A 144,179-nucleotide genomic window follows, 5' to 3' on the forward strand; every position below is an offset into this window, starting at 1 on the left:
AGCGTGACAGGGGGCAGCACCCAAAACCCCTGATCGCCCTGAGGCTCCTTGTGTAACAGGGGATGGGATCTCAACCTCCCTATCTGCTGTGCTCTGTTCATGACAGGGGAAGGCGCCCCAACCCCCTGGTCAGCCCTGCTCGGTGCCTGATGGGGGGAGCTCCCCAACCCCTGATCGCCCTGCGGCTCTGTGTGTGACAGGGTGCGGCGCCTCAAAACCCTGATCAGCCCTGCTCTGTGTTTGACAGGGTGCTGGGCCCCAACCCTCTCCTCCCCCTCGGGCCCTGCTCTGTGTGTGACGAGGTAGAGCCATAACCTCCCCATCAGCCCTGTCCTGAGTGTGACTGGGGGCGGTGTCCCAACCCCCCAATCGGCCCTACCCTGAGCATGAGTGAGAGTGGCATCGCAACCTCCCAATCTGCCCTGCTTTGTGCATGACAGGAGAAGGCGCCCCAACTCCCCAATCAGCCCTGCTCTGAGCCCGACAAGGGGCTGAACCTAGGGATTGGGCCTGCCCTCTGCCACCCAGGAGTAGGCCTAAGCCAGCAGGTCATTTTCTTCTGAGGGGTCCCAGACTGCGATGGGGCACAGACCCGGCTGATGGACCCCCCTTTCCCCACCAAGTGCACAAATTTTTGTGCACCGGTCCTCTAGTATATACATGCCAATTCAAAGCTATATGCCAAAATGCTGGACAATGTGGATGAATTAGATGAAGTCAGTAAAAAATGCGAACTACCAAAATTGATTCAGAAAGAATTACTTATACATCTGAAACAAACAAACAAAAATCAAACAAAGAGACTTCCAGGGGACTTTAATGGAGAGCCTGAAAACAGGACAGTCATAGTAGCAGACTTTTATCACTCCTATCACTTCACTGGATAGATCTTCCATGTGACAAGACAATGATTCAGAGACTCTAAAGGACACACTGCATCAGATGGATTTAATTGACATTTTAGAACGTTCACCCCAACAGAGCAGAATATACTTTCTTCTCAAGTGCACAGGGGTCATTCCCAAAGATAGACCACATGGTAGGACACATAACAAGTCCCTACAAGTTCAAGAAGATTTAAATCATATCAAGCATCTTCTTGGATCACAGTGGAATGAAATGAGAAATCAACTAGTGTAAAAACACCCAAAAACATTTAAACACTTAGAGGCTAAATAGCATGCTATTAAACAATGAATTTGTTACAATGAGATCAAGAAAATATCAAAGACTTTTTGGGAAAAAAGGAAAATGAACAAATAACAACACAATATCTCTGGGAAACAGCAAAAGAAGTCCTGAGAGGGAAATTCATAGCACTAAAGACCTATCTCAGAAAATAACAAAAGTCAGCAATAAATTATTTATCCCTACAACTGAAGAATTAGAAAGAAACCAACAAGAAGAGCCCAGAGTAAGTAGCGGAAGGAAAAAATAAAGATTACAGTAGAAAAAATAACAGAGAAAAAAAATTCAATGAAACCAAAAGCTGGTTCCATGAAAGGATAAACAAAATTGATAAACCATTAGCAAGACTCATTAAGAAACAAACACACATGATTCCAATAAGCAAAATCAGAAACAAGAGTGGAGGAGTAAGCACTAGCACCACAGAAATTCAAAGGATTGTAAGAAAATACTATGAACAACTATATGCCAAAATGCTGGACAATGTGGATGAAATAGATGAAGTCAGTAAAAAATGCAAACTACCAAAACTGATTCAGAAAGAATTAAGAAACCTGAATAGGCTCATAACAACTGATGAAATAGAAGCAGTAATCAAAACACTTCCAACCAACAAAAGCTCAGGTCTGGACAGCTTCACAGGGGAGTTCTACCAAACAGTCAGAAAAATACAATCTATACTCCTCAAACTGTTTCAGAAAATCAAAGAGGAAAGAATACTTCCAAACTCTTTGTATGAGGTCAGCATTATTCTAATTCCAAAAGAAGGTAAAGACACTACAAAGAAAGAGAATTACAGGCCAATATAGCTGATGATGACAGATACTAAAATCCTCAACCAAGTATTAGCAAATCACATCCAGCATTATATTAAAGGATCAAATGACATGATCAAGTGGGATATATTCCAGGGATGCAAGGCTGGTATGATATTCACAAATCAATAAATGTGATACAACTCATAAACAAACTGAAGGTTAAAAATCACGTGATCATATTGATAGACACAGAAAAAGAATTGGAAAAAACCCAACCCCCAATTTTGATAAAAAGTCTCAGCAATGTGGTAATAGAGGGAGCATACTCAACATGATAAAGGCCATATATGAGAAACCCACAGCCAACATCATACTCAATAGGCAAAAACTTAAACCATTTCCCAAGAAAGAACAGGAACATGACAGTGATGGCAATTTTCACCATTCCTGTTCAACATAGTACAGGAAGTGCTACCATAGTGCTCAGACATGAAGAAATAAAAGTCATCCCAACCGGAAAAGCACATAATAAATGAATTTGGTCATGAATCAGGATACAAAATTAACACCCATAAATATATGTATTTTTATTTACCAAGAATGAACTCACAAAAAGATAAACTAAGAAAAGAATCCCACTTACCATTGCAATAAAGAATTAAAGAAAAAACTCAATTAAGGAAGTAAAAGAACTGCACCTGGAAAATGACAGAATATTGAAAAGGAGATAAAGTTATCAACCAGTGGACTAATATACCGTGTTGATGGGTTGGCAGAATTAACATTATTAAGATGTCCATACTACCCAAAGCAATTTATAGATTCAATGTAATCTCCATTAATATACCAACAGAATATTTCACAGTCAAAGAACAAACTCTCCAAAAATTCATACGGAGTAAAAATAGCCTCAGCAATCCAGGGAACTACAAAAAAATATGGAAGGCTCACAACACCAGATATTAAGCTATATTATAAAGCCACCATTCTAAAAACTGCCTGCTACTGGCACTAGAAAAGACATATATACCACTGAAACAGAACAGAGAACCCAGAAGTGGACCCAAGTCATTACGCTGTATTATTAATTTCCAAAGGAGGCGAGAGCATTCAATGGAGTCAAGACAGTCTCTTTGATTTCTACAAGATGGCGGTGATATAGGCAGACGCGTCCCAGGTCTTGTGCCAGAGCAGATGGAGTAAGCAGCTGAAACTAATAACACCCACCGCGAATTGGGGAAATTACTCAGCTGGTGAGACGGTTTGCAGTAGGGAAGGGCAGAGCTCCCTTGGAAAGGTAAAAGAACCAGGGATCTGGGCAGGAAAGTTTGCCAGACCTCTGAGCCCAGAGGGTCAGAGGGAGACCGCATGGCACTGAGACAGGCACAGCCCCTGACTGGGGAAAAGAGATCCACGGGATTCTTGGCACAGGGGGATTTGAGATCTGGGTTCTGTGATTACGGAGGACTGAGCCTAGAGGGGGCTGCCTCGACAGCTGAACAGACCATGCAGTGCTGGTAAGAGAGGAGCTTACAGAAATTCAGACTTCCCCGTTTCTGTGGCCAGCATTTGTTTGTTTATTTTCACTGAACCCTGTTCATAGGACATTTCAGATACAGACACTCACCTGTGCTGAAGAGAGGGAGAAGGTGCAGACTTGTGGAATCTGGGGAGAGGCTGGGGAGAAAGGGGGCGCCGGGAGAGGTGCCAGCGAATTTAGTGCTGAGACACCCCTGGGACCAGGACTAGGGCAGCCATTCTTTCCGGAGTGTGGGACTCCTCCACCTAGCCCCCAGGCAAGGAGCACATCCACACCCAGATTAGACCCTGAACGAGATGAAGGATTAACATAATCTGATCAGTCCCTGGGCGTTAACAGGGTCTGGCCTATAGAGGGACTTTCAGTCCCAGCAATAACATAGACCAGGGCCACGATTAAAGAACCAGTTCTGGGGAGTTGACCTCCCCAAACCAGTTTTAAGTGCAATAGAGAAAATAAACCCTTGCTACTGGATAGAGAAGCTGTATAGCCTCAGAGGCCAACCCAAAAATACTGCCACCCAGAGGCTGAGCCACAACCTTAATCTCAGCTAAACACAAATTAAGGCAGTCTGAGACACAAATACGGCCTGCTTTAAAATTAGGACTATGGTTTACAACACTGAGGAACAGTGTATCGCAGGGAAATTCAACACTCTCCTGAATAACTGGCAAGACCAAGGCGAGCCAGACCGAAGAGTAGAAGAACCGAATTACCTTCACTACTGCAATTTTTTTTTCTTTTTTCACCTTTTAACTAAGAAAGCAATTTTTTCTTCTTTTTCCATCAGCTGATTTTATCCTTTTAATTACCATATTTTTATGTTTAACCAGAATTATTGCTGCTACCACTTTACCATTTTTTTAAAGTGACATTTTATTGTCTCTCTATTTCATTTTGGGATTAGTGTTCTCCATTCTATTTTCATCGTTCCTATAGCATCAATTTTCCCTACCTCAATTTTACCTATATGCTAAAACCCTCTTCCCCACTTTTCCCTTTTTGTTGTCCTGTTTCTCTTACCCTATTCCTGCTTTAGATTTTCCTGATTCCTTCTTTTTCCCCCTGTCAAAATTTCACCCTAATTATATATCCTATTTCCACTCCACTGCTCTAAATCCTTATACACCTATCCCTTATCTTTCTTCACTATCCAAAATTTTTTCCCTTCTTTTATCTTTCTATGTTTTGTTGCTGTTTGCTTGATTGTTGAGTATTTTGGTGTTTTGTGTGTGTGTGTGTGTGTGTGTGTGTGTGTGTGTGTGTGGTTTAGGACTGGTTGTGAGGTTGTTTTGCTTTTTCCTTTTATTTTTTCTTTTGCTGGCTTTTCCCCTCTCTCCACCCCCGCTCCCCGCCAGTTATTTTTTTGCTTCTGTTTTCCCTTGCCTCTCTTGATATTATTGATTATTTGTAGTTTGCATTCATCTCCAGTGATCTGTTGCTGGAATCTGTTGGGATTAGTGGCGGTTCTATCAGAGTTTTCTCCTCATATAAATAGTCTCTTCCCCTCTTCTACTTCATTCTCTCTTTTCACTCTTTTTTTTTCTTTTTTCCGCGTCATTTTTCCCAATTTCATTTTTGAACTCCTTTTTTTTCTTACTTTTCTTTTCTTTTCTCTCTTTTGTATTTTTCTCTTCTTTCTTCCTTATCCCCTAATCCTCGTAATTTGGGAAGTCACCTTTATTTGGGGTTATTAATATTGTGAATATATTTGTCTTCAGTGCCTGGTACATTGTGGCTTGATTTGTTGCATTATGTACCCTTAAATCAACGCAGCAGATCCAAGCCGCAGCAGCCTCCTGATCACCATACCCTCTGAGGATCAGCAGCTGTATGTGAAGCCTCCCCCCACCAGCAAGAAGAGCCACCAAAGCTGTGAACAGCACACATAAGAGGAGCTGCCAACTGAGGAAAAGCTGCTATCGCAACCGCCCAAGGAGCAACCACAGCCCAAGGAGCCACTGCGACCCAGGGAGCAGCTCATGAATGACTCAACGTCTAGATATGTCAGTCAGATCAAACATGGGTAGACAAAGAAATCCCGAAAGGAAATAGAAGGCGGATTCGACAGAAAACCAGCTAAGTGATACAGAGGCATGCAACATGAGAGGAAAAGAATTCAGAATAAGGGTCCTAGAGTCCATACACCGGATGGAGGAAAAAATCAAAAACATATAGAAGAACCAAGAAAAAACAGATCAAAAAATCAACTACTTAAGCAAGAATCAAGAAGTAAGAGATAAAAAATCAACAACTTAAGTAAGACCCAAGAAGAAATGAAGAGTGATATAGCTGCACTAAAAAACAACATTGAAAGTATCAACAGTAGACTAGGAGAAGCGGAGGACCAAATTAGTGAATTAGAAGTCAAGGAAGCAAACACACCCAAACTGTACTGCAATTGGAGAAAAAAAAAATTAAAAGACAGGAGGAGAGCGTAAGTGAGCATTAGGACAGCATGAAACGAAACAACATATGGATAATAGGGGTGCCAGAACAACAGAAAGAGGCACAAGGATTAGAAAACCTATTGGAAGAAATAATATCAGAAAACTGCCCTGTGTTGGGGAAGAAAAAAGTCACACAAGCCCAGAGAGTCCCAAACAAGGTGAACCCGAAAAGACCGACACAAGACACATCATAATTATCATGGCAACTGTTCAGGACAAAGAGAGAATCTTACAGGCTGCAAGAGAGAGACAGAAAGTTACATACAAGGGATCTCCCATTAGATTATCCAATGATTTCTCAACAGAAACACATCAGGCCAGAAAAGAATGGACAGAAATTTACAAAGTGATGCAAGCCAAAGGACTGAATCCAAAAATACTCTATCAAAGGCTATCATGCAAAATTGAAGGGGAAATAGGAAGCTTCACAGACAAAAAAAGGCTACGAGAGTTTATCACCACCAAGCCGGCAATGCAATAAATTCTAAAGGGACTGGTGTAAAAAAAGGAACAAAAAGCTCAGAAAGAAAACAGCCACACACACAAAAAAGAAATGGCTACAAACATGTACTTTTCAATAATAACTTTAAACTTAAATGGACAAATGCTCCAACCAAAAGACATCGAGTGGCTGAATGGAAAAAAAAAACATAACCCATACATTTGTTGTCTACAAGAGACCCTCCTCAGAAGAAGGGACTCACACAGACTGAAAGTGAAGGGATGGAAAAATATCTTTCAGGCAAATGGAAAGGAAAAGAAAGCTGGGGTAGCAATACTTATATCGGACAAAATAGACCTCAAAGTGAAGGCCATAACAAGAGATAAGGAAGGCCACTTCATAATACTAAACGGATCAATACATCAAGAAGATATAACCCTGGTAAACATATATGCACCCAATGCAGGAGCACACAAATACATAAAAATAACTCCTGGAAGATATCAAAGGAGAGATCAACAACAATGCAATCATAGAGGGGGACTTTAATACACCACTGACATCACTGGATAAATCCTCTAGGCAAAAAATCAGCAAAGAAACAGCCATCCTAAATGACTCACTAAATCAGATGGACTTAATTGACATCTTCAGAACGCTTCACCCCACAGCCAAGGAATATACATTCTACTCGAGTGCTCTTAAGACACATTCAAAAATAGACCACATATTGGGTCACAAACAAAGTCTCCCCAAATTCAAGAAGATTGAAATCATACCAAGCATCTTCTCAGACCACGATGGCATAATATTAGAAATAAACTACAATAAAAACAACCCAAAATACTCAAACACTTGGAAGCTGAAGAGCATGTTATTAAATATTGATTGGGTTACCAATGAGATCAAAGAAGAAATTAAAAACATCCTGGAAACTAATGACAATGAAAACACAACAATCCAAAACCTATGGGACACATAGAAAGCAATCCTGATAGGGAAGTTTATAGCTCTACCGGCCTATCTCAAAAAACAAGAAAAAATGGTAGTAAATCATCTAACTCTACATCTCAAAGAATTAGAAAGAGAGCAACAACAAAAACAAAAAAAACCCAGAGTGAGCAGAAGGAAGGAGATAATAAAGATTAGCACAGAAATAAATGACATAGAGACCAAAAAAATAATACAGAAAATCAATGAAACCAAGAGCTGGTTCTTTGAAAGGATAAACAAGATTGACAAACCTCTAGCCAGGCTCACCAAGAAGCAGAGAGAGAGGACCCAAATAAAGAAAATCAGAAACGATAGGGGTAAAATAACCACAGACCCCACAGAAATACAAATGATTGTTAAAAAATACTGTGGACAGCTCTACTCCAAAAAAACTAGACAACCTGGAGGAAATGGATAAATTCCTAGAAAAATACAACATTCCAAAACTCAATCAGGAAGAATCTAAAAATCTCAACAGGCCAATAACTATGGAAGAAATTGAAGCAGTCATCAAAAAGCTTCCAGCAAACAAAAGCCCAGGACCAGATGGCCTCACAGGGGAATTTTACCAAACATTCAAGTAAGTACTAAAACCTATCCTCCTCAGACTACTACAAAAAATTCAGGAGGAAGGAACACTTCCAAGCTCATTCTATGAAGCCAGCATCACCCTAATACCAAAACCAGGTAAAGACAACACAATGAAAGAGAATTAAAGGCCAATACCCTCATGAACATAGACGCGAAAATCCTCCACACAATCTTACCAATCAGATCCAGCAGTACATCAGAAAGATCATACACCATGACCAAGTAGGATTTATCCCAGGGATGCAAGGCTGGTACAATATCCGCAAGTCAATAAACGTGATACATCACATAAACAAATTGAAAGAAGAAAAACACATGGTCCAATCAATTGATGCAGTAAAAGCATTTGACAAAACCCAACACCCATTTTTGATAAAAACTCTCAGCAAGGTGGGAGTAGAAGGATCATACCTCAACATAATAAAAGCCATATATGACAGGCCCACAGCCAACATCATACTCAATGGACAAAAACTAACACCATTTCCCCTAAGAACAGGAACAAGACAGGGATGCCCGCTCTCACCACTCCTGTTCAACAAAGTACTGGAAGTATTAGCCATTGCAATTAGACAAGAAGAAGAAATAAAAGGCAACCAAATTGGCAAAGAGGAAGTAAAACTGTCCTTATTTGCAGGCGACATGATATTATACATACAAAACCCTAGAGATTCCATCAAAAAACTAAAAGACTTAATACATGAATTTGGCAATGTAGCAGGATACAAAATTAACCCCAAGAGATCTGACGCATTTCTATACATCAATAGTCAACTTTCAGAAAGAGAGATTACAAAAACAATCCCATTTACCATCGCACCAAAAAAATTAAGCTACCAAGGAATAAACTTAAGTAAAGAGGTAAAAGGCCACTACTCCAAAACTACAGGACATTGAAAAAAGAGATAGAGGAAGACATAAACTGATGGAAGAACATACCTTGTTCATGGACTGGTAGAAGCAACATCATTAAAATGTCCACACATCCCAAAGCAATCTATAAATTCAATGCACTTCCCATTAAAATACCAACAGCATACTTTACAGATCTAGAACGAACTCTCCAAAAATTCTTCCATAATAAAAAAAGGACCCTGAATAACTGCAGCAATCCTGAGAAAGAACAAAGTAGGAGGGATCTCAATACCAGATATTAAGCTGTATTACAAAGCCGCTGTTCTCAAAACTGCCTGGTATGGGCACAAGAACAGACATATAGATCAATGGAATAGAATAGAGAGCCCAGAATTCAACTCGAACAAATATGCTCAATTAATATATGACAAAGGAGGCAAGAACATACAATGGAGTCAAGATAGTCTCTTCAATAAGTTGTGCTGGGAAAATTGGACTGACATATGCAGGAAAATGAAACTAGACCACCAACTTACACCATACACAAAAATAAACTCAAAATGGATAAAGGACTTAAATGTACGACGGGAAACCATAAAAATTCCAGAAGAATCCAAAGGCAGCAAAATCTCAGACATATGCCGAAGCAATTTCTTCACTCATGCAGCACCTAGGGCACTTGAAACTAAAGAGAAAATGAACAAATGGGACTACATCAAAATAAAAAGCTTCTACACAGCAAAAGAAACCATCAATGAAACAACAAGAAAACCCACTGTGTGGGAAAACATATTTTCCAATGTCATATCAGATAAGGGCCTAATCTCCAAACTTTATAGGGAACTCCTACAACTTAACAAAAGGAAGATAAACAATCCAATACAAAAATGCACAAAGGTTCTAAATAGACACCTTTCAAAAGAGGACATTCAGAAAGCCAAGAGACATATGAAAACATGCTCAAAGTCACTAATCATCTGATAAATGCAAATCAAAACAACAATGAGGTACCATCTCACACCTGTCAGATTGGCTATCACCAACAAATCAACAAATGACAAGTGCTGGAGAGGAGGTGGAGAAAAATGAACAGTCGTGCACTGCTGGTGGGTTGCAGACTGGTGCAACCACTATGGAAGGCAGTATGGAGCTTCCTCAGAAAACTACAAATGGAACTGCCATTTGACCCTGTGATCCCACTTCTATGAATATATCCCAAGAAACCAGAAACACCAATCAGAAAGGATATATGCACCCATATCTTCATAGAAGCACAATTCACCATAGCTAAGATCTGGATACAGCCTAAGTGCCCATCAGTAGATGAACAGATTAGAAAACTGTGATACATCTACACGATGGAATACTATGCTGCTGTAGAAAAGAAGGAACTCACCATTTGCAACAGAATGGATGGAAGGGGAAAGCATTATGCTAAGTGAAATAAGCCAGTCAATGAAAGAAAAATACCACATGATCTCACTGATTCATGGAAAATAAAGACCATTATAAATTATGAACAATAATATGTCAAACTGCAGCGGGAAGGCCGGGAAGGGTTGGGGGGCAGAAGGGAAAGGGGTAAGAGATCAAATAAAGGACTGGTATGCATGCATACAAACATAACCAACAGACATAAGACACAGGGGGGGGGAAGTGGAGGCCAGGGGATTGTTAAGGACGGAGAAACAAAAAGGACACATATGTAATACTCTTTGTAATACTTTACGCAATAAAATTAAAAAAAAGACAGTCTCTTCAATAAATGATGAAAATCAGACAGAAACATGCAAGAAAATGAAACTAGACCACCACCTTACACCATACACAAAAATAAACTCAAAGTGGATAAAGGACTTGAACGTTAGTTGGGAATCTATATGAAGAAATCTCAGAAGACTGCACAGGCAGCAAATTATCAGACATATGTCTTGGCATCTCTTTACTGACACAGCTCTGAGGACAATGAACACAAAGGAGAAATTAAACAAATGGTCCACATCAAAATAAAAATCTTCTGCACGGCAAACTAAATCCTGAACAAAACAACAAGAAAGCCCACTGCATAGGAGAACATACTTGCTAGTGGTATCTCTGATAAGTGTTGAATTCCAAAGTTGACAGGGAACTCACACAAATTAACAATAGGAAGATAAACAATCCAATCAAAACATGGGCAAAGGACTTAAATGGACATTTTTTGAAAGGGGGCCTACATAAGGCCAAGAGACATAGGGAAAAATGCTCAAAGGCAATAACAGTCCAAGAGATGTGAATCAAAATGAGAGAAGTACCAATCCACCAGTCAGAATAGCTGTCAGAAAAAAATAAAAAATAAAAAACCGCAAGTGCTGGAGAGGATGCAGAGAAAAAGCAGCCAGGCAGCTGCAGCGAACAGGAGGCTATCTTGCTCCAGTGAAGGAGGAAGCCATGGTTCCCTGCCTGCCACCGCTGGAAAGTGAGCTTGCACTCTAAGCAACTATGTTGCAATTATAGACACTAAACAAACCCCATGCTTTCAGCCAGCCAGCAGATCTGGAGTTGCAACAGAGTTTAGATAACAGAACCCAAACAAACACAGATACCTGCTTTCAGCAGCCGAGGCCTCAGAGCTGGGGCTGACCCTCAGAGCTAAAGCCAGCCCTCAGTTCCAGTGACAGCCATAGAAGATAAATAAATCCCAGAATAAAAAAAAATTAAAAAAGGAGAGGTTGGGAGCTTCAGTCACCCACCTGCCTGAAAAGAGCCCTCAGCCCCTCACCCAGACTGGCCAGGAACGCGAGTGAGGACCCTGACCATAAAGGCGGTGTGACCAGCTGCAAACAGCTATCATCCCCTCATCCAGGCTGGCCAGGCACCCAAGCGGAACCCCCACCCTGATCCAGGACACCCTTCAGGGCAATCCAGCCGGCCCCCACATGTGCACCAGGCCTATATCCTATATAGTAAGAGGGTAATATGCCTCCCAGCACCAGGATCAGCAGAGCAACGAGGCCTCCGGAACCCGGGATCAGCGGAGCCACGAGGCCTCCTGGCACCTGGATCAGCGGAGCCTGCCAGCACCAGGATCAGCAGAGCAGCAAATGCTCACTGCCCCTGTGTCAAGCACAGCTGAAAGGCCTCCCAGCACCAGGATCAGTGGAGCAGCAAGACATCACTACCCCTGTGTCAAGCGGAGCTTCAAGGCCTCCCAGCACTAGGATCAGTGGAACCTCCAGGCCTCCTGGCCCCTGAAGCAGCATGACAGGGGGAAACGCCCAAACCCACTGATCACCCTGCGGCTCTGTGTAGGACAGGGTGCTTCGTCCCAACCACCCCATGGGCCCTGCTCTGTTTGTGACGGGGTGGAGCCACAACCTCCTCCTTGGCCCTGCCCTGAGTGTGACAGGGGAGGCGCTCCAACTCCCCGATCCACCCTGCTCTGTGTGTGACTGGGACAGTGCCCCAACTCTCCTATCTGCCCTACTCTATGCATGACAGCAGGGAGCACCCCAACACCCTGATCAGCCGTGCTCTGTGTGTGACAGGGTACGAAGCCCCAACCCCCCTGATGGGCCCTGCTCTGTGCATGACAGCAGGTGTTGCTGCAACCTCCCCATCAACCCTGCCTTGAGTGTGACAGGGGGTGGTGCCCCAACCTTCCAATCAGCCCTACCCTGAGCCTGACTGGGGATGGCATCCCAACCTCCCAATCCGCCCTGCTCTGTGCATGACAGGGTCAGCACCCAACACCCAATCAGCCCTGCTCTAATCACAACCACGGGCTGCACATAGGAATTGGGCCTGCCCTCTGCGAGGCAGGAGCAAGCCAAAGCGAGCATGTCATTATCTCCTGAGGGATCCCAGACTGTGAGAGGGGACAAGTGGGGCTGAGGGACACCCCCCCCCAACCAGTGCACAAATTTTTGTGCACTGGGCCTCATATATATATATATATATATATATATATATATATATATATATACATATATACACACACACACACACACACACACACACACACACACATATATATATATATATATATATATATATATATATATATATATATATATTAGAGGCCCGGTGCACAAAAATTTGTGCACTCAGTGGGGAGAGGGGTTCTCTCATGCCAGCCTGTGCCCTCTCGCAGTCTGGGACATCTCAGGACATAATGACCTGCTGGCTTAGGCCTGCTCCTGGGTGGCAGAGGGCAGGCCTAATCCCTAGGTGCAGCCCTTGGTCGGGTTCAGAGCAGGGCCGATTAGGGAGTTGGGGCGCCGCCCCCTGTCATGCACAGAGCAGGGCGGGTCAGAAAGTTGCAATGCCACCCTCAGGCACACTCAAGTCATGGTCGATGGGGAGGTTGCGGCGCCACCCCTTGTCATGCACAGAGCAGGGCCAATCAGGTGATTGGGGCGCTGCCCCTTGTCAAGCACAGAGAAGGGTCCATCAGGTGGGTTGGGGCTCCCCCCTGTCACTCATAGAGTAGGGCCGATAGGGAGGTTGAGGCCCCGCCCCCTGTCCACACAGAGCCTCAGGGCGATCAGGGGGTTTGGGCGCTGCCCGCAGTCACACTGATCCCGGTGCCGGGAGACCTCGAGGCTCCGCTGATCCCAGTGCTGGGAGGCATATTACCCTTTTACTATATAGAATAGAGGCCTGGTGCACTGGTGGGGGCTGGCTGGTTTGCCCTGAAGGGTGTCCTGGATCAGGGTGGCGGTCCCCACTGGGGTGCCAGGACAGTCTCGATGAGGGGATGATGGCTGTTTGCAGCTGGTTACACACCCTTCAGGGTGGGGGTCCCCACTGGGGTGCCTGGCCAGTCTGGGTGAGGGGCTGAGGGCTGTTTTCAGGCTGGGACTGAAGCTCCCAACTGGTCCTTCTTTTTTTTTTTTTTTTTTTTTTTTTTTATTCTGAGCCACTTTTAGCTCTGAGGCTCCAGCTCTTAGGCCGCCATTCTTGAAAGCAGGTGTCTGGTTTGTTTGGGTTCTATAATCGAAACTCTGCATCAACTCCAGCTCTGAGATCCCAGCCGGCTGAAAGGTGGTTTCTGGGGTTTTGTTTAGCTTCTATACCTTACAATGTTTCTTAAACTGCAAGCTCAGAGGCCGCAAGGCAGGCGGGGAATGTTGCAGTCCTCTGGCACGGAAGCAAGCAAGACTCATGTTCAGTTTAAGCTGCCTTGGCTGCCGGCAGCCGTCTTGGCTGGAAGTTAATTTGCATATCACCCTGATTAGCTAATGGGAAGGGTAGCAGTCGTACGCCAATTACCATGTTTCTCTTTTATTAGATAGGATATGCACACACACATACATATATATATATATATATATATATATATGTACATGTGTTTTTATATATAGATAGATATAGATATAGATATAGATATAGATATAGATATAGATATAGATATATAGATATATATATACATATCTATATGTATCTCTCAGAGAGGGCTAATGAACTTTGATATTCAGCAAGGCTGAAAATCAGAATTATATTACCCTGCAGTTGGCAAAATGGCTGAAGGAAATCTCCTAACCTGATAATCCTTTTAATATTTAACATACTTGACTGCTGACATGCCTGTTTGCTTTGCTAAAGGGCATATATGAGAAACCTAAAGCCAAGTTAATAAAAGCTGATGGGTGCAGGGTTTGAGAGAGCTTCTCTACTAGAAAGAAAGGTCTCTGCCTGGCTCCCCCATGTCTTCTAAATTTCTATTTGTTGTCTAGTGTACTCATTTGTGTTCAGCTCCTTTTCTAGATCCTGAATCCTTGCAGCATTCTGGCGCCCAATGTGGGGCATCTGGAGAAGAAATTTCACCAGAGTGAAAAATGAAGACATTTCACCAGAAAGCTGAGAAGTGCACTGAAAAGGTGGGGAAAATTCTCTGTGCACAAAGCCCATGCCAGCTTTGGAAATTGTGAAACTTAAAGTGGGCGGAAAATCGTTCATTACTCCCAGGCTATAATGAGGGAAAGTTTGATTATAAAGCAAAATAAATAAATAAATAAATAAATAAATAAATAAATAATTGTAAACATTTACTTGTATGCTCAAGGATAAAGAAATTAAAATATCAAAAGGTACTCTCTGAAATCAGGCTCAAGGAAAAATGTAACATTGCCATCTTGAACTATGTGGGCTCTTGTTCGCACTGCATTATGCCTAATTCGTATTGGGGATCAAAAGTCTGTAATACCTAAGCCCTGGGTCCTCCACCTCTAGTGTGGAAAGGCACAGCAGCTAGAGAAAATGGGGTGAACAGTCATTTTACAAAAGGACCCTTTAATGCTTTGTCTGAAAATTACCATATGACACCTTGGGACAGGCAGATTTTAGGTAAAATAACTTTAGAGGACAGCCAATGCCATGAAGAGCAGAATAAGATCCATGAAAACTACTCTGATTCATTAAGCCTTGTCTCTATGTTATGGGCGCATGTCAGTTGATTATTATTAATCTGTTTTGGTTGTTTATTGTTAGTCTATTAAGCATGCCTTCAATTTAATTTAATAAGAAAAGAAACAGTAGATGGACAGGCCATTACTAAATATCTAAAACACCTCCCAACCCATTAATTACTAGTCTTTTGGTGATCCTGTAAAATGTATGCCCACTCTCGAGAGTGTTATTAAAAGTCTCATTTTATTTCCCAGACCGTCATTTGAAATTTAGATAGATGAGACATTCCTCACAATTTAAGGGATATCTCTGGGATTTCTGTACCCATGAAGAGAAAAACACTAGCTTAAGAAAAGTCGCACCCCACCCGATTTTGGGTGGCCTCTTGGACTGACCCCCATCTCTCACAGATGCTATAGTACAAACCCAAGACAGTTTTTCTTTATAAGATGGTGAAAATGACACAAGGAAAATATACAGGCTGTGTTTAAGCAATAAGATTAGTGTTTCCATAAGAAGGGGCAGTTCTTAAATAATAATGGACCATATTCCAAGGTTAACATTAATGCCAATGAAAGCCATTAATTTTTTCTGCTGCAAAATTTGCCAAAGTGAAACGCCCTCAGATGGTGATAACTGGCTTTTGGAATCTCAAAATTGTTAAAAGTTAAATAGATAGATATAACTAAAATGAAGGCTTTGTGACAAAGCTTTTCAGTAATAATCTAATCTAATAAAAGAGAAACATGGTAATTGGTGTCCGACCGCTACCATTTTCATTGTCTAATCAGGGCGATATGCAAATTAACTGCCAACTCAGATGGCAGTGAACCGACATCAAAGATGGCGGTTAATTTGCATATATAGGCACAATTCAGGGAGGCGAAAGGGAAAGCAGGAAGAAGCCCCCTGTCACTGTCAGTGATCGGAATCCCAGGGGGGTGCTAAGAGCCCTGTCCCCCAGCCATGATCGGAGAATTGGGCACGTTTGCCAACCTGGCCAGTGATTGTGGGAAGTAGGGTTGGAGCCAGCGATGGGTCCTGGGCACGGGCAAATTTGGCAGTCCCAGCAGCAAGGAGTCCCTTGCCTGGGCTTAAAGCAGAGCCTACAATCACGGGGCCGCTGCCGCTGCGGGTCCCCGCTGCCCAGGCCGGACACCTCGGCCAGAGGCGTTAGGCCTGGTTAGGGGCAGAGCCTGCAATCGTGGGGAGCTGGGGATCCCCTGCCCAGATCTAATGCCTCAGCCAGAGGCATTAGGCCTGGACAGGGGCAGAGCAGGAGATCGTGGGGAGCTCAGGGTCCCCTGCCCAGGCCTAATGCCCCGGCCAGAGGTATTAGGCCTGGGCAGGGGCAGAGCGGGAGATCGTAGGGAGCTGGGGGTCCCCTGCCCTGGCCTACTGCCTTGGCCAGAGGCATTAGGCCTGGGCAGAACTGGATCCTGAAAACCTGGGTAGCTGGGGGTCCCCTCCCCAGGCCTAACACCTTGGCCAGAGGCGTTAGGCCTGGGCAGGGGCAAAGCGGTAGACTGTGGGGAGCTCGGGGTCCCATGAGGCATTAGGCATGGGCAGGGGCAGAGCAGGAGAACGTGGGGAGCTGGGGGTCCCCTGCCCAGGCCTACTGCCTTGGGCCAGAGGCCTCAGGCCTGGGCAAGGGGCTGATCTGGTGATTGGTGATCAGAGGGTGATGAGGGTCAACTCCTCTGGCCGAGGCATCAGGCCTGGGCGGGGGGTGGAGCCAGCAATTGAAGGGGGCTGGAGGTCCTCAACCCAGGCCTGATGCCTGGGCCAGAGGCATCAGGCCTGGGTTGGGGGTGGAGCCGGTGATTGGGGTGATATGAGGGTCCCCTTGCCTAGGCCTGAAGCCTGGGTCAGAGGCATCAGGCTTGGGCAGGGTGTGGAGCAAGCGATCAGAGGGAGATGGGGGTCCCCTGCCCAGGCATGATTCCTGGCCTGAGGCCTCAGGCCTGGGCGGGGGCCAGAGCCAGTGATCAGGGGAGATGTGGGTCCCCTGTCGAAGCCTGACACCTCTGGCGGAGGTGTCAGGCCTGGGCAAGGGGCCGATCCTGCGATTGGAGGGTGATGGGGGTCAACGTCTGAGGGCTCCCAGTATGTGAGAGGGGGCAGGCTGGGCTGTGAGACAGTATCCCCCCTCGCACCAGTGCATGAATTTTGTGCACCGGGCCCATAGTTATAAATAAATATATTGATGGTGAGTGTGCAGTCCCTGAGGAGAGGGCGGACTGCACTCTCTGTTGGAGGAAAGGGCCAGTGGATCTTCTCCCTGTAAAAGCAGAGAACCTGGAAAAGCACTCTCAGATGTTATCTCTGAAGGAAAAATGTGGTGGTTTTAAAATTCCAATGGCTACAGGCCTTCTTCCTTTCTCCCCCTACTTCTTTGGCAACCTCATATGTCTAAACATACTTTTCCAAAGTCTTTGGTAACTTAAAAAATTGGAGTTGCTTACATTAAGTAAAAAAACTTATTAAAACTCTAAAGCTTTTGAAATAACAAAATTTTGCAATATTTATTTGAGTTTGACTCGAATGAAAAAACAAAGGACAGATTTGAATCTATTAATTAAATAAGTCTTTGTTAATTTTATTGGAAATATATCCATAAAAATGTGAAGGTATTACTAAACTAAGAAATGCTAAGTGTTTAACTTACCACCTAAAATTTAAGGCTTCCAAGAGTTAAAAGTTCAAATTAAAATGGGAGAAATTATGTGCTCATAATGATACAATGCATAAAGTTTAGAAATTCATTATCAAGAAAAATAATTCATGTGATTTCTCTGGAAAAACTTAGTACAAAATATATTGTAGTCCTTATGTGTACTATGTGTGGTAAAATGTCAACCTAGGATATAATATTTTATTGGACTGATTAAAAAAGAGGATTTATTCTATGGTCAGACCCAAATTTTTAATATAAAATCCAGTTTAAATTTTATTGATCTATTTTAGAATAATTACAACAAATGTATAATGTAATGTTTGGGTTACACATATTTGTGATAGTCTTTCCATGTTAAATTTCAAGACTTTAACCAAGAGATAGCTTTGAAACTTTTCAAGTGCCCTGGAATAATTCAAGGGTTTACTCTCTTCTTAAAAGAAATATTTTAGGAAAAGAAATATTTTCAAACCAAATTACCCCGATCTAATATACTTGAAATGACTTGAAGCTTCATCAAATAAAAATTAATAACTGTGTTCTCTTTACATGCACGTATTTTAAATGTTATAAAAGTTTCACCCTCTAAGGGAGGGCAGGACAAAGTTGCTGAATACTTCTTAAGCAACATCGGACTATTCAGCAGCAGAATTTTAAGATGGGAGACCTGACAGTCAGATCTTTAGCTAGGCCCAGGGGTAGTGCAACATCTGGACTTCATAGGTCAAATGTATAAGTTTACTTACTTTGCTTTCTCAATAAAGATGCGTACTTTAGTCACTAAATAAATTAGCTTTTTACAATATAATCATGGTCTCATATAAACTCAGTTATACAAGAAGCAGATATTTTATTAGCAATTGGTTCTAACACAGTCCAGAGTAAAATTTCTGTACCTATGCAAATGAGCAATAGCCAAAAGAATGCTGTTCAAAAGTAAATTTTAAGCTCAAAAAAAGGAGAAATTTTTAAATCTCTTCTTCTACTATTTACAAGGAAAACAAAAAGTTATTATTGGAGCATTAAATCTCACCATTAATAAGACACCATAGAAAAAGAGGAGTTACTTTGACTTAATCTGTATGCATTGCACAATTGGCCAGCATACCTCTTATTGGTATTTCTTAAAAGGAACCAAGTTTGTAGCTCTATTTAAAAGAAAAAAAAATGTTTTTAAAAGAAACTCCCTAAATGTGGCCTAGAAATTACTCTGGGAGAAAGAACAGGAGCAGATTCCCTTCAAAAATCTAGAAAACTGTAATTAAAAATAAATGTATTAGGCCTCATAAAGAAAAGTAAACCATTTGCATTTTGCCTCCGTAAACAACGCTTATGTCAATATACTCAAAGACTGATAGCAAAAACCCTATTAGTGTCATTTACTGTCCCCACCCAATGACAAAGTTAGGAAATAAGCCTTATTTTGACTGATTTAAATTAGCAAATGAAAATAAAAGAATATTCAGGGGAACTTAGTTGGAATAGGCAGAAACCTATTCCTGGAGCAGTCACTGTTTTTACTGATAGTTCATCTCATGGTAAAGCTGCTTATAATGCAAAGAATTCAGACCTAGTCATTCAGACCAGTCATACTTCTGTGCAAAGAATCGAATTAGAAACGATCAAGGCTGACTTGCAGGATTTCCAAAAGCCTCTTCATATTATCTCTGATCTGCCTATGCTGCTGGCTTGGTAAACAGAACTGCAACTACTCAATTTAAATGGCTGTGACCGAAGCCTATCTATACTATTTGAACAAGTCCTGGTCCTTTAACAAAAGGAAATGCATAGGCCTGTCAATTAGTTATTTTATTAAACAGGCCACAGAATCTCATCAACTTTTACATCAGCCTGCCAAAATATTGTACAGCAGGCAAAACAGATTATCAAGAAATGTCCCCCTTGCATGTTATATCTGCTACAAGGGCCTCTAAATCCCAACTTGAAAAACAAAAGTGGGGGAATAGTGAAGAAATCTCCTGTAAGTAGACTACACCAAGCCTTAATTACTTTAAAATTTTTCCTTGTAATGCTGATGGCAAGTCACCCGTAGAATTACACTGGTGTCAGAATAAGCCAAACCAAAATGGTCTTGTTAAATGGAAAGATACCGAGTCTGGTTTATAGAAGGGTCCCTTTATTAACCTCTGGTCAAGGATATACTTGTGTGTTTCCATAAAACTCCTCCAAGCCTGGATGGTTCCTGCAACATGACTCTGAGGGAGGAACTGACCAGACTACTGCAACCACAGATAGCAGAGGCCCCAAGCAAAACGCTGAGGAGTCAGAGGAGAAACATCCAGAGATAGGGGATGGTGAAGACGCCTTGCCATGCTAGCACTCATCATCGGTGCATTGGTGCAGGTTGCCCATGACAAAGCCAAAAAAATTCAGACCTACATTGTCATTTCTCACCATTTGTCCACCATCCAGAACTCGAACATCATTGATGTCATGTCACAAGCTAACAGTGACTGGGGAAGGGATCCATAAAAAACTAATGGCCCCAAAAGAAGCCTGCTATGAATGAATTCCTTAAATACCTGACAATAATATTTAGAAGGACATGAAAGAACTCAATCCTTGTCGTCGAATCTCCCTACATTTCCTTTTTAGAGTAACCGCTATTGTCTTTCTTTCTTGTTCTTCTATGTTTGCTTCCAGTGTTAAGATGCAGAATGAAAAGTCTTAAAAGGATCTGAGCCCAGCTAATGGCAGACACCTTTCTAAACTAATTAAGAAAGCAAAAAGGGGGAAATGTCGGACCAGCAAAGACCAACAGTAGTGAACATATCAAAGCGAGAATCCTACAGCAGGCGAATGGACTTTGATATTCAGCATGGCGGAAAATCAGCATTTTGCTACCCTGCTGATGGCAAAATGGCTGTAAGCAACCTCCTACCATGATAATACTTTTGTTGTTTACCAAACTTTACCATCGATATGCCTGTATGCTTTGGTAAAGGGAAAATGTGTATTAAAGTAAATAAAAACTGATGGGTCCTGGGTTTCAGAGAGCCTCTTTACTAGAGAGAAATGTCTTCACCTGGCTCCCCCACGCCTTCTAAATATGTAATTGTTGTCTAGTGTATTCATTTGAGTTCATCCACTTTTCCAGATCCTGAATCTTTGCTGCAAAAGGTTGCTGCAGGGAAGGTAGTGGAAGGTGGTGTTAGAGAGATCAACTAAAGGACTTGAGGCATGCATATGAGCCTGACTAATGGAAACTGACAGCAGTGGGGATGATGACATGAGGAGGAGGTAGGAGGGACAAATGGGGGATAAGGACACATATGTAATACCTTAATCAATACAGAAAAAATAGCCCTAGCTGGTTAGGCACTGTGGATAGACTATTGGCCTCCAGACTGAAGGGTCCCAGGTTTCGATTCTGGCCAAAGACACATGCCTGGGTTGTGGGCTTGGTCCCCAGTGTGAGGCATGCAGGTGGCAGAGAATCAATGATTCTCAGGCATCATTGATGTTGCAATCTCTCTCCCTCTCCCTTTTTCACTGAAATCAATAAAAAATATTTCAAACAATAAAAGAATAAACAGATGAATAAAATAGAGCCAGAGTAAAAAATATATGTTATAGAATATAATAAAAGGAATCCTATTATTTTCATATATTTAATAATTCCTACAACTTTTGTGATAAAATAGGTTTGCACTGTTTTGGTAATATTATATTTAATATTTTTTCCTTAACATATTAATGTTTATTGCATGTAACACTATATTATAACAGACTAATATGCAAATTGTCCCTTCAAACAGGAGTTTGACCAGGAGATCCACCATGGGGTGGGACAGTCTGGCTAGCATCCCGGCTGCACCCTGCAGGCAACCCCACACTGTACTGTCCACGGCCCCCCTCCACCCCCTCAATGATTGAGGACCCGCCAGCCAGTAATCTGCCCACAGCCCCTTCCCCTGGCCTTCATCTTCCCCCATCTGATCCCCCACTCGATCTGGGTGGAGCCAGCCGGCCAAACACCTGTATCCCCTCCCTCTGGCCAACCCGGCGATTGGGGTGTTCAGGCCGGACACCACCCATGCATGAATTGTACACTGGCTCTCCAGTATTATTATATTTAAAATTGTTTTTCTTGGAATATTATTGCTTATTGCATGTAAAATTATTACATTTAAAATAGTTTTTCCGGAAATATTAACATTTATTGAATGTAACATTATGACACTAAAACCATTTTTCTTAAAATATTAAAAAAGTAAACATAAAAAAGAGGGACACTGTATCAACATGGATTAAAAGGAATGCATTCTTCACTCTGGTGTTATCTACTTATTACCTCACTAATCAGAAGATGAAGAATTATTCCTAACAATGAAACAATAAGATAGTGTTGAGTACAGATGCCCATCCACTACTCACTTTCCACATGGCTTCCAGAAATTAAAGTGTAGCATTCCTTTTAAAACAGCTCATTACTCTAATCCATGAGAGACTGTACCATTTACCTTGACTTCCCATCCCAGTAATGCTTTGCCTTGGATCAGAATGGGCAGGTCTTGTAGGTGGAGGATCCCAACTTCTTGAAGATGGAGTTCTTTTCAGCGGAAGGGAATCCACCCTGCAGCCACTTCTGTGAAGATTAATTGTATGTCCGCCATCCTCTGTGTCATAAATAACATCATTCTACTTGAGTAGGGTCAACATTTGTTAAATGGTCAAGTCTGGTTATTGTGTATAAATATTTACTAAACAGGATCATGGTCATAAGCATGCTGGTTAGCACAAAATGATAAAATTCTATCTTCACATGTCTTCAGTACAGTGCTCAGAGTTATTGAAAGTCAGTTTGGATAACTGAGAAAGAACTGAAGCAGAATTATATATACTTGCCAATAAAACAAAACAAAACACACACACACACACACACACACACACACACACACACACCGGAATTTGAATGCAGAGAATCCAGATATACTAAGTGAAAGAAGTTATTTAAAAGATACAAGAAAACAGTCTCAACTAGTCTTCAAACTAATTTCATCTCAATAAAAGCTTTTAAAACATGCAATGTCATAGTTAAAAATTAAAATATAAAAAGTCAACACATGATGCATTACAAAAACGTGTTATTTCACGAATGTTATCATATAATTCCTACAGTTCATTTATAAATTAACTCTTTGATCACAATACTACACTCTATTTTAATAGTATTTAAAGAAAACATGTTGAATAATACATAATTAACAATCACTGTTTTCATTTACAAATAGGAAAGAGGCTTATCTTCCAATTCTGTAATTCGTCATGGGAAAGAAGAACTATGAGCATCCTCATATGTGGCCAAATATGAACTGGCAAACTCTTCTCAGTATCACCCAGATGGTAAAAACAGGAACATTCACCTTCATCTTGCACAAACCCTGCAATAACACTTTAGGAAATTTCCCGTGAAATGTCACACACCTAATTATCACAAATGGACACTAAATCTTTAAAATTAGGAAAACTGGTTAATATGAAATCAACTTTTCCTGCTACAGACATATTGAAATGAATATACTTTCCTTTCATAGTCAGTCAAATAAGTAAATAGATAAATTAATTAAAAGACAGCTCCCTGAAAATTGCTCGTCAACATTTTTATTCATGTTTCATATTCCTCATATACAAGAAAGAAAGAAGGAAAGAAAGACCAATAAACTTGGTGAATCATTGGTTTTTAGCCTTTTCCTGAGTCAGAGACCCCTTTGTGAATCTATTTAATACCATAGACATTTCTCTTATGTAGTTTCCAAATGGAAAGTTTTCTACATCAAACGTAATTACAAAATCATCTTATCAAATTAATAGAGATTATGATTTTACACAGTACAGGGTTGCACATTCCTATACTCAAAACTAGTATTTCAAATCCAATTCTAAATAATGAAGTGTGTGTCCTTGATGTTTATATAGTTAGACCAACTTTTATTTCAGTGGTAATTTTCCAAAGTGAACTGATGTCCTTTTTTGAGACGAAAGAAGGGTACTTTCAGAACAAATTCTTAGTAGTTCAATAAGTATGAATCTTCACTTTAAACCTACATGACTTCCTGTTCCCAAAGTCTAAATTCTAACATAAGATCAATAGAATTGAGTTCTTCAGAGAACAGTTGAAGTGACTAGAGGCAAACAGTAATGCTAAAATAGACTGAATTTAGCTTGAGGTTTAAATCATATCCCTGTAAGATCATTAGGAGTGTTTCACACATTACATATTGCATTCATTATTAGAAGTGCTATACCTCTTTAGCAATTACAAATCATCTTGATCATCAGTATACATTCTCAATCTAATGAATGGTATCATTTCTTTTGCTTTGAATGATATGAATGAAATTGAGGTGTATCTCTTCATTCAATGTTACTGTTTTCACATAAATAATGGTTTCATGCCCATATCTTTTTTTTAATTTTTTAAAAACATTTGAGTTACTGACAGTAACTTTATGAATTTAAAGTTATTGAATTTATGGAAGTTAATATGATCTCATAGTCTTCAGGTACACAAGTCTATGACTACTGATTTGCATATTGTATTATGTGTTTACCTAATTCAGATCTCCTACCATCCCTAGATTTTGAAACATTACGTAAGTGTTTTACACCTGAGGGTCCTTTTGCTTCTCTTACTTCCTCCTCTTCCACTTCTCAGACTTCTCACATCACCTCTATTTCTTGATGGAACTGGTGCCCTCTGCCCACCCCCACTTTGAAAAGATGGTTTCTTGGTGTAGTCTACTTTAGTTGTTTTTCCACCCACAGACTAAAATGAGTACACATAATATCAACACTACATAACATTTAACCTGAACAAATGAGCAACTGTTTGAAACCTACTTATTATTGCAACTAAAATCAAGATCTACCTCAAATTCTTCTCCCAAACCAAGTGTTTCCTTCAAAAATGACAGAGTCTTTTTCATGGTAAGTTTATGAAACACTTCATTATTAACAATATTCCATTGAAGTATTCAACACAGAACCATATATGTTGGTTAGTAAAATTCCTCCAAAGACCCCTAGTAATAAGGTCTAAAATGTATGTTGGTTAATAAAAGTCCTCCAAAGACCCATAGAAATAAGGACGAAAATGTCTCACATTCCAGGGGAAAGCACATTAATTCCATTCTTGTTTTTTAGTAGGCTTATTCTTGGTTATCTGGAGAGAGGGATAGAGAGATGGAAACATAGATGAAAGAGAAATATTTTGATCAGCGGCTTCCTTAAATGGCTCCTACTGGCAAACCAGCCAGCACCTTGGGCATGTGTCCTGACCCAGTATAGATGATAGGCCATCTTGGTTCACAATTCTATCCTCAACCATTGAGCAATACTGACTGGGCAATGTGGATTACTTTTTAGAATGTGTCTGTTACTTCATTTATGTTTTGACACATCTATTTCATGTTTTCCAGTGCACCCGGCTTACATAAACTATTTATTTTTTAAAACAAACAATCATTCATTCAAAATGATTAGGTACTTTATTCCTCCTCTACCGCTTCTCAGGTTTCTTACTTTTACTATTTCTTCAGTTAAAATGACAGAAAACAATGTCCAGTATGAATGCAACTCTGTATACATAGTTCTGATTTGTTTCTCCATTCTATTTTTAATCGGCTCTTTGCACAATCTTTAGTATTTTTATGTTACTGCACTGTTTGATGTTAAATATGGTTCTAAGAAAACAAACCATCTTGAAGGGGAGAGCTGCTATGACTAGGAACCCAGCCTCACCTCTACCCAGATGGGCCTCACACATCACCTGAGAGCCACTCTGGCCAAAGACCTTTTTACGGCAGCAGCAGACCCACGGACACCGGGACTCCAGCCCCCCACCACTGCCATTGCCTCCTGTGAGTCTTGGAGTGTACAATTGAATTGCGGATCCACTCTGTGGCCATTGGCCCATCGCACCCTGGCACCTGGGTTCTGACATGATAGCTAAAATGGGGAGACAAACAAACAACACCCAAAGGACAGAAAAGGAGGAATTGCCAGAAGAGGAACTCAATTAAATGGAGACATACAATATGTTCGAAAAGGAATTCAGAATAAGGGTCATAAAGTTCATACACCAGATGCATGGGAAATCCACAACTTACATAAGAATCAAGGACAAATGAAAAAAATTGATAATAGCTACAATAAAAAATACGATAGAAGGTTTCAATAGTATACTAGAAGTAGCAAAGGATTGAATCAGCGATTTAGGAGACACGGCAGAGTAACACACCTGGAACAACACAATCTGAACAGCAACTTGAGAGAAAAAATAGAAAGCAGGTGGATATCCTAAGGGAGATTGGGGATAACATGAAACAAATAACATGTGTATAATAAGGGTGTCAGAAGGACAAGATGAGGAACAAGGATTAGGAAACCTATTAGAAGAAATAATCACAAAACCTTCCTGATCTTGGGAAGAAAAAGTCACACAAGCACAGACAGTCCCAAACAATATGAAACCAATAAGACCTATACCAAGACACATTGTAATTATAATGGCAAACAATAATGACACAAACAGAACCTTAAAGGCTTCAAGAGAGACACAGAGAGTCACCTACAAAGGCTCTCCTGTTAGATTATCAAATGATTTTTAACAGAAACACATCAGGCCAGAAGGGAATGAAAGGAAATATACAAAGTGATGCAAAACAAGGGACCAAATCCAGGAATACTTATCCAGCAAGGCAATCATTCAAGACTATAGGGGAATTCAGTGTCTTTACAGAAAAAAAAAATCTAAGGGAGTGTTTCACTACTAAACCATCAATGCAAGAAATGCTGAAGGGACTGTTGTAAAAAGAAGGAATAGAAGAGACAGAAGAAACACAGGCATAAAGAAAAAAGTGGCAACATATCAGTACCTATCAAAATAACCTTAAACCTAAATGGACTAAACACTCCATTCAAAAGATATATAATGGCCAAAATTATAATAAAACAAGACCCATATATATGCTGTCTATGAGAGACCCACCTCAGAATAAGGACTCACATGGACTGAAAGTGGAAGGAGAGAAATACTTTTCAGGAAAAGAAGGGGAAAAAACTAGGGGATCAATAATTATATTTGAAGAAATAAATCTCAAGAATCCAAGATGGCGATGGAATAGGCATACACATCCCAGGGCACATCCTGGAGCAAATGGAGTGAGCAGCTGAAATTAATAACACCCACCAGGAATTGGCAAAGTACACTCAGGTGGTCAGACAGTTTACAGCCAGGAAGGGCAGAGTTCCTCTGGTAAGGTAAAAACCAGGGATCTGGGCAGGAAAGTTTGCCACACCTCTGAGCCCAGAAAGGGTATAAGCACCCCTATGTTCATAGCAGCACAATTCACCATAGCTAAGACCTGGAAACAGTCTAAGTGCCCATCAGCAGATGAATGGATTAGAAAACGGTGGTATATCTACATGATGGAATACTATGCTGTTGTAAAAAAGAAGGAATTCTTGCCATTTGCAGCAGCATGGATGGAACTGGAGAGCATTATGCTAAGTGAAATAAGCCAGTCAATGAAGGAAAAATACCACATGATCTAACTCATTTATGGATAATAAAGACCATTATAAACTTATGAACAAAAATAGATACAGAGGCAGAGCAGCTTCGAACAGACTGTCAAACTACAGCGGGAAGGCCGGGGAGGGTTGGGGGGCAGGCGGGGAGAGTAAGAGATCACCCGAAAGACTTGTATGATGTATATAAGCATAACCAATGGACATAAGACACTGGGAGTTAGGGGAGGCCAGGGGATAGTCAGGGCGGGGAAGAAAGAGGAGACATATGTAATACCCTTTGTAATACTTTAAATAAATATAAAACAATAAACAATACCTATACCAACAATAAAATACCTATACAAACAATAAAACAATTTAGAAAAGAGAGAAAAAAGAAATCTCAAAGTAAAGGTCATAAAAAAGAGATAAGACCGATTGCTATAATGTGCTCTGACACCCAGGGAGTAGACTCTCAATGCAAGAGCTGCCCTTGGGGATCAGTGAGCACCCATTCAGCTGGATCCTGTGCTGACGACTGGCAAGTGGAGCAGCAGTGGCAGGAATCTCTCCCACCTCCACAGAGGCGCTAAGCATGTTTGGCAACTGGGATTAAGCCTAAGCCATCATTCGGACATCCCCTGAGGTCTCCCAGGCTGCCAGAGGGTGAGGGACTCTGCCAAGTGTACAAAGTTCGTTCACTGGGCCTCTTATATTGCTAATAAACTACAATAAGATATAACAAAATTCAAATACTTGGAGGCTAAATAGTCTTTTATTAAATAAATGGAGGCCCAGGGTATGAATTCCTGTATGGAAGCAGTCTGGTTGGTCTCCCCAGATGGGGGCACATGGGGCCAGGCCTGCAGCGGTTAGTGGCCATTGGCAGTTAACCAGAAGGCCATGCCTCCAATCTGGGCGTTAGCTCATATAGGGGGTGTGGCTGACCAGGGGAAAGGCTGTGAGTGGTTTGCTTATCAGTCCTGCCCCGAATGGGGGGTTGGGGGCAGATGGGAAGCAAGGTTGGTCAGGGATATGGCCGATTGGGGCCCAGATAAGACTGCTTGGCTGCCGCAATGCAAGTCATAGACACCAGCTATTCTGGTCATTCTGCCTTTCTGGTTACAGGGCTTTTACGTACAAAGATAGATAACTGGGTTACCGAAGAGATTAAAGAAGAAATTAAAATCATCCTGGAAGTAAATGAAAATTAAAAATAAAAGTCCAAAATCTATGGGACACACTGAAAGAGTCCTTAGAGGGAACTTCAGAGCATTACAGGCCTAACTCAAAGAACAAGAAAAACAGTTAACAAATTATCTAACCCGCACAACTTAAAAAGTTAGACAGAGCAACAAGCAAATCCCAAACTGAGCAGCAGGAAGGAAATAATGAAGATCACAGCAGAAATAAATGACATAGAGACCAAAAACCGCACAAAAGATTAATAAAGACATGAGCTATTTCTTTGAAAGGATAAACCAGATTGACTAAGCTCTAGCTAGGCTCACCAACAGGACCCCAGTAAACAAAATCAGAAATGAAAGAGGCAAAATAGCAAAAGACCCCACAGATATAAAAAGGATTGTAAATAAATACTATGGACAACTCTACTCCAACAAACTGAACAACCCTGAAGAAATGGACATATTCCTAGAAAAATACAATCTTCCTAAACTCAGTTAGGAAGAATAAAACATAGGACCATGCAAATAACTACTCAGGAACTTCAAGCAGTCACAAAAATAACTTGCAGCAAACAAAAGCCTGGGCGAGACGGCTTCACAGGGACTTTTATCAAGTGTTCAAAGAAAAACTAAAACCTTCTTCCTCAGACTATTCCATAAAATTCAAAGGAAGTACCATTTCCCAACACTTCCTATGAAGCCAGCATCACTCTAATCCCAAAGCCAGATAGAGAAAACACAAAGAAAGAAAAATGCAGGCCAATATATCTCTGATGACCATAGATGTTACAATCCTCAACAGAACTCTAACAAATCCAATGCAACATTACATTGAAATGAGCATACACCATGCCAAAGCGGATATATTCTGGGGAAGTAGGAAGAGTCAACATCCAGAAATCAATAAGTGTGATGCATCACATAAACAAATTGAGAGAGATTCATATCCATTGGTGCAGGAAAAGCATTTGACAAAATCCAACACCCAATTTTGATAAAAACTCTAAGCAAACTGGGCATAGAGGGATCATACCTCAACATTAAAAAAGCCTTATGTGACAAAACTACAGACAACATCATACTCAATGGGCAAAAACAATTACTCTAAGAAGAGGAACAAGACAGGGATGCCCACTCTCACCACTTCTGTTCGACAGAGTACTGGTAGTGCTAGGCAATGCAGTCAGACAAGAAGAAGTCAAACAAGGCATGCTAAGTGGAAAAGAGGAAGTAAAACTGTCATAATTCTCGCAGATGGCATGGTATTGTCCATAGAAATACCTAAAGACTCCACCAAAAAAACTAGGAGATTTAATAAATGAATTTGGCAATGTAGCAGGGTACAAAATTAACACCCAGAATTCTATGGCTTTTTGATACACGGATAATGAACTCAGAAATAGAAACAAACAAACAAAAATGCCATTTAGCAGTGCAACAAAAATTTAAGAAACCTAGGAATAAACTTAACTAAGGAGGTAAAAACCAGTTTTCCTGTTCTTGGAATACTACATGAAATTGAAAAAAAGTGATAAAGGAAGACTAAAGCAAATAGAAGAACATACCATATTCATGGTTTGGTACAATCAACATCATTAAAATGTTCATAGTACCCAAAGCAATGTACAGTTTTAATGTATTAACCATTAAAATGTCAATGGCGTATCTCACAGACCTAGAAGAAAGTTTACAAAAATTCCTATGAATTTAAGAAAAGACCCCAAATAGTTACAGCAATCTGGACAAAGAAGAACAAATTTGGAGGGATCACAATACCAGATATCAAGCTATACTACAAGCCACCATTCTCAGAACTGCCTCTTACTGGAACCAAAACAGACATAAAGACCAACGGGACAGAACAGAGAACATAGAAGTCGACCCTAACCATTATGCTCAATTAATATTTGACAAAGGGAGGCAAAAGCATAGAATGGAGTCATACAGTCTCTTCAATAATTGGTGTTGGAACGTGGATGGCAGTCAGGCCTAGGCAGGGCTGGGTAGGTGGGGCGGTGTAGGGCGGGGCGGGACGCAGAGGGGCGGGGCCCGGCTGGGCGGCTGTGCACTGTGCTAGGACTCTGCTGGCACAGGCACTGCATTGGAGACTCTTGCCCTTCCCGCGGGGTCTGGGGCCTCCCAGCAGGGCCCCATGGAGAACCTTAGCCTGGACAGCTGCAGAGAGGAGGACGCGGCGCCAGGCGCCAAGGGGTGGCCCGAACCCCAGGCGAGGGTGCACTTCCTCGTGACAAGGTTCATCATGGAGGTAGGTGTCAAGCTAGGGATGCAGTCCATTCCCCTCGCCACCGCCTGTGCCATTTACCATAAGTTCTTCTGCGAGATCAACCTGGACGCCTATGACCCCTACTTGGTCGCCATGTCTGCCCTTTACTTGGCTGGCAAAGTGGAAGAACCGCCCCTGCGAACCCGTGACATCATCAAGGTGTCCAACAGGTACTTCCACCCAGGCAGCGAGCCCTTGGAGATGGACTCCGTAGTCTGGGTGATCCAGGACAGCATTGTGCAGTGCGAGCTCCTTGTGCTGCGGGTACTGCGCTTCCAAGTCTCCTTTCAGCACCCACACAGGTACCTGCTCCACTACCTAATTTCTCTCAAGAACTGGCTGAATCCTTACAGCTGGCAACGGACCCCCATCTCCGTCACTGCCTGGGCCCTGCTGCGGGACAGCTACCGCGGGGGGCTGTGCTTCCGGTTCCAGGCTCAGCACATAGCGGTGGCGGTGCTCCACCTGGCCCTGCAGGTCTATGGGGTCCAGGTGCCCGCTGAGGCCATGGCCGAGAAGCCATGGTGGCATGTGCTTAGTGGCGACCTTACCAAGCCAATCATTGATAACATTGTGTCTGATCTCACTCGCATTTATACCATGGACACAGAGATCCCCAAAGACAAGCCTGGGACACTCGGCTGCCAGGGGACAGCGCCACCACATCGCCCTGAGGGCCGGTCCCCAGAGCACTGGCAGGGGGGACTGGTTTTGTGCTGCTGGAGACAGGCCGGTGAAGGCGATGACATGCTGCCACTTTGATTCTCAGGCTTTGACTGTCCCTGGCAGCCAAGGTCCAGATGGGGATGGGCGCTGCACCTCCCACGGGCAGGAGGGTGCTGCGGGCAGGAGGGTGCTGCGGGCAGCTCTGAGGCCTCCCGGTCTGCTTTTGTCCTTTGAAAGGACGCAGACTACAGCCGAGGTTTGGGATCAGTGGAAGGAAAATCAAAGAACGGATGGGACTGTGCCCCAGGGGATTTTTTTAAAGGCCAGATTTAGAGAAAGTATGACTCAATTAACATAGAGGAAATTTTATTTTGTTTCATTGAAGATATTACAAAGCCAAAATAAAAACATAATAATAATTGGTGTTGGACTTATAGCACAGATACATGCAAAAAAAATTAGTCTAGACCACCAACTGACACCATACACAAGTATAAATTGGGAATGAATAAAGGACTTAAAAGTAAGTGGGTAACCATGAAAATCTTAGAAGAAGCAAAATATCAGGCATCTGTCTCAGCAATACCTTTACTGATACAGCTCCTAGGGCAATGGAAACTGAGGAGAAAAGAAACAAATGGGACGACGTCAAATTAAAACACTTCTGCAAAGAAGAAGCGGCCAACAAATACAACAACAACAACAACAACAACAACAACAACAACAAAACAAGGAAGTCCACTGCCTGGGAGAAGATATTTGCCAATGTTATATCAGATAAGGACCTATTCTCCAAAATTCATACTGAACTCATCCACTAAACAAAAGGAAGATCAACATTCCAATAAAAAACTGGGCACCACCACCACGAAGGCCCCTTCTGACTTATGGTGGCCCAGTTCCTTTGATGATTATTACAGCCACACAGGAGATGGATATGATGGGGGCACGGCAATTACTGCAACAGCCGATGGGACACCCCTGTAAGAGGTCCTGAGTGTGGTGCTGGCGGCGATCACAGGATACACCATGTATGCAAGAGAGAGTGAATCATGCAGTACAGTAGCTCACCTGATTGGGAACTTGGGGAGTCAGAGCCGAAGCCCCTGTGACAGAGGAATTAGACACTGAAAATAAAAATGATGCGGTACAGACAATATTTTATTGTAAGGAATTTGGCTTCTGTTATTTAAGAATGACAAAAAGCAAATGGTAGGTTTGGGGGAAGCATCAAGAATTGTAGGTACCATTATGAAGTTTCAGGATTGGAGGCAAGGTTTGAATTGTACAAGGTTGCTTCCTAAGTGCTGATTTAAATTACAATATACTTAAATGTTTAAATTTTACATATTGTATTGTTAACATATTCAGAATATAAGCACAACCAACAGACCAACAGAGGCAAGACACTGGGAGTGGGTGACAAGAACAAGAGACTAGTGATAGAGGAAGCCGGAGGGAAGGTCAGTAGAAAAAAAGAAAGAGACATATATATTATTTTTTGTAAAACCTTAAACACTAACATTACAAAAAATTTTCAGAAGAACGTGTTCTGCAACATGGGATTTCTTGTCTGATTTTACAACAAACACAGAAAAGCAGTCCGTTTGGATGGTGAGTTATATTCATGGCCCTAAATTTCCCAGGGTGTCTATGACCATATGTGCATGAAGTCTTTGAAGTGAACTGCATACAAAATGAAGCAGTGTGTTATTTCGTCATGGCATGCTGCCCTGTTTTCCAGTTAGGGAGGGAACACAAATGAGGTATTCTCCTTGGAAAACCTAAATGGATAAAAGGATTGAAGAACCTCTGACAAAGCTGCAAAACAAGGATTCCTCCAGCTCTGTGGCCCACACTTTGCCCCCTAAGATACTGATAAGGAGCAGGCCGATCCCACTGGCCCCAGGAGTTAGAGGAGACCTTGGGGAAATGGGAGATGGTAGTGAGCAGCAACAGGGCAATGTGGCGTGGCAGCACAGCAGCCTAGGCCTCAGCATGAGGAAGATTCACAGACACCTGTGGAAAGGAGTATAGGAAGAACATGTCATGGCAGCCCCTGTTGAGGGGCAGGTGGAAAGGCCTGAAGGTGCTGTGGGTGGCCTAGAGGGAGAGTTCAGAGGAGGGGCTGAGGTAATCTGCTTTGACTCTGAGTGACAGTGGACATGCACACTCCCTCCTCCTGCCTAAGCCCCCCTGCCTGAGCTGGAATTGCACTGCCCTTGTTGTGCTGGTAGTTCCTGTCTCAGCCACACACCCTGCGGCCCTGGTGTTACAGGCTGTTTCCCTCCCAGCATCCAGGTGTCCCTGTGAGAGAAAAATAATGGCCCAGGAACCTGGCAGCACACCAGGGGAGAGCCCAGGCAGCCCCTCCTCACCCGTCCTGTCCGCTCACTAGGGGCCATCATCCTCTCATAGTACTTCAGGGGATTGAGCCACAGGTCCTTGCTGATGATCTGGTAGGGCAAACAGACCTGGGTTAGGAGAACACAGGGACCCAGATAGAAACCCAAGCAGCAGGCGGACACAGGAAGCTGCATGCTGGCATGGCCAGTGACATCCCACCTCAGCAATCCTGCCAGATGCTGTCACACTGTGGTCAGAGAACCAGTAGAAGAAGCTGGCGCTGCTGTCCTGGAGCCTGTGGCTGTAGACTTCTCGTTCACAATGCTGGTACCACTGAATGGGAGTGGCACGGGACAACCTGTATCCTGCAGGAGAGGGGTATGTGAAGCTGGGTACATCGCCTTCCATCCCTGCCCACCACCAGCTGCAGCCCATGCAGGGAGCCTCCTCTTACCTGTGAGGGTGATGAGATACTCCTTCACAATCACATGGTTGCGGAAACAGGGGTTGCTGTGGAAGTACAGGCTAATGGTGCAGCAACCCCAGGGATGCCTGACTTCCCTCACCTGCAGAAGGAAAGTGGATCCAGGGAGTGAAATCGCAGCCCAGTGCTGCCGCCTGTAGCTGTTTTCAGGGACAGGCCATTTCCCCACCTGCCCTCCACTACTCCTTGGACCAGGTGCACTTACCTTCAAATCAATCACATGGCCAAGCATATTTTCATCTTGGACGCTGATCAGGGCCGACAACTCTGGGTGGTTGACAAACTGCTGTGGGTCAAGGAGCCTGCAACCTGGGAGCTGGGCATGGACCAGCTAGAAAGAGCAGCCTGGCCTGGCCTCTCCTTCCCTTAAGGCCACTCCTTCTCCATCAAGGGCAGAAAGGGGCACAGCACCACTCTGTTTCCTGACAGACCCTGATGCCCACCAGATTGTTTTGTGCTGAGGGCTTGACAGGCTACACATCACACATTCCTGCTTCTGACTGAGGAACTGGACATAGAGACGGCCTGTAAGGCAGCGTTAGTTAGTCCCAGAACAGCCCGTGCAACACAGCCCTGTCTGTGGGCATCAGCCCCTCGTGTATGCGTGCCTCTGCCTTGGAGCTGTGCCCCTGGACCCCCTGGTAATGCTTCTATGGTTCCTGTACAAGACAGAGGGTGTCTCCAGGATCCTGGGCCAGACCAGGGCGCACTGCCCCTAGCTTGTCCTCAATGTTCTTTTCTAGGGGAACCATCCCCGCTTACACCGTTCTCCTGCACTGTCCCATGCTCCTTGTGATCCTGCTCCTCTACCCTCAAGGATACAGCTGTGAGCCAGAACCCAGGGATGCGCCGGATATTGAGGCTTCTCCGTTTGAAATAGGGCTTGAGCCTCTGCCGAGTCCTCACCTGAGCCGAGAGAAGGCCCTGCTGGCTTGCTCGTTCATGGGCTCCATCTCCAATTGAAGGGCCTGGAGCACCTCCAGAGGGGACCAGGTGACTTGGCCCCGGGCCCTGACTGGGCCTGCTCCTGCTGCACTGGCTGCTCTTCTTCTGGCTTTGCTTTGGCCTTGGACTGAGGCTCCACCTCTCCCACCTGTTTCACTGCCTCCATGGTGCACTTCCCCTCCCCCTGCAGGACAAACTGCTCCCCTGCAATTAATTGCTCCTCCATCCACCCCTCCTCCTGGTGGTCACTCCCTTGCAGGTCACCTGGAGCCTGTGCCTCCAGCCTCAGCTCTTCACTCACCACCTCCTCCTGCCTCCCCCTGCAGATCTGGGAAAACCTCCTCACCTGCCCACTTGGCCTGCCATGGCACCACCTGCAGAAGGCCCTCGGTCCACAGGATAAACTGAGCCTGTGCCTGGAACTCCTCCCCCAGGCCCTACTTGTCTTCCCCTTGCTCCTCACTCTGGGTTCCCTGCTGCACCTCACTCTCCTCTCCCTGCACACACTGCTCTGCAGCCACCCAGTCCTCCCCTCTCCCGCACTCAAGATCAAGCCCAACATCCTGGCCTGTGTCCAACCTCAGCTCCAGGGTCTCAGCCTCCCCCACCTGCATGTAGTCCTCCCACTCCAGCCCCAAAGCTGCCCTCTGAACTTCCTGTGCCCTTGTGTCCTGGGTATCACCACTTCCCTGCACCGAGGTGAAGCTGAAAGCCTCCTGGATCATCCTGCTTGCCCTGTCCTTCCTGGTGCAATGGCCCTGGGGAGCCCTGTGAATCCTCAGGCGCCCTGCAGCTGAAGGCCCCCTAGTGGAACTGAGAGGAAGCGCGCTGCCCCCAGGAGCTCCTCAGTCTCCCAACACAGCCTCACTCTGGATGCCCCCTGGCTCTGAGACTGGTGCTGTGAAGGAGCAGGTGGTGCAGAGCCTGCTGAGTCCAGGCAAGGTGCTTGCTCACTGGTGCATGCAACCAGGCCCTGGTGTGCTGAGTGGGTGCACACTGGGCTCATGCACAGGCGCTGGTCATGTGAACATGTGGTACAGAAGGCACCTAGCCAGGCCCAGCCTGCTGTTTCTGGTTGGGCTCCTCAAAAGCCTCCTCCAATCACGGACGGGGCAGTGGGTGTCACCCTGCGCAACCCCGCCCCTCACTCAAAGTTGTGGTGTAGGTAGATGGTAACTCGGAGGTATCCTATTATCTCTTCATTAGCCAGAAAACGGAGATTTTGAAAGCTTAGAATCTTGACCTGACTGAAAAGAAGGAAGAAATGGTGGAACTTGAAAATGACTTCAGGTTTTCTCACTGTGCTGAATGAAGTCAAAAACTGCTGCAGTGAAATATTTTACCCGTTGTTCTCCCGCATGAACTACAATAATAATGTGCTTTTTGTTGACATTTACTGCTGTGTTGCTGACAATTACCTGGAAGAGAAGTTAAGGGGATTCAATGGGTTGGAAAAAGTTGAGCTAAATCAGAAAGCAGGTCTAATTAAGCAAGTTTATTCTCTATCAATCTATAGACACACACACACACACACACACACACACACACACACACACACATATTTATATGGCTAAGGTGACTCGTGCATGTGCCACACGTTTGAAGCTCTTGCTGGCGCAAATTGCATGCATGTGTTTTAAATCATCCTTGTCAACCTGAATTTGGTTGACACTGCTATTATAGAGAAAGGGCAAATAGCAGTACTAAAATATTTCTTCTAATTAATCTCCTTTCAATGTGCCCAAATCCATGCACCTGGCCACTGGTATTCTAATAGTGGCAAGATATCATCCGTGAATACTAATATTCTATTGGGCCAGGACATGCCAAATTGGTCACACATATCTATATATATAAAAGCGTAAGCGACATTATGAGTGGTTGGTACGATGCACACCGTCCACCAGGACGCAGACGCTGAACACAGGAGCTTCCCCCAGGTGGTCAAGGCTCTCCCACAGCGAGAGCATCACTCAGCCAGAAGGCGGGCTAATGGCTGGAAAGTGCAGCTGTGACAGCCTGAGCCTCTGCTGCCTATGTGACAAGACTACGAAGCAGTGGTGGCAGGTGGAGTGGGGCTTGGATGAGCGGGAACAGAGCACCTGGCTCCAGCTTGGGCTCCTGCCCGGCTGCCTGCCGTTTCGTGCACTGCTACATCCCTCAGGAGGTTTCAGACCTAACCTGGCAGTCCCACATCTCTCAAGGGGTCCCAGATTGCGTGAGGGCACAGAACAGGCTGTGCGACGCCACCGGTGCTTGAATTTCGTTCACCAGGCTTCTAGTCATTTTATTATTTATCACCGATTTAGCATGGTTCTCTTCTAATGCTGAATAATTTAAAGGTATAACCTGAATTTTGGTAATGATGGCCATTGAGATTTTACTGCTCTTTAGCGGTATTATTTAATGGCTTATATGAAGAGCACTAATCTCCCTCAAAATATGAGAACTATTACATGTCCCACAAACAGTACTATGCTTCAGTGCTAATTCTTTCCACTAATGCCCCTAAGGGAGCCTTTCACTAATTTTCTTTGCTCATTAGCTCATCCAAAATTGAAATGGGAAGGCTGCTTGTCTATATTCAAGTGCAGAGGCATATTCTTCTTAACTACACTGATGCTATCAATACTTTCAATTTTACAACATAATTTATAGTGAGGGTCTCTATGTTAGACTTGAAAACATCTCTTTACTAATATGAATAAGTCACGTTTATCTTATTTCTTCACAAGTATGTGCATGCTCTGATTTAGCAACTTTCAATACCTGACTCTTTCAAGTGTCCCTTTCCACCCGTCTTTTCATTAAAAACAGGCCATCTGAATCCACACTGATCACTTTTCAGCCTGTTGTGATAATTCAGACATTCCTTGGGTTACGTTGGACTCGAAGTACATAAGTTTTGTGGTTACGTTGCCATTCCCCATTTATTTATTAAAAAAAAAAAAGTTTGAGCATTTCTATGTATTTACATATATGCTTTATGTTTTCTTATTATTCATTTACCACAAGAAAGGTCAGCAATTGTTATCTTTCTTTTAATTTTTTTTTAACTGTTGCACGCCATTACTGCTGTGTATGTGTGCTCCCTGTGAGTGACATACGTGCTTATGTAGGTGGGTTCTGACTTACGCGAATATTGCATTACATCCCACTGCAGGAACGCGTCAACAATGTAACGCGAGGAACTACTAAACTTGTATCCTATTGATTAAGATGTAGTTATTTGGTCTCCATATTTCTTCAATACATATATGGTTGTTGGAAGTACAAATTATATCTTTATATATTAATGTGTTAATTAGAATTTTCACTCAATAAAAATAAATGCCTTGTCCTTACAAAAAGATCTGGCCTTATAATTGAATGGCCTAATACATATTAGAGTAGGGCACGACTACCAAAGTTCCTCAGAAGAATATGGGTTGAAATGAAGAGTATATCCTGCCTACCCCTACTTGAAACAAGAGCCTTAGTTGAGCTCCATCATGATCCAAACAGAAACAGAAACAGTAAGATACATGGCAGGTTTCTGGTACTATATGCCTACTGAGCATGCCTCAGTGCACATTTCCTGACGGTGCTATTGATCAGAATGTGCACTCACAGGACATTACGGCCTTCATGCACAACTCCATCCTGAAACCACATGAAAAGGGGCGTATTGGACAAGAATGTTAGCAGGGACTTTACAATGCAGAGGGATTCTGAAGAAGATTGAAAAAGGTGGCAGAACCCTAGCCAGTTTGGAACAGTGGACAGATCACCGACCTTCAGGCTGAAGGGCCCAGTTTTGATTCAGGTCAAGGGCACTTGCTTGGGTGTGGGCTCAATCTCCAGTCTGGGGCATGCAGGAGGGAGCTGCTCAATGAATCGCTCTCATGACTGATGTTTCTAACTCTCACTTGCTCTCTGTTTCTCTCTGAGATAAATAAAAATATATTTAAAAGAATGGTGGCAGAATCATGGATGCAACAGGGACATGCTCCCAGGAACAAACTGATATTCCAACTGAAATACAGAACAACTTCCTGAATAATCAATGGAAAACTCACAGGACAGAACCCTGACACCTAGGACTGAAGGTGGAGGCCACTTAGACACTGGTAGGAGGAGAGGAGGCTTGAAGGGGCGGGCCTGACACCCACAGACAGCAACTGAAGTCTCCGAGAGATATCTCAGCTGTGGAGGACTGCCACTGAGAACTCTGGGTCTAATCCCCAAGCTGGGCCTCTTAGCAGAGAGCACCAGAACTGAGGAGGGTACCCATATAACCTGTGGATGTGAATAGCAGCAGGGCACTGTCTGTCAGGGAGAGACAGCTACAAATTCTGGTATCCTCTTAAAGGGCCAGCGTACAAATTTCCCTGTGGAGCCACACACCTTGTGCCCTGGCAAAGGGAGGGTGAAGTGGACTGGAGCTGTGAGGGTAAAAGCCAGAACTGGGGAGTCAAGGGTTCCAGCACAGAAGACTGACACTTCAAGCTTCCTGGGAGGAGTCATTTCCTCATGCAGCAGAGAAAATCTTTCCCATGCAGACATTTGCCTTTCCTGGAGGGGAGACAATTAACACACACTACTGGGAAACACCTTCCCCTGAGGACACTTAAGAGATTATAAATAATAATTAACCTCCACACAGAGGCAACTGCCCCACCCTGTTGAAACAAACTCTTGCTATAACCTGAGGACCCTTGCCTTGGAAGCAAGTTAAGTTGGAATCCTATCAGTCTATAGACAGAGGAGGTCTCTGGAGGCTTTGAGTCTTTGTCTGACCTAATTAGTCAGAAACATCCTTTAACAATGTTCTGCACTAGAGACTGATAAGCAGACAGGTCTACCTAACTTGTCACCACAAACCCACACAGAAAGCCAGAAAGAGGAAATACATAAACAATCCTCAAATGAGAGAACTGGAGAATTCTCCAGATAGAGAGAGAGATGAAGCATAGAGAAGACATTTATCTGAATCTGACTTTAGAGTTATGAAGGAAAAAGAGCTCAACAGCATGAAAAAAGATATAGTGACTATGAAAAGAAGAACAGTCCTAGATATAAAATGACATAATACAAATAAAGAACATATTAGAAGGAATAGGCAGATATTAGGGAAAGCTGAGGATCCAATCACTGATTTAGAACAGAGTTAAAAATATCATCCAATAAAAAAAAGACAGAAAAATTAAGATTTAAAACAAACAAACAAACAAACAAACAAACAGGAGGACCACTTACATAACAGTATTAGAATAGCCAGTGTGCCAAAAGTGGCAGGAAGGGAGAAAGGCATAGAGAAGGTCTTTGAAGAAACAATGGCAGAACACTTACCTAACCTGGTAAAGGAAAATCCCACACAAGATCAAGAGCCAAAGAGAACCCCAAAGAAGAAGTACTCAAAGAAACCCGTGACCAGACACATCATAATTTAAATGCCAAAAATTAAAGACAAAGAGAGAATCTTCAAGGCAGCAAGACAAAAGAAAACTGTTAGCTATGAAGGAGTTCCCATAAGGCTGACTCCTGATCTCTCATCAGAAACTCTACAGGCCAGAAGAAGATGGCATGAAGTACTCAAGTTAATGGAAAGCAAGGATCTGAGACCAAGATTACTATATCTGGCAATTCTTTCATTCAAAATAGACGGTCAAATACAGAGCTTCCTAGACAGAAAAAGGCTGAAGGAGTACATCATCTCCAAGCCAGCTTTACAAGAAATGCTACAGAGATTGCTGTAATGAGAAGGAGAAACAGAGACAGAAACTTAGCCACACAGAAAAAAAATGGAAAGAAATAAATAAATACCTATGAATAATAACCCTAAATGTAAATAGGTCAATGCTCCAATCTAAAGGTGTAGTGGAGCCAAATGGATACAGAAACATGATGCAAGTATATGCTGTCTACAGGAGCACCATCTCAAAACAAAAGACACACACAGGATGAGAGTGAAGGAATGGGAAAAATTTCCATGCAAATGGAAAAGAAAAAAAAGGCCGAAGTAACAATACGCATACCAGAAAAAATAGACTTTAAAATAAAGGCCATCACAAGAGACATAAAGGTCACTGCATGATACTAAAGGGACCAACCAACAAGACGATATAACCCTAGTAATCATATATTCAGCCAACATAGGAGCACCTCAATATATATATCTCAAACAAACAAACAAAAAATCAAAACAAACAAAAATTCTAGAAGACTTTAACAGAGAGTGTGACAAAAGGACAGTCACAGTAAGGGACATTTATCACCCCTCTGACATCACTGGATAGATCTTCCATATGAAAAAATAACAAGGATGCAGAGCCTCTAAAGGACACACTGGATCCATTAGATTTAAGTGACATTTTAGAATAGCGGTTCTGAACCTGTGGGTTGCGACCCCTTTGTGGGTCGAATGGCCCTTTCACAGGAGTCGCCTAAGTAAAGGGTGTCCCACAATTCACGCAAGAAGTAATTTTGATAGAAAACAAGGTTTATAATTAAAAACTGTACATTTTTATTGATTCATAAAGAAAGTAAAAGAACTGCACTTGGAAAACTACAGGACATTGAAATGGAGATAAAGATATCAACCAATGGATTCATATACCATGTTGAAGGGTTGGTAGACTTAACTTCATTAACATCTCCATACTACCCAAGGCAATCTATAGATTCATTGTAATCTCCATTAATATACCAACAGAATATTTCACAGACACAAAAAATCCTCGAAAAAATTCAAATGGAGTAAAAATAGTCTGAGCAATCCTGAGGAAGAAGAAATAAGTTGGCGGGCTCACAATACCAGATATTAAGCTATATTATAAAGCCACCATTCTCCAAACTGCCTGCTACTGGCACTAGAAAAGACATATACTCCACTGAAACAGAACAGAGAACCCAGAAGTGTACCCAAGTCATTAGGCTCTATTATTAATTTAAAAAGGAGGAAGGAGCATACAATGGAGTCAAGACAGTCTCTTCAATAAATGTTAGGAAAATTAGAAAGATACATGCAAAATAATGAAACTAGACCACCAACTTACACCATTCACAAAAATAAACTCAAAATGGATGAAGGACTTAAACATCAGATTAGAACCTATAAAACAAACTTATAAGATTGCCTATGTAGCAATATATCAGATAGGTCTTCGCAGTATCTTTATTGATACAGCTCCAAAGGCAATGCACACAAAGGGGAAAATAAACAAATGGACTACGTCCAAATAAAAACCTTCTGCACAGCAAACAAAATCCTGAAGAAAACAACCAGAAAGCCCACTGCATAGGGAGAACATATTTGCCAATGGTATCTCGGATAAGTGTTGAATCTCCAAAGTTTTCAGGGAACGCACACAAATTAACAATAGGAAGATAAACAATCCAATCAAAACATGGGCAAAGGACCTAAATTAACACTTTTTAAAAGGAGACCTATAAAAGGGCAAGAGACATACGAAAAATGCTCAAAGGCATGAACAGTCCAAGAGATGCAAATCAAAACGACAATGAGGTACCATCCACACCTGTCAGAATTGCTGTCAGAAAAAAATCAACAAACCACAAGTGCTGGTGAGGATGCAGAGAAAAAGCAACCCTTGCGCACTGCTGGTGGGAATGCAGACTCCTGCAACCACTGTGGAAAACCATATAGAATTTGCTTAAAAAATTAGAAATGGAGCACCCTTTGACCAAGTGTTGTCTTTTCTAGGTATATATCCCAATAAATGAGAAAGGCCAATCAGGAAAGATATATGCAACTGTATGTTCATACCAGCCCAATTTACAATAGCTAAGATTTGGAAACAGTCTAAATGCCCATTAGCAGATGCACGGATGAATAAACTGTGGAACAATTATACAATGGAATACTCTACTGCTGTAACAAAGAATGAACTCTTATAATTTGAAACAGCATGGATGGACTTGGACAGCATTACACTAAGCAAATTAAGCCACTCAGAGAACGATAAATATCACATTATCTCACTCATTTGTGGAATATAATGAACAACATTAGCTGATGAACAACAAGACATCCAGATACAAAGAAGCATTGATCACACTGTCAAACCTCAGAGTAAAGTGCTGGAGGCAAAGACCAACAGTAGTATGTGTTTGTGTATGTATACGTGTGTGTGTGTGTGTGTGTGTGTGTGTGTGTGTGTGTGTGTGTATGGAGGGCTAATGAACTTTGGTATGAACTTTGATATTCAGCAGCGCTGAAAATCAGCATTATATTACACGGCTGTTGGCAAAATGGCTGAAGGCAATCTTGCTAACCTGATAATTGAACTTTACTACTGATATGCCTTTTTGCTTTGCTAAAGGGCATATATGAGAAACCTACAGCCAAGTAAATGAAAGCTGATGGGTGCTGCATTTCAGAGAGCCTCTCCCCAAGAGAAAAAGGTCTCCGCCTGGCTCCCCAATGCCTTCTAAATTTATAGTTGTTGTCTAGTGTATTCATTTGTGTACAGCTCCTTTCCCAGATCCTGAATCATTGCAGCAAAAGGTTGCAACATTCTGGCGCCCAATGTGGGACATCTGGAGAAGAAGTCTCACCAGAGCAAAAAAAGAAGACTGTCAAGGGCATGTACCTTGGTTGCGGGGACATACCCAGTGGGGACTGTGCAGGAGGCAGCTGATTGATGTTTCTCTCTCATTGATGTTTCTAACTCTCTATTGCTGTACCTTCCTCTCTGTTAAAAATCAATAAAAATATCTTAAAAAAAACAAAACAAAAAAACTCATTCAAGCATTAAATCTCACCATTAATAAGATACGATAAGTAAAAAGATAGTTTTACTTAATATGTATGCAATACAGCATTGGCCAGCATATCTCTCTCCTATTGGTATTTCGGAAAAGAAACCAAGTTTGTAGCACTATTTAAAAGAAAGAAAAAGGCTTTTAAAAGAAACTCCATAACTGTGGCCTAGAAATTTCTCTGGAAGAAGAAACGGAAGGAGATTCCCTTCAAATATCTAGAAAACTGCATATAAAAATAAATGTATCAGTCCTCAAAAAGAAAACAATTTGCATTATGCTTTCCTAAAAAAAAATTATGTTAATATACTCAAAGACTGATAGCAGAAATCCAATTAGTGTCATTTACTGTCCCCACCCAATGAGAAAGGAAGATAGGAAATAAGCCTTGTTTTAGACTGATTTAAATTAGCAAATGGAAATAAAAGAATATTCAGGGGAACATAGTTGGAATAGGCAGAAACCTATTCCTGGAGAAGTCACTGTTTTTACTGATAGTTCATCTCATGGTAAAGCTGCTTATACTGCAATGAATTCAGACCAAGTAATGCAGACCAGTCACACTTCTGTGCAAAGAATCGAATTAGAAACGATCAAGGCTGACTTGCAGGATTTCCAAAAGCCTCTTCATATTCTCTCTTTATCTGCTTATGCTGCTGGCTTGGTAAACAGAACTGCAACTACTCAATTTAAATGGCTCAGTGACCGAAGCCTTTCTATACTATTTGAACAAGTCCTGGTCCTTTAACAAAAGGAAATGAATATGCCTGTCAGTTAGTTATTTTATTAAACAAGTCACAGAATTTCACAAGCTTTTACATCAGCCTGCCAAAATATTGTACAGCCGGCAAAACAGATTATGAAGAAATGCCCTCCTTGCATGTTACATCTACTACAAGGGCTCTAAAATCCCAACTTGGAAAACAAAAGTGGCGGAATAGTGAAGACATCTCTTGTAAGTAGACCACACCAAGCCTTAATTACTTTAAATTTTACCCTTGTAATGCTGATGGCAAGACACCCATAGAATTACACTGGTGTCAGAATAAGCCAAAGCAAAATGGTCTGGTTAAATGGAAAGGTACCGAGTCTGGTTTAAGGAAGGGTCCCTTTATTAATCTTTGGTCAAGGATATGCTTGTGTATTTCCAGAAAACTCCTCCAAGCCTGTGTGGATTCCTGCAACATGAATCTGAGAGAGGAACTGACCAGACTACTCCAACTACAGATAGCAGTGCCCCAAGCAACATGCTGAGGAGACAGAGGAGAAACATCTAGAGATGGGGGATGGTGACCATGCCTTGCCACGCTAGCAGTCATCAGCTGTGCCTAGGTGCCAGTGTCTCTTGACAAAGCACAAAGAGGTCAGACCTGCATTGTCATTTCTCACAGTTTGCCCACCATCCAGAACTCGAACATCATTGCTGTCATGTCACAAGGGAACAGTGACTGGAAAGGGACCCATAAAGAACTGATAGCCCAAAAAGAAGCCTACTATGGACAAATTCCTTAAATACCTGAAAACGATATTTAAAAGGACATGAAAGAACTCAATCCTTTTCATTGAATCTCCTTACATTTGCTTTTTAGAATAACCAATATTGTCTCTCTTTCTTGTTCTTCTATGTTTTCTTCCAGTCTGAAGAAGCAGAATCACAAGTCTTAAAAGGATCTGAGCCCAGAAGATGGCATACACCTTTCTAAATTAATTAAGAAAACAAAAAGGGGGAAATTGTGGGGTAAAGACCAAAAGTAGTTAACATACCGATGGGAGAGGTCCCACAGAAGGCGAATGGACTTTGATGTTCAGCATGGCAGAAAATCAGCATTTTGTTATCCTGTTGTGGGAAAAATGGCTGAAGGCAACCTCCTAACATGAAAATTCTTCTATTGTTTACCAAACTTTACCATTGATATGCCTGTTTGCTTTGCTAAAGGACAAATGTGTATTCAAGTAAATAAAAACTGTTTTGTCCTGGGCTTCAGAGTGCCTCTCCATTAGAGAAAAAAGCCCACAGTACACAAAAAGAAAGAGATAATAAAGGTAAGGTCAGAACAGATATAAATGACGTAGGGATGAAAAAAAAAAATACAAAAGATCAATGAAACCAAGAGCTGGTTCTTGGAAAGAATAAACAACATTGATGAACCTCTAGTCAGGCTCAGCAAGAAACGAAGAGAGAGCACCCAAATAAACAAAAACAGAAATGAGAGAGGTGAAGTAACAAACGACCCCACAGATATACAAAGGATTATAAAAAATTACAATGGACAACTCTACTACAAAAAACTGGACGAGCTCAATAAAATGGACACATTCCTACAAAAAGACAAGCTTTCAAAACTCAATCAGGAAGAAGCAAAAATCCTGAACAGACCGATAAATACTGATAAAATTGAAACAGTAATAAAAAAGCTTCCAAAAAACAAAAGCTCTGGACCAGATGGCTTCACAAGGGAGTTTTACCAAACATTCAAAGAAGAAGTAAAACCAACCTTTCTCACACTATTTCAAATAATTCAAGAGGACGGCATACTTCCAAGCTCTTTTCATGAAGCCAGCGTTACCATAATCCCAAAACCAGAAAAAGACACCACAAAGAAAGTGACTTACAGGCCAATATTCCAGATGAACATTAATGCTGCAATCCTCAACTAAATTCTAGCAAACAGGATTCAGCACTGCATTAGAAAGATCATACACCATGACCAAGTGGGATTTATTCCAGGGATGCAAGGATGGTACAATATCTGCAAATCAATGAACGTGAAACATCACATAAACTATTTGAGAGAGAAAAACCACACAATCATATCAATTGGTGCAGAAAAGGCATTTGACCAAGTGCAACAGCCTTTTCCGATAAAGACACTCAGCAAAGTAGGAATAGAAGAATCATCCTACCACATAATAAAAGCCTTATATGACAAACCTACAGCCAACAACATACACAAAATGCAAAAACAAAAACCATTTCCCTCTAGAAAAGGAACAAGTCAGGGACGCCCACTTTCATCACTCCTGTTCAACACAGCACTGGAAGTCCTAGTCAGAGTGATCACACAAGAAAAAGAAAGAAATGGTTCCCAAATTGGAAAAGAAGGAGTAAACTGACATTATTTGCAGACGACATGATACTGTACATAGAGAACCACAAACACTCCTTCAAAAATTTAGTAAACTTAGTTAATGAATTTGGCAATGTAGCAGACTACAAAATTAACGCCAAGAAATATATGGCATTTTTATAGAACAATAATGAACTTACAGAAAAGGAGATTGAAAAAAGAATCCCATGTATCATCCCACCAAAAAAATTAAGAAAACTAGGAATAAATTTATCTAAGTAGGTAAAAGACCTCAACTCAGGAAACTAGAAGATGTTGAAAAAAGAGATAGAGGAAGACATAAACATATGGAAGAACATACCTTGTTCATGGATTGGCAGAAACAACATCATTAAAATGGCTATACTACCCAAAGCAATCTATACATTCATTGCACTCCGCATTAAAATACCAACAGCATATTTCACAGACCTAGAATGAACTCTCCAAAAATCCATCTGTAATGAAAAAAAAGACCCTGAGCCCAAACAGGTTTGGCTCAGTGGATAGAGTGTTGTCCTCCGGACTGAAAGGTGCCTGGTTCGATTCCGATCAAGGGCATGTACCTTGGTTGGGGGCACATATCAAGTAGGGGGTGTGCACGAGGAGGCTGATCTATATTTCTCACTCATTGATGTTTCTAACTCTCTATCCTTCTCCTTTCCTCTCTGTAAAAAATCAATAAAATATATTTAAAAAACAAACAAACCCAAAATAGGTGCAGGGATTCTGAGAAAGAAGAACAAAGTAGGAGGTATCTCAGTACCAGATATCAAGGTGTTTTACGAAGCCACTGTTCTCTAAACTGCCTGATACTGGCAGAAGACTAGACATACAGGCCAATGGAATAGAATAGAGAACCCAGAAACCAATCCAAACCAATAATCTCAATTAATATTTGACAAAGGAGGCCAAAACATACAATGGAGTTAAGACAGTCTCTTCAATAAATGGTGCTGGGAAATTTGGTCAGACACATGCAGAAAATGAAACTAGGTCACCAACTTACACCATGCACAAAAATAAGCTCAAAATAAATAATGACTTAAACAGAAAGCTGGAAACCAGAAAAATATATAGAGAAATCCATAGGCAGCAGAATCTCAGATATATGCTGAAGCAATCTCTTCACCAATGCAGCTCCTGGGGCAATGGAAAATAAAGTTAAAGCAAACAAATGGGAAGACATCAAAATAAAAAGCTTCTTCATAGCAAAATAAACCATCAACAAGACATCAACAAAGCCCACTGCATGGGACAACATATTTGCCAATGTTCTCTCTGATAAGGGTTTCATCTCCAACATTTACAGGGAACTCATACAACTTAACAAAAGGAAGATAAACAACCCAATCACAAAAATGGGCAACGGACCTAAATAGATACTTTTCCAGAGAGGACAAAAGGAAGGCCAAGAGACACATGAAAACATGCTCAGAGTCAATAATAATCCAAGAGATGCAATCAAAAGGACAAGGAGGTACTACCTCACAGCTGTCAGAATGGCTATCACCAACAAATCAACAAAGGGCGAGTGCTGGTGAGGATGGGGAGAAAAAGGAACCCTCCTTCACTGCTGGTGTGAATGCAGACTGGTGCAGCCACTATGGAGAAGAGTATGGAGTTTCCTCAAAAAACTAAAAACGGAACTCCCATTTGACGCACTGATCCCACTTCTAGGAATATATCCCAGGAACCTAGAATTACCAATCTGAAAGGATGCATGCTCCTCTATGTTCACTGCAGCACAATTTCCAATAGCTAAGGTTTGGAAACAGCCTAAGTGCTGGTCAGCAGATGAGTGGGTTAAAAAGCCGTGGTACATCTACACACTGCATAGTATGCTGCCACAAAAAAGGAAGGGGCACTGACCATGTGCAACAGCATGGATGGAGCTGGACAGCATTATGCTAAGCAAAGCTAGTCAGTCAGTCAGTCCGAGAAAGAGAAATATCACATGACCTCACTCATCTGTGGATTATAATGAACAACATAAACCGATGAACAAAAACAGATCCAGAGACAGAGAAGCATGGATCAGACCATCACCCTCAGAGGGAAGGTAGGGGAGGGTGGGGCTAAGGGGGAGAGATCAACCAAAGGACTTGTATGCATGCCTATAAGCCTAGCCAATGGACGCAGACACCAGGGGGTGAGCGTGAGGGCATGCTTGCGGGGTGGGGGTGGGGGTGTGGGGGTAGTGGGGGATAAGAACACACATGTAATACCTTAATCAGTAATAGGAATGAAAAGGAACCCAGGAACATATCATCAGGTGAGAATTCACACACTCACACTCACGTACACTCAGGCACCCGCACACTCACACCAGGAGAGGGCTCTGCCGCTCTCAGTGGAAGTCACCTCTTATCTCCCAGCCTGACCACCGCTTTCTCACCAGCTGAACCAGAGGACAATGATGAGTGACGGCCCTGGTGCTCTGCGGAAAGCGACCTCTCCCTCCAGGACACTTCCCACCGTCCAGCAGCCTCTTTTCGGCCACCTCTCTGTCCCCCACGCCCTGAGCAGGGCTGGGCTGGCCTGAGAGCCCACAGACTTGAGGACCCAGATCCCGGGGGTGTTGGCGCCGGGGCCTGTGGGGGCCCCCTTGGTCAACTGCAAACTCGGCCAGCTGAGGTCACACAATAAAGGCCGACGCCAGAGTTCCATGAATTGTTGTGTGTAAGTCCCCTCAGCGAGCTCCCACTCCTGCGCAGCAAGCGGAAGGCCTCACGCCAGCGAGCCAGGTTTGGACCTCAGGCCTTCACTCCAATCAGGTGGGAATTCATTTCCAGATGGAAAAAGCCGACTCAGGAGGGGCTGGGGGTTGCCAGTGACTAGAGCAAGTTCACTCCTGGAGACAGCAAGTTCACCCCGGAGACAGCAAGTTCACCCCCTGAGACAGCAAGAACCCAGAGTGTGCGCTTACCTGTTCCACAGGCCTTGGTCCTCACCACGTGGACTCCTGCACAGCAGGGAGGCTGGCGGGAAGGAAGAGGTGGGGGGCTGCGCCTGGCAAGCTTCACGGGACTGCGCCCTGGTTCCTGCCAGGGCGAAATCTCGCGGGATCACGAGATCAGGAACAAACCAAGATCAGGGGGCAGGAGGGGGGGCGTGTTTTAACAGGCCCAGAGAAGGTGGGGACAGGGGCGCCTGTGCCACACCCACCAGGCTGCAAGGGGTGGCAGAGGTTGGGGGACTGCCAGGGGGACCCTGTGCTTCCAGGTATGAGGGTGGGGGCGGTCACGGATGTGGAGGGAGAAACAGGAGGCCGCGACCCCCAGCTTACCTCCCACTCGCCACCCCTGGTCTGTGTTTCTGGGGACCCCTTTCCCTCTGTGGTTGTGGCTGCCACTTACCTACCTTGTTCCCTGGGCCAGGCTTGGCGCCCCACTCCCACCGCACCGCAGCCCTCTGTCTAGAAAAGAGCGCCCTGCCCTGGGCTAGCCCACTGTCCCTACTGTCTGGATGGGGACATTTTAGTAACCCCCGGGGCAGAGGAGAGCTGGCCAGATGCAATTACATTGTCTCTCTCCACAGGTGCCCTCCTCAGTCTACCCCTGGGGTTTGGGTCACCAGAGCTCTTTGACAAGCCTGGAATCCAGCCTTTGCTCTGCTCACCTCCCCTAAGCCTTCAGGTGATGGCACCTTCCCTGCCTTCCTCCCCCCTCAGGAAGGGATTCTCCTCTCACCAACAAATCCCTTTGGCAAAGTCACACCTGGGCCTGAAAGCAGAAGAGTGGGCAGGGGGCTCCTGAGGAGGAGCAGGCCAACAAAGCTGAGGAGAGGTGGGGAGGCACCAGTCACAGCCTGGTGCTCAGGCTCTGGCAGAGCTGCCCCTTAGCTGAACCTTAACCCAGGGCTCTCCTCTCAGGTGGCGCCTCCAGGGCGCACAGGGGGTCTGGCATGCTCAGTCTGACAGGGTTTGCTGCCTGCTTTTCCATAGTCTCTTTAGGAGACAAAAGCCAGGCTTGTGAGGAGAGAGGGAGAGGGGAAGAGCAAAGCTGAGGCCCAGCCCTGTCATCCAAGCTGGCCTGAGGCATCTCCTGGGCGTCCTTGGAAATCAGCTTCTCTTAGTGAGGAAGGGCTTGTAATAAGAATAGAGCCGCAGTTGTTTAATCATTACTTACAAACTATAAATACGAGGCCCTGGGACACTGGAGGATGAAACAGGCTCTACTGAAAACAGGCTGCCTCCATGGCCCACTACTCAGAAAAGAACTGCATTTTGCAAAGAGACCAGGCACAGGACAGGCTTTGATTTGGCAGCTGTGCTGCACCCTGTCCCCCTCCTGGGGTCTTCCTCAGGAAGGCTGACCATTCCAATCTCATCCCAGGAAGAGGCTGAGCTGTTCCTAAAGTCTTGGAAGATTAGCCACCTTGTGGTCAGCCTTTGAGCTCCTGAAGGGCAGATAGTAGGCCCTCCCCTCCCCTTTGCATGTCACACTTGCAGCTGGCAGCTACAGGTAGCTATCTTCTCCCCAAGAGGCTGAGAGCTGAATTTCCAGGGTGAGGGACTGCTCTCCCCATACTGACCGCATCCTTGGATAAACGCTCATTGTGTGGTTCAAACCTCTCTCTGCTTAACTTGGCTCAAGGAGTGACAGGCAGCCTCAGACACATTGTGCTGCCTTTCTCTTCCACACTCAGACTTGGGGAATATTCAGACTCTGCAAACTGTGAGACCTTATCTGAGAGGGAGAGTGGGCAGAGGACACTGTGTCCCTGTCATGCAGGTGATCCTGCATCTCTTCACCATAGGCTGTGGGGAGGTCGTGGGGGCAGAGCGTAACAGCAGGGTGGTGAGGCTGGCTTCTTGTGTGCCCCTACCCTGCCATTCCTCCAGACGTTCCCCATGCCTATGAACTAGCAGAGTTTAAGGTTTCCAGCTACATAGATGGAGGAATGTGGACAAATGAGGCGACTGCTCTCAGCCCCAGTGGATCTGGGATTGTCATCTAGAGCAGAACCGATAAAAGCAGAAACAAACAAACAAACAAACAAGAACCAACTCTATTATTTTATACTAGAGGCCCGGGGCACAAAAATTTGTGCACTTAGGGGTGAGGGGGATCCCTCAGTCCGGCCTGTGCCCTCTTGCAGTCTGGGACCCCTTGGGAGATAATGACCTGCTGGCTAGGCCTGCTCCTGGATGGCAGAGGGCAGGCCCAATCCCTAGGTGCAGCCCCTGGTCAGGCTCAGAGCAGGGCCGACTGGGGAGTTGGGGTGCCGCCTCCTGTCATGCACAGAGCAGGGCCTATTGGGGAGTTGGGGCGCCGCCCCCTGTCATGCACAGAGCTGCAGGGCGATCAGGGGTTTGGTCGCTCCCCCTGTCACGCTGATCCTGGTGCCGGGAGGTCTCCTTGCTCCGCTGACCCCGGGGCCAGGACCCCTCTCGCTCCGCTGATCCCGGGGTCCTGAGGCCTCGCGGCTCCGCTGATCCCAGGGGCTGGGAGGCCTCTCAGCTCTGCTGACAACCTGGACAGGGAGGCCTCTTGGCTCCGCTGATAACCTGGACAGGGAGGCCTCTCAGCTCAGCTAATCCCAGGGGCCGGTAGGTCTATCAGCTCAGCTGATAACCTGGACAGGGAGGCCTATTGGCTCTGCTAATCCCAGGGGCAGGGAGGCCTCTCACCTCCACTGATAACCTGTACAGGGAGGCCTCTCGGCTCCACTGATCCCTGGGTCCTGAAGCCTCTTGCTCTGCTGATCCCGGGGTCCTGAGACGTCTCGGCTCCGCTGATCCTGGTTCCAGGAGGCCTCTCGGCTCCGCTGATCCTGGTGCCGGGGGGCCTCTCGGCTCCGCTGATCCCCGGGTCCTGAGGCCCTCGGCTCCGCTGATCCCCGGGTCCTGAGGCCTCTCGGCTCCGCTGATCCCGGGGTCCTGAGGCCTCGGGGCTCCGCTGATCCCGGGGTCCTGACACCTCTTGGCTCCACTTATCCCCGGCCAGGAGGCCTGTCTGCTCCACTGTTCCCAGGGCCCTGTGGCCTCTCTGCCCTGCTGCTTCAGGGCTGTATGGCTTCGCTCAGCTTGCAGCCTGAGTATGCAAATTAACCGCCATCCTTTAGCCTCTATAATTAAAACATTGTATCTTTTGGAGTTGTTGCTTCAGGAGCTCAGAGCCCCCCAGCTGCAGATGGGGAACCTTCGCATCCTCATGCTGGGGCAAGCAAGCCTCCCTGTTCCCATCAACTGCCTGGCTGCCGGCGGCCATGTTGGCTGCCAGTTAATTTGCATATCTCGCTGATTAGCAAATGGAAAGGGTAGCGGTAGTAAGCCAATTACCATGTTTCTCTTTTATTAGTGTAGATTGGAACTAGATATTCAGCCTAGCTCTCCCACCTCTTTCCTAGATGCATTTGGCAATTATTTGTCCTGGCGGGGTTTCCCCCATGGCCTGGGCTCTACTCCCTTCTTTCTCCCCAGGACACACGTGACCGTTCCCAAGGCAAGTTCATGTGTGTGCCTGGACTGACGCCTCTCCCTCCCCTCCAGGTTCACCTGAGTCATCCCCCTCTTCTCCTCTGCATTTCCCCCTTTTCTCCAGGCCCTGGGCCCAGCCATCCTGGACCCAGCCTCTGCCCTGTCTAGCTGTGGGCCTACGAGGTGTGCTGGGTGAGCTGAAATGCCACCAATTCCAGTACTGGACACAGCAGCCACGGGAATTTATAACCCTGCCTCCTGGGACCAACAATGTCTGGGAACCGCTCCCACACTCCTGATTGATGGTGACAGGGGAGGAGTGGTATCTAGCTAATAGACATCTGCTGAAGCCCTGTTGTTTACCATGTTTCACTCCAATCAGGCAAAGGCAACAATCTTCTGAAGAAGGTCTCTCCCTCTCTCTCTTTTGGCCAGGAGGGTGCTGGGGTGCCCAAAGGTGCTCTCTGACACTTTGGCTACTTAATAAACAGCTGAAAATCAATATCCCCAAAAGAAGCTTCAGGGTGGCAGAAACTTGGTTTCCTTTATTTCTTAACCGTTGGCTAAGAGGGTTCAGACTGCTGTCAGTTGGCTAGATAACCCGTGTCTCATGGTTTCTTAATTTTCCTGACACGTGTGTTCTGTTCTTCCTCAACTACCTGCAAATTGCCCATTCTCACTTCTGAAAAATAACGTCCCCCCTTTCTCCTTTGTTCAAAATATATACTACATAGTCCAATCGGCCTGGCTCAGTAGTTGAGCATGGACCTATGAGCCAGGCATCAGCATTCATTTTCCTATCAGGGCACATGACAGTTTTCAGGCTGGATCCCCAGGGTGGTGCCCACGGAAGGCTGAGGATCAATGATTCTCTCTCATCGTTAATGTTCCTAGCTCTCTTTCCCACTCCTTCCTCTCTGATATCAATAAAAAACTTGCTTTAAAAACTTTAAAAATGTCATATACCCAATGTTGCTTCAATGTGTTTGTAATTTTATGGCTACGTCAATTCTATGTGAAACCTACTTGCACATGCACTAACCCCTGATGTTTTCCTGTTAATCTCTGTGTGTTAATTTGTCTATTCGCCTGGCCTAGAAGAACCAAGCAGCCACAAATAAAGGACTTGTATGCCTGCATATAAGCAAAACCAATGGACATAAGACACTGGGGGGTAGGGGAGGCCAGGGGATTGTCAAGGGTGGGGGGAAAAAATTAGACATATGTAATACTCTTTGTAATACTTTAAGCAACAACAACAACAAAAAATGTTAATGAGGTATTTTACCTTCAAGTTTTGCACAAAGTCTTCTTAGTTTGATGTCTCTCACAGGCCATCTCACTAAGGATTGAGTGCTAAATTGTATCTTTTTAAATCAGGAATGCTGAGTCTGTATTTGCATTCCCTAGCATTTGATAAAATAGATTCATTGACACACTCAAGGTGTTCTAAACAATAACCAAAGTATATGTTACCTTGATAGATTAAAATAAAAACTCAGCTCCTCAAGTGCACTGCATATATTTCAAGGGCTTAATCATCACATGGGGTTGGTGGCTACCGTACTGGACAGGGAGGCCCTGACCATCTGCTATGTGCAGCACAGCAGGTACTACAAGGCTGAGTACCTTGTTTCCAGGGGTGGGGAGGGACTGCTGTTGGTGAAACTGGTCCCAGGGGAGATGTTGCAAGCACTGGTCAAGGGGAGACACTGCAAGGGTAGATGCTGCAGCTCTGTTTGGCTGTGTGGCAGCTGCAGCCACAATTAGGGACACAGCAGGGAACCTTTGTTTGGGCCCCAGTGTCCCCAACCTCAGTCCAGGGCTCACTAAGTTTTGTGCTGAGCAGAGGTCTCTGGGCTCTGCAAACCTCCAAGTGGGGTGTGTGTGGGGGTGTGGGGTGAGGCTCCGGGCTCCCTAAACTGCTCCTTATATTTGATTTGCACCCATAGATGAGAAAGTGAATCATGCGCAGGTATCATGAATGTTTGTTTACCAGCTGTTGTCAACCTCTGGGTCAGGAACAATGGAACTACATCCTGCATATCAGATATGTACATTACTATTCATAACAGTAGCAAACTTACAGTTATGAAGTAGCAACGAAAATAATCTTATGGTGGGGGGTCACCACAACATGAGGAAATTTATTAAAGGGTCGCAGCATTAGGAATGTTGAGAACACTGGTTTAGACAGTTGTGGAACTTTGGAACAAACCTTGGCTCACACTTATTGGGTCCTGTGTTCTCAGCTCTTCGCCCGGAATAACTCTACTCAGGGGCCTTGTCTCCATGGGGAGCCCCTCCCAGATTTATTTTTAAACATATATACCAGACACACACTCTTGGCCAGGTCCCAAGGAGGCAGGACACTCTTTGAGGTCCCACCTTTAGGGGTCTGAAGTGAGGGGGGACAGTGAAGACAGTCCAGGCTCAGAGAAGGCCTCTGAATGAATAGGCATGAACACCTTGCCACCTCCACCGCCAACACAGGACAGCCTGCTGAGACCAATAACCCCAGGGGTAGGCTGCCCTGTCCAGCTCTGGGCTCAGGAGGCACTCTGAGAGCCTCTAGCATGTCTGGGCTCCTGTGCTCCTCACCACCCTTGATCACTGCACAGGCATAGTTTGTTTCTTGGGTGACCAGTTATTTCATTGAGGCTCAACTGGAGCCATGGTCCTGGACTTGCAATCTGCCTGTGCCTTTGTCTTCATTTTCAAGTTCATGAACTCTCTCTTCATGACTCAACCTCCCTCAGCATTCAGGTCTCTGAAGCAGAAGCTCCAGAAGAGCCAGTGACACTGGGTGGGGAGGAGTGCGGGTTATAATGAGGTGGCCTAGCCCCAATAAGGCAGGGCCACTGCCTCTCAACTTCTGATGGATCCTGTCAGTTTGTAGCCTTCAGGGATCTCAGACCATTCCTCTGGCTACCGGTTCGGCACTCCAGCCTCTGTGATCATCTCTAGGCACCAGCGTGGAAGGGGGCTGATGTCATTGTTTCATATCCCATCTGTGGCACTTACCACAGTGCCTCAAGCAACTGGGGGAAATGAGAGCAAACCTGCCTGAGCTCCCAGGATCCCTGCTCACTGAATTCCTGTTTCCCTGTGTCCAGGGACATTTATGTCTCCATGGCTGGAGTTCTCTCTGAAGTCCTCTCACCTCTCCTCATGGACACGAGGAACCTACTCCAGTTTGGTGGCCCCTTGAAAAAGAAGCGTACCACAAGAGACACCACAGATGAGAATTTCCTTTAGGCTCTCTGTCTCCTTTGACAAAACAATCAGTCAATATTTCATGAGGACTGAGCTGGGGGAGAGTTGGAGGGACAAATCCTGTGCACTGTACAGAACTGACCCCCCCAAGGCCCTACCCGCTGCCCTCATACCAAGCTTGACACAGTGTCCTTTCCATCTTGATGAAATATTTCCCAATTGGCTCCTTTGCCCCATCTATCAAAAGATAGCATGGGGCTTTGTCTGTTGAGCAACTTCCTCCTAACTGCATTCACCTAATTTGCCTAGATGAAAGCATGAAGAAATTCATCCACCCACAGGTGTCATGAATGTGGAGTCTATGAAGAACTTCTGAACAAACTTGGGCTTGTGCTTCTGGAGCCTTGTGTACCCGGTTCTTCTCTCTTCCGTATTTTCCCAAACTCAGAGTATAGCCATCAGTCCCAGCTTGAGGAATCTCCTTGCCCCTCCTGGAACAGAGCCTCACAGGGACCAGGGGGAGCCTCTCCTCTCTCAGGTGGAGTCACACCCTGATCACCTGTCCTTCAATTCTGTAATGCCAGGTAGGTGCTGGGCCCAGTGCCTCCTTAGACATCAAGGAAGGAAAGGGCAGAAAGTTGAGAGGTGCCAATGGATGTCACCCAGGCTCCACACGGAAAGCATCTTCCTGCCCATGATGGGAGGGAAGGAATTCCTTAAACAAAGAACCACATGGGAACCAGTGTGGGAATTCATAAGCGACGTCCTAAAATGTCTTTGATTGTAGGAGGAAAATGTCCTCTTTGGTTTATGGTAAGGCATAATTCAATGGGAAGCACTAGTGAAGGCTACAGAAGCTAGACTGTGAGCAAGGTTATACTGATGGATATTTCTAGGTCCTTCCCTTACTTTGTGTGCAGTCCTAAGCAGTGGGAACAGACTCTCAGGTTTCCATTAATATTAAAAGTATTTCAAGAAAAGGACAGCCAGGTCAATTTAAACGCTGTTTAAAAGTTGGTTTGGGGTAGCTCCTGTGTCTGGAACACCTCCATGTGCTACTGTGCAAAACATCCTGAGAACAGCCTCTCAGAGCCGTGTGTGTGTGTGTGTGTGTGTGTGTGTGTGTGTGTGTGTGTGTCACTGTGCAGGACAGGAAGGCTGGTTCCAGAGCCTAGGTAATGAGGCCACAAAGATATCCTGGTGTTAATCCCTGGGATCTGGGAATGTTACCTAATAAGGCAAAAGGGAGTTTGCAGATGGGATGAAGGCTTTGAGATGGGGACTGGGATTGTTAATTGTATGCCTTGTTTTCACAGCCCACAGGACAGGACAGCAGCCCAACCTAAACATGAATTCTGGGTGTGTCTCTGAGCTAGTTTCAAGAGAAGTTTAGCATTTGAAGTGGTGGACCCTAAAAGGATATCACCCTCCCTATGTGCACAGCATCAATGCACTGAGAACCTGACTAGAACATAAGGAGGAACTCACCCCTATATTCATGAATAACTGTAGGGTTGGGACATCACATCCCATCTCACAGGCCTCTGTCCTCACACTGGATCTTAAACCATCAGCTCCTCCGGTTCTCAGGTCCTTAGTCTCAGGCCAAATTAGACCAACAGCTTTCCTGGGCCCCCCAGCTTGCAGATCTTGGGGTTTCTCAGTCTTTGTAATCACACCAGCCAAGTCCTCATATCCTCCTGCTGCTCTGAAGAACCCTGACTAATACAGTGGATTACCAATGTGTGCAAGCAGAGTTGGGGACAGAAGATGAGCAGGAGATGGGACCACAGAGCAGAGATTGGAGTCATGTTGCTACAGCCATGGAATGCTGGCGACCTAGCAACTGGAGGAGCCAGGAAACAGACTCTCCCTGGAATCTCCACAAGGAACCAGCGCATCTCTCACGTTGACTTCTGCTATTCTAAGCCCCTGGGTCTTCTCAATCCCACAGAGCCTTTGCTTCTTTGTACAATATTTTTCTCCTCACAATTTGAGAAGTCAGTGTGTCTTCACCTGGCACCATGTTTCTCATCCAACCTTGCTATTCGGTGTTTTTAGGTAATGTGTCCTCAGCCTTGAGCCAAGAGCTGCCTCACAAGCAGCACCATGGTGCCTAGTCTATGGTGGGGCATACTAATAAGCCCTGATAATAGCATCTGGTGTGGCAGGCAACACCTTCCAGTCTAGAAGAAGTTGATGGACAATGGGCAATGGGCTCACCGGGAAATAGAAGGGGTCAAGGAACCTGGTACTGAGCTGGAAGGGATAGAAGATGGGAAGGAAGTAATCTGGGAATTGTCCCTTCCCACTCAGCTGCCTTCCCTGAGGAATGCAGTCTTGGGACCCCAGGGGGATGTATAGTCTTAGGACCCTAGAGGCACAAGAGCCTGGATGTGGGGAAGGTACTTGCTGGGCTTTATGCTGTCCTGGGATGAAGTTTGAAGTGCTGCTTCCCTGCAAGCCCATGAGGTCCCCAAACTGTTGTGCCCGATACATCATCTCTTAAAAGAGCTAATACATTCAAGGGCTCTGCTTCAGAATAAAACCACTGCAAAGACAGAGGATGGAGCCATGCAGAGGAGCCATCCTCACTAAGGGGAATAAGAAGGAGTGGAGGGCAATATGCAGACCCCAGCTCTGCCATTGACACCCAGGAAATGGAGTGCCCGAACCTGCCTCAGTCAAGCTGTCTTTACCTTTGCCCACACCACACAAAGGGAAGTCCTGGGATAGCTCATCCAGGATACACCAGGACTCCCCGAAGAGAAAAGGTAGGTATCCCTTGACTGGCTCCATTACTGCATGCTGTCCTGGGCTCTGTCTGACCTTACTTAGAGTATATGAAAGAGTTTGACTGTTTTGAAAGCATTTACTGATTGAATTTAGGGAGATAGGGGAGGAGAGAGAAGGACGTGGAGGTTTTGTTCTGATTTCCTAAGCACTCATTATGAATTCCTGTATGTGCACTGGCCAGGCATCAAACACCCAACCTTGCCATACCAGGATGATGCTGTGACCCACTAAGCCACCCAGCCAGGGCAAGAGCTTCATTCTTGGGAAAGCTCTTCTTTCCAGGGTTGCAGGTGTATGTAGACTCCAGGTCAGTATGGAGTGGAATGTGTTGAGGCAGGAGAAGGAAGCAGATTTGCATGGAGGCCCCTCCCTCCTCTGAGGCAGGGGAGTGGATAAGAGAAGTGTGTGGAGCCAGGCTCAGGCTTGTGGTGTCAGAAGGCAGCATTGTTGCTGTAGCTCCACCATGACCTGGCCTCTGCTCCTGCTCACCCTCCTCACTCAGGGCCCAGGTGAGGCCTCTGTGGAAGGGACCGTGGGTTCACCTTGGCCTGATTCTTTGCCTCCTCTTCAGGCTCACCAGGTCCCCAGCACTGCACCCACCAGTGAGTGCTTTTGCTGTTTTCAGGGCCCTTGGCCCAGTCTGCCCTGACTCAGCCTCACTCAGTGTCCAGGGCTCTGGGACAGGCAGTCTCCTCCACCTGTGCCAGACACAGCGATGATTTTAGTTGTTATGATCATGTTTCGTAGTAAAAAGAATGACCAGGCATGGCCCTAAACTGCTGGTTTATAAAATCCAAAAATGGCCATCACTGATCCCTTATTTATTCTCTTGATAAAAATGTGGAAAAAGAGCTACACTGCCCAGGCCTGGGCTGCCATTACAGGATGGGGCTGATTAGTACTGTTGTTCTTCACATGAGCCATGGCACATTCCGCTGCCGGAGTCCATTCATTGTCTTCACTAGCTGAGTTTAGACAGAGACCCCCCAAAAGCTAGTAGCCCTTGAAAGTCCTAGTAAAGGTCAGGGCTTGAAAGTCCTAGCAAAGGTCAGGGCTGTGCACCACCCAGTTAATCTAGGAACCACCCAGTTAATTTAGGTAATAATAGTTGAAGCATCCCCACCTTAGTTCCCTTAATTCCTTAGATACTTATGTAGATCCTTCTTGATTATTGTTAATCAGATACTCCCAGAAATCTATTGATGGGCTAATCAGATACTTTGTCTATTCCTGGAAATTTTCTGCTGATCTGTGTGTCATTGAAACCTCCTTACCCTAAGGGCTACTCCAGATCAATAAAAGATTGGAGCGGCCTGACCAAGGAGGAAGTCCTTCGGGACTTGCCGCCTGGTCCCCCAATATTGCAAAATTATCTCGCATCTTTTTCTCTCATTTGCTGTGTGGCTCCTCTTTCAGATACCGAACCCTACTCCACGCAGATCATGGAGGGAGTCTCACTCGACAATCCACAGTGGTGCTTGTTTGTGGGAACGTGAGACCAACACCTGCCCTGGGCTCACAGGCTCCCTCCTTGCTCTGAAGATGCTTCACCACCCCGAGCAGGTGCTCATGCAACATGGCTCTGAGGAAAATTCATCCTCTCTCTGTCCTTCCTCCTCTCACAAAGCATTGAGAGCACAGTTGTTTTCTTCAGATAGTGTCCTCTCTCACACACAATCCCAAAGCAAACTCTCCGTTACTGGCTGGTTGTCTTTACTTGTGTTTTGTGCATCCAGATGACCACTCATTCAACCTTTCATTGTAACAGCCACAAGGAGGCCCCTCGTGTGCTTATTGGGTAGGTTTCCCACAATCGTCTGGGAAATCCCCACTTTAAATCCCTTAGCCTCTTGAAGGGACAGAACGGAACTTGAAAGAACTAAGCAGAACTAAGCAGAAATGCACCCTCCTCCCTCTTCAAGGACGAAGCAGGGACATACTCTTCTCCCTCTCCTCTATCTTGTCTTGCAAGGCTGGGCCCTCAGCCCAAGCCGCTCCCCCGCGAGAGTGACCACAAGAATGCTGGTATTGTCCTAACTCTCCCAACCACCCACCTGAGTGGACCAATGAAGCTCCAGAAATGTAGCGACGGTCCTAATAAGGCTACAGTGGAGGACGGCTCCAACCTTCAGAATATGATGGTCACTTCCTGACCCTTATGCTGTAAAACCCTGACCAATCTCTGTAACTCACACCACCCCTAAAGCCCACCCCAAATAGCTAGCCCTATATAACCTTTGTTCTCCTGGGACACTCTCTCTCGCCTCACCGCTGTGCCGGATAGAGGCTGGGAGCCAATTCTAGAATTGATCAATAAAGACTCGTTGCTTTTGCATCGGAGGAGGCTTCCTGGTGGTGGATTATTGGGGACCCCGAGCTCTGGGCATAACACTCTCATACCTGTGCAGACCACCTGGATTCAGTTCTCCACAAATGAAGTGGGAATGAGAATAAAGGAAAAAAAAATTATTTCCTTCTCTTCCTTTCTCCCCTCCTTCCAATTTGATTTTCTGTCTTTTTATGCTCCCAATACTTCCCAGAACCTAGGAAGGTTTGAGGCTGGGTTTTGAGTGAAAGGTTCTGTGTCCTCTCAGAATCACCTCTGCACTCAGGTATCTAAAGGATGCTTCTAAAAGCAGCCCATGGCTGCTTGGATCTTGCAGAATCTGTGGGAGGTGGCCCCATTCCTCAGGGGTCCCCAAAGATTTCCGTGATGCTGCAACACATTTCCAGTGATAATCCCAGTTAAAGTGCATCAAACAGTACAAGTACACATAACTATCAGGCCAAGAAGTTCAGGACTGTTGAAGGAAGCTGGGCCAAGGTGCCACAAGCCCTGGTGTGTGACCTCATGATCCAAAGGCTGTAAGCCATCTCTGACTACCAGCCCTGCAGATGTCAGCTCTTAGAAATGACATGGATGATCACCCTACCTGGAAGTTAAGTCTTTGCTATAATTTTCTCCATTTAAGTCACTTGGTGACATTTTCCCAAGTACTGCTTTGTTTACCATCATGCTTTAATCGTCCAAGCTGCAACAGTGACCCATGTAAACCCTCTCCAGTTGTGTCACAGCGCAGTGGGAAAGAGTCCCTGTTAATGAAGACGCGGAGAAGATCCTGAGTCCCAGCCCCACATCTGTGTAAAGCTGGTCAGAGGGGTGAGCCTGCATGTAGGGTGTGTGTGTTTGTGTGTGTGTGTGTGTGTGTGTGTGTGTGTGTGTGTGTGAGGGGGCGGGGGGCGAGCAATGTCGCTATGCTGGACACCAGTACGAACCAGAGAGTAATGGCTCTGCTGACCCTCCACCGTGGCATCTGAGATTGGTTGTGGCTCCTGACTGTAACAGCAGGGCCCATAGGTTGCATGTTATTTCGATGTTCATAGGACTGTGGGAGCCCCCACTGGCCCTTCTAGTGTTTCTCCTCAAAGGTGGACCACCATTTCCTTTTAAGAAGGTAGTCACTATTTCATAAGAGGGACTATTACCAGGAGAACCAGGACAAGCTGTTGGGTGCTCAGGGTCTCTCTGATGAGACCTTGCTGGAATAAGAAGCACACTGTTCCCTGGGTATTTGGGGTCTCAGATGGGAGACATGGTCCCTGCATTTCTCAAGTAACACCATTGGACACCTGTTTAATTTTTATTGGATGTGGAAGAATGGTCAATTTGATGGAAGGGATTAGAAGTGCTTTAGAAGTCACTATGGCCAATGTACCCATCACTCTTCTTCCATAAGATTCAGTCAGAGACTCAGCACCACAGAGCATGACCTTTCATGTGTCACAGAACCTCCGTGTCAGGTGCCTCTCTCTTTATCATGTACTATTTCCGGATGTTTCATCTTTCTCCCTAGTTGGCATTCTGAAAGGAAATTATTATATTTCTTTGACCTGAAAGTATGGGTTTGGGAATAAATATTAGTGTGTTTAAATGTATTTGTTTAGCTCTATTGGTTATTAACTATTTTTGCAAGTGGTCCTTTTGCCTGCTCTGGCAGCCATCATGCTTAGCATGTCTACGTCACGTGTTATCATGTGGGCACACAGGTAGAGGATGGTGTTAAATGAGAGTGGTTACTCCTGAAGCACTGGCCCTGGGTCCCTGTGGTCCTGACAGAACAAGGCGCAATGAACGAGGACAAGGTGCAACTCCATGAAGGTCAGAGGTCTGCTTCCTGCAGGAAGGATGAGGATAACTGGAATGCGCCCAGGGCTTCCCACACTTTTCCCAGGAGATGAGGATTCAGTCTACTTGGTCCACAGGTCCAGCTGATGGATTTAAGAACAGGTCAGGGATTAGTACCATTTCACTGTTATCTCACACCAAAGACATTACTGTGGAAACTGACTTAATGGAGCACATACAGGTTTAGGCACTGACACTGAAGCCATGGTATCACATAGAATATTGTCACCGCCTAACATATCCAATTTACACGGCTCTGCTCCATCACAGATGTCTGACCTCCCTTAGCCAAGGTGTCACCACCCTTTGCTCTTCAGAATGTCTGTGCTGTGGTATGAACAATAATACAAACTTTGTGCCCTAGCTTTGTGGGAGCATCTTGATCCATAGGACTTCCAGTCATTACCTGAGTACAGTGCCATGTCAATCTGGCAAGGACCACTCGGTTCTGACTTGTCTGTTCTCCAAATCCAACTCTTTCCAGAAGAATACACCCCGCCAACCATCTCTCTGTGCATGAGGCAGATTTTGCCACCAGAAGTCACATGGCTCAGAGGTGAGGATTCCCAGTGGATCATGTAGGGGGTACAGTGAAGAACATGGTGTGCCCTATTTGAGATCCTGCCACACTCTTGGGAGAAGACCTGGGGTTAGGTTTCTTGCCAAGTCACCTCCCTGAATCTCAAACTCAGGATCCCACTTCCTGTTTTCCTCTCAGTGCAATCAGTCCTACTGAGCTCTCTCCATCATGGGTATTGTGACCTTCAACGTTGTGGGAAGTCATTCTGTCTTCCCTTGATCCCATTTTCTTTTCACCCACTTGCCCTCCTGCAATTGATTTTACTCAACGTCTAATGTCTCCTCAGGCAAGGCAAAGAGCTACCTCAGGAGCACTAACCCTCTGCCAAAACTACCTAGAAACAAGCAAAATGGTCCTAAGGGGAGGGTCTGGTCCACCTCCTGTGGCCGGTGACAGCCCATGCAAAAGGAAGTGGGATACAAAGGTAACTGGGCTCAGATGCATGTAGGAGTTATCGAGGGGCCAGGTACTGAGCTGGATTGGACTTGAAAGAGTAAGAGAAGCAGACAGAGCAGAGTCTGCCACCTCCCTCTCAGCTGCCTTCTCTGACTCTCAGGTTGAATCATCTTAGGCCGTCAGGGGGCACCGCTGTCCTCATATGGGGAGGAAGTTTGCTGTGGTTTACCCCTGACCTGTATGAAGTCCTCACTGGTGTTTAACAGGAGATTCTCTTGAGTCTGTGTCTGCCACAGAGGTGTATGCCCTGTGTCTGCTGTGTCCCAACATTTCAACTTCCCAATATTTCTACTTCTGGAAGTGGCAATAACGGGCCCCGAGCATCAGACACTATGCAGATTGGGACAAGGGGGGCATGAGGACTCATTGCAACTGAGAGTGTCAAGGAAATGGCTGAGAAAGAATAAAAGAGTCCAGATTTGTCCATGGTTCTGGAGTAACCAAGCGATTGGATGTTTTCCTAGAAAACCTCAGTCACTGTCCGCACTTTCCTCCCAATGTCACATGAGGGAAGTCCTCAATTCCTCAGTCAAGTACCATGTTGATGCCCACAGGAGGAAAGACAAGGGCATCTGAGGTTGGATCCAGTCACCAGGTCTCAGTGTGTCCTGAGTAAGAAGAAACACTCAAACTATTCCCATTCTCTCAGGTTGGCTCGCCAGATTGTGTTCGTGGTCTTTTCAGGGTCCTGTGTCCTTGTCTGCCCTCAGGGTCTTGTGCCTTGTCCGGCACACCTGGAAAGTAGGTCACCATCTGCTTGCTGGAAGAAGTGATGGCACTGGGTTATGTGACCTGGTACCGTTTATGTCTCTGACATGGCCCCTAACCTCCTGATTTATGGGGTCACACTGGCCCTCAGGAATCCCTGAGCACTTCTCTGGCCCCAAGTCTGGCAACACAGCCATGCTGACCATGCCTGGGCTTCAGTTGGAGGACAAGGCTGATCATTACTGTTGCTCACACACAAGGAGTGACACTCTTTACACAGTGGAGCCAGCTCATGGGACACTGGGAACTCAACTGGCCCTGTGCTCACAGGCTCCCTTCGTGCCCTGAAGATGCTTCCACAGCCTTCATTCACAATGGGCTGGAGAAACATTGCAGGAGCCTCTCTCACCATGGCATGCAAACCTTCTCTCTAGCTTATTCTTTTGGGACAGTGACGGTTTCCTCTTTACCTGTGTTTCAGAGTCCCAGAACATGCAACTCTTTCCACCTCTTCAACTGCAGTCATGGGGAGAAGAGGGCGAGCATGCATGGGGCCATTTTACCGCTCTCAGGAGAATCTCCACTTTAAGTGCTTTCATCTCTACCGCAGAGCAGAGCGCCTGAGATGGATTTTCTTCTACTGTTGCCCACTTCAATTAGGAGTGCCCAGGCTCTCTTGGCAGGATGGCCCTCCTCAGTGGGTGGTCCCTCTCTGGGCCTGTTGCTGAAAGAAGAGCAACTGAGAAAAGGGGACTGTGTTGCTGAGGGACTGAGGAGAGTCAGGTGCTCTCAGTCTTTTGGGATATCTCATTGTGACACCATATCCAAGGAGACTGAGCAGTAAAGGTCTGGAGTTGCAACTCTGTTTTACGGAGCATGTCCTCTCCCTTAGAGCAATGGACTCCAAATCTGGAGGCAGTTCTCACAATGCCGGTCTCCTTATCACCTGGCCTCTTTCCAAAATGGCTCCTTTTTCCCCACAAGGGAAGAGATACCAGGTGTGTGTGTGCCCTCTTTGCAAGGACCCTCAAGGGGTCTGCGATACGTCGATGAGTTTCTACCTGGCACATATGTATTTCTGCTGTGTATATACAATGCCAAGAACTGTTTGGATGTCTCAATCAGCCTGGCAGAAGCACTGGAAAAACTGCACTGTGACTGATTCTTGCCATTTTTCCAGGATTTCCCCGGTTTTAGCACTGAAAGTGTATATCTTAGCAAGGTCCTCATTCTCAGGGCAATTAGGATAGGTGTTCATGGTGAAGATAAATTTAATGGTGATCTCGAGTGGGCTATGGGGTTCTGGGATTACACATTATTTCTGGGTGTATCTGTGAGGGTGTTCCTGGCTGTGACCGACATGTCACTGGCTGACTCAGTTTAGCAGACACATTGCCCTCCCGTGAGATTGAGCTCAAACAACCCGCTGAGGATCTGAGAAGAACAAAAGGCCAGGTAAGAAGGATCTGAGCCCCCCTGTGTCTCATGGATTGAATGGGGACATCTCATCTCACCTTCTCCTGCCCTCAGACTGAAATTTACATAATCTTCTTCCCTGGTTCTCAGGCCTTTGTAGTGAAATTGAGTGGCAACACCAGCTTTCCTGTCTCTGTAGCTTAGTGGGCAGCTCCTGGGACTTTCCTGCCTCAGTAATCAATAACCATGTGAGAACCTATTTTATATATCCAGGGTGGAGCAAAAGTAGCTTAACAGTTGTTCATGTGGAAAAGAATACCATGATTAATAAATAATAATACAGGCATAAACTCTGTGTTTCCCATACTCACAGCTGTAAACCTGCCTGTGCCCCATCCGTGTGTTTCTGAGTCAGGACAGACGGAGCCCAATGACAGAGCCTAGGGAATCAAGCCCGCCTTAGGGTGTCCTTACTTTCCTACTGCAGGAGTTACAGTGCTGAAGGCAGAGGAATCATAGGATATCCGCCATTGCTGTGTGGGACAAAGGTAACAAGAACATCACAGGATGGCTGGGCTTAGGGCGATCCAAATCCTGCCCTTCTCGGGGACCACGGGCAGAGCTGGAGATTGGAAATTCTCCCTCAACCCCTTCTTGATCCCGCTCTGTTGGGAGATGCTTACTGGCACTTCCAGAAAAGGAATTATCCTGACACAATCAACATTGATACAAACAGTAAACATTCTTTGTGTCCCACTTAGGAATGGCTCAGCATGCAGCTAATGAGACTCTACATAGCAAAGGATAAAAACGAAAGTACCTTTCCCAACTACAGGCCCTTGCTGATCCCTTGTGGCCTTAGATAGTGGATACCGAGCACCATGCTCTGCTCCAACTCCTGTCCTCCCTCCCCAGCTCATGACCAGGGCCCTGGCCCCTCTGATCCAATTCATGATCCTTTAAAGTCCGCCAGAAAGGCTTACGTTGGGCAAAGATGTGTCGCCCATGGTAAAGCCTTTCTTCTTTGAAAGCAAGGATATACCTTCGCACAGACCCCAGTCCATTTTGAGATGTGTCAACAGCACCCTCTCCTTAATGGTTTCCCCACCTTGGTAGGAACACCTTGGAACTTAGAGGGGATGGAAGCCACCTCTGATGCCCAGAGAAGACCTCTGACAGAGCATGGAACTATCGACTCCCCACAGGTCTCTGGGTAATGAGAATCCCATGGAGCTTGGCCTAGAGGTTAGCTCATGTCAGCTATCCACAAGCCAGTGAACCATGACGATCAGGGTTGCTACCTTCTGGGTCTAGTTCCACGGCTTCTGGTTTAGCAGTCATGGCAACTTGAAAACGTCACCTGTCTTCTGTGCTGACAAGGGTAGGTGTCTGAGAAAATTGCAATGTCAGTGACTACCCAAGTCAAAGGTATTGAGAAGCTATGGACCGGGAGCTAACATCAGGCCGCTGTCCTCCTGAAGTGTACACAGCCCCTGTCCCCTGAAAACGTATAACATGTCCTTTTTCTTTCCATTTTTTTTTTCATGGCAGTTATTTTTTAAAAATCTTTATTGTTGAAAGTATTACATATGTCTGTTTCCTTCCCCCCAGCGACCCTTCCAGGCCACTCCAGCTCCCTTCCCCAGGCCCTGACCACCCCCATTGCCTGCTTCTGTGGGTTGTGCATACATTCACACAAGGTCCTTGGTTGGTTATGTCTCAGCCATCACCCACTCACCCTCCCCTGCCTTCCCTGTGAGTTTCCACAGCCTGTCCATGCTTCCATGTCTCCGCCTCCATGATTTTTAAATCAATGTATTTTGTTCGTGAGATTCCAAATAAGAGTGAGATCACACGATACTTGTGTAGTTCTGGCTTGCTTATTCCCTGAGCATAATGCTCTATAGGTCCACCCATGCTTAGCAAATGAAAGAGTTCTTCCTTTTTTTCTGCTGAGTAGTATTCCATTGTGTCAATGTACAGCAGTTTGTTTGTCTTATCCACTCACCTGTTGATAGGCACTTAGGTGCTTTCCAAATCTTAGCAATTGTAAATTGTGCTGCTATGAATATAGGGGAACATATATCCTTTCTGATGTGTGTTTTGGGTTTCCTAAAATATATTCCTAGAAGTGAGATGGCAGGGTCATATGGGAGTTCCGTTTTCAATTTTTTTATGGACATGCCATTTTGATTGTCATTATGGTTGCACCAGTCATATGGCTTTCCCATCATCAGTGTGCTAGGGTTCCCTTTCCTCCACAACCTTGCCAGCACTTGTCATTTGTCGATGCTACCCATTCTGACAGGAGTGAGGTGATTCCTCATTGTCCTTTTAATTTGCTCAATGTCCTTTGGGTTTCTGGTATGTTGAAGGTGCTCTTTACATATTGACCTTTATACTCTACGTTCATATTTAGGGTTTTGTAGTAGCTAATAATTAGATTTGCCTCATAATTTTTGTTGAGTTCAAAGATCCATTTATTTGACTTATGAAGAATAATTGATGGTCATTCCCTTTTTGCTACTTTCTAAGCACAACAAAATGTAGTTTGTGTAGACGTTATTCCTCAATTTCTTCTTTCAACAGATATTTACACGTGTGCCTTCTGAGTGCTAAGTACGAGAAACACCATATTTTATTCAGCAATGAGTTTTGTGGTAAAGACAACAGATATTCAAGGAAAAGAAAGTAAGTACTATTATGCACAAGAATGTTGAGAAGGAAAATAAGGGTGGTAATTTAGGCGGAATCAGTGGGGGCACTTGAAAACGCTTTTATTCATAAAAAATCAAGGGAACCAAGGGTATTAGCTAAATCTTGAATGTTGGGGATGTGGCAGAGGTGCGTAGATCTCGAGGGAATATTTTAGACCCAGAATATGTGAATGGCTCTTCTGGCTGTCACTCTGTATCAGGGCCCCTGTGTGAAATTTTATTGGGATTTGTTTACAAAAGTAATACCAAATTTTCCTTCTGAAGTTGTTTATGTGCATCAGTTACTATCCCATCAGTTATGTTTACACAGCCAATTTGACTTTGGGACATCAGCGAATTTAAGCATTTATGATAATGAAAATGCTACATTTTAAAATGTTATATTCATAGACCCATTTAAGTAAAAATAGCTGAGTGATGTAAACATACGATAGATTATGTAATGATTCTATTTCATAATAGAAGAGATGAAATCATTTTAAACTGTAAGCAAAGAATGCAATTCAAATGGAGAATTTTTACTTCTGGCATTTTAACCGGAGAAGTAATAAAAATAATACAGACTATAAGTAAAATAAACAAATCACTCTGAACGAATGATTCAATACTTTATTTCCAAGCTAGTACACACTTGTTGACCACCTGGGCACACTTTAAAATGAATAAAAGCTGACAATGCAAAAATGAAGAGAGGGCAATGCATGTAATCTCTCATCATATGGGAGACATGTAAAACTTTGCTTATTTCTAGGGGGCATTTGCATAACTTTTAATAATCAATATATATGGCCCACACTTTTTCCTCCACCTTAGTGGTTTCCTGAGTCCGCACCCCATCTAATTAGCAGCTCCAGCCAAGCTGTTTGTAGCAGCTTTTCCATATGCATGGCCTGGCCTGGCTCAGGCTTCAGACTCTCTAACACCTCTCAAACAAGCAGCAGCTGGCATCAGAAAAAAATGTTAAAAACAACCCAAGATCCAGCACTAGCAGAAATCTGCATTACTTCATGCTGGGTCTCTCCAGGGCATTTCCAAGCCCAATGAAAATAGCAGCTGGTGGTGGGCACGGTTGGAAGGTGCTGTGCCCAGCTTCACAGACCCCTCTCTTGCAGGACACAGGGTGTGCCATGCCTCTCCCATTCAGTGGTACCAGCATTGTGAATGAGAAGCCTCCATGCACAGGCACCAGGACAGGAGCCCCAGCTTCTTCTACTGGTTTTCTGACCACAGTGTGGCAGCATCTGGCAGGATTGCTGAGGTAGGATGTCGCTGGCCATGCCAGCATGCAGCTTCCTGTGTCCGCCTGCTGCTGGGGATTCTATTCGGGTCCCTGTGCTCTCCTAACCCAGGTCTGTTTGCCCTACCAGATCATCAACAAGGACCTGTGGCTCAATGCCCTGAAGAACTATGAGTGGGCGATGGCCCCCAGTGAGCGGACAGGACGGGTGAGGAGGGGCCGCCTGGGTCTCCCCCGGTGTGCTGCCAGGTTCCTGGGCGATTGCTTTTCTCTCAAAGGGACACCTGGATGCTGGGAGGGATACAGCCTGTGACACCAGGGCCTCAGGGTGTGTGCCTGAGACAGGAACTACCAGTACAACAAGGGCAGTGCAATTCCAGCTCAGCCAGGGGGCTTAGGCAGGAGGAGGGAGTGTGCATGTCCACTGTCACTCAGAGTAAAAGCAGATTCCTTGAGCCACTCCTCTGAGCTCTCCCTCTAGGCCGCCCACAGCACCTTCAGGCCTTGCCACCTGGCCCTCAACAGGGGCTGCCATGACATGTTCTTCCTATACTCCTTTCCACAGGTGTCTGCAAATCCTCCTCATGCTGAGGCCTAGGCTGCTGTGCTGCCACGCCACATTGCCCTATTGCTGCTCACCACCATCTCCTATTTCCTCAAGGTCTCCTCTTCCTCCTGGGGCCACTGGGATCGGCCTGCTCCTTATCAGTATCTTAGGGGGCAAAGTGTGGGCCACAGAGCTGGAGGAATCCTTGTTTTGCAGCCTTGTCAGAGGTTCTTCAATCCGTTTATCCATTTAGGTTTTCCAAGGAGAATACCTCATTTGTGTACCCTCCCTAACTGGAAAACAGGGCAGCATGCCCTGAAGCAGAAACACAGTGCTTCATTTTGTATACAGTTCACTTCAAAGACTTTATGTACGTATGGTCATAGACACCCTGGGAAATCTGGGCCATGAATATAACTCACCATCCAAACACATTGCTTTGTATGTTTGTAGTAAAGTCAGACAAATTCAATTTTGTGGGAAACTTTATTCTGAAAATTTTAACACAACAAGTATTCAAATTAAACATTTAAGTATATTGTAATTAAATGAACACCTATGAAAAAACCTTGAATAATTCAAATTTTGCATTCTATAAAGAAATTTCATAAAGGGTCGATAATTCTTGCTTCTTCCCCATCCCACCGTTTGCTTTTAGTCATTCTTAAATAAAAGAAGGCAATGTCTTTACAAATTAAATGTCAACCAAAACTTAGCATTATTTTTTATTTCAGTGTCTACTTCCTTTGTCACAGGGGCTTCCCCTATGACTCCTCCAGAGGAGCCCAATAGTTTAGCTACTGCACTGTATGATTCACTCTCTCCTGCGTAGATGGTGAATCCTATGATCCCCGCCAGCACCACGCTCAGGACCTCTTACAGGGGTGTCCCATCGGCTGTTGCAGTAATTGTTAATCCCCCTCCATCATATCCATCTCGTCTGCGGCTGTAATAATCATCCCAGCGACTCCTTCCACCATAAGTCAGAGGGTCCCTCATGTTGGTGTTGCTCCACCTGAGCTTCCTGGAAAGTCAGTGACCAGATAACAATACTTTAACATCTTAAGGAATAAGTTTAAGTCAGTATGACATGACCCTAGTAAAGCCTTAAATAGTTGGAAAACCTATGCTTTTATACATACACCTGTGCTAAAAATATGTCAGTATTGCTGAGGCAAGCAAGGGAGCTTACATTTATCTAAAATACAGCTGAAGAATAATGTTTTAACTGAAATAATTGATTATGAATATATGTGAAGGCACATTTTCTGGAAACAGGCTGAAATCCTGACCTTCGTATTATTTCTATGCTTCACACTGTCAAATTCTCCTTCTGAAAAAGAAAAAAGTGAAAAGAACCCCCTGGATGTTGTGCCTAATGTGTCGAGCACCAGCCTTTGCACTGCAGGATACCGGGTTTGACTCCAGGTCAAGGGCATGACCCTGATTTTCAGGGTCCATTCCTGTCGCTGGATGGGAATTGTACATGAAGAAACGAAACAAAGTATCTCTCTCACATTGATGTAGAGTTCTCTCAGCCCCACTCCCTCTGTACCACTCTCCCGAGGTCAATGATATATATCCTCAGGTGAGAAAAAAAAAAGAAAAAGAAAATGTTGTACTTCGTTTCATTAATAAAGACAATAAATGAGTGTGATCCTTCACCCCTGAAAGAATTGCACTGTTCCAAATGAGCTGCTAACAAAAGAAAACAAGACCTCACAGATAATACAAAACCCATACTGCATATAGTCCTCCCAGTGGCAAATGGAAGTAAAATTAGAGTAAATCACAAGGCGGCCTGTTAAATCCAATCCTGTCACTTACACACAGTCTGTCTGGACACTTACCATAGCTCTCATAGGAACCTCTGTAAGAGCCTCCAGTTCGATATTCAGAATAATATCTACCAGGACTGCTGCCACAGCCATCACAATCACTACGTTAAAAAAACACGGTATTAATTTTGTTCAAGTTAACAACTGCAGTGTGCTACTAGATAAAAAGAGAGAAGGCTTTTAAACACCTGTGTCTCCTACAGGAGTGCTCATCTCCAGAACCTGAAAGGCCATGGTCACAGTGTGCACCCTCCCTAGATGGTGGGCCATAATGCTTCCTGACTCGGGAACCTGGATCACCTCTGCCGGAATAACTGAAGGAAATAAAGCAGAAGTATTTTGAAATCACCTTCTAAGATACAGAACAGGGACACACTCTGACTACACAGATAGGAAAATGCCAATGGGCAGAAGTCTTCAAGAGACATTTCTCCAAAGAAGATACACAAACAGCTAACAAGCTCATGAAAGGATGGGTCATTAGGGAAGTGCCAATCAACTAAAATGAGATACTTTATTCCTAAGTAGGTTCCAATGTTTGAAGAGGAAAACATCAGGAAATGTTGGGGATTTAGAACAACTGGAATCCTGTGCACAAGGAACAGAAAGGTGACAAGGTCTGGCTGCTGTTGGAAATAATGGAAATTAGGACTCTGAATATACTACATGCTACTTAGTCGGTCAATGGTAAATATTTAGTGTTATGATAGATGAATTTCACCTCACCAACAACAGTACCTAGCATGTATTAGGTGTCCTTATGTTTTGTTGCCGGTTACCTATAACTAGTAGTGCCATCATCATTTCTTGGAGACAAATGGTAATTTCTCCTGGAAGGGGTTTTCTCTTTGCAAGGAACGCCTGCATAATTCTCTCTCACACATGACAGCGGTCCTGTAAATGACAAATACTTACCTGAGGGCATCACAATGGAGATCAATGTTTTAAGGAAAAAGCAACTATTCAAAGCACCACTTTATTTCCTCTTTCAATGAAAATGTTTACATTTCCTCTAAGACTCCAATAAGCTCATGGTTAAATGCACTGTAGAATGTTATTCTGGAATGTATTATCTTTTGACATCTTGTCCTCCCTCTATATCTTCCTTAATTTCTTAAATTACCATCGGTGGGAAAAACCTGTCCACTCCTGAACAAAGTGCAAGCAATTTCCATGATGTCCACATACATATTTATCAGTGCCTTCCTATAACTTGACACGCATTTGTCAATTTTTCTCCTTCTCTACTTTGCACTGTCTTTCTCACAATCTCTTGTCGACATTACTAAAAGATTCTTAATCGTCCTGCTACACTCACTCACCATGCACTTTCACTTATGAACTAATAATTCCTTCATTATGCAAGTATTGAATTATTAGCTTCTCGGTGAAAACACTTTCCATTGCTCCCGGAAGTCCATAATATGCCAAGTAATGCACATGCAATTTCAAAATCAACTTCCTCACTTATCTAAGAACATTTCATGGTGTACTTTCAAAAACATTTTGGACAGAGGACAAGCCTTGTGCTCTTGTTGTGCACTTGGGTATATCTATATATCCTATCTAATAAAAAAACAATATGCAAATTAACCATCACTCTGTCACAAAGATGACAGCAGCCACAGAGCTGGAGCAAGGAGGAGGCTTGGGTTTCCCCAGGTGATGGAGCAAGCCAAGCTTCCCATCTGCCCTTGCTGGCCATGGGCTCTGCTCAAGGCTACAAAGTTTCAATTATAAACTACCCCCAAAAAAACAATAAATCACCCATAAACTAAAAAATGGAGAGTCTGGGAGCTTGGGTCACCAGCGGGTTAAAAACAGCCCTCAGCCCCTCACCCCGGCTGGCCAGGAATACCAGCAGGATCCTCACCCTGATCCGGGACACCCTTCAGGGCAAACTAGCCAGCCCCTACTGGTGCACCAGGCCTCTGTCCTATATAACAAAAGGGTAATAGGCAAATTAACTCTATCAGGAGAACAACTGGAAATGACTGATCACTATTACACACGCTGACCACCAGGGAGAAGATGTTCAATGCAGGAGCTGCCCCCCTGGTTGTCAGTGCACTCCCACAGGGGGAGCCCTACTCAGTCACAAGCCAGGCTGATGGGGGCCAGCGCAGTGGTGGTGCTGGGAGCCTCTCCAGCCTTCTCAGCAGTGCTAAGGTCGTCCTACTGCAGCTTACGCCTTCTCCCTGCTGGCAAGTGGACATTCCTGAGGGCTCTCGGGTGGCCAGAAGGATGTCTGACTTCCAGCTGAGGTGGACATGCTAAGCCAGCAGGTGGACAACCCCCGAGGGAGTCCCAGACTGCAAGAGGGTACAAGCTGGGCTGACGGACCTCCCCGAGTGAACAAATTTTTGTGCACCAGGCCTCTAGTCTACACTAGTAAAGGACAAACTTGCAAATTGACCGTACCTTCACTACACCTAAGCCATGCCCACCCGCCAATCAGAGTGACTATATGCAAATTAAACCAACCAATAAGGCAGCTGGCAGCCATGGAGCTGAAGCGAGCAGGAGGCTTGGTTGCCCCAGTGATGGAGGAAGCCAAGCTTCCTGCTTGCCATGACCGGATCTGAGCTCCACTCAAGGCAACAAATTTTCAATTATAGAAGATAAATAAATCCCAGATTTCTGCTTAAGCTGGCCGTGGCCTCGGAGCTGGAGCGAGCAGGAGGCTTGGGCTGCCCCTGGTATGGAGGAAGCCAAGCCTCCCGCCCGCCCTGGCTGGCTCTGAGCTACACTCAAGGCTACAAATTTTCAATTATACTAGGTAAATAAATCCCAGAATATAAAAAAAACAAAGACAAAAACAAAAAAGAGGAGAGGCTGGGAGCTTCCATCGCCAGGGTCTTGGCCAACCTAAAAGCAGCCCTCAGCCCCTCACCCAGGCTGGCCAAACCTTCAAGGGGTTAGGGTATCCACTGGGGTGGGGCTTGACCAGCCTGAAAGAGCCATCAGCCCCTCATCCAGGCTGGCCAGGCACTCCAGTGGGCACCCCCACCCTGACGGGTGTGTGACCTGCTGCAAACAGCAATCATCCCCTCATCCAGGCTGGCCAGGCAGCCCAGTGGGGACCCCAACCCTGATCCAGGACACCCTTCAGGGCAAACCAGCCGGCCCCCACCCGTGCACCAGACTTCTATCCTATATAGTAAAAGGGTACTATGCCTCTCAGCACCGGGATCAGCTGAGCCTCGAGGCCTCCTGGCACCTGGATCAGCGTGACAGGGGGCAGCACCCAAACCCCCTGATCGCCCTGAGGCTCTGTGTGTGACAGGGGGCGGGGCCATAACCTCCCTATCCGCCCTCTCTGTTCGTGACAGGGGAAGGTGCTCCAACTCCCCAATCAGCCCTGCTCTGAGCCCGACCAGGGGCTGCACCTAGGGATTGGGCCTGCCCTCTGCCACCCGGGAGCAGGCCTAAGCCAGCAGGTCATTGTCTCCCGAGGGGTCCCAGACTGCGAGAGGGCACAGGCCGGGCTGAGGGGACCCACCCTCCCCCTCGAGTGCACAAATTTTTCTACACCGGGCCTCTCTCTACATATAAAAGACTGAGTGACTGTATGTCTTTGTGACCATCAGACCCACAGCCAGTATACATGATGTGCACTGGCAATCTACATTTATAAAAGGCAAATATGCTAAGTGTCCATCTGGGTAATGACATCATGTAGCAATGCCCGGCTTCCTCTCCCCAGCAACTCACCTCCTTGCAGTTTCTTCAGTCCTGGAACATGACTTGGTTTAGAGCCAGGTGGGAATATTTTACACTAACCAAATGTCTGTGAAGCATTTTCCCGTGTGTCTTTTGATCCTCACAGAAGTCGTGGAATAGGTAGATGGTAGACTCGGTGGTATCCTATTTTCTCTTCATTAGCCAGAAAACAGAGATTTAGAAAGCTGAGAAACTTGACCTGACTGAAAATAAGGAAGAAATGATGGAACTTGTAAATGACTTCAGGTTTTCTCACTGTGAAGAATATAGTCAAACACTGCTGCAGTTAAATGGTTTACTCTTTGTTCTCCCTGGGTGAGCTACAATAATAACCTGCTTTGTGTTGAAATTTACTGCTGTGTTGCTCACAATTACCTGAAAGAGAAGTTGCGCTGCTTCACTGGGTTGGAAAAAATTTAGCTACCTTAGACAGCAGGTCTAATTAAGCAAGTTTACACCCTCTCGCTCTCTCTCTGTCACTCTAAGTTGACCTGCCCATGTGCGAAACATATGCAGCTCTTGCTGGCGACAATGGTATGCATGTGTTTCAATTTGTCATGGTCAATCCTGAATTTGGTTGACACTTCTATTATAGAGAAAGGGCAAATAGCGGCATTACAATATTTCTTCTAATTAATTCCTTAGTATTAATTAGTATTTCCTTAGTATTAATTAATTAGGGCCACAAGTATTCTAATAGTGGCAAGATGTCATCTGTGAATAGTAAGGTTTTATTGGGCCAAAAGCCTAAGGGACCATTATGAGTCGTTGCTATGATGCACACTGACCAGCAGGTGGCAGATGCTCAACACAGGAGCTTCCCCCTGGTGGTCAGGGAGCTCCCAGAGTGGGACCCTTGCTCAGGCAGAAGCCAGGCTCATACCTGGAGAGTGCAGCTGTGGCAGCAGGAGCCTTCGCTGCCTATGCCACAGTGCTACCAATTGGTGGTGGCAGGTGGAGTGGGGCTTGGATGAGCGGGAACACAGCACCTGGCTCCAGCTTGGGCTCCTGCCCACCTGCCTGCCGTTTTGTGCACTGCTACATCCCTCAGGAGATTTCAGACCTAACCTGGCAGTCCCATATCTCCCAAGGGGTCCCAGATTGTGTGAGGCCGCAGGCCAAGCTGTGGGATGACACCGGTGCTTGAATTTCATTCACCGGGCCTCTAATCATTTCATAATTTATCACCCATTTAGCATGGTTCTCTTCTAATGCTGAATAATTTAAAGTAGAAACTGAATTTTGGTAATGATGGCCATTGAGATTTAACTGCTCTTTAGTGGTATTATTTAATGGCTTATATGAAGGGCACTAATCTCCTTCAAATATGAGAAATATTACATTCCCATAGATATTATTATGTTCCAGTGCTAATTCTTTCCACTAATGCCACTAAGTGAGCCTTTCACTAATTTTCTTTGCTCACTAGCTCATCCAAAATTGAAATGGGCAGGCTGCTTGTCTATATTCAAGTGCAGAGGCATATTCTTCTTAACTACACTGATGCTCTCAATACTTTCAATTTTCCAACATAATTTATAGTGAGGGTCTCTATGTTAGATTTTAAAACATCTCTTTACTAATATGAATAAGTCACTTTTACCTGATTTCTTCACAACTATGTGCATGCAATGATTTGGAACTGGCAATGCCTGACTCTTTCAAGTGTGCCTTCCCACCCTTGTTTTCATTAAAACACCATCAGAACCCACATTAATCACTTTTCAGTCTGTTAAAAAAATGCAGACCGTCGGCGGGTTACATTGGACTCGAAGTACATCATTTTGTGGTTACAGTGCCATCCTCTGAGTATTTATTTTTAAAAAACTTCCACCATTTATATGTATTTACATATGTGCTTTATGTTTTTTATTATTTACTAGAGGCAAGGTGCACAAAAATTTGTGCACTGGAGGGGGGCCCCTGAGCCCAGCTTGGCCCCTATCACATACTGGGAGCCCTCAGGGGATGTCCTACTCCCTGCTCCATGCTCCCTTTGGGGAGTGGGCCTAAGCCACAGCCTGGCCTCCCTTTGTGGGCGCCGACCGGGCTGATCAGGCAAAGACATCAGCTCAATCACCCCGCTGTTGCAGCCACTGCCAGTCAACCTCAGCCACCAAGGTGTTTTCATCAACACGGACTCCAGTCCCTTTACTATGAAAAAAATGACAACTTTTATTAGGCATTCTCAAGATGTGTCTTTCATAGGATATGACATTTCTTTCTTTCTTCCTTTTCTTTCTCTTCCTTCCTTCCTTCCTTCCTTCCTTCCTTCCTTCCTTCCTTCCTTCTCACCTGAGAATATGTTTCCATTGATTTTTCAAGAATGTGGAAGAGAAAGGGAAAGACAGAGAGAAACATCAAAGTGAGAGGAACACTTTGATTGGTTGCCGCCTGCATGAGCCCTGACCTGGGCCCAGGCCAGGGAGGAGCCTGCAACCTATGTACATGCCCTTAGCCAGAATTGAACCAAGACTCAGCAGTGGGCAGGCCAAGGCATTATCCACTCCGCAAAACCAGCAAGGATACGATATGACATTTCTTACCCCTCCAGCAGTGGACCTTCCTTTTTTCTCCAGGAGTGCGGTAAAAAACCCTACATCACCTATTTTGATTCTTATTACCCAATTTACTAAGAATATTACCAGTGGCATAGAGGGAGCTTTACCAATGAGCAGTCAGAAAAGGTGTTTCCTCTGGAGTTCACACCAATTGCCGGCTTGGTCTCTGCCCAGGCCTAATGCCTGTGGTCCAGTCATTAGCTCTGGGAAGGGGACCACCAACTCCTTCAATCGTCTGCTCAGACCCTGCTCCCCATGATCACTGCCTCTGCCCCTGCTCCCCGCCATGGCCAGCTGCCTCCCTGCTCTCCGAAATTGCTGGCTCTGCACCTGCACAGGGCTAATGCCTCTGGCCGGGGCATTAGGCCTGGGCAGGGGACCCCCAACTCCGAGGATTGCCAGCTCCACCCCTACCAAGGCCTAATACCATGGGCAGGAGACCCCATGCTCCCCTCAATCACAGGCTCCTCCCCTGCTTAAAACTAACGCCTCTAGCAAAGGCATTAGACCTGGGAAGGCACCAATAGTACCCCTGCAATTACCGGCTCCAGCCCTGCCCAGGCCTAATGCCTCTGGCAAAGGCCTGGGCAGAGGACCCCCAGCTCCCACCATCGCCAACCCCTCTCCTGCTCCCCACCATCGCTGGCTTACCCCCTGCTACCCACCATCCAAGCTCCGCCCTTGCCCAGGCCTAACGCTTCTGACCAAGGCATCAGGCCCTGGCAGGGGACCTCTCAGCTCTGATTGCAGGCTCCAATAGCCTATAGCCATTGGGCACCTACTTATGCAAATTAACCGCCATCTTTGTTGGTGGTTAATTTGCATATCATGCTGATTAGCCAATGGGAGGTTAAGGGAAGATACTGTCAGTTACCCTGTTTGTCTATTATTAGATAGGATTTAGCACAAGTAAAGGTCAGGAATCATTATTTTACTTTTAATTTTTTAATTTTATATATTTTTTTTTATTGTTTCACCTCATTACGGCTGTGTATGTGTGCTCCATGTGAGTGATGTAGATGCTTATCTAGGTGGGTTCTGACTTACGGCAAAAATCATTATGACGTACTGCAGGAATAGATCTTAAATGTAACATGAGGACCTATTGTACTTATATTCTCCTGATTAAGATGTCGTTATTTCGTCTTCATATTTCCTCATTAAGTACATGATTGTTGGAAGCACAAAGTATATCTTTATACATCTATGTGATTCTTAGACTATTAATTCAATAAGAAATAAAAACTGGGTTGGGGGGGGGAAGCTGGGGAAGTCAAGGGGAGAAAACAAAAAAAAAAAGACACATCTCTAATACGCTTTGAAATACTTTAAGGAATAAAAAAAAATTAAAAAATGAAAGCTTTATCCTTATAAAAAGATCTGGCCTTATAATTAAATGGCCTAATACATTTTAGAGTAGGGCACCTTTCCAAAGTATTCTCAGAAGAACATGGCTTGAAATCCAGGGTGTATCCTTTAACACCCTATTGGAAACAAGAGCCTTAGTTGGGCTCCATCATGATCCCAACAGAGACAGAAACAGCAAGAGACATGGCAGGTTTCTGTTACTATATTCCTACTGAGCATCCCTCAATGCACATTTCCTGATGGTGCTATTGATCAGAATGTGCACTCACAGGACATTAGGGCCTTCATGCACAACTCCATCCTGAAACCACATGAAAGAGAAGCCTATTGGACAAGAATGTTAGCAGGGACTTTACAATGCAGAGGGATTCTGAAGAAGATTGAAAAAGGTGGCAGAACCCTAGCTAGTTTGGAACAGTGGACAGATCACTGGCCTTCAGCCTGAAGGGCTCAGATTTGATTCAGGTCAAGGGCACTTGCCTGGGTGTGGGCTCAATCTCCTGCCTGGGGCTTGCAGGAGGAACTGATCAAAGAATCGCTCTCATCACTGATGTTTCTAACTCTCACAAGCTCTCCTTTCCTCTCTGAGATAAGTACAAATATATTTAAAAGAATGGTGGCAGAATCATGGATGATGCAGGGACATGCTCCCAGGAACAAACTGATATTCCAACTAAAATACAGAACAACTTCCTGAATAATCAATGGAAAACTCACAGGAGAGAACCCTGACACCAGAGGACCAAAGGTGGACGCCACTTAGACACTGGTAGGAGGAGAGGAGGCTTGAAGGGGCGGGCCTTACACCCACAGAAAGCAACTGAAGTCTCGGAGAGATATCTCAGCTGTGGAGGACTGCCACTGAGAACTCTGGGTCTAATCCCCAAGCTGCGCCTCCTAGCAGAGAGCACCAGATCTGAGGAGGGTACCCATATAACCTGTGGATGTGAATAGCAGCAGGGCACTGTCTGCCAGGGAGAGACAGCTAGAAATTCAGGTTTCCTCTTAAAGGGCCAGCGCACAAATTTCCCTGTGGAGCCACACAGCTTGTGCCCTGGCAAAGGGAGGGGGAAGTGGACTGGAGCTGTGAGGGAAAAAGTCAGAACTGGGGAGTCAAGGGTTCCAGCACAGAAGAAAGACACTTCAAGTTTCCTGGGAGGAGTCATTTCCTCATGCAGCAGATAAAATCTTTCCCATGCAGACATTTGCCTTTCCTGGAGGAGAGGCAATTAACACACACTACTGGGAAACACCTTGCCCGGAGGACACTTAAGAGATTATAAATAAAAATAAACCTCCACGCAGAGGCAACTGCCCCACCCTGTTGAAACAAACTCTTGCTATAACCTGAGGACCATTGCCTTGGAAGCAAGTTAAGTTGGAATCCTATCAGTCTATAGACAGAGGAGGTCTCTGGAGGCTTTGAGTCTTTGCCTGATCTAATTAGTCAGAAACATCCTTTAACAATATTCTGCACTAGAGACTGAGAGGCACAGAGGATCTACCTAACTTGTCACCACAAACCCACACAGAAAGCCAGAAAGAGGAAATAAATAAACAACCCCCAAATGAGAGAACTAGAGAATTCTCCAGATATAGAGGGAGATGAAGCACAGAGAAGACATTTATCTGAATCTGACTTCAGAGTTATGAAGGTAAAAGAGCTCAACAGCATGAAAAAAGATATAGTGACTATGAAAAGAAGAACAGTCCTAGATATAAAATGACATAATACAAACAGGAGGACCATTTACATAACAGTATTAGAATAGCGAGTGTGCCAAAAGAGGCAGGAGGGGAGAAAAGCATAGAGACGGTCTTTGAAGAAACAATGGCAGAACACTTTCCTAACGTGGTAAAGAAAAATCCCACACAAGGTCAAGAGCCAAAGAGAACCCAAAAGAAGAAGTACCCAAACACGTGCCCAGACACATCATAATTAACATGCCAAAAATTAAAGACAAGGAGAGAATCTTCAAGGCAGCAATTAAAAAGAAAACTGTTAGCTACGAAGTCGTCCCCATAAGGATGAGTCCTGATATCTCATCTGAAACTCTACAGGCCAGAGGGATTGGCATGAAGTACTCAAGTTAATGGAAAGAGAGGATCTGAGACCAAGATTACTATATACGGCAATTCTTTCCTTCAAAATAGACAGTCAAATACAGAGCTTCATAGACAGAAAAAGGCTAAAAGAGTAAATTGTCACCAAGCCAGCATTACAAAAATGCAAAGGGATTGCTGTAATGAGAATGAGAAACAGAGACAGAAACTTAGCCATACAGAAAGATAATGGAAAGAAATAAATACCTATCAATAATAACTCTAAATATAAATAGGTAAATGCTCCAATCAAAAGGCATAGGGTATCAAAATGGATACAAAAATATGATGCAAGTATATGCTGTATACAGGAGTGCCATCTGAAAACAAAAGACACACAAAGGATTGGAGTGAAGGAATGGGAAAATTTCCATGCAAATGGAAAGAAAAAAAGGCTGGAGTACCAATATTCATATCAGACAAAATAGACTTTTTAATAAAGGTCATCACAAGAGACAGAAAGGTCACTGCATGATACCAAAGGGATCAACCAGCAGAAAATATTACCCTAGGAAACAAATATTCATCCAACATAGGAATATATGTATATCTCCTATCTAATAAAAGAGAAACATGGTAATTAGCATACGACCAGTACCCTTCCCTTTGGCTATCAGCAAGATATGCAAATTAGCTGCCTGCCAAGATAGCGGCCGGCAGCCAGGCAGCTTCAAACTAACATGAGGCTTGCTTGCTTCAGTGACAGAGGACACCAATGTTCCCAGCCTGCCTTGCCGGCCTCTGAGCTTGCAGTTTAAGAAACATTGTAACAAATATAGAAGCTAAACAAAGCCCCAGAAACGTGCTTTCAGTGAGCCCAGGATCTCAGAGCTGGAGTTCTATATTGTTTCTATTATAGAACCCAAAAAAACCAGATACCTTCTTTCAGCAGCAGAGGCCTCAGAGCTGGAGCCAGAGCTAAAGCTGGCCCAGAATAAAAAAAAGAAAAAAAAAGCATTTGGGAGCTTCAGTCGGCCAGAAAACAGCCCTCAGTCCCGCACCCAGGCTGGCCAGGCACCCCAGTGGGGACCCCCACCCTGATCCAGGACACCCTTCAGGGCAAACCAGCCAGCCCTACCCATGCATCAGGCCTCTATCCTATACAGTAAAAGGGTAATATGCCTCCCAGCACCTGGATCAGCAGAGCTGAGAGGGCTCCCGGCACGCACGGGGATCAGCGTGACAGGGGGCAGCGCCCAAAACCCCTGATCGCCCTGAGGCACCATGTGTAACAGGGGATGGGACCTCAACCTCCCTATCCGCTGTGCTCTGTTCATGACAGGGGAAGGCGCCCCAACCCCCTGGTCAGCCCTGCTTGGTGCCTGATGGGGGGAGCTCCCCAACCCCCTGACCGCCCTGCGGCTCTGTGTGTGACAGGGTGTGGCGCCTCAAACCCCTGATCAGCCCTGCTCTGTGTTTGACAGGGTGCTGGGCCCCAACCCTCTCCTCCCCCTCGGGCCCTGCTCTGTGTGTGATGGGGTAGAGCCATAACCTCCCCATCAGCACTGCCCTGAGTGTGACTGGGGGCGGTGTCCCAACCCCCCAATCGGCCCTACCCTGAGCATGAGTGAGGGTGGCATCGCAACCTCCCAATCTGCCCTGCTTTGTGCATGACAGGAGAAGGCGCCCCAACTCCCCAATCAGCCCTGCTCTGAGCCCGACAAGGGGCTGAACCTAGGGATTGGGCCTGCCCTCTGCCACCCAGGAGTAGGCCTAAGCCAGCAGGTCGTTTTCTCCTGAGGGGTCCCAGACTGCGAGGGGGCACAGACCCGGCTGATGGACCCCCCTTTCCCCACCAAGTGCACAAATTTTTGTGCACCGGTCCTCTAGTATATACATGCCAATTCAAAGCTATATGCCAAAATGCTGGACAATGTGGATGAAATAGATGAAGTCAGTAAAAAATGCGAACTACCAAAATTGATTCAGAAAGAATTACTTATACATCTGAAACAAACAAACAAAAATCAAACAAAGAGACTTCCAGGGGACTTTAATGGAGAGCCTGAAAACAGGACAGTCATAGTAGCAGACTTTTATCACTCCTATCACTTCACTGGATAGATCTTCCATGTGACAAGACAATGATTCAGAGACTCTAAAGGACACACTGCATCAGATGGATTTAATTGACATTTTAGAACGTTCACCCCAACAGAGCAGAATATACTTTCTTCTCAAGTGCACAGGGGTCATTCCCAAAGATAGACCACATGGTAGGACACATAACAAGTCCCTACAAGTTCAAGAAGATTTAAATCATATAAAGCATCTTCTTGGATCTCAGTGGAATGAAATGAGAAATCAACTAGCGTAAAAACACCCAAAAACATTTAAACACTTAGAGGCTAAATAGCATGCTATTAAACAATGAATTTGTTACAATGAGATCAAGAAAATATCAAAGACTTTTTGGAAAAAAAGAAAAATGAACAAATAACAACACAATATCTCTGGGAAACAGCAAAAGCAGTCCTGAGAGGGAACTTCATAGCACTATAGACCTATCTCAGAAAATAACAAAAATCAGCAATAAACTATTTATCCCTATAACTTAAGAATTAGAAAGAAACCAACAAGAAGAGCCCAGAGTAAGTAGCGGAAGGAAAAAATAAAGATTACAGTAGAAAAAATAACAGAGAAAAAAAATTCAATGAAACCAAAAGCTGGTTCCATGAAAGGATAAACAAAATTGATAAACCATTAGCAAGACTCATGAAGAAACAAACACACATGATTCCAATAAGTAAAATCAGAAAGAAGAGTGGAGGAGTAAGCACTGGCACCACAGAAATTCAAAGGATTGTAAGAAAATACTATGAACAACTATATGCCAAAATGCTGGACAATGTGGATGAAATAGATGAAGTCAGTAAAAAATGCAAACTACCAAAACTGATTCAGAAAGAATTAAGAAACCTCAATAGGCTCATAACAACTGATGAAATAGAAGCAGTAATCAAAACACTTCCAACCAACAAAAGCTCAGGTCTGGACAGCTTCACAGGGGAGTTCTACCAAACAGTCAGAAAACTACAATCTATACTCCTCAAAATGTTTCAGAAAATCAAAGAGGAAAGAATACTTCCAAACTCTTTGTATGAGGTCAGCATTATTCTAATTCCAAAAGAAGGTAAAGACACTACAAAGAAAGAGAATTACAGACCACTATAGCTGATGATGACAGATACTAAAATCCTCGACCAAGTATTAGCAAATCACATCCAGCATTATATTAAAGGACCAAATGACATGATCAAGTGGGATATATTCCAGGGATGCAAGGCTGGTATGATATTCACAAATCAATAAATCACGTGATCATATCGATAGACGCAGAAAAAGAATTGGAAAAAACCCAACCTCCAATTTTGATAAAAAGTCTCAGCAATGTGGTAATAGAGGGAGCATACTCAACATGATAAAGGCCATATATGAGAAACCCACAGCCAACATCATACTCAATAGGCAAAAACTAAAACCATTTCCCATGAAAGAACAGGAACATGACAGTGATGCCAATTTTCACCATTCCTGTTCAACATAGTACAGGAAGTGCTACCATAGTGCTCGGACATGAAGAAATAAAAGTCATCTCAACCGGAAAAGCACATAATAAATGAATTTGGTCATGAATCAGGATACAAAATTAACACCCATAAATATATGTATTTTTATTTACCAAGAATGAACTCCCAAAAAGATAAACTAAGAAAAGAATCCCACTTACCATTGCAATAAAGGAATTAAAGAAAAAACTCAATTAAGGAAGTAAAAGAACTGCACTTGGAAAATGACAGAATATTGAAAAGGAGATAAAGATATCAACCAGTGGACTAACATACCGTGTTGATGGGTTGGCAGAATTAACATTATTAAGATGTCCATACTACCCAAAGCAATTTATAGATTCAATGTAATCTCCATTAATATACCAACAGAATATTTCACAGACAAAGAACAAACTCTCCAAAAATTCATATGGAGTAAAAATCACCTCAGCAATCAAGGGAACTACAAAAAAATATGGAAGGCTCACAATACCAGATATTAAGCTATATTATAAAGCCACCATTCTCAAAACTGCCTGCTACTGGCACTAGAAAAGACATATATACCACTGAAACAGAACAGAGAACCCAGAAGTGGACCCAAGTCATTACACTGTATTATTAATTTACAAAGGAGGCGAGAGCATTCAATGGAGTCAAGACAGTCTCTTTGATTTCTACAAGATGGCGGCGATATAGGCAGACGCGTCCCAGGTCTTGTGCCAGAGCAGATGGAGTAAGCAGCTGAAACTAATAACACCCAACGCGAATTGGCGAAATTACTCAGCTGGTGAGACGGTTTGCAGTAGGGAAGGGCAGATCTCCCCTGGAAAGGTAAAAGAACCAGGGATCTGGGCAGGAAAGTTTGCCAGACCTCTGAGCCCAGAGGGTCAGAGGGAGACCGCATGGCACTGGGACAGGCACAGCCCCTGACAGGGGAAAAGAGATCCACGGGATTCCTGGCACAGGGGGATTTGAGATCTGGGTTCTGTGATTACGGAGGACTGAGCCTAGAGGGGGCTGCCTCAACAGCTGAACAGACCATGCAGTGCTGGTAAGAGAGGAGCTTACAGAAATTCAGACTTCCCCGTTTCTGTGGCCAGCATTTGTTTGTTTATTTTCACTGAACCCTGTTCATAGGACATTTCAGATACAGACACTCACCTGTGCTGAAGAGAGGGAGAAGGTGAAGACGAGTGGAATCTGGGGAGAGGCTGGGGAGAAAGGGGGCGCCGGGAGAGGTGCCAGCGAATTTAGTGCTGAGACACCCCTGGGACCAGGACTCGGGCAGCAGCCATTCTTTCCGGAGTGTGGGACTCCTCCACCTAGCCCCCAGGCAAGGAGCGCAGCCACACCCAGATTAGACCCTGAACGAGATGAAGGATTAAAATAATCTGATCAGTCCCTGGGCGTTAACAGGGTCTGGCCTATAGAGGGACTTTCAGTCCCAGCAATAACATAGACCAGGGCCACGATTAAAGAACTGGTTCTGGGGAGTTGACTTCCCCAAACCAGTTTTAAGTGCAATAGAGAAAATAAACCCTTGCTACTGGATAGAGAAGCTGTATAGCCTCAGAGGCCAACCCAAAAATACTGCCACCCAGAGGCTGAGCCACAACCTTAATCTCAGCTAAACACAAATTAAGGCAGTCTGGGACAAAAATACGGCCTGCTTTAAAATCAGGACTATAGTTTACAATACTGAGGAACAGTGTATCGCAGGGAAATTCAACACTCTCCTGAATAACTGGCAAGACCAAGGCGAGCCAGACTGAAGAGGAGAAGAACCGAATTACCTTCACTACTGCAATTTTTTTTTTCTTTTTTCACCTTTTAACTAAGAAAGCAATTTTTTTCTTCTTTTTCCATCAGCTGATTTTATCCTTTTAATTACCACATTTTTATGTTTAACCAGTATTATTGCTGCTACCACTTTACCATTTTTTTAAAGTGACATTTTATTGTCTCTCTATTTTATTTTGGGATTAGTGTTCTCCATTCTATTTTCATCGTTCCTATAGCATCAATTTTCCCTACCTCAATTTTACCTCTATGCTAAAACCCTCTTCCCCACTTTTCCCTTTTTGTTGTCCTGTGTCTCTTACCCTATTCCTGCTTTAGATTTCCTGATTCCTTCTTTTTCCCCCTGTCAAAATTTCACCCTAATTATATATCCTATTTCCACTCCACTGCTCTAAATCCTTATACACCTATCCCTTATCTTTCTTCACTATCCAAAATTCTTTCCCTTCTGTTATCTTTCTATGTTTAGTGCTGTTTGCTTGATTGTTGAGTATTTTGGGTGTTTTTTTTGTTTGTTTGTTTGTTTGTTTTTGTGTGTGTGTGTGTGTGTGTGTGTGTGTGGTTTAGGACTGGTTGTGAGGTTGTTTTGCTTTTTCCTTTTCTTTTTCTTTTTTTTTTTCGGCTTTTTTAATTTTTTTATTGCTTAAAGTATTACAAAGGGTATTACATATGTGTCCATTTTATCCCCCCGCCCTAGACAGTCCCCCAGCCTCCCCTATCCCCCAGTGTCTTATGTCCATTGGTTATGCTTATACGCATGCATACAAGTCCTTTAGTTGATCTCTTACCCCCCTCCCTCCTGCCCCCCAACCCTCCCGGCCTTCCCACTGCAGTTTGACAATCTGTTTGAGGCAGCTCTGCCTCTGAATCTATTATTGTTCAAAAGTTTATAATGGTCTCTATTATCCATGAATGAGTGAGATCATGTGGTATTTTTCCTTCATTGACTGGCTTATTTCACTTAGCATAATGCTCTCCAGTTCCATCCATGACGTTGCAAATGGTAAGAGTTCCTTCCTTTTTAGAGCAGCATAGTATTCCATCGTGTAGATGTACCACAGTTTTCTAATCCATTCATCTACTGATGGGCACTTAGGCTGTTTCCAGATCTTAGCTATGGTGAATTGTGCTGCTATGAACATAGGGGTGCATATATCTTTTCTGATTGGTGTTTCTGGTTTCTTGGGATATATTCCTAGAAGTGGGATCACAGGGTCAAATGGGAGTTCCATTTTCAGTTTTTTAAGGAAACTCCATACTGTCTTCCATAGTGGCTGCACCAGTCTGCATTCCCACCAGCAGTGCACAAGTGTTCCTTTTTCTCCACATCCTCTCCAGCACTTGTCGTTTGCTGATTTGTTGATGATAGCCAGTCTGACAGGTGTGAGATGGTACCTCATTGTTATTTTGATTTGCATCTCTCGGATGATTAGTGACTTTGAGCATGTTTTCATATGTCTCTTGGCTTTCTGAATGTCCTCTTTTGAAAGGTGTCTATTTAGTTCCTTTGCCCATTTTTTGATTGGATTGTTTATCTTCCTTTTGTTAAGTTGTATGAGTTCCCTATAGATTTTGGAGATTAGGCCCTTATCAGATATGACATTGGCAAATATGTTTTCCCACACAGTGGGTTTTCTCGTTGTTTTGTTGATGGTTTCTTTTGCTGTGCAGAAGCTTTTTATTTTGATGTAGTCCCATTTGTTCATTTTCTCTTTAGTTTCAAGTGCCTTAGGAGCTGTATCAGTGAAGAAATTGCTTCGGCATATGTCTGAGATTTTGTTGCCTTTGGATTCTTCTAGAATTTTTATGGTTTCCTGTCGTACATTTAAGTCCTTTATCCATTTTGAGTTTATTTTTGTGTATGGTGTAAGTTGGTGGTCTAGTTTCATTTTCTTGCATATATCTGTCCAATTTTCCCAGCACCATTTATTGAGGAGACTATCTTGGCTCCATTGTATGTTCTTGCCTCCTTTGTCAAATATTAATTGAGCATATTGGTTCGGGCCGATTTCTGGGCTCTCTATTCTATTCCATTGATCTATATGCCTATTCTTGTGCCAGTACCAGGCAGTTTTGAGAACAGTGGCTTTGTAATACAACTTGATATCTGGTATTGAGATCCCACCTACTTTGTTCTTTTTCAGGATTGCTGCAGCTATTCGGGGTCTTTTTTTATTCCAGATGAATTTTTGGAGAGTTCGTTCTAGATCTCTGAAGTATGCCGTTGGTATTTTAATGGGAAGTGCATTGAATTTATAGATTGCTTTGGGTAGTATGGACATTTTAATGATGTTGATTCTACCAATCCATGAACACGGTATGTTCTTCCATCTGTTTATGTCTTCCTCTATATCTTTTTCCAACGTCCTGTAGTTTTCTGAGTAGAGGTCTTTTACCTCTTTAGTTAAGATTATTCCTAGGTAGCTTAGTTTTTTTGGTGCGATGTTAAACGGGATTGTTTTTATAATCTCTCTTTCTGAAAGTTCACTATTGGTGTATAGAAATGCCTCAGATTTCTTGGGGTTAATTTTGTATCCTGCTACATTGCCAAATTCATGTATTAAGTCTAGTAGCTTTTTGATGGAGTCTCTAGGGTTTTGTATGTATAATATCATGTCGTCTGCAAATAAGGACAGTTTTACTTCCTCTTTTCCAATTTGGGTGCCTTTTATTTCTTCTTCTTGCCGAATTGCAATGGCTAACACTTCCAGTACTATGTTGAACAGGAGTGGTGAGAGGGGGCATCCCTGTCTTGTTCCTGTTCTTAGGGGAAATGGTGTAAGTTTTTGTCCATTGAGTATAATGTTGGCTGTGGGCCTGTCATATATGGCTTTTATTATGTTGAGGTATGATCCTCCTACTCCCACCTTGCTGAGAGTTTTTATCAAAAATGGGTGTTGAATTTTGTCAAATGCTTTTTCTGCATCAATTGATATGACCATGTGGTTTTTTTCTTTCAATTTGTTTATGTGATGTATCACGTTTATTGATTTGCGGATATTGTACCATCCTTTCATCCCTGGGATAAATCCTACTTGGTCATGGTGTATGATCTTTCTGATGTACTGCTGGATCCGATTTGCTAAGATTTTGTTGAGGATTTTGGCATCTATGTTCATGAGGGATATTGGCCTGTAATTCTCTTTCATTGTGTTGTCTTTACCTGGTTTTGGTATTAGGGTGATGCTGGCTTCATAGAATGAGCTTGGAATTGTTCCTTCCTCTTGAATTTTCTTTAGTAGTCTGAGGAGGATAGGTTTTAGTTCTTCCTTGAATGTTTGGTAAAACTCCCCTGTGAAGCCGTGTGGTCCTGGGCTTTTGTTTGCTGGAAGCTTTTTGATGACTGCTTCAGTTTCTTCCATAGTTATTGGCCTGTTGAGATTTTTAGATTCTTCCTGATTGAGTTTTGGAATGTTGTATTTTTCTAGGAATTTGTCCATTTCCTCCAGGTTGTCTAGTTTGCTGGAGTAGAGCTGTCCATAGTATTTTTTAACAATCATTTGTATTTCTGTGGGGTCTGTTGTTATTTCACCTCTTTCATTTCTGATTTTGTTTATTTGGGTCCTCTCTCTTTGCTTCTTGGTGAGTCTGGCAAGAGGTTTGTCAATCTTGTTTATCCTTTCGAAGAACCAGCTCTTGGTTTCATTGATTTTCTGTATTATTTTTTTGGTCTCTATGTTATTTATTTCTGCTCTAATCTTTATTATCTCCTTCCTTCTGCTCACTCTGGGGTTTTCTTGTTGCTCTCTTTCTAATTCTTTGAGTTGTAGAGTTAGCTGATTTACTACCATTTTTTCTTGTTTTTTGAGATAGGCCTGTAGAGCTATAAACTTCCCTCTCAGGACTGCTTTCATTGTGTCCCATAGGTTTTGGATTGTTGTGTTTTCATTGTCATTAGTTTCCAGGATGTTTTGAATTTCTTCTTTGATTTCATTGGTAACCCAATCAATATTTAATAGCATGCTATTCAGCTTCCAGGTGTTTTGAGTATTTTGGATTGTTTTTATTGTAGTTTATTTCTAATATTATGCCACCGTGGTCTGCGAAGACGCTTTTTATGATTTCAATCTTCTTGAATTTGGGGATACTTTGCTTGTGACCCAATATATGGTCTATTTTTGAATATGTGTCATGAGCACTTGAGTAGAATGTATATTCCGTGGCACTGGGGTGAAGTGTTCTGAAGATGTCTATTAAGTCCATCTGATCTAGTGAGTCATTTAGTATTGCTGTATCTTTGCTGATTGTTTGTCTAGAGGACTTATCCAGTGATGACAGTGGTGTATTAAAGTCCCCTACTATGATTGTATTGTTGTCGATCTCTCCTTTGATATCTTCCAGAAGATTTTTTATGTATTTGGGTGCTCCTGCATTGGGTGCATATATGTTTATCAGGGTTATATCTTCTTGTTGTATTGATCCTTTTAGTATTATGAAGTGGCCTTCCGTATCTCTTGTTATGGCCATCACTTTGAGGTCTATTTTGTCCGATATAAGTATTGCTACCCCAGCTTTCTTTTCTTTTCCATTAGCCTGAAAGATATTTTTCCATCCCTTCACTTTCAGTCTGTGTGAGTCCTTTCTAATGAGGTAAGTCTCTTGTAGACAGCAAATGTATGGGTCATGATTTTTTATCCATTCAGCCACTCGATATCTTTTGGTTGGAGCATTTAGTCCATTTAAGTTTAAAGTTATTATTGAAAGGTACTTGTTTGTAGCCATTTCTTTTTTTGTGTGTGTGGCTGTTTTCTTTCTGGGATTTTTATTTCTTCTTATTACACCAGTCCCTTTAGCATTTCTTGCATTGCTGCCTTGGTGGTGATAAACTCCCTTAGCCTTTTTTTGTCTGTGAAGCTTCTTATTTCCCCTTCAATTTTGAATGATAGCCTTGCTGGATAGAGTATTCTTGGATTCAGTCCTTTGCTTTGCATCACTTTGTAAATTTCCGTCCATTCTTTTCTGGCCTGATGTGTTTCTGTTGAGAAATCATTGGATAATCTAATGGGAGATCCCTTGTATGTAACTTTCCGTCTCTCTCTTGCAGCCTGTAAGATTCTCTCTTTGTCCTGGACATTTGCCATGGTAATTATGATGTGTCTTGGTGTGGGTCTTTACGGGTTCACCTTGCTTGGGACTCTCTGGGCTTGTGTGACTTTTTTCTTCCCCACCTCAGGGAAGTTTTCTGATATTATTTCTTCCAATAGGTTTTCTAATCCTTGTTCCTCTTTCTGTTGTTCTGGCACCCCTATTATTCGTATGTTGTTTCGTTTCATGTTGTCCCAAAGCTCCCTTAGGCTCTCCTCCTGTCTTTTAATTTTTTTCTCCAACTGAAGTACAGTTTGGGTGTGTTTTGCTTCCCTGTCTTCTAATTCACTAATTCGGTCTTCCGCTTCTCCTAGTCTACTGTTGATACTTTTAATGGTGTTCTTTATTGCAGCTATATCGCACTTCATTTCTTCTTGGGTCTTAGTTAAGTTGTCGATTTTTTCATCTGTTTCTTCTTGCTTCTTGGATAAGTTGTCGATTTTTTCCTCCATCCGGTGTATGCACTCTAGGACCCTTATTCTGAATTCTTTTTCTGTCATGTTGTATGCCTCTGTATCACTTATCTGCTTTTCTGGTGAGTCCTCCTTTTCTTTCCTTTGGGGATTTCTTTGTCTACCCATGTTTGATCTCACTGACGTATATAGATATTGAGTCGTTCAGGGGCTGCTCCCTAGGTGGCAGTGGCTCCTTGGGCTGTGGTTGCTCCTTGGGCGGTTGTGGTAGCAGCTGCTCCTCTGTTGTTAGCGGGTCTTCTGATGGGTGCTGTTCACAGCTGTTGTGGCTCGGCCAGATGTGTAGACTCCCATCACCCTCCGATCGCCTGATCAGCCCCTTGCCCAGGCCTGACGCCTCCGCCAGAGGTGTCAGGCTTGGACAAGGGACCCCCATCTCCCCCCAATCACTGGCTCTGACCCCCGCCCAGGCCTGAGGCCTCTGGCCCAGGAATCATGCCTGGGCAGGGGACCCCCATCTCCCTCTGATCGCTTGCTCCACCCCTCGCCCAAGCCTGAAACCTCTGACCCAGGCTTCAGGCCTGGGCAAGGGGACCATCATATCCCCCCAATCCCCGGCTCCGCCCCCCACCCAGGCCTGATGCCTCTGGCCGAGGCGTCCGGCCTGGGCAGCGGGGACCCGCAGAGGCAGCAGCGCCGTGATCCCCCGCTCTGCCCCTGCCCAGGCCTAACACCTCTGGCCGAAGCATTAGGCCTGGGCAGGGGACCCCCAGCTCCCAGTGGTTGCAGGCTCCGCCCCTGCCCAGGCCTAACACCCCTGGCCTAGCCGTCCGGCCCGGGCAGCGGGGACCCGCAGTGGCAGCGGGGGGCGCCGCCATCGCGCGGGCTCCGCCCCTGCCCCTGCAGGACGCCTCTGGCTGAGGCATCCGGCTCGGGTAGCAGGGACCCGCAGCCTCAGCGGCCCCGCGATCATGGGCTCCGCTTTAGGCACAGGCAAGGGACCCCTAGCTCTCGGGACTGCCAGTTTCGACTGTGCCCAGCTCCCATCGCTGGCTCCACCCCTACTTCCTGCTATCACTGGCCAGGGTGGCAAAGGCGCCTGATTTTCAGATCATGGCTGGGGGGCAGGGCAAAGGTGGCCCCAGGGCCGCCTTTGAACTGCTCCCCACCTCTTAGCTCCCCCCTGGGTTTCCCATCACTGTCAGTGGCAGGGAGCTTCTTCCTGCTTTCCCTTTCGCCTCCCTGCATGTGCCTACATATGCAAATTAGCCGCCATCTTGTTGGCAGTTAACTGCCATCTCAGTTGGCAGTTAATTTGCATATAGCCCTGATTACCCAATGAAAAGGGTAGTGCCGTACGCCAATTACCATTTTTCTCTTTTATTAGTGTAGATTTTGATTTCTCTGAAACTCTTAAAAAAATGATTTGAAAATATCAGAAGATCACAGACATTCCAGAAAACTGGGATCTTAACCCAGCCAAAGGAATGACATTTCAATTTTTCAATTTTATTTATTATTTTGTTAGCTTTTGTTTTTCTTTTTTGTTCCCCCCCCCTTTTTTTTGTTTGTTGCTTTTATTCTTTCTTCTTTCTTTGTTCTTCTTTTTTTGTTGTTTGTTCCTTTATTTCCTACTTCTGTACACATTATTTTTTCAACCACGTGAGCAAAAGACATGTGAGCGGTGCACTCTTGTCCAGGGAGCATTAGCCCCGTGAGCAGCCTGCGTCGAGCCAAAGAGAGGCAACCTCATGTGGCCTGCCCCTATCCAAGGAGCAGCAGCTGTGTGAGCAGCCCGCTTCCCCGTCCGAAGAGCAGCAACCACATGAGCAGTCTGACCTGTCCGAGGAGCAGCAGCTGAACAAGCATCTTGCCCTTGTCCAAGCAGCAGCAGCCGCACAAGCAGCCTGCCCAATCCAAGGAACAGCAGCTGTGTGCCCATCCGAGGAGCAGCAGTTCTGCAAGTAGCCTGGCCCCATTCGAGGAGCAGCGGCAGCCGAACCCGGTCCAAGAAACAGCAACCACATGAGCAGACCGGCCACATCTGGTGAGTGGCAGCTCTACACAGCATGCACCGGAGGAGCAGAGCCACAACAGCCTGCACCTGTCTGATGAGCAGCAGCCGATACTAGGAGCAGTAGCCCCACAAGCAGCCCACCACAGAGGAACAACAGCAGCATGCAGCCAGTCCCCAATCAAGGTTCAGCAGCCACGTGAGCAGTCTGCCCCAGGTCAAGGAGTAGCAGCTGTGTGCGTAGCCAGCCCCAACCAAGGAACAGCAGCTTCGTGATCAGCACATCCTCTGTCTCAGGAACAGATTCTGTGTGTGAAGCCTCCCCCCACCAGCTAGAGGAGCCACCACACTGTGAACAGCACCCACCAGAGGAGCTGCTGCCAACTGAGGAGCAGCTGCTACAATAACCGCCAGAGGAGCAACCACAGCCCGAGGAGCCACTGCCACCCAAGGAGCAGTCGCTGAATGACTCAACATCTAGATATGTCGGTGAGATCAAACATGGGTACACAAAGAAACCCCCGAAAGAAAGAGAAGGAGGACTCGCCAGAAAAGCAGCTAAGTGAAACCGAGGCATGCATGACAGAAAAAGAATTCAGATTAAGGGTCCTAGAGTGCATAAACCGGATGAAGGAAAAACTCAACAACTTATGCAAGAAGCAAGAAGAAACAGATAAAAAAAATCAATAAATTATGTAAGAACCAAGAAGAAATGAAGAGTGATATAGCTGCAATAAAAAACACCATTGAAAGTTTCAACAGTAGACTAGGAGAAGCGGAGGACCAAATTAGCGAATTAGAAGACAGGGAAGCAAAACTCCCAAACTGAATTGCAATTGGCGAAAAAAATTAAAAGACAGGAGGAGAGCCTAAGGGAGCTATGGAACAACATGAAACGAAACAACATGCGAATAATAGGGGTGCCAGAACAACAGAAAGAGGAACAAGACTTAGAAAACCTATTGGAAGAACTAATATCAGAAAACTTCCCTGAGGTGGGGAAGAAAAAAGAGTCACACAAGCACAGAGAGTCCCAAACAAGGTGACCTTAAAAGACCCACATCAACACGCATCATAATTACCATGGCAAATGTTCAGGACAAAGAGAGAATCTTAAAGGCTGCAAGAGAGAGACGGAAAATTACATACAAGGGATCTCCCATTAGATTATCATATGATTTCTCAACTAAACACATCAGGCCAGAAAAGAATGGACGGAAATTTACACAGTGATGCAAAGCAAAGCAATGAATCCAAGAATACACTATCCAGCAAGACTATCATTCAAAATTGAAGGGGAAATAAGAAGCTTCACAGACAAAATAAGGCTAAGGGAGTTTATCAATACCAAGCCAGCAATGCAAGAAATGCTAAAGGGATCAGTGTAAAAAGAAGAAATAAAAAGCTCAGAAAGAAAACACACAGAAAAAATAGAAATGGCTACAAACAAGTACCTTTCAATAATAACTTCAAAGGTAAATGGACTAAATGCTCCAACCAAAAGACATCGAGTGGCTGAATGGATAAAAAATAAAAATAAAAAAAAAATAAATGACCCATACATTTGCTGTCCACAAGAGACTGACCTCAGAATCAGGGACTCACACAGACTAAAAGTGAAGGGATGGAAAAATATCTTTCAGGCAACTGGAAATGAAAATATAGCTGGGGTAGCAATACTTATATCTGACAAAATAGACCTCAAAGTGAAGGCCATAATAAGAGATAAGGGAGGCCACTTCATAATACTAAAGGATTCAATATACAGAGGATTTAACCCTGATAAACATATATGCACTCAATACAGAAGCACCCAAATACATAAAAAAAAACTCCTGGAATATATCAAGGGAGAGACTGACAACAATACAATCATAGTAGGGGACTTTAATACACCACTGACATCACTGGATAAATCCTCTAGACAAAAATAAATAAATAAATAAATAAAATGGTAAAGAAACAGCAATCCTAAATGACTCACTAGATCAGATGGACTTAATTGACATCTTCAGAACATTTCACCCCAAAGCCACGGAATATACGTTCTTCTCAAGTGCTCATCGGACATATTCAAAAACAGACCACATACTGGGTCACAAACAAAGTCTCCCCAAATTCAAGAAGATTGAAATCATACCAAGCATTTCCTCAGACCACAAGGGCATAATACTAGAAATAAACTAGAATAAAAACAACTCAACATTTTCAAACACTTAGAAATAAAAACACTTAGGAGCTGAATAGCATGTTATTAAATATTGATTGGGTTACCAATGAGATCAAAGAAGAAATTAAAAACATCCTGGAAACTACTGACAATGAAAACACAACAATCCAAAACCTATGGCACACAATGAAAGCAGTCCTGAGAGGGAACTTTATAGCTCTACAGGTCTATCTCAACAAACAAGAAAAAATGGTAGTAAATCATCTAAAACTACCTCTCAAAGAATAAGAAAGAGAGCAACAAGGAAAGCCCAGAAGGAGCAAAAGGAAGGAGATAATAAAGATTAGAGCAGAAATACATGACATAGAGACAAAAAAAACAATACAGAAAATCAATGAAACCAAGAGCTTGTTCTTTGAAAGGATAAACAAGATTGTTGAACCTCTAGTCAGGCTCACCAAGAAATAAAGAGAGAGGACCCAAATAAACAAAATCAGAAATGATAATGGCGAAATAACAACAGACCCCAGAGAAATACAAATGATTGTTAAAAAATACTATGGACAACTCCACTCCAACAAACTAGACAACCTGGAGGAAAAGGACATATTCCTAGAAACATACAACATTCCAAAACTCAATCAGGAAGAATCTAAAAATCTCAACAGGCCAATAACTATGGAAGAAATTGAAGAGTCATCAAAAAGCTTCCAGCAAACAAAAGCCCAGGACCACACGGCTTCACAGGGGAGTTTTACCAAACATTCAAGGAAGAACTAAAACCTATCCTCCTCAGACTACTACAAAAAATTAAAGAGGAAGGAACACTTCCAAGCTCATTTTATGAAGCCAGCATCACCCTAATTCCAAAACCAGGTAAAGACAACACAATGAAAGAGAATTACAGGCCAATATCCCTCATGAACATAGATGCCAAAATCCTCAACAAAATCTTGGCAAATCAGATCCAGCAGTACATAAGAGAGATCATACACCATGAACAAGTAGGATTTATCTCAGGGATGCAAGGATGGTACAATATCCGCAAATCAATAAACATGATATACCACATAAACAAACTGAAAGAAAAAAAAACCCACAGTCATATCAACTGATACAGAAAAAGCATTTGACAAAATTCAACACCCATTTTTGATAAAACCTCTCAGCAAGGTAGGAATAGAAGGATCATACCTCAACATAATAGAAGCCATATATGACAAACCCACAGCCAACAGCATACTCAATGGGCAAAAACTAAAACCATTTCCCCTAAGAACAGGAACAAGACCGGGATGCCCACTCTCACCACTCCTGTTTGACAGTGTACTGGAAGTATTAGCCACTGCAATTAGACAAGAAGTAGAAGAAATAAAAGGCATCCAAATTGGAAAAGAAGAAGTAAAACTGTCTTTATTTGCAGATGATATGATATTATACATAAAAAAACCTAAATACTCCATCAAAAAACTATTAGACTTAATAAATGAATCTGGCAATGTAGCAGGATACAAAATTACTGCCAAGAAGTCTATGGCATTTCTATGCACCAATAGTGAACTTACCGAAAGAGAGACTTAAAAAGCAATCCCATTTACCATCGCACCAAAAAATACTAAGCTACCTAGAAATAAACTTAACTAAAGAGGTAAAAGACCTCTATTCAGAAAATATTCATGTTCTTGGATTGGTCGAATCAACATCATTAAAATGTCCATAATACCCAAAGAAATATATAAATTCAAGGCACTTTCCATTAAAATACCAATGGCATATTTCACAGACCTAGAACAAACTCTCAAAAAATTCATCTGGAATAAAAAAAGACCCCAAATAGCTGCAGCGATCCTGAGAAAGAACAATGTAGGTGGGATCTCAATACCAGGTATCAAGTTGTATTACAAAGCCACTGTTCTCAAAACTGCCTGGTACTGGCACAAAAACAGACATATAGATCAATGGAATAGAACAGACAGCCCAGAAACGGGCCCGAACCAATATTCTCAATTAATATTTGACAAAGGAGGCAAGAACATACAATGGAGTCCAGATAGTCCCTTCAATAAATGGTGTTGGGACAATTGGACAGATACATGCAAGAAAATGAAACTAGACCGCCAACTTACACCACACACAAAAATAAACTCAACATGGATAAAGGACTTAAATATAGGACCAGAAACCATTAGAATATTAGAAGAATCCAAAGGCAACAAAATCTCAGACATATGCCAAAGCAATTTCTTCACCGATACAGTTCCTATGGCATTGGAAACTAAACAGAAAATAAACAAATGGGACTACATCAAAATAAAAAGCTTCTGCACAGCAAAGAAACTATCAACAAAACAACAAGAAAACCCACTGCATGGGAGAACATATTTGCCAATGTTATCACCGATAAGGGTTTAATCTCCAACTAGGGAACTCATACAACTTAATAAAAGGGAGATAATCCAATCAAAAAATTGGCAAAGGACCTAAATAGACACCTTTCAAAAGAGGACATTCAGAAAGCCAAGAGACATATGAAAACATGCTCAAAGTCACTAAAATCATCCGAGTGATGCCAATCAAAACAACAATGAGGTACCATCTCACACCTGTCAGAATGGCTATCATCAACAAATCCACAAAACACAAGTGCTGGAGTGGATGTGGAGAAAAAGGAACACTCGTGCACTGCTGGTGAGAATGCAGACTGGGGCAGCCACTATGGAAGACAGTATGGAGTTTCTCAAAAAACTACAAATGGAACTCCCATTTGACCCTGTGATCCCACTTCTAGGAATATATCCCAAGAAACCAGAAACACCAATCAGAAAGGATATATGCACTCCTATGTTCATAGCAGCACAATTCACCATAGGTAAGATCTGGAAACAGCCTAAGTGCCCATCAGTAGATGAATGGGTTAAAAAACTGTGGTACATCTACACGATGGAATACTATGCTGCTGTAAAAAAGAAGGAACTCTTACCATTTGCAACAGAATGCATGGAACTGGAGAGCATTATGCTAAGTGAAATAAGCCGGTCAATGAAGGAAAAATACCACATGATCTCACTCATTTATGGATAATAAAGACCATTATAAACTTATGATCAAAAATAGATACAGAGGCAGAGCTGCCTCAAACAAACTGTCAAACTACAGCGGGAAAGCCGGGGAGGGATGGGTGGCTGGAGAGGGGTGACAAGAGATCAACTGAAGGATTTGTATGCATGCATATAAGCATAACCAATGGACATAAGACACTGGGGGTAAGCGAGGCCAGGGGATTGTCAAGGGCGGGAAAAAAAGGAGACATATGTAATACTCTTTATAATACTTTAAGCAATAAAACAATAAAAAATACTAAAATAAAAAATAAAATAAAATAAAATATCAGAGAGGAATGGAGAGGGAGAGATAGAAACATCAACAATGAGAATCATTGATTGGCTGCCTCCTGTACGTCCCTCACTGGGGATCGAGCCAGCAACCTGGGTTATGTGTCCAGACCAGGAATCAAACTGTGACCTTCTGACTCATAGGTCAACACTCAATCACTGAGCCATGCTGGTTGGGCTGAAAACTTTTTGAAATATACAGTAGGTCCTCGGGTTATATCGCGACATAATGCGATTTTCCCCGTTAAGTCAGAACCCACCTATAGAATCACCTACATCACTCACATGGAGCACATACAGAGCAGTAATGAAGTGAAAGAGTAAAAAAAAAAAAATTAAAGCAAGATAACAATTCCTGACCTTTACTTGTGGCAGATAATAAAAAACAAAGCACATATGTACATATGTCGAAATGACGGAACTTTTTTTTATTAACACTGTAAATGGGAGATAGTGATGTAACCGCAAAACAACATACATCGAGTTCAACGTAACCCGAGGACTGCCTAAATAAAATTTGAGTCCAAAACGTTGACTTTTAGATGTGAAATTTAGCAAGCACTCTAACTGTCCTGTGCGCATTCTCAATAGCCATAGTATTCTAGACTTATGTAATATATTAGAGGCCCAGTGCATGAAATTCGTGCACTCAGGGGGTCCCTCAGCCCGGCCAGAACCCTCTCACATTCTGGGAGCCCTCGGGGGATGTCCCACTGATCGCTTCGCGATGCTACAGAGGTGGGAGAGGCTCCCACCACCACCGCTGCGCTCGCCAGCCATGAGCCCTATGGGAGCGCACTGATCACCAGGATGCAGCTTCTGTATTGAGCATCTGTCCCTGGTGGTCAGTGCCCATCATAATGACTGGTCATTCTGCGGTTCAACCATTTGCATATTAGGATTTTATTATATAGAATTCATGTCTCAGATAGTACCAATCCATTTGTTTTTCATTGATAGCACTTTCATTCTTGTTCTGAAAATAATGAGATAGCTCCAATTTTACAAACCTTACCAATCAAGATCTGTTCACTCTTTGGCCCAAGCAAAGGAGATAACATTTTGTCAGAAGTGTAATATACAAACGACTTGAGGCTCCATTTGAATTTTGGATTTCCTCTGCTGTTACCTTTTGTCTCCAACTCCTGTCCCAAGGTTTTCTAACAAACCACAGAAGCCCTCACATCCTCACATACAGACCACTGGTCCATAGCATCAGTACCTTATCCACCTTCTTCAGGTCTTGGTCCTTTTGGGTGATATGCATGTATTTCTTTAAAGCATATTCACCACAAACAGATTTGTCTTTCATTTCCTGAGCACTCACTTCTAATTCTTTCTCCATTTCCGTCTTGAAAGACTCTTCAATAATCTGCTGTAAATAGATGACCAGCAAAATAGGAGATACACATATACATTTTAAAAACACATAGTACTATAACTCTGTTTCTTTATGTGACATGTGCATGACAGAAAACTGTTTCATTCGTTGCTACTATCAAAGTGGCACAAATATATCATGTAATGAAGAATAGGAATTACTGTGCCTAAAGTGTGTGTGTTCCAGATCAAATGAGCCAGGAATTCAAGGAACATGATACAGAAGATTAATCTTCGTAAGGTCCAGCAGGCATGAGAAGTAGCAGGGTAATCCATCTGCCTGGGACCAGAATCAGGACATAGAAAGTCAAAGACAATGAGGAGGGAGGAGGGCAGGGCAGCCTGAGGAAGCCACCAGATTGGCAGCCACCTCCCCCAGTTTCTTCTGGTCCTAGCCAGCTGACCTTGAAATCCCTTACACAGGGAAGTTCTACAGCAAAGCAGAGTCCATCTCCTTTCCGAGTGTGTTTTCAGGAACATGAGAATGCATGCTCACAGACTTGCAAAGCTCCCTTTTCCTATGAGACCCCTATTATGCCCATGTACAGCCTTTTTCAGTGGGCTTAAGCACAGGAGAGGATTGGGATGCCTGCAGCAAGCTTTTTAAAAGTTACCTACTAGCATGGAGAACTGAGCTATGCTTATTATACCTTTTCTCGATCCAGTTTTTCTAGTTTTCTCCGTTCTCTTTCCAAAGCTTTCTGTTCATTCTGCCTTCTTTCTTCTCTCAGCTTCTGTTCTTTCAGCAGGGTCCATATTCTTTCTTCTTCACTCTCTTCTCTAACTTCTTTCTCATCTGCACCTAAAGAGACAGAAAATAAAGAGCAGAGGCCCAGGGAGACAGCTCAACTCTCAGTTGATTGTGTTGGCCTGCTGATCCATCTTCATGGTCTCGCAGCCTCCAGCCCCACACCTGGCACATCATCTGCCTTTTACTTTACTTCGATGAAAACAAGTCACCCTTGCCATGAACAACTTCAACTGTCCTCCTGCCACAACACATTTCCTTATCTTCCTCACCCCTTCTTCTGTACTCTGCCCTTCGCAAGCCTTGCATTTCTGCCTCTATCCTCAGTTGTAACTCTCTATTTAGGATTCTAACTTAAACATTAGTCTGTATTTATACAGCAGTTGTATAACTCTTCCCCTAATTCCCACAAAAGCAATCGAGCCTCTACCGCCCAGAACAGTACAAAATTATTACAAAACCAGCACCCCGCCCCTGAACCCCCCTAGTCATCTTACCAACATTTCCCACTTGCCCTGGGCCGATCCCTTCCTGGAGTTTTAGCTATTACCTCTGCCCTGATCATTCTCACATCTTTTTCTCTAGCACAGATCTCTCCCCCAGTCTCATCCGCATTTCTGGCCAGTTCCCTACCATCAACACTTGGAAATCCCACAGCATCAGCTTCAGACCTGAAGTTATCATTCCTGTCCCTTTTTATCATGCCTTTCTACACTACATTCACTCATCCACCAGGGCTTACAGGCTCTAACTCCCCCAGATACTGCAATAAGACTACCTCTCACCTTTTACCTGGACAGCTGAGCTGAAATAACCTAATCAATGTGCTCACCCTGACATCAGTCTCTCTGCCTTCAAGCAACCACCATCAGCAGCACCCTTCATTTCCTGAAAAGAAGACCTGGATTTCTGTTGCTGTCTCTGCTCTGGTGGTGTCCACACCTTCTTTCCGGACTGACCTGAAATAGTACACTACTTCTGCACTGGGAACACTGCACCTCCAGCAGCAGACTCATGCTACCTGGGTATATTTGTGCCTCCCTTGCTCTGTGCTTTGCTTTCAATCTCTCTCTAACCTAATACTCACTTCCTCCCACCTCTCCCACACAACCCCACCACTGAGCAAGCGCCCAGGACCCTGAAAAAAGAGATAAACGAACAGAAGAATACACCATGTTCATGGACTGGTAGAATTAATATCATTAAAATGTGCCTACTATCCAAAGCAATCCTTAGATTCAATGCAATCACTATTAAAATGCCAAGTGCATATTTCACAGATCTAGAATTTTGCAAAAAAATTATATTTGCATATAAATTTGAATGTTCTGAACATTCAAATGAGATACAGAACACTGAAAAAGACCCCAAAATAGCCACAACATTCGTTTTTGTTTTTGTTTTTGTTTTGTTTTTTGTTTTTTTCAGTATAGCAAAGGCGGGGATTTGTTAAAGAACAAGTACAGACTCCAAAGTAGGGAGGGGGAAAGAGTACCACAGAACAGACTCCCACATAGGGAGGGAGGTAGGGTCCCCTAGCCTCAACATTCTTGAGAAACAGGAACAAATGAGACTACATTGAATTAAAAAACTTCTGCAAAGCAAAAAAAAATCAGCATCAAAATGAAAAGGGAATCCACTGTATTGGAGCACATATTTGCCAATAATACATATGGTAAGGGGTTAATTTCCAAAACACATAAAGTACTCCTATAATCCACCAAAAGAAAAACAACCCCATTAAATGTGGACAGAAAATCTAAATAGATACTTCTCCAATGACAACATACAAATGGCAAGAGACATGAAGATAGGCTCAATGTCACTAATTATTAGAGAGATGCAAATTAAAATGACAATGAGGTGCCACTGCAAACCAGCCAGAATAGCAACCATTAATAAGTCATACAATAAGTGCTGGTGAGGTTGTGGATAAGAAGGAACCTTAGCACACTTCTGGCTAAGGAATACAAGATACAGCCACTAAGAAAAACAGTATTCCTAAAGTGACACCTCTCCACCACCACATTTACACAGTATTTTGTACCTGCCTTCTCACAACCACATGAATCTGTTTGTTCTACATCTATTGTTCCAGGCTTTATTTGTCTATTCCCTGTAGCTCAAAGCAAAAGTCCTCACCTGTCACAGGTTTAACTCAATGTCAATCCCACAGATGGCTATGCTTGCCTTTCTCCTCTGGCTCTGGAAGAGCCTAAACTTTTGTAGGCTACACTTTCCCCCCAGCAATGCTAAGAGACAAATTCATAGGTTCACCAAAGGATTTTGAAGGTTTTTGCTAACAGGACAGAAACAACACAGTCATTTCGGACTCATACTCCTGGTCATGAAATTCAAATACCAGAGGAGGCAGTTGATCATTTTCACAGGCAGAAATGCAATCTTCTTCTTGCTTGCAGACCTAAATGCCATCGCTTTATCACATGGAATAGCAATCTCAAAATAGAAATGCTGTTTGGTTGCTGACTTTAAACAATAAAGAAGAAAAAAGGACTATATCTTTGCTGTGCATTGCATAACAACATTTCGTTCAACAGACCACATATATGACAGTGGTCCCATCTTCTCTCTATATAAAAGTCCAAGCAACGGTTAAGACTGGCCGGTAGCTATGATGTGCACTGACCACTAGAGGGCAGATGCTCAAGGCAGAATCTGCTCCCTGGTGGTCAGTGTGCTCCCATAGCCAAGCTCCCATGACCAGACAACTTCCCATGGTTGCTCCCGCGACCCCACCCCTGCCAGTAGGCCCCGATCAGGAGTGGACAAGATGGCCCTGTTCACCAGCCAGGCCAAGGGACCCCCCAAAATCATGCACCAGGCCTCTGGTAAGATTATAATGGAGCTGAAAAATCACTACTGTCTAAGTGGTGTGGCTATCACCACATGGTGATGTAATACAATGCATTACTCCCGTGTCTATGGAGATGCTAATGTAAACCAACCCACTGTGCTGCCAGTCATATAAAAGTACAGCACATACAACTACGTCTAGTACCTAATACTTAATAAATATAATAAAGGACCATGTCACTGGTTTATGTATTTACTACACTACCCTTTTAATCACTGTTTGATAGTGTTTTTTTTTTCTAAGGATAAAGAAAAGTGTGCTGTGAAACAGCATCCCATGTTATATGGGCAGCAACTTCATATACCTCATGTTTATTACATCTCTCGATGGCGTCATTTTCTCCTGTGCTTGATTTAATCTTGTTTTGTACAGTAACATGCTGTATGTGCTTGTACCGGAGGGGCAATAGGCTACCTGGATGTACAGGAGGCTGTACCACCTAGATTTACAAAAGTGCACTCTGATGTTCACACAACAATGAATTCCCGAAGGACACATTTCTTAGAATATATACCTGCTATTAAATGGTGCATGACTGTACTTTGTAGCTACCTAATTAGTATTTCCACTGGACATCTCAAAGATATCAAGTTTTGGATTTTTTCACTTCCCTTTGTATCCAAATGAAGAGGGGAAATGATGATTATAAGAGAATTTTTCAATGATCAATGTAAACATTACTTAAGAATAATTTTAAAAGCCATTGTTATAATTTTCATTCTATCTCTGAGATAGAACACCTATGAACTCAGTTGGTTTCCTTTATTGTATTATTTTTATTTCCTACTCACCCAGGTCTCTGCGAAACAACCTATCACAGCCACTCTTGGGTGGCCACTGCCCCTACTCAGTATCTATCCCATCAGAGGTCTTGGTGATGGCTAGCTGACTGCTGACTTTCCCACTAGAAGCTCCATGAAGAAAGGGCTTGGGTTGTCCCACTGCAGTATGCCCAGCACCCAGCACACAGGAGGTGTTTGTTTTTCTTTTTTCACAATTAAATCAATGAGGTGATATTGGGTGATAGAGTTTTCATATATGAAGTGAAGGTTCTCATGAAGTCTCGCCGAATGAGTGCTTTACAGGATGGTGTACCCTGGAATCAGTGAGAACAATCCTTTCAAAGTCTCTTGTTTCGTTTGGCAATTCCTCATCTCCCTGAGTATGCTGACTTGAACCAAGAAACTACTTACAAGAGGCGTTGAACATGATAGTCCCATCCAAACACTGGAAAAACAAGAGGTGGTTTTACTTAAGAAATCTCCTTTCAAGCTTGAGGCTTAAACTCTTTAGTTCAAGGAGAAAAAGATCTGGCTGGAGTATGAGACAAAGCTCTAATCTCCCCCTAGAGCTTTCCTCCCTGATTCCACACAGGGGAGGGAAGTGTGTAAATTAGAGACAGTAAGAAGAAAGAGAAAGTGGGCCAGACAAGTTTGATGACGAGTTTTCCTCCAATGTCATCAGCTCTTCTGAAAACTGAAATATAAAGGTTCTTCTGTCCTTATATATTTTTTTTAAAGACATGAAGGAAACAAAGAATTATTAACATACTACAATCACATTGAAGATGTATATGGGTATTAACCGCCATTTCAATTTTATACTATGATTTCCCAAAATGGAATGGTTTCTGAAGAACTGTCTTAAGCAAAAAGGTAACTGCTTTGTCAGACTATGGACAAATAAGAAAAATACAATCTTCCAAAACTCAATCAGGAAAAATCAGAAAACCTGAATAAGCCAGTAAGTACTGATGGAATTGAAGCAGTAATTAGATAACTTCCAGCAAACAGAAGTCCTGGTCCAGATGGCTTCATAGGGAAGTTTTATCAAACATTCAAAGAAAAACTAATACCTAATCTCCTCAACTATTCCAAATATCCAAGGGAAAGGATCACTTTCTATGAGGACAGCATTACCCAAATCCCAAATCCAGATAAAGCCACTACAAAGAAAGAGAATTATCCCTGATGAATACAGACCCTAAAATCTTCAACATAATTTTAGCAAATGAGATCCAGCAATACATTAAAAAGACCATACATCATGACCAAATGGCATTTATTCTAGGAATGCAAGGCTGGTACAATATCCACAAATCAATAAATGTGATATATCACATTAACAGACTGCAACACTCAAAAATCACATGATCATTTCAATCAATGCAGAAAAAGCATGACAAAATCCAACACCCTTTTTTGATAAAAACTTTCAGTAAAGTAGAAATAGATCATACCTCAACATATTAAAAAGCCATATATTACAAACCTACAGCCAATATCATACTCAATGGCTAAAAACTAAAACCATTTTCCCTAAGAATAGGAAGCCAGGGATGCAACATAACAGGATATAAAATTAACACCCAGTAAACTATGGCATTTTTATATACCAACATTGAACGCTCAGAAAGAGAAATAAAAGAACAATCCCAATTAGCACTGCAACAACAACAAAAAATTGAGACTTATGAATAAACTTAACCAAAGTGGTAAAATACGTATACTCAGAAAACCATAGCACACTGAAAAAAGAGGTAGAAGAAGATATAAACTAGAGGAAGAATATACCATGTTCATAGATTGGCAGAAATAAATATCATCAAAATGTCCATACTACCCAAAGCAATCTTTAGGTTCAATGCATACCTATTAAAATACCAATGGCATATTTCACAGACTTAGAAAAATACTCTAAAAATTATACCAAAAAAGACCTCAAAAGCTGCAGCAAGCTTGAGAAAGAGAGAAGTTGGAGGAATAACAATACTAGATATCAAGTTATACTAGAAAGCCACTGTAATCAAAATAGCCTGGTACTGGTACAAGTATCGCATACAGAGCAATGGAACAGAACTAAGAACCCAGAAATTGACCCACACCACTATACTAAACTAGTATTTGACAAAGGAGGCAAGAGCATACAATGGAGCAGAGGCAGTCTCTTCAAGAAATGGTGTTGGGATAATTAGACAGATATATGCAAAAACATGAAATAAGACCAACTTACACCATACACAAAATAAACTCAAAATGGATAAAAGACTTAAATTTAAGTTGGGAAACCATAAAAATCCTAGAAGAAATCACGGGCACCAAAATCTCAGCCATCTTACACAGCAACATGTTTATGGATACAGTGCCTAGGGCAAAGGAAACTAAGAAGGAAATAGACAAATGGGGCTACATCAAAATAAAAAGCAGCTGCACAGCAAAAGAAACCATCAAGAAAATAACAAGAGCCCTGACTGGTTTGGCTCAGTGGATAGAGCGTTGACATGTGGACTGAAGGGTCCTAGGTTCGATTCTGGTCAAGGGCATGTACCTTGGTTACAGGCACATCCCCAGTGGGGGGTGTGCAGGAGGCGCTGATTGGTGTTTCTCTCTCATCGATGTTTCTAACTCTCTATCCCTCTCCCTTCCTCTCTGTAAAAAATCAATAAAAGTATTTTTTTAAAAAGAAAATAACAAGAGAGTCTACTGCATGGGAGAACATATTTGCCAATGATACATCCAATAAGGAGTTAGTTTCCAAAATATATTGAGAACTCATACAATTTAACAAAAACAAGGTAAACAGTCCAATTAAAAAATGGGCAAAGAACATAAATAGACACTTCTCCAAAGAGGACATACAGAAAGCCAAGAGACATATGAAAAAATTCTCAAAGTAACTAATCATCTGGGAAATGCAAATCAAAACAACAATAAGGTACCAGCTCACACTTGTCAGAGTGGCTATCATCAAGAAATCAAATGACAGCTGTTGGCGAGGATGTGGAGAAAAGTACACTGCTGGTGGGAATGCAGACTGGTGTAGCTACTGTGGAAAACAGTATAGTTTCCTCAAAAAATTCAAAATGGAACTCCCATTTGACCCAGTGATCCCACTTCTAGAAATATATTCTAAGAAACCCAATGCACTCATTAGAAAGAATAAATGCACCCCTATGTTCATAGCAGCACAATTTACAGTAGCTGAGATTTGGAATGAGCCTTAAGTGCTCATCAGCAGATGAGTAGATAAAAAAACTATAGTACACTTACACAATGGAATACTGTGTGGCAGTAAAAAAGAAAGAACTCTTACCATTTGCAACAGCATGGATGGACCTGGAGAACATTATGCTAAGTGAAGTAAGCCAGTCAAAGAAAGATAAGTATCACATGATCTCCCTCATGTGTAGAATCTAATGAACAAAATAAACTGATGAACAAAAATAGACCCAGAGACATAAAAGCATGGAACAGACTGTGAAACCTCAGAGGGAAGTCAGGGGAGGGGAGGTGGGTAGGAAGAGCTCAATCATTGAACTTGTATGCATATATGCATAATGAGTGAACACAAATAATGGGATGGTGAGGGCCTGTGTGTGTGTGTGTGGGGGGGGGGGCGGGCGTGTGCCAGGAGCAGGCTGGAAGAGGTCAATGGGGGAAAGAAGGGGACTTCTGTAATAGTTTCAACAATAAAGATTTTTTTTTTAAAAGCCACTGTTGGGGAAGATTAATGAGAAGCAACTCCTTTAATTTTCTCCTCTTTACATGTTCAAATTTATTTCAGAAATGTATTAACAATGGCAATACTCAACTCTAAGACTTTGAATAATTTATGCTTATAAAGGTCCTCCCTCAATAAATGAAATAACTCACTAGGAACAGGCTGGCATTTAGTAGCTATCATACTATCTGTAGTTACAACCAAGGAAAACTTACTTGGGTAATGAGAGGAGATAGGTCTGGCAGGAGGAGCACCCAAGGCAGTTCCCAAGGGAGGCATGTCACCAGCAGGATGGAGGCCATTCACTTCAAACTGTATCGGCATGTCTGCTGCATCTATAATAGGTACAAATGAGTGTCCCAGGAGTCCTTAACAACAGCAAAAGAAGGCAGGGCAGTATGGGGGTAACTTTGGCTGCGCTCAAGTCTCAGCCAAAGCAACCAAGCCAGATCTTTTCCTACAGAATTAATCCTAAGACTTTCAGCATACCACTTGACAATCTATTTGCTTCTCAAAGTGTTATTACACTTAAAAGAATTAGATTTGTTTCCAAAACTAGATTTATAACCCAACAGGAAAGTGACAGAATTCACCTGACTTGCTGATAATTATATGAACTCCATTTAGATAGTAAAGCCTTAACAAAATTGTTAAAAAGTTAGTTGCAAAGAATTTACAAATTTTACTAAGCTCTTTCATTTAACTGTTCAAAGTAGAGTACTTTCAGATTTGACAATGAAGCTCACAATGCAAAACTACAGATTATATACAAATATAAAGATTTCCTAGGCTAGAGAGAACCTTAGAGCTGACTGACTTCTATATCCTAATTTTATACTTAAGCAGTATGCTCCCAGAGAACAATCTAAGGCAGAGCCAGAGCCAGGCCTCCAGTTTTCAGATAAGGAAGCTAATATACTTCCACCTCCATTCATTCACTAAGAATGAGGTTTCTACATCTGATGCAGTCATCAGAATCTGTATAACTTAAATAACTTAGCATCTTCATATTCCATAAAAAGAAAAAAAAATTAAGAACCAGGTATTTTAATCTGAGGCAATCCCAAACTTGGTAAATTAAGTTAAGGGTTCACTTGTGAGCTTAGCTCCAACTTTGAAATTATTGGTTATCTTGAAAATTAAAAAAAAGTAACACTCAAATAGACCCATCAAAATCTGTGATATAAAAAAGGTAATACATCTGTGTCCATGTTTTTATCACAAAATACAAATGTTGTAATTTTTAAGGCCTTTGATTTAACAATGGATATATTTCACCAAGACTTAGCTTTCTACATTTTCAACTGTTAAAAACTGGTACTTACATTTAAACTTACGTTCAAAAGATGATCCAAATTCCTCGTTATCCTCAAAAGATAGTTCATCCACATTTGAAAATTCATGTCTGTCTTGAACTTCAGTTTGTCTTTGATAAAGACTGGGTTGAAAGAATAAAATTCATGAGTGTGAAGTTGTAATAAGGTAAAACCAAGAGCACAGGGCTATGAAAAGCCTTTGTGACTCTGGAAAAGGCTCTAGAGCAGTGGTTCTCAACCTTCCTAATGCCGCGACCCTTTAATCCAGTTCCTCATGTTGTGGTGACCCCCAACCATAAAATTATTTTCGTTGCTACTTCATAACTGTAATTTTGCTACTGTTGAGAATCGTCATGTAAATATCTGATATGCAGGATGTATTTTCATTGTTACAAATTGAACATAATTAAAGCATAGTGATTAACCACAAAAACAATATGTAATTATATATATGTTTTCCGATGGTCTTAGGCGACCCCTGTGAAAGGGTCATTTGACCCCCAAGGGGTCTCGACCCACAGGTTGAGAACCGCTGCTCTAGAGAATGAACTGTGCTCTGTGAAAATGAAAGCTGTCCTGCACTGGGCACGCTCCATGCAACTGGCATCATTCCAAGTAATCAAGACATTAGCTTGGGCACTCTGCAGAACCACCTTACACTGTGAGGCAGGTATTAATTATATTGCTGACAAGAAATAATGTGGCACTCTCAATGCTTTTATATTTTCAAGAACCACAAAACGTTTTTGAAAAGAACAAATTCTGCACAGCATCAGTATGAGTCAGCTGAAGATGCAAAACTACAAGCCCCATGTGCATCCAAGTGCCCTAACTCCCACATGGGTGTGCTGTTTCTCCTCTTGGCTTTATCATGAGAAAGCAATATAAATAAATGCACATTACACGCATTAGGACCATGATGGACACATGTGGCAGTTTTCAACTCTGTACACTGGGAGTGAATCAAAATATGCAGACAGATGTCCAGCCTGGAGCCCAGAACTAAGGAGTCAGAGTGCCGTCCATATGGATCAAGCACAGACAGGAGTCTCCTATGCGCCTCAATCCCAGCCTGGGTGACCCGCCACCCAACTTCTACATACGCCATTCTACTTCAGCAATCAGACCCTACAACCCACTACCAATTCAGTATTTATCTCAACAGACAAATTAGACTTTTGTTTGGACTAAATGCCCAAATATTTTTTAACTGACTTATTTTTTTTGAAGGACTTTAAAATTAAAATGTGTGAAACTACTTCATGTTTAAAAATAAACTGAATTTGCTTCTGTAGATTTTGTATGTTGCTTTTTTATTTCTATAAACCAAGTCTATTCATAGAACTATGAAAATGCTTACTGCTACCATAGTGCACTGTGTACACATCAGGTTTAGCAAACAAGGAAAAATTACTTATTTGCTAAAAGGAATACTCCCCAAATAATTCAGATGATTCTTGAAGATTACACATCATCTTACAATCTGATTCTACACTCCACATGGTCTTGAGCGTCACTTTAAAACAACGCAAAGTCAGGGCCATTCAGCTAACCAGACTTGGCTGGGCCAATCAGAATGTGGAACTTACTTGGCTTTCTGCTCCAGAAGGCTTGAGAGTGAATGGATGGAAAGGCTGTGCCTAGATTCAGTTGCTGAAGGCGGGAGCATTCTTTCAGGACAAGGACTGGGAAAAGCAAAGGACTGGGATTGGTCCAGACCTAAAGGGCAAAAGGTATCAGGACAAGAGTATTACAAATTGCACAGTGAAAACAGCAACATGGTTCCTAAGGAGTTTAATTTGAAAAGAAATTCTATTATCCTTGCAAATAGTTGAGTATGATGTATAACTGACCCACATTATTAAGGATTCAGCATTAATAATAAAACTAATCAGCAGTAAGGGAAAAGCCATTGATTACCATTCTCTGAACACGTCTGCATGTCAAGCAAAATGCTGAACTTGCTCTAACCCGTTGCCTCCCACAATGTTATGTCACAGGGGAGAAGTCTCTGGTAAGCAGGCAACCATAGGTGCAGTGAGGATGAAGCTACTCAGGCTAAAGATTTCCCAGGTACAGCAAGCATAGACTTCTCCTCCTTCTTGCTCTCTACAGCTCACTCACTCGTACTCAGATAAAAGGACCATGAAAGTCCTGAAACCCTTTCTGCAGAAGCTTACCTAAATGAGTGGAGGCAGACTCTTAGATGCTAGTGGGCTTCTAGCAACAGAATACCGAAGAAAGCTTTTTCTAAGCAATCAATCTCTTGCTCTAGCTCTTTCATTCTTGCCTTGGTGTGATTACAAACTAAAGATCAGAAATGTGGGAGCAAACAACTGTGCTTGTATTTGGATGATTTATGATCCTTGGTGTAACTGTCTCTCCCATCAGCTTTTCCTGTTTGAGATGATTTTTTTTTCAAGAAATCCCTGCTTGTTTCACCAGTAGGAGACACCATAAATCTGCTGGCAGAATGATGAAACAGAGATGGCTTTGGCTGGGGGCTAAATGAAAATAATGTGACCAATGAGCAGGAAAAAAAATTCAAATATGCTTGATATTTTTTTTTAAATGAAGAGAGAGGTATTAATAAGAACAAATATGCACACTAAACAATTTCTGAAGCCAATTCTTATTTATTAGCATTTTTTTTGAGAGCTTTATGTACCAGTTATAACTTCACAGACCTTGTTTTTAGGCCTTTTTTTTAGTCCTCATTTAAAGATGTATTTTCCATTGAAGAGTGAAAGGGAAGAGTAGAGGAATAGGGAGAGAGAAGAGAAACACTGATGTGAGAGACACCTCAACTTGGCCTCCCACATGCACCCCCAACCAAAGATGGTGAGAAAACCCACAACTGAGGTATATGTGGTTGACAGGAATGGAACCCACCATCTTTTGGTCTGCAAGCCATTGCTCTAACCACTGAACAAAATTAGCCAGAGCTAGGCCTTCCTTCTTAATGCATGATATTATTTCACAACCCACGATCCACAATCATATTCATAAATTTGGTAACAAAGCCTAAGCAGACCTGAATTCACTGTTGATAAACTTTACCTGAACTGATGCAAATCCATTCATTACCTTTATTTATTCTACCCAGCATGGATAGTCACATATTTGACTGCAAACATGGTTCACTAAAGGATGCTGCCCCAGAACTCCCAGGGCTGTGGCAAAACCACTATAGGGCCCAATCTATCTATGCTAATATAAGTTTATGTGGTTGTTAAGCCCTCACGCCGCAATGCCCTCATGCCCATCACATCCATCATCAGGAGGCTGCGTGCACAGGTGGGCGCAGACTTGATGCTGTGTGCACGGAGGTGGGGCCTGGCAGCTAGCTCCACATGGCGTGGCCTGGGGTGCCGCAGTCTTTTTGCATCAAGGGTTCAGGAATTTGGAGAAGGGGCTGACACATAAATGGATACACTGGACAAGAAGTATAAATTTGGAAGGCATGGGGGAAAGCCAGGCGGAAACCAGCTCTCTAGTGGAGTGGCTTGCCGAATTTCTGGACCCATGGCTTTTTATTTACACATTTTGCCCTTTAGCAAAATAAACACACATATCAAAGGTCAGGTTTGATAAACAGGAAAAAATTATCAGGTTAGAGGAACTGCTTTTGGCCTTTCCTCTAGCAGCAGGTAATAATTTGCAGATTTTCAGCCCTGCTGAATATCGAAGCCCATCAGCCTTCTGGTGAACTTCTCGCATTTATTATGACCTGCTGGTCTTAGCTTCTAGCACTGGGGGTCCCGAGGCTTTACATGCCTGCAGGCAGGGACCCTACTCCAGCCTACCTCTTTGGGGCAATTCATCCAGGAGCCTACATCTTTGGGGCGATCTATCGTGGGGCTCCAGAACTGAGAGGGCACAGGCCAGGCTGGGGGGCCCCTTCCGCCTGACTGCAGGAATTTTGTGCACCAGGCCTCTAGTCGATAATAAAAGCATAATGTGCTAATTAGACCGGACAGCCGAATGACCTTCCAGACATCCTTCTGGACAACCTTCCAGACAAAGCCACAGCTGCGAGGTCTGAGGCGAGCCACCGAAGGTGAGTGCACAAATTTCATGCATCAGGCCTCTAGTTTTCAGATAAGGGTATGAGGACCTGCAGCCACAACAAGACTAACAACTCTGCTCCTCCCACATTACACCTGGGGAGCTAAGGCTAGGTCATACAGGTAGGGAGGTGTACAGATGCTGGGACTCCCTAAGCAAAACCTGAACATGCATAGCCAGTCTTGTGGCCGCTACTCTCCAGCAATGCCTCCAGGGCAATGCATGTGTTTGAAAAGGTTCCATCCTCAAACTATTCATCTTTCGAGATCACTGTGATTTCAGCTGTGGGCAGTTTAGCAAATAGGCTTGAGAGAAAATAAGGAACAGGGAAGGAGTCAAGAGATAAAAATGAAACTAGTGTGGAAGATGGGAAAAGGAACTGAGGAGGAGTGAGTACAAATAGGAACTGAGGAAGGCTCCAGGCCAGGAAATGTGGAAACCAGTTCAACTGCTAACACACAGAAACTTTCTTTTTGAGCTTTGTATCTCAGCTTCAGTACACCTGTTATGAAGAAGAGGCAGGCAGTATGCATCCTCAGGGCAAACATGCAGTAACATGATAGCAGTAATCCTTCTGAGTATCTGATGTGTTGCAGGCACTCAACTGAGAGCCATCTCATTTTGCCTTCTTCACCATGGCAAAGTAGATATTCATATCCCCATTGCAAATGAGGAAACTGAGGTCCAACTGTAGCTGGAGAAATCACTGGGTCAAATTTTTCCGACTTTAGTGGTAGTGGGTGGCTCTTGCAGTATCTTTAGAAAAAGACTTTTCTAAGACTCCCATGGGAGAATGAATGTATTTTATTGGTGTGTAATTATATTTTCTGGTCTGCAGGGTTCAATGTCCCTTAGCCTAGTCCTGAAAAGAGTGCAGACGGGGCTCCAGCAGAATCAAAGAGTAGGGCCAGTATCCAGAGTGTCCATTCCATGGTGGAGCAGGGCATGATTTAGTGTCAGGCTACATTTAGTACATCAGTACACTGTGTGAAGTCTACATGGCTGTGGGTCACAGGGTGAGTAGAGGGAGGTAAGAACACCATAAGCTGGGAATCTGAGGTGAGCAGCGAGAGAGAGGGGCTTCTTTGTTCAGGAGCTTAAAAATTAAATATTCCTGTACTTGCGGTGGCATGCCTATTTCTGGCTACTGACTTATTCCCTGGTGTGACTGACTAACAGATAAGCAACATCCCACGTCATGCAGACCTCACTGGGCATGGGTCCATTGTCTAGTGCCTTCCCACAGTGATCTTTAGGTAATAAACTTGGAGACTATTAACTGCAATTCCCTGGCAAAGCTGTATAAATGGCATGTCTCTATTACCTAATCTTCCTTTTACTCCTTCCCTGTTAATAACCAGGTTATTATAATGGTTATCACAAAGAAGTTAAATGTGTCCAACCAAGGTTAATCAGTAACTTCAAAATTGAGGTGCAAAAACATAAACATTGTATATAATCAATGTGATATATACTAACCTCTATCTAAAGCAACTGAATGACAGGTCCACCAGTCACTCTGACATGTACTGATACCAGGGGGCAGACACTCAATGCAGGAGCTGCCCCCTGGTGGTGAGTGCGCTCCCACAGGGGGAGTGCCGCTCTGCTGACTGACCTGTTCCTGGAGGCCCACCAGCCAGCAGCAGTAGCCACTCACTCCCTCAGTAGTCCTGCAGGTCCAATCTCTAGAGAACAGGCCAGGCACCAACAGACCAGTACCACTAGCACAGGGCCACTAGCCTCCTGAAAGTTGGCCTCAGGCACCGCAGCTGCTTCCCCTCCCTAGACACTCTGCAAGGAAGAAATCTTGACAATCCCTGCGAACATCAGGGACAGATCTGGATCCTGGGCAGGCAAGGGCATCCCACCACCTGCCCAAAGGGCAGATTGCGTTCTCCCCCCACCGCCCCTCCATCCCATACCCTTTGGGACAGGCGCCAGATGCAGGCAAGCGCCACTGCAGCAGACGAGCTTCTCCTGATCAGGACTGACTGGGCGTGAGCCTGTGGCAGGTGCAGCAGGATCAGGATGAGCGAGAGTGGTAGGCAGTAGCAGCAGGTGGCGCTGGACTGCCAGTTTCAGCACAATCCCCACAGGCCACACTGAGGGACTCCACCCATGTACAAATTCATGCACCAGGCCTCTAGTGTGACATAAGTCACCCTGCTTCTCACATATTTTACTCATCTCTCAAGGAACACGTAAAAACCCTGAAGGGTCAGATTGATCTTATTATCAAGGTAACAAATATAAAAGAAAAACCAAGGTCCATGAATTTGGGAACCTCTGTGCCATTACACCTTTCTTATTTGGGGTACAAGGCTCTTCCAAGCCAAAGGAACCTATAAAAGCAAGTCACATTAGCTGATGACTGACTGGTTGGTATTCCTGAAATGGACAGAGTTTTTACTTCTAAGATGACATATTTCTATGGCTTTTCCCCTACTATGAGAATTACTGAAACTTCAGTAGTGATCATTACATTTCCATATATACTGGAAGTTTTACACATACACATTTGTAAGTTAAAAATCTCTCTAACCTGTCTCAATCTGCTTCAGTTGCAATTTTAAATCAGCCACCTGCATAGTTAACCTCCTTACAGAAGCATCATAATTTAATATCCGGGCCTTCAGCTTTGCAGAATGCTCAGTCTGAAAAGATTTAAAGAAGGGAAGAAATCAATGTAAAAGAAATCCCAGTTCACTTCAAAAGGAACAAGTCTTTTATAGGGCTTATTCTCTTTTCCATTTTGCCCATTCTGAGCAGCTTCATGCCTGTGGTCCACAGGTCCCTAGAAAACAATAGAGCACACAAACAAGTTTGCCACCTCCATTTGCACTCATCTCTAAGAACAGTTCTATAAGGTATGAGGCAGACACCAGAGTGTCAACAATTCTAAGTCACAGGGCAAGAATCAAGAGACATTACTAGAGGGCACAACCGAGACTGGGACAATTTCTGTTTATGAGTGCGCTTTCCTTGGGATTTTATTACTGTTATAAATATAGTTATATCATCACCCAAGAATTTCTCAGGTGAGAAGGTTACCTTAGAATAGTGGGGGGATAATTTTTGATGTTAAAACCAATCTGATTTACACTGGTGTGACACACACCAAGCTTACATGTGTACACAGTGGATCAGACTAACACCCGACCAAATAAAGATCAGTACTCACTTCACTTTGCAGCTGTCTCTGCAGAGCCTCCTTGTGAGTTTCAAACTTCTTATGCCCTAACACGAAAGCAGCTCCTGCTTCCTTCAACTGTTTCTGCAAATTTACCAGTTCAGGAGGTGGTTGAGCTATAACTAAGAAGGTAAAAAAGCCTGGTGATTATCAACAGTAAGTTTTCCCATCTCACTTAGCAAAAGCAGCTAAAGATATTTTAAATTGTTCTTTCTTTTCTTTGTACACATGTAGTTAATACCATATTAATTCTATGGAATGGACTAAGAGCACAAATTTCAGAAGAGTTGAATGCATGCAGAGGCAAAGTTCACTACTCTTTTCTAATGCAAATGAAAGAAATTCTTTCAAATCCTTTAACTAACCTGAAAGCCCACCTCTTTCCTCTATCACACACAGGAGGCATAAAAGGAGTTCTCCATCAAAACCTGTTAAGTACCCCTAGGTCTAATCTGATCTGTGCACCAGTCAGCAACACTCAGGGTTCAAGCAGACATCAGATGGAGTTCCACCATTTCAGTCACTGAAGAACCACTAAAGGGTGATTCATGTAGGTTAGCCACTAAGGGTGGTATAGTTCTCTGGGCTAGTAATCGGGCCATGCTGTTAACTCCGTGGGCCCAAAGTAGGAGTGGGGAAACTTTCTTCTGCCAAGGGCCATTGGGATATTTATTTTTAGTTAGTTATTTATTTTTAAATATATTTTATTGATTTTTTACAGAGGGGAAGGGAGAGAGATAGAGAGCCAGAAACATCGATGAGAGAGAAACATCGATCAGCTGCCTCCTGCACATCCCCCATTGGGGATGTGCCCGCAACCCAGGCACATGCCCTTGACCGGAATCGAACCTGGGACCCTTCAGTCTGCAGGCCGACGCTCCATCCACTGAGCCAAACCGGTTTTGACATGGATATTTATAACATCATTTGCAGGTCATACAAAATTATCAACTTAATTAGCCTCCTATATTTGGTCAAACATTTAATTAACTCACCCCTAATGCCTTGGCAGGGCCAGATCAAAAGATTTTATGGGTCTTCTATAGCCTGTGGGCAGGACAGTCTCCACACTTGGCCTAAACCATCAGGGAGGGAAGAATTCCCAGAATTGGGAGAGAAAGATCTGGCACAGGCACAGAGCAATGGTGAGAGGTCATCCTGTAAGCACTGGATCTTGCCTTGCTGAGAGGAACAGGGCCAGCCCACAGCCAATATATACAGTGGGGGTGAGGATGCAATGGTGGAGAGGGAATAATAACCTCAACCTCACTCTCATTCCTCCTTCTCAATGGCCAAATCTGAGCAGCAGAAAGTGAGGGGAGATTTGTACAACCCAGAAGGCAGATTTGTAGTTTAAAGATACTTCTTAGTGACACTAATAATATACTATAGTAATAGCAAGCAAAAAAGGAAGTAACTTCAAATTGAGAATCTTAATTTTATAAAAATTTTCCTGATTGAAGCCTTCCTTACAGATACAAAGCATAGTGTCATAATATTAAGCTAATATGAATTACAAAGACATGCAAATCAGGAAAAAGACATACGGTTAAAAAGATGCAAGTTTTCATTTCTGCTCTCTTCCAGTTGTTGTTTAAGTAATTTATTTTGAGCCTGAAGCTCTAATTTCTCTTCTTTAAGAAGCAAATAGCCACTCATCTCTTTCATCTCTTCATTCAGCAGGTGGTTTTGCTTGGTTATTGCCAAGAACTGGGCCTTGAGAGATTCGAGTTCAAGCTGGAATTGAAAAAAAAACTTGCATTTGAACAGTTACTGCAGTACTTCTTATGCAAAAACTGGCAGGCTGCTATAAACTGGGTGTCATAGTAAGTAAGGTCACTGGACAGAGGACTCATTCTCTGCAGTAAGAAGAACCTGATTCCAACATGGAAGCTCATCTTTGCCCTAGAAGGGGCGGGGGAAGTTCATCCAACCTTATACTTATGCAGAAGAACCCTGGCCTACAAAGCAAGTGCTTCAGATTAAGTTTGTTGCCCATTTTCCAGATACAACTAAGGTCCCAATAGCAATCACAGACTGCAGCAATGTTTATAAAAATGAAAAGCTGAGCTATCACAAACATGCTGTGGTGCTTTCCTTTTTTTATACATTTCATGTTTACATACAAAAGTCTACAATGTTCTCAAATAAATAGATCATTACAGCTGCAAAAATACATTTTATGTGCAGGATATATCCAGGTACATCAAGTTCCAGCTCTGTCCTTCAGAGAGCACACGTGATGAACAGCAAGAAAATAAATGGCATGTGAAAAACACATCTCATTGTTTTATCCTGTAAGATCCCAATGTAATGACAGGAATGTTCACCTTCTGCTGATGGGAAGGAAGGAGAGGCTAAGGCAGAAACTAAAAGCACTGGCCACCTGCTATGGGCTAGGCACATAAGTCAGCTCACCACGGAACCTCAACCACCCCAATGTTTAAGGAACTTGTTCCAGGCAACAAGCAGGAAGGACTAAAAGGAAGAACTACTAAATTAACTTAAGTTGGGCCTTCTTAGTCATAAAATAAACAGTCTAAACACATCAAGCTAAATAATGTATGGCTGAAACTAAAATTTCATCTACTGCCTTGAAGTTTTATCGACTTCAAAAAACAATAGGCTTAAGGAGGAAAAATGGCGGAGGTATAAGCGGACGTGTCCTGTGCCTTGTCCTGGAGCAGATAAGGGTGAGCAGCTGAAACGGGTAACATTCAGCCCGAATAGGTAGAGGATTTTCAGCTGAGAGATTGTCTGCAGCTAGGAAAGACTGAGAACCCCCCAGGGAAAAAAAAGGACGGTTGGAGACTGCGGCTGAAGCCTCTCCTGGTGCGCCAGCTAAGCAGCGGAGACTGCGCCATCTTGGGTGATTGTTGCCGGCATCCAGAGACCAGCTACTAACCTGGAAACAAGGGATCTCAAGCAGCGTGACTGCGTGAACTCAGACGAGCACTGCTTCTTCTCACGGAAAGGTTGGACATCCCCTAAAGGTGCGGTTTGCAGTTCGGGTTGGAGGGAGGACCGAGCTCGCGCGCGCGGGGCGGAATCTGCGCCCCACAGAGTCCGCAGCCGCTGGGACCAGCGTGACCCGCGAGTGGGGAAGGGGCCCCACAGGGCTGCTGGCAGAAGGGAACGCGAAAAATGAGCCCATAGCTGGACTGGATGTAAAGGAGCAGCCTTGGACTTTTGCCAATCTGCTGGCTGCTTGGTGCCAGGGGCGAGTGAGCGCGCGGAAACTGCGCGCGGAGACTGTGCGCAGACCTGGAAGGTGGAGGCTTGCGAATTCGCACAACTATCAGGCTCTTGTTACAGTTCCCCTTAGATCCGTGCATTTGATTATTAAACCCAGCGCATGGGATTCCCCAGTTGGGGTCATTCGCAGAGCCTGTAGGGGAAAGTTCTTTTTGGGGAGCCTGGAAACAGCGGACAGTGGCAAGGAACCAGCTCTGGGCAGTGGTCTTTCCCGAATCAGTTTCAAATACCATAGAGGACAAAACCCTACTGATAGAGAGGACTTAGAGCTTCAGAGGTAAATCCAGACACACTGCCACCCAGAGGCAGAGCCACGAACTGTCTCTTTTGCGATCACAAATAAAGGCAGTCTGGTAAAAAAATACAACCTGCCTTAAATTCAGGTCTGTGGTTTACTGCACGGAGGGACAGTGTATCGCAGGGAAGTTCAACACTCCCCTGAATGCCTGGCAGGACTGAGGCGTGCCAAAAAGAAGAGTGGAAGATCTGAAGCACCTTCACTTCCGAATATTTTTATATATATATATTTTTAATTCTTTTTTCACCATTTCATTAAGAACCTATTTTATTTATTTTTTTTTATTTTTTATTTTTTTCATCACCTGATTTTACCTTTTTAATTACTACATTTTTTAACCAGTATTATTGCTATCCTTTTACCATTTTTTCAAAGGTCATTTTATTTTTTTATTATTATTTTTTTATTTTTCTTTATTTTATTTTGGGATTAGTGTTCTACACTCTATTTTCATCGTTCCTTTAGCATCATTTCTCTCTATCTCACATTTACCCTTAAGCCAAAACTCTCTTCCTCACTTTTCCCCTTTTGTTGTCCTGTTTCTCTTACCCTATTCCTGCTTTGGATTTTACCTATTCCTTCTTTCTACCCACTGTCTAAATTTCACCCTACTTACATATCTAATTTCCAATCCCTCGCTCTCCCCATACAAATAGCCTCTTCCCCACCTCTATTTCATTCTCTTAATTTTTGTTTTTGTTTTTGTTGTTGTTGTTTGTTTTTTTTGGTCTTTTTGTGTTTTTTTTTTTTTCTCTCCCTTTTCCCAATCTCATTTCGGCACTCCTTTTTGTTTTTTATTTTTCTCTCTAATATTTTTCTCTTTTTTCTTCTTTATCCCCTAATTCTCTTTGCTCGGGGGGGGTCACCTTTATTTGGGGTTATTAAGACCGTGAATGCATTTAGTTCGGTGCCTTGTACATTGTGCCTTGTTGTGTTGTATTTTGTGCCTTTGAATCAGCGCAACAGAGAGAGATCTACATAACCAAACACCTTGAGAAGAGAAATCATGGTGAAACAAAGAACCAACCCAAATATGAAAGAAAAACAGGCATCATCAGAAAAGGAAGTAAACGAAATAGAGGCAATGGAGGCAAGCAACCTGTCAGAGAAAGAATTCAGAGTAATGCTCATAAGGTGGATGAAAAGAATGGAAGACCAATTCAACAATATGTGTAGGAACCAAGAGGAAATGAAGAAGAACCAAGAGGAAATGAAGAGAAACCAAGAAGAAATGAAAAACGACATCACTGCCATAAAGAACTCAATAGAAAGCATCAACAGTAGACTAGAAGAAGCAGAGGACCGTATCAGCGAGCTAGAAGACAAGGTAGAAAAAAATACCCAAACAGAACAGCTTCTAGAAAAAAAAATTAAAAAGCAGGAAGAGAGCCTAAGAGAACTCTGGGACAATGCTAAACGAAACAACATCCGAATAATTGGGGTGCCAGAAGGAGAGGAAACGGAGCAAGGAATAGAAAACCTGTTTGAAAAAATAGTAACAGAAAATTTCCCTGATATAGGGAGGAAAAAACTCACACAAATCCAAGAAGCTCACAGAGTCCCAAACAAAATGAACCCGAAAAGACCGACACCAAGGCACATAATAATTAAATTGGCAAACACCAACGACAAAGCAAGAATCTTAAAAGCAGCCAGAGAGAGACAGAAAGTTACCTACAAAGGATCCCCCATCAGACTAGCGACCGATTTCTCAACAGAAACACATCAGGCAAGAAGGGAATGGAATGAAATATACAAAGTCATGCAAAGGAAGGGTCTGAATCCAAGAATACTATACCCAGCGAGGCTATCAATCAAAATTGAGGGTCAAATCAGGAGCTTCACAGACAAAAATGGTCTACGGGAGTTTATTACAACCAAACCAGCAATGCAAGAAATGCTAAAGGGTCTGCTGTAAATAGAAAAAACAGGAAACAAAGAAGGAACGCAGCGGTAAAGAACAAAAATGGCGACTAACAAGTTTCTATCAATAATAACTTTAAATGTAAATGGATTAAATTCCCCAGTCAAAAGGCATAGGGTAAATGAGTGGATAAGAAAACATGACCCATATATCTGCTGTCTACAGGAAACCCACCTCAGAAAAAAAGACGCACACAGACTGATGGTGAAGGGATGGAAAAAGGTTTTTCAGGCCAATGGAAGTGAAAAAAAAGCCGGGGTAGCAATACTTATATCTGACAAATTAGATCTCAAAGTGAAGGACATAAAAAGAGATCAAGAAGGCCACTTCATAATACTAAAGGGAGCAGTCCAACAAGAAGAAATAACTCTGGTAAATATATATGCACCCAATATAGGAGCACCCAAATACGTAAGAAATCTTCTGGAGAAGATCAAGGGAGAGATTGACAGCAATACAATCATAGTAGGGGACCTTAACACCCCATTATCGCCACTGGACAAATCCTCTAAACAGAAACTCAGCAAAGAAACATCAATCCTAAATGACTCACTAGATCAGATGGAATTAATTGACATCTTCAGAACATTTCACCCCAAAGCCACAGAATATACATTCTCCTCAGGTGCACATTTGTCATCTTCAAAGATAGACCATATATTGGGTCACAGACAAAGTCTCTTCAAATTCAAGAAAATTGAAATCATATCAAGTATCTTCTCAGACCACAAAGGCATAAAACTGGAAATCAACTACAACAAAAACAATCCAAAAAAATCAAACACATGGAGACTAAATAGCATGCTATTAAACAACGACTGGGTCACCAGTGAGATCAAAGAAGAAATAAAAAACATCATGGCAACGAATGACAATGAAAACACAACAATCCAAAACCTATGGGACACAGCAAAATCAGTCTTGAGAGGGAAGTTCATAGCTCTACAAGCCTACTGCAAGAAACAAGAAACAATGAGAATAAATGACCTAACTCTACAACTCGAAGAATTAGAAAGAGAGCAACAAAAAAAGCCCACTGTAAGCAGAAGGAAGGAAATAACAAAGATCAGAGCGGAGATAAACGACATAGAGACCAAAAAAACAATACAAAAGATCAACAAAACCAAGAGCTGGTTCTTTGAAAGGATAAACAAGATTGATACACCTCTAGCCAGGCTCACCAAGAAACAAAGAGAGAGGACCCAAATAAACAAAATCAGAAATGAAAGAGGAGAAATAACAACAGACCCCATAGAAATACAAAGGATTGTTAGAAAATACTATGAACAACTCTACTCCAACACACTAGACAACCTGGAGGAAATGGACATATTCCTAGATAAATACAACCTTCCAAAACTTAACCAGGAAGAATCTAAAAATCTCAATAGGCCAATAACTATGGAGGAAATCGAAGCAGTAATCAAAAAGCTTCCAGCAAACAAAAGCCCGGGGCCAGATGGCTTCACAGGGGAGTTTTACCAAACATTCAAGGAAGACCTAAAACCTATCCTCCTCAGACTATGTCGAAAGATCCAAGAGGAAGGAACACTTCCCAGCTCATTCTATGAAGCCAACATCACCCTAATCCCAAAACCAGATAAAGACAATACAATGAAAGAGAATTATAGGCCAATATCCCTCATGAACATAGATGCCAAAATCCTCAACAAAATCCTAGCAAATCGGATCCAGCAGTACATCAAAAAGATCATACACCATGACCAAGTAGGATTTATCCCAGGGATGCAAGGATGGTACAATATCCGCAAATCAATAAACGTGATACATCACATAAACAAATTGAGAGAAAAAAACCACATAGTCATATCAATTGATGCGGAAAAAGCATTTGACAAAATCCAACACCCTTTCTTGATAAAAACTCTCAGCAAGATAGGAATTGAGGGATCATACCTCAACATAATAAAAGCCATATATGACAAACCCACAGCCAACATCATAATCAATGGGCAAAAACTAAAACCATTCCCCCTAAAAACAGGAACAAGACAGGGATGCCCCCTCTCACCACTCCTGTTCAACATAGTACTGGAAGTACTAGCCATTGCGATCAGACACGAAGAAGAAATAAAAGGCATCCAGATTGGAAAAGAAGAAGTAAAACTGTCCTTATTTGCAGATGACATGATACTGTACCTACAGAACCCTAAAGACTCCATCAAAAAATTATTAGACTTAATAAATGAATTCGGCAATGTAGCAGGATACAAAATTAATGCTAAGAAATCCATGGCATTTCTTTACACCAATAGTGAACTTACAGAAAGTGAAACTACAGAAGCAATCCCATTTACCATTGCACCAAAAAAATTAAAATACCTAGGAATAAACTTAACTAAGGAGGTAAAAGACTTATATGCTGAAAACTACAGGACACTGAAAAAAGAGATAGAGGAAGACATAAACAGATGGAAGAATATACCGTGTTCATGGATTGGTAGAATCAACATCATCAAAATGTCCATACTACCCAAAGCAATTTATAGATTCAATGCAATCCCCATTAAATTACCAATGGCATATTTCACAAATCTAGAACAAACGTTCCAAAAATTCATCTGGAATAAAAAAAGACCCCGAATAGCTGCAGCAATCCTGAGAAAACACAAAGTAGGTGGGATCTCAATACCAGATATCAAACTGTATTACAAAGCCACTGTTCTTAAAACAGCTTGGTACTGGCACAAGAACAGACATATAGGTCAATGGAATAGAATAGAGACCCCAGAAATCGACACAAACCACTATGCCCAATTAATATTCGACAAAGGAGGCAAGAACATACAATGGAGTCAAGACAGTCTTTTTAATAAATGGTGTTGGGAAAATTGGACAGATACATGCAAAAGGATGAAATTAGATCACCAACTCACACCATACACAAAAATAAACTCAAAATGGATAAAAGATTTAAACGTAAGACGGGAAACCATAAAAATACTAGAGGAATCCACAGGCAGCGAAATCGCAAACATATGCCGAAGAAATTTCTTCTCTGATAATGCTCCTAGGGCAATGGAAACTAAAGAGAAAATAAACAAATGGGACTACATCAAAATAAAAAGCTTTTGCACAGCAAAGGAAACCATCAAAAAAACAACAAGAAGACCCACTACATGGGAGAACATATTTACCAATGATACCACCGATAAGGGTTTAATTTCCAACATATACAGGGATCTCATGAAACTTAACAAAAGGAAGATAAACAATCCAATAAAAAAATGGGCAACGGACCTAGATAGACACTTTTCGAAAGAGGACATACAGAAGGCAGAAAGACATATGAAAACCTGCTCAAAGTCACTAATTATACGAGAGATGCAAATCAAAACGACAATGCGTTATCATCTCACACCTGTCAGAATGGCTATCATCAACAAATCAACAAACAACAAGTGTTGGAGAGGATGTGGAGAAAAAGGAACCCTTCTGCACTGTTGGTGGGAATGCAGACTGGTGCAGCCACTGTGGAGAACAGTATGGAGCTACCTCAGAAGACTAAAAATGGAACTCCCATTTGACCCTGTGATCCCACTCCTAGGAATATATCCCAAGAAACCAGAAACGCCAATTAGAAAGGATATATGCACCCCTATGTTCATAGCAGCACAATTCACCATAGCTAAGATTTGGAAACAGCCTAAGTGCCCATCAGCAGATGAGTGGATTAGAAAACTGTGGTACATATACACAATGGAATACTATGCTGCGGTAAAAAAAAAGGAACTCTTGCCTTTTGCAACAGCATGGATGGAACTGGAGAGCATTATGCTAAGTGAAATAAGCCAGTCAGAGAAAGATAAATACCACATGATCTCACTCATTTGTGGATTATAGAGAACAACATAGACTGATGAAAAAGGACAGACCCAAAGACTGAGAAACAGTGATCAGGCTATCAATCCCTAGAAGGAAAGTAGGGGAGGGCGGGGGTAAGGGGAAGAGATCAACAGAAGGACTTGTATACATGTATATAAGCCAAACCAATGGACATGGACAACGGGGGGATGGGAGCACGAGTTTGTGTGTGGGGGGGAGGTTGGGGGTTAAAGGGGGGGGGGGATGAGGACACATTTGTAATTCCTTAACTAATAATAAAAAAAAAAAAAAAAAAAACAATAGGCTTAGCAATTACCTCAAGTTCTTTCACACGAGTTGCAGAATGATTGCATTCTTCTTCCTGTTTTGAATTGGTAGCCATGGACTGCTCTTGCAAAAGAATAGGTTTTTCTGAAAGAGAAAGCCAACCAATTTAAGATGTTTTGCTAGTGAATAAAAACTCATTTAAGAATTTATGTACAATGTCAGACCTAATGACGATTATTTCATCATCTAAAATAGCAGGTGTCATAGTCAAAAATCAGTAGGGAAAGTAAGAAATAAGTCCTATTACCCAACAGGTGATGGGAAGTCTTAATGGTCACATATATTGTGAACTTTCTTCCACTACACATACCAACCAGTTGCACCAGCTGCTCAGAGCCCTCATACCCAAAGATCTGAATTTCCTTAAATACAAAGATTTGTCTTATGATTTTAGTGTCTATTTCATCATTTTCACTTCATTCAATATGAGTCTTTGCAGATATATCATTAAAAAAAAATTAGCTGACTACATGATGGTACTAATTCCTAAGAAGTATTAGTCTAGTTTTCACAAGATAGTCACAGAGGAGCAGCCACACACTGGGTGACCTTATGGGTCTTTATCAAGTACCCAGCTCTGGTTCCTTTGAAATTTCTACTTAAGTTCACTTCTTTTCATACACAAGTTTCTACAAATATACTGAGACATAAAATATCAAGAGATTGAAAAATTATTCAACTTTCCTACTCCTGGGTTAGTTATAAAACAGTTTAGGCAGTTATATGTCAGGTAAAAATATCATGAGGCATAAACATATGTTACAAGTAAAAGAAATAAGGAAACAGGTCACAGGGAATGGAGAAGTTAAAATTTTCCATAAGTAAAAAATGAAGTCTCTCATGCTTAAAACCACAATGAGACATCACCTCCCATCTGTTAGAACAGCTATCATCAATAAATGGATAAATAACAAGTGCTGGCCAAGATGTGGAAAAAAGAGAACCCTCATACACTGTTGGTGGGAATGCAGATTGGTGCAGCCACTATGGAAAAACAGTGTGAAGTCACTCTCCCCACCCCCACCCCCCAAAAAAAAATAATAATAAGAGCGGCCATATGTTCTAATAATTCTACTTCTCAGTATATGTAAAAAACAACAACATGCCAATTTGAAAAGACATACATGTGCACCCACATGTTCACTGCACCATTACTAGTAACAGACAAGATTTGGAAGCAACCTAGACTACCATCAATAAATGAATGTGTGGATACAGAAGATGTGATATATTACTCAGCCACTGAAATGAATAAAATCTTGCCACCTGTGACAACATGGATGAATCTAAAGGATATTATGATGAAATAAGTTACAGAGAAAAACAAATACCTTATGATTTAACTTACATGTGGAATCTTAAGAAATAAAAATAAACAAAACAAAACAGACAGGCCCATAAATATTGATAACAAGCAAGTGGTGGTCAAAGGGGAGGGAGGAAAGTAGATGGGGGAAGAAAAACCTCCTGAATACCCTACCTCTCTCAGGTTAAGGTCATTTTTGATACGTAAAATTAAAAGAACAAAATAATGATTAATTTTGTAGTAAGAGTAAAATGTAAGCTACACACACACATATAAATTTAGAACAGGCCCAATTTAGGAAGCTAATAACCTATACCAGAAATTTACAAATGCAGCTTTCTTCTCCACAAGAATCACCTTTATTCTTCCTGTCCTCTTCACCCAGTCTGTTAGATCTATCGATGTAGTCATCCTTTAGCTCACGTTGATACCTGAGAATTAGAATGACCAAAATGATTTTCTTGTCACTTTCCTGAACAGATTCCTATCAATGTATGGGTTTCTGTGGCACCCGGGCACCTAAGGGCATGAACATGGCCATGCATAACTTCAAGGACTATCAGTACCAAAGCCCAGAGATGCAAATTCTGAATATAAAACCTGCTACAATCCTTTAATTTGGTCCCCAAAACTCGTTATTGTGAGGTTATTGAGAACAATTATTCCATGGTGGTCTGGATTGGCACACAAAAGTAAATTAAGTTCAATTTACACTGGTACAACTGACTCTAAATCCCAAGAACAAGAAGTCAGTCACATCCACCTGCCTTGCCTTGCACCCCATCCCTACCCCAAAGAACTTTTGCCCTCAAGGGCTGGGCATAGGGTTCGGGGCCAACTTCGACCACCCTCATATCTGGGTTAGCAATACCAAAAGCACACTTTCAAGTTTTACTTATCTCCACCAACTGCCACTAGCAGACGTTTCAGTTGAGAGAGATGGTGAGTATCCTGTGAATTCCCACCCTTGCTCAAGTCATAGAGGATACCCAAACCAGACAACATCAAACAGTACATGATCTGCGAAGCAGTGGGAAAATTAACATACACATTTACTCATTCATTTTTTCCTAAGGGTTTAACAACTACAGACATGTCAGCACTTGCTATTACACTCGAGAAGCTGACATACTATATGTATGTCATCATTTCAAAATCTATACATGGAAAGGTACTATATTTTAATTAGAATTCTTTTAAAGAATAAGCTCAGTATTATGTAATGTAAGTACTATGTAATGTAATCTCATGACAAATTACGGGCAAGGCAGTAAAAAGAGACCACTTATTAAGACATACCAAAAGTTAGTTGAGTCATCTCTTCACCACAAATTCATTTACTCAATGAATATTATATGAACACCTGTGTGCTAGACACTACACTGAGCACTGTAGAGAAAAGTTACCATATGGGCTTGATGTCTGCACTGAGTAGTTAATCACTGCAACACATTAAAACTCAGATTATAGGGAAGTCATAGTAACCATAGTTATCATATTTTCCTTTTCCTGTATAATTTTTTTGCTCCATTGTTAATTTCCATTTATTTCTTTTGATTCTGGCTTTGCAGAATCTTGCAGGAATACAGGGCACATGTTACCTGATAAGCACTAAAACCACTAGGCAGAATAATTTATAAATTGATAGATACCTCCATCGTAGTGGCAAGTATGAGGCGGGAGAGGAAAAGAGAACTAAAAGGGATTATAATTCCAGCCCTGGTCAGCCTGATTCAGATGGTTGAAGCACTGTCCAGTGCATTGGAAGGTCATGGGATCAATTCCTGATCAGGGCACATACAGGAGGCAACAGATCAATATTTCTCTCTCATGCTGATTTTTACCTGTCTCTCTCCTTTCCTCCCTAAAATTATTTTTTTTTTTAAAAAAAAGTGAATTTTTAAAAAGTTGATCAACCTGTGGGTCGCGACCCCTTTGGTGGTTGAACGACCCTTTCACAGGGGTCGCCTAAGACCATCCTGCATAACAGCTATTTACATTACGATTCATAACAGTAGCAACATTACAGTTATGCAGTAGCAACGAACATAATTTTATGGTTGGGTCACAACATGAGAAACCGTATTTAAAAGGTCAGAAGGTTGAGAATAACTGCCTTAGATCAACCACTTTTATAGTTTATCTACAATGTGAGCTGAGCAACTCACAATTTGCCATAAAATGAAAGCAAATCACAGACCCTCAATACATGTTAGAAAAGCTATGAGTAAGAAAGAGCAGAGGATGCTATTCCCTATACTGTTATCTTAAATATTCATGGGAAAGGCTTGGCTGTCAATAAAAAACGTATTTTTTTAAACACTATCACCATAAAATGTTAAGTCTTATCTACTTCACTAGTATTGCTGTGTTTCCATCAACTTATTCCAAATCTATTACTTGTTTAAGAACACCAAACAATTTCTTTAGAATTTCATTCTTGAGCTTTTGGTCACAGGTCTCCTCCATGCTCTTTATATTCAGGATCCTGTCTCCTAAGTGCATCAGCCACACTTTTATGATTTTCTTCTGTAGCCTCTGATATTAGCAAAAATATAAAAAGCAAAAAAAATAAAACTGTAATTGCTGAAGTAAAGACTTTAGGAGAAAAAAATAACATAATTTTAGCTCCACAAGCTAAAACTGTTATGTGACTGTCACTGCTGGGAAGTAACTGGAAAGAGCTGGAGTTCTCCATCTATTTTATGAACTGACCAAGTTATGTGGGATCTGAAGTAGCAGATGGAGCAGCATGGTGCACCAGGCTGCAGGGAGTGTGCAAGTTTCAAGACCAAAGTGCTTTTCATAGAAGATGATGAACACTTAAAAAATGATTGCAGGTAATAAATGGCCATAATAAATTCAGAGAAAAGCTACATACCAAACTTAAGTTAGTGTACTTTTGCTTTAGTACTTATTTCTTCAGTAAGATTATTTCTGTGAGGTTTAACTGATCAGCCCATAGGTATGAAAGACAAAAGATTTGTTTCTGATATTTAATAATCTAGTGATTGAATACTGAAGAGTGCTGAACAATAGAAAAAGATAGATAGGTCAATCAGAACTTCCAAATACTGAAGAATGGAATGGTCTTCCCTTGGATCGAGCCAGGTAAGTGCTAGGGAATGCTGACCATTCCAAGCAAAGGATAAAAGCTCTATGTGTTAGCACCCTCTGCTGACTAACATGTAAAGCAAAGGAGCAGTAAACTATACTTATTAGCTTACTAGATGCCTGGTGCACAAATTCATGAATGGCAGGGGTCCCTCCACCTGGCTGATCACGGTGGTCTCACACAGTCCTGATCTTCTCACCCAGTCCCAATTGGGGCTGGGGTGGGATCACAGGAGGGCTCCAGGGCAAGTCTGGTCCTGTCTTGCCTGGTCCTGATGGGCCCCACCCCAGCAGCAAGCAACTTACTGGTTGGAACATCTGCCCCCGGGTGGTCAGTGCAAGTCGTAGCGACCAGTCAGTTGACCACTCGGTCAGACACTTAGCATATCATGCCTTTATATATATAGGTTGTAACTCACAGCACAGAATGTTCAGCATGAACTTTCCCCTGCCCCTGGTCTTGGAGACCGCATGTTCTTCTAAGGCTCTGCTCACCAAATTCAGCTGCCACATGAAGTAAATTGCATTGTGTGCGTGGAAACCCTTTGTAGGCTCCATTGCTGTGTCTTTACTTCGTTGCAGTTCCAATTACTCCAACATAAAGACAGACACCCTCATTATCAGGTAACACCATCATGGTAAGACCCCTGCTCAGCCTACTGCAGTGGTTTTTAAATAGGCCATGGGTCGCCCCAGATGGTTTGGTAGAGTAGGTACAGCCGCAGCCTGCGAACTAAAGGGTCCTAGGTTTGATTCCGGTCAAAGACACATTCCTGGATTGCGGGCTTAATCCCCAGTATGGAGCACATGCAGGAGGCGATGGATTCTCTCTCATCATTGATGTTTCTCTCTCTCTCTCTCTCACTCTGCCTTCCTCTCTGAAATCAATAAAAATAGTAAGTAGGCCATTAATCAAACGTTGCTGCTCTCCATCCAGTCCCCTCAAGCCCTCTTTTGCTTTGACCCTCCCCACACACACACTCTGCTGCGGTCTGTAAAATGGGGTCAGGATTTCTACTTCAACCAAGGGCAAAGCTTCCACATGGCCCTCCTTCCCCGACTGTCTTTGCCCCCAGTCCTGTGGGGTTTCTCCCTCCTTCCCCTCCATCTAACTTGGTGGGCCCTGCTCTGCCCCCTCCTCATGTGACCTCCTGTCTGCAGCCTCCCACTTTCTCCTCTGGGGGCAGAGCTCTCCAAAGGCTGTGTGGGAATGGAGCGGGCTGTGCAGAGTGGGGTGGGGCAGACAAGGCAGTACAGGGTGTGCAGTGGTGGAGAGCTCTGTGGGCCAAGTCCAACCTTTGGAGAAGAGCTGGGGTGACAGGTCACCGGGAGGAGGAGGGAGGGATGTAGACCTTGTCCCGTGGGAGAGGCACTGGGTTCCTTGGCTGTCCCCACACAACAGCTTTTCTAGGCCCCTGCACAGCTATCATCCTCCACCTCTTGCTGCCTCCGCCTCAAGTTTTGGACTCAGTTTCTTTGACTCAGCCCCACCCCCCTCTCAGCTGCGTTCCAGGAGCCTGAGGCTGCACCTTGGCTTTGGGCAGCTATGCCTGGCCTGCCCCCTATAATGGTGTTACCCACTCTCCTGGAGTAGTTAGTGAAACTTAAATAAACATAAGCAGCTCTGAAGATTATAAATTGAGCACTGAGAAGGCCACAGGCTGCGGAGGGCTGCATAGTCCAGGCTCTCAGCATAGAAGCCTCCCCAGCCACCCGGTCCCTGCTGGCTCCCGCCCCCACCTGCCTCTGCCCAGGGCTCAAGACAAACCCCAGGAACTTCCTGACAGCTCTCACCTCACATCTCACTTTCCAGTCCAGCCCACCAGTGCCCACAGCAAGCTAACCTACTGGTCCGAGCGTCTGCCCCCTGGTGGTCAGTGCACGTCATAGTGACTGATCGACTGATCCAGTGGTCAAACTCACAGTGGAACTCCAGTAGAGGGAATAATTTGCATATTAGGCTTTTATTACGTAAGATATCAGCGATTTTCAACCTTATTTATCTCTGACACACATAAACTACTAAAATTCTGCAGCATGCCAAAAATATATTTGCCCATTTAAAAAAAACACAACAGGTATATTTTTGAATCGTTCACAATGAACCGCTATTTTGTGTTGACTGTTGTCTTTTTTTTTTATTTGAAAATCTAAGGAAAAAGAGGTTAACGCCCTTGACTACAGTCAGGTATGTCATGTTTTATATATTCTTGCAGCACACCAGTTGAAAATCGATGGCTTATTTGTCACTTTCCTTTTCTGTCATGATCAATTTACCACTTCAGTACTGCTTAGAACAGAGTAATGTAGCAGAGATGAAAAATAAAATGAATTAAAGCCTATATAAATGATCTAACCACATTAATGAAGACCAGGGCAAATCCACTAAGGAAGTAAGAGTCAACTAACAGTAGAACCTAATGGAAATGAAACCTGTTTCATAAACTAGACTGGTGAGCTTGCCATTAATGGCAGGTACAATGTGAAGAATGAAATAGTGGTGAGCACTTAGTACACACACATCCATCACCCAGTACAAATCAAGTCAGAGCCACTGCATTGAGTTACTACATGCACATGGAACCGTTAGATCTCAATGACTAAACATAAGTGTGTGACTGAACATAATTTGTTAACAGTTGTTAGCTTCTTCAAAGTACTGGTCTGGTTTTACTGTAGCCTGATGATGGTGTCTCACTGCTTTTCATCCCAATAACTAATATTTCAAAAGCAAAATCCTAGTCTTTGTTTCTCTCAACTTATGCCTTTTAAAACTAGCCGAATGCACCTTTACATCCAAGAACTCTACTTGGCAATTAGCATTAGAATAATTAGTAGTATTTGTTTTAAACTCACAGACTCTGAATAGTCAAAATGAAAACATTACTTACAAATCAAAAGCTTCAATTCTTTGCTTCAGTTCTGCTTCTCTGCCTTTTAGGAAATCGATATCTTTCAGTAGAAGCTGTATTTGAGCATAACTTTCTTTTGTTTCCATCTGTAGAGGAAAGCATTAATTGTAGCAAGCAAGCTGAGGAAAATAAGACAGATTTGAACTAATGGACTGCTTCCTACATTCCAGAGAACAAAGTACAGACAATTAGAGGAACAATTTCACTTTTAAAACATTCCATCTCAAGGTATGCATTTTGCCTATTCTAGTTACACAAGAATTTACCTCCTAGTCCAGGGGTGGGCAAACTTTTGGACGCGAGGGCCACAATGGGTTCTTAAACTGGTCCGGAGGGCCGGAACAAAAGCATGGATGGAGTGTGTGTGTGAACTAATATAAATTCAAAGTAAACATCATTACATAAAAGGGTACGGTCTTTTTTTCTTTTAGTTTTATTCATTTCAAACGGGCCGGATCCGGCCCGCGGGCCGTAGTTTGCCCATGGCTTCCCTAGCCCAATGACTGTTACGCTATATTACCCTAATATCCCTTGTGCAGAATATCCTGACACTTCCTTAACATTTTTGTAAGTTCTCCAGAAAAAAAAACAAAAAAAAACAAAATGGGGGAACTTAACAAAGTAGAATCCCCATGGTTCAATAGTCGTCTGAAAGTTTCAATTCATGGGCGGTTCTGACTCAGAATGAACAAGCTGGAATGAAACTGTGAAAAATAGATCACACTTACATTTGCGTGTTCACTGAGCAAGGATTTACTGAATATCATGTCAAAAAGCACAGTGAGCTGGATATGAAAAGATGAACAGCTACAGTCCCCATCTTTTAAAAAATTCACAATTTACTGAGGGAGAGAGAAATAATACTACAATGTGATAATTTCACAACCAGAGTCCAGTCTCCACGGCAGGAATGATGCCTAAATGAGTCTATCAATGGGATTCAGGGAAGGCGTCACCAGGAAGCATCATTGAAGCTAAAGTTTGAAGGACAGGACAGTTTTATCAGGGAGAGAAGGGGGTGAACAGTCGGGTGGCAGAGTAAAAGTATGGTGCCTTTTATGAGGATGCCAAGCTTCTCCAGTGCCTTCAGAGAATCTGACTGAATGGAGACAGGCTGTCAACTGGTTGATCTGATCTAGTCACTCACTCATTTTAAGGTTCAAAGTGTTAGTCTGAACACAACCCATCATCTCAAAGACCAGTGCTTCCATTTATTTTTATAGCTAAAATTAACCCAATTCCCAGAAATGCCAGAAAAAATTGGAGAGGGGGTGTGGTCACCATTAATAACTGGGTTTTACTGAGAAGCTCCAAGAAAGGTTGACACTGGGAGGAAGCCTTTTAACTTCAACCATCTCCTGGTACCAGTAGTCCTGGCTGAGGAAACCATGACCCCAACCTAGTTAGGTCTGACAACCCTTGGGAAAGGAACTGTTTTTCCAAAAGAAACAATCCAATCTCTTTTGCTGGCATGCACTCCCCACCATTCCTCAACCTCTTCATGTCCTGTCCAGTCATTTTCTGGGTGACAAGATCAAATGGCCACTGGATGACACTTATAAGCCCCAGACCCTTCTACTGCAGGGACCTTTGCCTTTGCTCAGATGGAAGCACATTGCATTTGGTTTCCAACTTCACCTAGAACCCCAACCTGCAACTCTGTCCTGTTGGTCCACCCTTATTCTTCCATCTGTCTGTATCCCCAGACTTACTCCTTGATGTCTGAGACTGCCACGTAGCTCTCCCTTCTCTCCTGGATTATTAGTCATCCACACTCTGCTCTGGTTCCGCTCACCATCATGCTGAACCCCAATGTCTTCAACTAAACAGGCTGCCTTTCTCAAATGAAATAAATTCAGCTCTATAAAGCTACACTCCTCAACTACGACCATTTTTCTGCCCTCAATGACCTTCCAAATCCTCCCAAGAGCTGCAACAGAACAATCACCTACAACAAGCATGTCAAACGCATGGCCCACAGGCCGCACGTGGCCCACAATGAATATTTTTGTGGCTCAGCGAATATAACAGTATGTAGCGTTTTAATAAAAATTCCGTAACCTGATTTTTACAATAACCTGTTTTACATAATTATTAATTACTAACTACATTTGCTAATGACTGATTATAATTGTGTTGCATTCATTTCCCTTGTGTGCCTTACGCGCAGGCGTACCATTTCTCTCCATTAATACTAGCAGACAATATTTTAGCACCCGATGGCCACATCATTAGTCTTGTACTGACTTGTTTGGTATGTGCAACAGGAAATACTTTGCTTTTGGAGAATGAGAAAAGTAGGTTTATTTGCATTGTGCTTATTAATCTGTCCAGTTATTCAGTGTCTGGGAAGTTAATGTTCAATGCAAATTACTAATTTTTATTAAAACGTTCTATTATTTTTTGTTAATGATTACTCATTTATTTCAGCCCTTTGTATTCAGCATGTCTTTATCGAAATAAACCTTTCTATGAAAATTGAAGCTTTTGTTTTGCAGCCCACATAAACTTGGTTCGTGTTAGTGTTTGAAATTCTTCACCTACATGCACTTGGTCTGGTCTACTTCAATTCCAGGTTGCCCACTTCAGCAGTACCCTCAAAACAGCTCGAGAATCCTGTCAGCTTCAGAGAGCTGCTCTGCTCCTTCTGCAACCCCCCGCCACCCAGTGGCCATTCCATACCTCTGGTCCTCTCCTCAAAGGTCACTTATCACTTAATTCTCACATCTACTGCAATTTTAGTGAGGTTGTCTCATGCCCCTGACTCGGACATTCTCTTCCACTCTTCCTTCCAGTAATCTCGAAAAAAGAAGTCTTAGTATCCTTTTCAAAGCTGATTCTTCCAGGTGTATTCTTGACCGCAGTCCCTACTAGTCCTCTAGGCCAGTGATGGCGAACCTATGACACGCGTACCATTTTGGGTGACACGCATCGACAGAGACAAAAAATTGCGTATTCATATATTTGTCTCTCGCAATGGCCAGAGCTGGGCATCACTCGAGTAATATTATTACTCATGTTACTCATGATCAATTACACAATTCTAAAACCAGATGTAAGCATGTACATCAGTGTTGCGTAGCAAAGATACATTGTGAAAACATCCAAGATACACTGTTCCAATATTGGCATTAATATAAAAAGGTTAAGAATTGCACTATAAAGAGATTAATCTTTACTCAAGACTATTTTTACTCGAGTGACAAAATGCCCAATTCTGGAAACGGCCTCATTATTGTCAACATGTGCCTCGGGTAAGCTTCCTGTGCGTTCGGGTGCATTCGGCAAATGGACGCACTTGATCGCCATGTTCATTAGGGGACAGGAATGGGAGGGTTAGAAGAAAAAGATATAAGGGGAGAAAAATGGCGGAGGTATAAACGGACGTGTCCTGTGCCTTGTCCTGGAGCAGATAAGGGTGAGCAGCTGAAAGGGTAACATACAGCCCGAATAGGCAGAGGATATTCAGCTGAGAGACAGTCTGCAGCTGGGAAAGACAGAGAACTCCCAGAAAAAAAAGGACGGTTGGAGACTGCGGCTGAAACGTCTCCCTGTGTGCCGGCTCAGCAGCGGAGACTGTGCCATCTTGAGTGGCTGTTACAGACAACCAGAGATCAGCTACTAACCTGGAAACAAGGGATCTCAAGCAGCGTGACTGCGTGAACTCAGACGAGCACTGCTTCTTCTCACAGAAAGGTTAGACTTCCCCTAAAGGTGCGGTTTGCAATTCAGTTTGGAGGGAGAACCGCGCGGGGTGAAATCTGCGCCCCACAGAGTCCGTGGCCCTTGGAACCAGCGTGACCCTCAAGTGGGGAAGGGGCCCCACAGGGCTGCTGGCAGAAGGGAACGATAAAAATAAGCACATTGCTGGACTGGATGCAAAAAAGCAGCCTCGGATTCTCCCAGTCTGCCGGGTGCTTGGTGCCAGGGGCGAGTGGGTGCGTGGAGACTGTGCGCAGACCTGGAAGGTGGAGGCTTGCAAATTCGCACAACTTCTCAGGCTCTTGTTGTTACAGTTCCCCTTAGATCCGTGTGTTTGATTATTAAACCCAGTGAATGGGATTCCCCAGGTGGGGTCATTCACATAGCCTGTAGGGGAAAGACATTTTGGGGAGCCTGGGAAACAGAGCGGGGAGTAATGATTAAAGAACCAGCTCTGGGCAGTGGACTTTCCCAAACCAGTTTCAAGTAACATAGAGAAAATAAACCCTAACTACTGGATAGAGAGGACTTATAGCCTCGGAGGTCAATCCAGACAAACTGCCACCCAGAGGCAGAGCCATGAACTGTCTCTTCTGTAAATGCAAATAAAGGCAGTATGGTAAACAAATACAACCTGCCTTAAAATCAGGACTGTGGTTTACAGCACGGAGGGACAGTGTATCGCAGGGAAATTCAACACTCTCCTAAATGCCTGGCAGGACTAAGGCGTGCCAAAAAGAAGAGTAGAAGATCTGAAGCACCTTCACTACTGCACATTTTTATCTTTTTTTCTTTTTAATTCTTTTTTCACCATTTCATAAAGAACCTATTATTATTTTTTTTCATCACCTGATTTTACCTTTGTAATTACTACATTTTTTAACCAGTATTATTGCTATCATTTTACCACTTTTTCTAGCGTCATTTTATTTTTTTTTTCGTTATTTTATTTTGGAATTAGTGTTCTACACTCTATTTTCATCGTTCCTTTAGCATCATTTCTCTCTATCTCACCTTTACCCTTAAGCCATAACTCTTCCTCACTTTTCCCCTTTTGTTGTCCTGTTTCTCTTACCCTATTCCTGCTTTAGATTTTCCCTATTCATTCTTTTTACCCACTGTCTAAATTTCACCCTACTTATATACCTAATTTCCAATCCCTTGCTCTAAATCCATATACACCTCTCTCTTATCGTTCTTCACTATCCAATTTTTTTTCTCTGTCTGTCGTTTTGCTAGTGTTTGCTTGATTTTGAGTATATTGGTTTTTTTTATGCTTGTTTGCGAGATTGTATTATTTTTCATTTTTATTTTTCTGTTTTGCTTTTTCTTTTTCTGGTGATTTTTGTGCTTCTGTTTTCCCTTGCCTCACTTGATATTAGTGGTTGATTGTAGTTTGCATTAATCTCCAGGGATCTGCTGCTGGAATTCATTGGGATTATTTGTGGTTCTATTAGAGTTTTCTCCCCATACAAATAGCCTCTTGCCCACCTCTAATTCATTCTCTCACTTTTTTTTTCTTCTTTCTTCTCTCCCTTTTCCCAATCTCATTTCGGCATTCCTTTTTCTTTTTTTCTTTTTCTCTTTAATCTTTTTCTCTTTTTTCTTCTTTATCCCCTAATTCTCTTCGCTCAGTGGTCACCTTTATTTGGGGTTATTAATATCGTAAATACATTTGTTTTCGGTGCCTTGTATGTTGTGCCTTGTTGTGTTGTATTTTGTGCCTTTAAATCAACGCATCAGAAAGAGAACTACATAACCAAACACCTGGAGAAGAGAGATCATGGTGAAAAAAGAACCAACCCACATATGAAAGAAAAACAGGCATCATCAGAAAAGGAAGTAAACGAAATGGGGGCAATGGAGGAAAGCAACCTGTCAGAGAAAGAATTCAGAGAAATGGCCATAAGGTGGATGAAAAGAATGGAAGACAAATTCAACAATATGTGTAGGAACCAAGAGGAAATGAAAAATGACATCACTGATATAAAGAACTCAATAGAAAGCATCAACAGTAGACTTGAAGACGCAGAGGACCACATCAGCGAGCTAGAAAACAAGGTAGGAAAAAATACCCAAACAGAACAGCTTCTAGAAAAAAAAAATTAAAAAGCATGAGGAGAGCCTAAGAGAACTCTGGGACAACACTAAACGAAACAACATCCAAATAACAGGGGTCCCAGAAGGAGAGGAAACTGAGCAAGGAATAGAAAACCTGTTTGAAAAAATAATAACGGAAAATTTCCCTGAGATAGGGAAGAAAAAACTCACACAAATCCAAGAAGCTCACAGAGTCCCAAACAAAATGAACCCCAAAAGACCGACACCAAGGCACATAATAATTAAATTGGCAAACACCAACGACAAAGCAAGAATATTAAAAGCAGCCAGAGAGAGACAGAAAGTTACCTACAAAGGATCCTCCATCAGTCTAGAGACTGATTACTCAACAGAAACACATCAGGCAAGAAAGGAATGGAATGAAATATACAAAGTCATGCAAAGGAAGGGTCTGAATCCAAGAATACTGTACCCAGCGAGGCTATCAATCAAAATTGAGGGTCAAATCAGGAGCTTCATAGACAAAAACGGTCTACGGGAGTTTATTACAACCGAACCAGCAATGCAAGAAATGCTAAAGGGTCTGCTGTAAAAAGAAAAAATAGGAAACAAAGAAGGAACGCAGCGGTAAAGATCAAAAATGGTGACTAACAAGTTTCTATCAATAACTTTAAATGTAAATGGATTAAATGCCCCAGTAAAAACGCATAGGGTAAATGAGTTGAAAAGAAAACATGACCCATATATCTGCTGTCTACAGGAAACCCAACTCAGAAAAAAAGACGCACACAGACTGATGGTGAAGTAATGGAAAAAGGTTTTTTAGGCCAATGGAAGTGAAAAAAAAGCCAGGGTAGCAATACTTATATCTAACAAATTAGATCTCAAAGTGAAGGACATAAAAAGAGATAAAGAAGGCCACTTCATAATACTAAACGGAGGAGTCCAACAAGAAGAAATAACTCTGGTAAATATATATGCACCCAATATAGGAACACCCAAATACGTAAGAAAACTTCTGGAGGAGATCAAGGGAGAGATTGACAGCAATACAATCATAGTAGGGGACCTTAACACCCCATTATCACCATTGGACAAATCCTCTAAACAAAAACTCAGCAAAGAAACATCAATTCTAAATGACTCACTAGATCAGATGGAATTAATTGACATCTTCAGAACATTTCACCCCAAAGCCACAGAATATACATTCTCCTCAACTGCACATTTGTCATCTTCAAAGATAGAGCATGTCCTGGGTCACAGATAAAGTCTTTTCAAATTCAAGAAAATTGAAATCATATCCAGCATCTTCTCAGACCACAAACGCATAACACTGGAAATCAACTACAACAAAAACAATCCAAGAAAATCAAACACATGGAGACTAAATAGCATGCTATTAAGCAACGATTGGGTTACCAGAGAGATCAAAGAAGAAATAAAAAACATCATGGCAACAAACAAAAATGAAAACACAACAATCCAAAACCTATGGGACACAGTGAAAGCACTCTTGAGAGGGAAGTTCACAGCTCTACAAGCCTACTGCAAGAAACAAGAAACAATGAGAATAAATGACCTAACTCTACAACACAAAGAGTTAGAAAGAGAGCAACAAAAAAAGCCCACTCTAAGCAGAAGGAAGGAAATAACAAAGATCAGAGCGGAGATAAACAACACAGAGACCAAAAAAACAATACAAAAGATCAACAAAAACAAGATCTGGTTCTTTGAAAGGATAAACAAGATTGATACACCTCTAGCCAGGCTCACCAAGAAACAAAGAGAGAGGACCCAAGTAAACAAAATCAGGAATGAAATAGGAGAAATAACAACAGACCCCA

At 43.2% G+C, this 144,179-nt stretch overlaps 1 protein-coding gene across 1 annotated transcript; it reads left to right on the forward strand.

Annotated features, from left to right (window-relative positions):
* Positions 1 to 30,760: 30,760 nt before the first annotated feature.
* On the forward strand, positions 30,761 to 105,068 carry LOC308512361 (cyclin-Q-like; the record flags this gene model as incomplete). Its single annotated transcript, XM_081082131.1, has 2 exons — positions 30,761 to 31,568; positions 105,064 to 105,068. The coding sequence occupies 2 exons, from the start codon at positions 30,761 to 30,763 to the stop codon at positions 105,066 to 105,068; spliced, it is 813 nt and encodes a 270-aa protein (XP_080938257.1).
* Between the last annotated feature and the right edge of the window lie 39,111 nt (positions 105,069 to 144,179).

The sequence above is a fragment of the Myotis nattereri genome (assembly GCF_964212035.1).
Source record: "Myotis nattereri genome assembly, chromosome: Y".
Lineage (NCBI taxonomy): Eukaryota > Metazoa > Chordata > Mammalia > Chiroptera > Vespertilionidae > Myotis > Myotis nattereri.